Raw genomic sequence first — 144,179 nt, 5'->3', positions numbered from 1 at the left:
GCAGGAATTGCTGTTAAAGAATCCGCTCACAAAATTGGCCTGTTTGCAGACGATATAATTCTAGCTGTCAAAAATCCAAAAGAATCTTTGAGCCACCTCAAAGACATTTTAACTCAATTTGGCGAGATATCGTATTACAAATTAAATGAGTCTAAGTCTCAGGCCCTTCCATTTCATTTAAAAAATTCGGAAACTATTGCCCTTAAGAAATTATATTTATTTGATTGGAGAGCTGACTACATGGAATATCTTGGCATTAATTTATGCAAAAATTTGGTAAATATGCATAACCACAACTTGAGGAAAGCATGGTCGGACCTACAAAAGGAGATGGAGAGATGGGGCGGAATGGAACTTTCATGGCTGGGGAGGGTCGCATCTGTTAAGATGACGATACTTCCAAAAATTCTATATTTTTTTAGGACCATCCCTTTGTCCATCCCACTATCATTTTTTAATAAAGTTCATTCGACAATTATGAAGTTCATCTGGGGGAATAGGCCTGCTCGAGTGAAGCTCACTTCCTTGCAGCACCACAAATCGAATGGCGGTATCGGTGTTCCCGATTTCCGCAAATATTATTTCGCCACTAACGCTGCAGTGGCTGTGAGCTTTGGCAATCAGGTTGATAAACCCAGATGGATGGAAATAGAAGAATCAAAAATTTTACCGGTTAGACTGTCGGAATTACCCTGGTTAAATTCTAAGAAAAGACCTGGAATTACTAAGTTATTTTTATCTACCAAGACTACACTTAAGGCCTGGGATATTGTTTTTAAAAATGATCACTCTCCCAGCCTATATAGAGCAATGCCTATTGAGTTATTGAAAGATTATATTCCATCCTTAAAAATAGAACTGTTGAAGGAATGCTCTATAACTAATCTTGACAATTTTTTTCACGGCAATGCTATTCTTTCTTTGGAAAAATTGAAACTTAAGTATGGATTAACGAATGTATGTGAGTTGGATTGTAAGGTAATCATTGACAAATTGAAAGAACTATATAAGGTACCTGAATTTGATAAAAACTATAAAACGCTTGAGATGTCTCCATTAGAGAAAGCTTTTTTATGCAGCCCCACTAGTAAAGGCATGATATCCTTATGCTACTCGTTTTATAACGCCAAGCCCCTAGTTAAATTAAAACACATGTTGTCATGGGAGACGGAGTTGGGTGCCCAGTACGATCTAGAAGAATGGTTCGGTTTTTTTAAAGCTTTAAAAGGCATTTCGTATTGCACCGACCACTTTGAAAATCATTATAAAATTTTATATCGTTGGTACCTGGCCCCGTCTAGATTGCACAACATGAACAATATGTATTCTGACCGGTGTTGGAGGGATTGTGGGGGTGTGGGCAATATGGCCCATATTTGGTGGTTCTGTCCTAAATTAACTAAATATTGGAAATTGATTCACGACCTAATTATTAAAGTGGACAGAACCATTAGCATTTTAACCTCGGAACTAGCCTTATTTAAAAAACTCCCGGAGTCCATTACTAGAACAGACAAAATAATCATAGGTCACATTTTGATCGCTGCTACATCCTGTTTACCTAGACATTGGAAGTCCCAAGATGTGCCATCTCTCAGGGAAGTTTTTAATTTGATTCTAGAAAACAAGGCACACGAATTATCACATAGAGCTAATATGCGTGGTTTCCCAATATTAAAATACAATTGGGATAAGTGGGAAGAAAAAATCAAAACTGCATATGGTCTTTGACATATTTATTATTACAGTGCATTGATGTAAAAACATGTTTTTTTTATTTTTTGCCATATACACTGTCATGCCTATTGTAATACTGGATGGTTACTCTTTTCCATTTCCAAGTTTCCCTTCCCTTCCTACCCCCAATACTATGTTTATATTCTTGTTGTTATACAAATATGTAAAACTTTAATAAAAATTATTTGAAAAGGAAAATCAGGTCACTTTCACCCTGCAGGTTATGCCTTTCCCATGCTGTGACATTAGCTTAGTAAATAGCAGTTTTGTGACTATAACTTGTAAGACTTTCCTGGTTTAGCTGGTTAGAATGTTACATATTTGTTGTTATTTTTACTCCTAAAATTGGAATTATCAACATATCAAACCTGGCTTTATTATTATTTTTTTTTTAAATCACAAAACAGATATTGTTCCAGCTCCATTATTCTGGGAGATATACAGTAGACTGGGAATTTCATTTTGGTCTAAACTATAATTTGTTTGAATTTTGAACCTTATTCCCAAATTCTGAGCTGAAATGTTCTTGATTTATGAACTAAATGAAACACACAATGGCAGAGCATATGTATATTTAAATCAGTTTTTCGTTACTGAAATTCTGCCAAGCCAAATTGACATATTCGGCCGAAACTCGGACGTCCTGGAAAATGTGCTGTTCGGTGCACAAATCTCATGTACAGCGCTCCAGTGTTCCTAAGCAAATGTCTCAGTTGAAATGCTGAATAGAATGTCCTTTATAACTGACACCATATACGCTCCACTGCTTCTCTACCACTGATGCAATGATATAGTTAGGATTCCACATGTATGTACCCCTTCAAATAACGACAGACAACTTCTTGGGAAAAACAGGCCACAGCATTTATTAACATCACCAAATACTGTATAACTACGTAAACATATAACATAATACATTAATATAAACACTTTTTATACAGTCATACAGTAATCAAGAAACCGTCCTTGCCAATCTAACTTCCCCAAGGCTCTCACCTCCCCCCCTCGGCATAATAAAACCTCTTCCTTTTCAGGGCTCCCCACCAGCCGGTTTTCCGCTCGGTGGGGCCCAACCATAATGCTCCCCACCGGTCGACTTACAACCCAGTGGGGACACGTCCAACCTGGTACCTCATCCAGGTTCACCATAAGAGATAGGGGGAGGATGAGACCCGGCCATTATCCCCCTTTTCATCTAATCTACCATCCCTTATTTGGCAAGGACATACCCCGCCACAAACCCTGCTGTTTTAAGCCTAAAATCAGCGGGGGCCCCCACCGAAACCCCCCATGGCCTGTTCCAAAGCTTCTTGAAGCGCCAAGTTAAACAGGTCGAGCCCGACCTCCGTCAGATGCACCCTATCTGGTCAAAAAAAATGTGCCGCATCTTTTTCAAAAACCTGGTGCCGTATCGAGATTCCCCCAACCCCCGTTACAAACTTCTTGCGGCTGCACTCCAGCGCACTCTGGCTGTGGGCCTGCCGCCAAAAAATCCTCGCCACTACCCTTGACCAAATCAAGGATACGTCGGGGAACAAGATCAAGATCTGGGACAAGTCCCTCCTGACCATGCTCACCAGGCCCCCCACAGGCACGGTCCCCAGATCGTTACCCCCCAGATCGATAATCAAAACCGATGGAGCCCCAAGCAAGCGGGAAAGCCTGACCAAGTCAAGGAGGAGCCGGACCCACCTCATGCCTCTGACCCCGAACCACCGTACCTCCGCAGTTACTGGCGTGAGACTGAGACACTCCCCCCCAGCCGAACTGCCGCTCTCTGTGTACTATCCAGCACCCCCCCGTCGCCATCCCCCCCCGTGCACGTGAGGCGGAGTCGCATGAACGCTAACCACCGCGCCAGGAACCGAACCCGCGCCCCCTCCTGCGACTGAACCCGCCTGGGGCAACGGAGGGGACCACACTGAACGCAGCTGACCATCCAACCCATGGGATCCCTGCGCTAGCACCCCTCGCTCCCACTGGGAAAAAAGCTCCCGCAGACCTGACATGAACCCAACCAGCGTGGACGCCCCAGCAAGCGCAGGAACATGTGACTCACCTGGCGGTGCTCCAGGACCCGCTGGCGGCACCAGAGTAGCAGCAGCAACCTGTGAAGAGGATTCCATGGCATGAACAGCAGTGTCCATATTCACCACAGCTCCAGGCGCCATCTGGTGGACAGATCCAGCAACAGCACCCAGAGCCTGAGGAAGCAGTGAAGAGATCGTGAGCCCACGCCCCTGCACAGGAGGCGAGGAGGAGGGGACCCTAGGGTCAGGCGGGACCCAGTGGCCAGGGGAGAGGAGGAAACAGGGGTGAAGAAGGCAGAGTAGGAAAGAGGAAAGGGAGGAGCAGGAGAGGGGAGATAGAGAGAGGGAACAGGGGCAGGAGGGGGAGGGGAAGGCCCAGAAGAGGTCCCCAGGAGTGAGGACCCGGCACGGGGGGAACCCCCGGTCCCAAGAGAAAGGGAGGGGGAGCAAGGGGAGGGGGAGCAGGGGTGGAGGGGGTAACCGTGGACCCCCCAGAGGAGGGGGAAGGGGAGAGAAGGTGGAGGGGGCAGGCTGGAAGGGACACCCCCACCCCCATGGATGACCGGGGGACACACACCCACCCACCGGACCCCACGGAGGACTGTGGGGGGGCAGAAACGAGAGGGAGGACAGGCTGAATGGGGCCCAGAGGCCCAGGGACCGCGGGGGACACCCCCACCCCCAAAGCTGACCGGGGTGGGGGACACACCCTCCCAGCGGACCCCCCAGGAGGGGGAGAAAAAGTGAGGGGGAAGGGAGAGGGGGGCATTGAGGGCCAGAGAGCCCAGAATCCGGGGAAGAAACCCCCCAAATTTAAAACTTTGATTCTTGCATGTCATATTGTTTTCAATCTGTATTCTTTAATGCCAAAATTCAAACCTAAAAAGAGTGAGAAAGATAATGAGGAATGAAGTATGACACCATACCACAAAGCATTAGCACTGCATGCAAACTACAAGGGACGAGATAGTATGTAAACACAACAAAAATAATGTAGAAAAAGCTTAGTGCAGACACAAAAGAATGTTCACATCACATCATAATGCATGTAAATAATGCAATTATTTGTTGACATTAGTTATTCACAGCGTGTTTATAATAACCAGCATGTTTGAGGTGACATGCCTAGCAAATGAAACCAAATTAGGAGACACAATTCAGTCAATAAGCAATAATAGTGAAAAAATTAAATAAAAGCATTTTAACCATTTGCTGCCAGTAAATGATGATAAATGAGTTTAAAGTAAAAGCAACATTCTTCTCAATTGCTTAAGTCCATTGCTCAATCAATGCAAATAGACTTCCTTTGTCTGACAAGACTTAATTTTTTTTTTCCCCAAGACTTTTTGTAAATATTTAGCCAAATCTACAAACAATTCTCTTCTGTCCTTCTGAAGGAACATTCCTTGTGTAACTTAGTCCAGCTAAAGAGAACTGGCAGAGAGCCACACAAACCACAACTATCTGTTTTTTTAAAAAAATAGTATTTTCTTATTAATTACATTCTGGGCAATGTGGGGTTGCTTTGTCTTATCAGCAAAATATTTGTAGGCAAAAAGATAGAGGGTAGATTCCTTTTCATGGACCCCAAAGCAAGATGAAATGTTTAGGCACATGTATAAGTGTGGGGTTGGATGCTTGTGATTGGTTGGAAGTGTATAAGGGAGTGGTTATGTGTTTGGGTGCGCGTCCCCGGCAATGGACAGTAAGTCGGGGGCGCATGACGATGACCTGCACAGCCCAGACAGCTGGGGTGTCCCCCTCTCCCCCTGCTTCTGTCAGTAGTTCCCCCCTCTTGTCCCCCCCCTTGTGGTGTCCTCCCTGTCCTCTCTTGGGGGGCCCCCTTCCGCTGGGTCCCCCCCCCCCCCGCCTCTCTGGTTCTGTCTCCTCCGTTTTGGGTTCCCCTCTTTCCTCTGCCCCCCTTTCTAGCCCTCTCTCTCTCTCTCTATTCTGCCCCCCTCCCTCCTATTCCCTCTGTGTCCCTTTTGGTGCCCCATCTTCACGTTTTGGCTCCCCCCCCATCCTCTGTCTCCCTTTCTGGCTGCCACTCTCTCCTGCCTTCTCCTGTCCTACCTGTGTCCCCTGCTGGTCCCTCTGCCCCCCCTCTCTTCCCTGGCTACTTACCTTGGATGCCCACCTCTGCGGGGTATGAGCTTAGCTCCTCTCCACTGCTCTGCTCACAGGATCTGGCTGCTGTCCTGGGACTGTCAAGCAGGTGGCACCTGGACTTACTTCAATCCTGCAGGGTTCTTCATCATTTCCTTTGCCGCGGGTTAACCAACAGGCTTCGGGTGGTAAGTACGGTGCTATTTCTTCCTTGCAGTCAGGGGGTCCCTGTAACGGATCGACGGGCACCCCGACTGGGTACCTCCGTTGAAAGATGCTCCTAGCGCTTCCTGAGGACTCCAAGCACTGCAGCAGACACCACAACCACCGAACCGGAGAAACATATAAATCCTCTCAAGCATTGAATGCTGTATACAGCCGAATAGGACAAACCATGCGAATAGGTTTCCACTCCTAGCAGTCAAACTGGAACAGCATACAATAAATCCTCCCCCAATAATGAGACGACACTTCACTTTGAGGGTTAAGCAGGAACTCCTGTCCTGGCACATACAGTCTCTTTTATTCCCAATCCACAACCATAGTACAGCCCACAGGGTATTACAAAACAACCAATCAATCCGTACAATAAACACAGACACTACCACACAAAATCCTCCCCTCTGCCTTATCACAGGCAGAAGAATACAGTTTTTTCAATATTTATAACTTCTAAAATATACATGCCACAGACATAAAACATACATTTTCATAATAAGCATGCGAGAAATAAACACATATTCAAAAATCAGGGCAATCGGTTCAGGGGTTAAAAAGTTATATGGAAGTCCTTTAGGACTGACCGCAAGCACATTTTCATGCCCAAAACAGTTCCATAGATTTGGGCTGTGCGGTCGGTCTATTTCAGGCTGAAAAAATGACGTGCGTTCGATCTTCGAACGGGACTTAGTCTCTGCGGCTGCAAAATCCCCATGGGAGAAGGTAAGGCTCAGCAGTGTTCGCGGAACTGTGTAGCCGATTTCAGTTCCATGAATTTGGCTACACATACCGCTGACCACATGGAATGAACCAAGATGTTCGTTTCTCAAATGGCGGCCACTTCGACTACTTCGGCACTTCGACGGCATTCAAAGTGCCAATTTAAAAGTACAAAACATTTCTTTGGGAGTTAAAGGGCCAGCAGCAGCACACCAAAAATCCATTATGCACAAATCTTGTAATTAAAGGGCCACATCTTCCCGGGCCATAGTCAGAAGGCAAGAGGCGGGCAAGAAGCCCCCTCCAAGGACACGTGGCGAGGTCGGTTTCGCCACAGTCCCTCGCTGGGGGGGGGTTCCCATCGGATCTTAGGGGTTTTTCTGGATCAGTGGGAACAGGGGGCGCAAGTATGCAGGGATTCCCCCTTAGGTAGTCAGCTTCGGCGGTTTGGTCCACCACGCAGCAGCCTCAAGTGGTGCGGACTGCGCAAGGGGTGATGGATCGCCCGTGTCTAGTGTCACTAGTGTTCTTTCAGTGGCGTTGGGTGCTACCGCAACTGCTGCTGTAGGTGCGATAATATGCGCAGTTATGGTTCCCTCCGTGTGACTCTGACGTGGCACGGGGGTCCTCTTATACGTGCTGGGCTGGGTCACTGGGTTTTCACCTGTCGCAAGAAATTAGGGATACATTTGGGAAGGAGAATTTGTCGAGATTTTCTCCTTCCTGCCAATGGAGGAGGCCCTCTACTGGGGGTGAAGGACGGGGAGGAATCGAAGATGGAGAAAGAACAATCCTTTACCAGATGGTCCCCAGGACTTTTGAAAATTGGATTCGCACGTTTTTAATCTGGCTAGTGTCATTGGTGAGAAGGCACATCACAAGTGCTCCGCATTGTTCTGCTACCAGGACACCATTTGGAAAGCTTGTCGTACCTATGGTGGAAGTGTGACAAGCAATTTCGTTAATGTTTGGCAGTGCGCCCCTCAATTTTCTGGGACCAGATGGACATGGCAGCTGCCTCCCCATTATGACCCGCACCGCAGCAGGGTGGTTTCTCGTCCTTTCTTGGGAAGGACGGTGGGGGAGGATCATCCGCCTCCCCGGCAGTGCAGCAGAGGTCAGGCAGAGGACAGTCATTGTACATGGGGTGTCTTGTGCACCGAATGCTCCACCTGCAGGGTTGCTTATCCCATCTCCCTGTGTTTCCAATGGGGACAAGCTAGTGAGACGGGAATCTGGGTACTATGGGCAACAATGCCAGTGGTCGTAAGCACGTTGTGCCCGTGGCTCACCCGTTATAGGATCTGTTAGGCAGCCAATGTTCTGTTGGAAGGCATTGAGCATGGTTTTTCTGTTCCTTTTTCTTTTGCCCGCCCCCTTTGCTGCTGGTTCGGAACCTTTGGTTGGTCCGGGTTTTTCCCGCATGTGGTTGAAAACGCTTGTCAAGGAGGTGTCTCTGGGTCGGATGGAAGGTCCCTTTGGTGACCACCCTTTACTGGACTTGCTGGCTCCCCCTTTGGCGTGGTGGCCAAAGAGGAGCAAGGAAATACTGTTTGATTCTTTGTTTGTCAGGCATTTGTGGGGTTTAGGTGAATGAGGACATCTCTTTGGGACTATGGAGGGTTTATGCCACTTGCCTTGGATATGGTTTGCGACTGCATGACATCCGAGGTCACCCGGATTCATTCGGCGCTTCATTCGGCTGACTGTCTCTGTTGGATGATCTGGCTGTCTGGGACTCCGTGCAGGCCGCATATAATGGCAGGTCCTACTGGCAGGTGCCTGAGGTATCTAACACAGTCCTAGACCTCTTCAGAGGTTGGCCGGACGATTGGCATGTCTATGACCTCACTAGGAATGGGCTCCTGGGGATCTCTTCCCCATGCTAGTGGCGTTGCAGGTCCCAGTTTCAGGATAAATGGGTTGTTTTTCACTGTGGCACTGTCGGGGGGTTCAAGCTGTCAATCGTCTGATGGCCTCCTCCCCTCCAGTAGTTGACTTGCTGCTGCGCTTTGGTGCTCCGATGTTTATATCTAAATGTTCTAAATGAAAATACAACAAATAGGCCTATATAAAATAAAATAATGGAGAAACCGGGGTACCAGCGACGAATATTGAGCCCAAAAGCGTCGGAGGGAGCACTACCCGTGTTGGGGGTGCCCCACTGCGCATTCTGACACCACCACGGTGCCTGTCAATGCCGGGGAAGCGGAGTTACACGTGCGGCCTAATGGGGCTGAAGCAGGGAGGAGGCGGCCGCTCCTCTCAGCGAAAGACCTCACAAGCTGTTACACCTCTACCTACCCCCCCCCAGGGACCGGTGGGGGACATCCCGGTCCACAAGGCACAGACGGACCAGCACGGAACAAGACCACACCAACCGCCAGAAATGGCAGGGCAACAGACCCCAGAGGTACAGCCAAAATGTCCGACAACCCCAAGCCGCGCAGGCGGAATACCCGCACAGAGGCATACACATCTCCTATGACAATACTAGACCGGACCTGCGCTGGTCTCAGGGCAGCTCTGCGAAATCAAGGAGTAACTTACCGGCAAGCTGAGCAGCTGGTAGCCTCATGGCTGCGACCGACAACGCGACGCAGGCACTACACACAGGTGCCCCACGCATCCAAGATGGCCGTCCGACAAAACAGATACCGAAAGGCATCAAAGGCCCGACTTGGCCCACAAGCTCACCTTAAATCCTGCATGCGGCGGACACTTAACCCGCAACCAGCATCAAGCAAGCTACAACCCCAGCCTCGATCCTGCTCGGAGCTATGGAGAGCCCCAGAGCACCAAGCGAAGAACACACTAATCCGCATTATCCACACCGGTTCCCGCGGTGACAAGCAGATGCGACAGCGACTAGAACCCACGACGCAGCACACTGCAGAGCCTCAGCAGGACCTCCAAACGCTCCCAACACCCTTCAAGGCGCTGGGTATCGGCTGACCGAGCACTACCAGACTGGGACGCACAGCGGTATAAGTCCAAGGCCTTTCCTACCATGGACGCTATCTATACCACAGTGACACTTCCTAAGCAGAGTTTCTGTACTCCTTAAAATGTATCCTAGCTACATCATTCATTTGCCTCTCAAATCTAACGATTATTTACAATAGCCTTAATAGACAGCACAGGGATTACTCAGCTTGTCTCTCATGTTTTAATGTATATACTTTTCTTAACTGTTTAGCTCATATCCTAGGCTAGCCAACGTTATATGCTCATTCACTCTAGACATGATAAAATAAAATAATGGAAAAAAGTCCCAAGCGTACAATAAAATTCAAGAATAAAAAATGGTAGGTTAAATTGTGTATTTTAGGCAATAAAGGTTTTTTGGTTATTACATTTTTATACCAATTCTCTTTTTATTGTATTTTACTTGCACTTTCTTATTTTCCTGGCATCTTTTTATTTTATTTTATTCTGTATCCTGTACTAAAGAAATCCGAGGTGGGGATTATTCCACCAGTGCTGAGTTAAAAGAGCAGAATCCTCTGCTCTACACTTGTAAGTACATTTTATATATCTTTTATAATTTTTTCCATTATGTACTGAGAGCACTATCGCTGTTTTCTTATATATACCCTGGAGCATTGCCTACCAAGCCTGGATTGACGGACGTACCTCTCCACTATATTCGTTAGCGGGGATCATACCGCTACACGCCCTTACCTTCATTTTAATAATTTTCTACTGGATCCTGACGATATTACACCATCAGCTATTTTGTCGTTTTCCCTTTTTCTCCACATATACCGATATTTTAAACCATCCGGACGGATCAACTCCTGAGGATTGCCAACTTCCCCCCCTTATCCTGGTATATAGAGAGACTTATGTGACTTTTACCTACCATTTTTTTATTCTTGAATTTTATTGTACGCTTGGGACTTTTTTCCATTGTTTTATTTTATATAGGCCTATTTGTTGTATTTTCATTTAGACCATTTGGTCTGGTTGTCTGTTATTATAGAATATTGATATTAGCCTCGGGCTCAGCCCCTACCCCTTTTGTGTCTTTCTGTCTTGTTATAAAGGGTCTTGAGGGATTCCCTTTTTTGGGTTGCTGCCCTTTAGTCTGTTATCTAGCGCTGACTCTTCCCCCCTGTTCTTATATCTAAATGTGTCTTGTAGGGCAGAGCATATTCCTGGCATTCACGTTGTGGTGGCAGATACTCTCTCTCATTCGCAATGGTTGGGATTTTCGTGAGGTAACCCCGCGCGCGGTTCTGGAAGGGACTCTGTGCCCGGTGGATATGTGGTCGCTTGGTCTGGTAGATTGTGGGATTTGGTCCATGGGTCAGTCTCCCTGGCCTGGTGGACATGATACAGTAAGTAGAGATGTCCCGAATAGTTCGCTGGCGAATAGTTCCTGGCGAACGTAGCTTGTTCGCGTTCGCCACGGATGGCGAAAATATGCGATGTTCAGTCCGCCCCCTATTCGTCATCATTGAGTAAACTTTGACCCTGTACCTCACAGTCAGCAGACACATTCCAGCCAATCAGCAGCAGACCCTCCCTCCCAGACCCTCCCACCTCCTGGACAGCATCCATTTTAGAATCATTCGGAAGCTGCATTCTTTTTTTTTTTTTAGACAGAAGTGTGTTATATTTGAGCATGCTAGGCTGAACGTGCGTATATCATGGCTAGTTGCACTGAGGGTATGAGTATATAGCAGTACATTGTTGTGAAAGATGGCTGTCATGTTTAGGGTTTAGCTTGCACGTTATCAACTGTGTATTTATATCCGCAGCTCCACCACTAGTTATAAATCAAGTGTGAGTCGCCCCATGAGATGAGACTAGTGAATAACATAATACATGAACGGTTAAGGTAAAGGCATGTAAGGAACTACAACAATAAACTCTTTAGGAGGTGAAATAATGACATGTTTAAACGCTTGCTACTTTACGATTAGTTAATGTGCAGAGTGCAGTTCATGTGATCAAAGGCATGGTGTGGAGGATCGGCTATAGTGGGACATGCTTGGCAGGCTGCTGTTTACTGCTTGTGCTCATCCGATCCCTTCTGGGCGCCAGGTGCAGACCCTGTGAGTCCCTGATACCTGGAACAACAAAGGCAAGTCTCTGGCTGAGTGCCGGGTTCGCAGCTTGAGGTGGTGGAAGCTTGTTTTGTCGGGTGGTCGGATCTGTCCCGGTGGTGCTTTACGTCCGGTGCGGGATTGTGGTGGCTTAAGGTGGAGGCGAGTGCTTGACGTGGGGCAGGCTCTGCATTTCTGTTTGTGCCTCCGGTCCCGTCTTCGACGCCTTTTGCGTTGGTGGATTTTAATGGGGACTGCTTCGCTTAGCTGTGGTGGAGCTTGTTGGGGCTGTGGTGGAACTTGTTGGGGCTTCCTGCTTGTTATTTGCTTCCAAAATTGATTAAAGAGTCTGTCCAGCTTAGACTCAATATCCTGCCATGCTTTGCTGGTACCAGGAGAACACGCGGCTGCCGCCATATTGGGAGAGTCGCAGATGAGTATGTCAGCCTGGGTGGCTGTGCTCTGTGCGTCCATTAGCTCCAGACAGCCTCTCAGGGGTGGACCGGGATAACCCCTACCGGTCCGAGGGGGGGTGGGGGGGGGGGGTAACGGAGCTCCTGCCCGGAAGTAGCTGCTCCTGGGCATCCCAGGATCGGGAGATCAGTCTGCTTTTTTTTTTTTCCCTGTGTAATCTAATTGCAGTTGTCTGCCTGCCAGCGTGTGTGTCAGGCTCACAGCGTATACTGTGCCCAATTGCCCAGTGCCACCACACCTTTCTGGTGGCACATTAGATTACACGCGCAGTGCCCCAAATTTGAAGTAGGAGGACCAACCAAGCATCTTTTTCCATCTCTGGTTCCTAAAATCGATGTCATATACACGTCCCCTGATAGGGGACGTAACAGGGATTAAACTGATAAGAATAGTACTACTTAACACACCTTATAATAACGCAGAGAGAGGCAACGCAGAGAGAAGAGTCTGAAGAAGAGGAGTCAGAGGAGGAAGGTGGCTTTGAGGAGGTGGAAGACCAAACAGCAGGCGTCCCAGGGGGCTTGTTGTCACCTTTCGGGGACCCTTGGTGTTGTATGTGGCTGGGTGGAGGAAGAGACCTTCAATGACATCAGTGAGGACAAGGAACGGGACATGGCTAGCTTGGTATCCAACCTTGTGCAAATGGGAAGTTTGCGGTTGTGCAAATGGACTGTTTGCGGTTGTTTGCGGTGCGTTAAACGGGGAGTTTGGTCTGTCACTGTGAAGCGGGCGTAACCCTTACACTACCTGATCGATACAACATCATACCTGATGTTTTAAAGCACGTTATTCCAAACAATTTAGGAATGTTAGGTGATTTATGCCCTTTATGGATTAAAACCAGACTCTGCATCAACTATGTAATTTTCCATGGGAGTTTTGCCATGGATCCCCCTCCGGCATGCCACAGTCCAGGTGTTAGTCCCCTTGAAACAACTTTTCCATCACTATTGTGGCCAGAAAGAGTCCCTGTGGGTTTTAAAATTCGCCTGCCTATTGAAGTCTATGGCGGTTCGCCCGGTTCGCCCATTTGCGAACATTTGCGGAAGTTCGCGTTCGCCGTTCGCGAATGGAAAATTTTATGTTCGCGACATCTCTAACAGTAAGGTGTGGACAGGGTTTCTGTGGTGTAGTGGGTATCACGTACGCCTGACACGCAAAAGGTCTCCGGTTCAGGACCGGGTAGAAACATCTTTGCGATTGGACTGGTGGGAGCATGCTCCGGATGGTTTTGATGTCTCAACTGACCGCCTCTCAGGACTTTAGTGCGGAGTCCGCAGGTAGGCCCCCCCTTTGCTATCTCCTCACGTTTTGTGGGTCTGTTCAAGCTACGTGGGTGGGAATATTCTGCCATTCATTCGTAGTGTGCCAGGCGCTAACAGGCTTGGGGGTGTTGCTTCTGGAGATGCGGGAAGGTCGGTCTACACTGTGCTCCTGACAAGATTGGTTGGGGTGCTCCCTCTGGTCTGGTACTCAATTTCGAGGCCTGTCTATTTGCATTGGCCTACTCCCTGGCATTCTTTGGGGCCATGCGCATTGGAAAATTGGTGATTCCTAGTAGGCCATGCAGTGGTGGGGTGTTGTTTGCCGCTGTTCAGTGCTTTGTGGATCATATCGCTATAAAAATGTGAAACTCGAGATCGGGTGTCTTCGGGAAGGGAATGGGAGTTCGACTATTTGCACTGTTTTCCTTTGTGGAGACCTTTGAGCTGCGCCCAGTATTTATGGGGCCTCTTTTGGTTCATGTGGATGGGATCTTTCTTTCTCATTCCCAATTCTTTGGGTCTTTCGCTCGAGGCTTATGGTCCTGGGGATTGACAGCAAGGAATATTTTGGGCATTCCTTTTAGATTGGTGCTACCTTGGAGGCTTTTAGGATGAGTATGCCAGCACACGCGGTGCAGAGTATCGGGAGTTGGGAATCTGGGCGTTTTGTCTCATATGTTCGTCCGCCGGTCTCCTGAGTTGAGGCTCTCTCTGCTGGTTCAACTCCCCCCAGGGTTGGGGTGATCGAGCACTCTTCTGTATTCTGGGCCAGGAGGCATGCGGCTGTCCATACGGGGGGTGAGCTATTGGGTTTTTACGCCTTCTGAATCGGAGGTTCGTTGGTTTGGTGCCAGAGGTATGAAATGGGTTCAGCTCCTCTGGGAGCAGGTTCAGTTTTCCCACCTTCTGGGGGTCCCAAATGTTCGGGTTATTCACCTGGGGGGGCAATGAGCTTGGGATAATGCCAATGTGGGGTTTTGGCATCTGCCCTTAAGAGGGACTTGGTGCATATTTTTGGTCTGTTTCATGATGTGTGGCTCAATTGGTCGGAGGTCATTTCCTGTATCTTTTGGCAGCGGCCCATAATCAGAGCCATGGAACGCTGCCGTATGAAACTATTTAAAGGGTCTCTAGGTTTGTTTGAGGGTAAAGGGATTCCGGTTTGCCACGGGGTGTTTTGGCACAGGTGGCAGCTAATGTGTTTCTGGGTGATGGAGTTCACCTCATGGAAGTCGGGCTCAACCTTTTTAATCTTGCCATGCAGGAAGTAGTGGAACAGGCCTTGGGTGGTTTGGGTGGGGCATGTCCTTGCCAATAGGTTTTGGGGGCTATTACATGGACTGTCTGGATATGGACAAGGTCGGGTCTCAACCTCCCCTTCTCTGTAGGGTAAACTTTTAAGTTACCGACTTGGACATGCCCACTGAGCTAAAAGCCAGCTGGTGGTAAGCATTGAAGGGAAAAGGGAATTTGGTTTTGACGAGGGGGAGGCGAGAACCATGTGGGCAAGTTGGTGCAAAGACACGTAGTCTCTTTCATTGGCAAGGACACTTATGTAAGCTAAGTCTGTAGGAAACTAGGTGTTAATAATTATATGTTACGTTATGGATTATTTATGTATTTATTTCTGGTTATAATTAAGTGATAAAGTTTAATAAATGTTGGACGAGTCCTACAGTCTTATGTTTTAATAAATGCTGTGGCCTGTTCCATCCAAATTCGGTATCTGTCGTTATTGGGGGGTATTTGGGGTAGGCTCCCTTATTCTTTTTTGTATCACATTACCCGCTACGTCCATACACGGTCTTTTACATGTTTACATCCTCTGGGCTGACACAGAATGTATTTATGGAGTATGTCAGTAGATGGCAGAGTTTGCTTGTTAATAAATCATTTCATACATTGTGTCAGTTATAAAAGTTAACTCCACAGGGGAAGGGTGGAGAGAACTGGTAATACCCATAAAAGAGAAGAAGAGGTAGATGGTAAAGAGAAAAAGAAACAGTAGATACAAGAAAGATGGGAAAGACCATGAGAAAATAGTGATGAAGAGGCAAAGAGCAGGGTACAAAGAGATAGAAAGATTATAAGACAACAGCTAACGAAGAGGCAGAGTGCATAGGGGCAAGGAATAGGCCAGGGGACAGATGTGGAAGGCACGAGAAAGCAAGGGAGAGAGGTAGGGTATTTGGGAGTTGTCAATGGGCAAAGGTGGAAGTGGAGACAGAGAATGGGGAAATCCTGTGGTTGAGGAGAAAAACAACAGGGGATCCATATGGGACACAGACAGAATAGAGACAGTTACCTTAGTTTACTGAAATACTGTGTTTGTGAAAAATAAAGCTTGTTACTTCCCCCTGGCTGTAAGTAGAACAACCTGTCCTGTCACTTCCTGGTTTGGTAAGTTCAGTGGAGATAAACTGAAGAGGTTTGGCAGGTTTCCAGACCACCTGCCTTGCAATAACTTCTTATTGAGTTGTATTAGGAAGTCTGTGATTGGACAGTCACAGATTGACTGGGGAAGAAGTGATGGCTTGCAAAGGCTGTAGACGAGAGAAAAAAATTCTAATTAAATGCACGCATGTTTTCACTGGGGGTAATATCTACTAATCAGTATAATTGTTTTTTTTTTTTAATTATTTGGGCAGTGGAGTGTCCCTTTAAATGCATGAGAGGCCATGTCCTGTTAATAAACAGCTGTATTTCCAAATGGTAGAATGGAAACTGCACATATTATCATGACAGACACGTTTTCTCTAACTCGCCCTTATTAGTCCTTACCATGCCAATACATGCCAATACATTTGGCTACTATTATTATTATTTAGTTTTTTTTTTTAAATTGGGGGAGAGGGTGAGCACCACCCCATCTGGCCTTATGGACAAGCCTCCAGTGGGGGAGAGACCTATTAAAAGGAATTCTGGAGTATTAAAAGGTATCCAAGTAGAAAACCAAAACTGAATGAGGTCAGGATTCATTCGGTTCGGTTTAACATTGGTTCGGATTAGTTCAGAAAAGCAGTGATTACTGCATCTGAACCAATCTACAGCACCGGAAATGCAGACTTTTTTTTTTTTTTTTTTCAATTTATGTTTTTATTGAGAGTTTTATGATTGACATCTATAACCATAATATATATAACCATAATATATAGTGTAAATAATGGGAAAGCGCAAATACAATTTTGATCAGCAACAGATTTAACCCATATATATAAAGATAAGAACTTCGTATAGTGTCCTGTATTACTGGAGCATAGATCAGCACTTAGTAGCGTCTTGTGTGGACTTTACTCTTCGGCTTAGATCTTTGACCGTTCAGGCAGGCCGTCTATGTGCTTCACTCTATTTATGAAGTACTGCTTTTCATTTCTGGGTGCCAGAGTTAATTTCTTGATAGTGGAGCCTGTTGTTCTTTGTAGGCTACGTTTGTTGCAGGTAGAGTTCACCTTTTCTGCACTCGTATCTGTGGGCATTGGGGTTTCTGGTTGACGCGATTTCCCCAAACCGATGAGCTGCAAGAAGCTGTCGGGATCCCCCTGCGAGGTAAGTGTGTTGCTCTCTCCGTTGGTGATAGTAGTGAGGGACCCATCCATGCCCCATCTGTACTTAACGTCGGCGTCTCTCAGTCTCCGGGCTATGGGTGCCAGTTTTCTTTTTTCTATTAAGGCAGAGAATGGTGTGTCCGGGTACACTGCCACTTTATGTCCCGCATGAGGCACCGTTCCCAGCTCTCTCGATCTGGTTAGTATGGCGGCCCTTGCGGAAATGTCTCGTGTGACTATAATAATATCTCTCGGTGCATCTCTGGGTGCTGCTGCAGATTTGCGCACCCTAAATGCTGCGGTGACCAGTGTACCATTTTGTGCTGATTTTGTGCCTATAGTCGCCGTGAGGTCTTGGGCGTACGTCAGGAGTTGTGTGTCTGTTACTGATTCAGGTACTCCTCTGAGACGCAGGTTTTTCATTCTGTGTCTTGTCTCTATAGTGGTCACTATGCGCCTCAGGTCTTGTACCTGTGTTGTAAGAGCCTCTTGGGTCTGTTCCACCGCACTTAGCTTTTTGTCCCTGGAGGTTTCTCGGGATTCTAGGCCTTTAACTGCACGGCGCACATCTTCCACCTCTGTTTGGACCTTTTGTAGATCCTCCCTCCATATTTGCCGCATTTCAGCCAGCAGCCTCCTGATATCCCCTTTTGTGGCTGGGGTCTCTTCATTTTCGGAGTCCGGTGTAGAGGAACGGACTTCCGAACGGGGTGAGGATAGGTCTTCCTCCTCAGCCGAAGATTCTGACTCGTGGCAGGCCTCAGGCGCCATCTTGAGACTCGTGGTGGGTGCAAAGGATTGTCTGATATCGGGCTGTCGAGTCATAGCCATGCTCTGGTTCTTCTTATGTTTCTTCCCCATTGTCTCTGTTTGGGGGTGGTAGACTTTTCGGGTGGAATCTCAATTATTTTTCACGTGTATTGGCTAGTTTTGGCTATATTTCTAAGCGGAGCTCTGCAAGGAGACGTCCGCTCGGTTCAGTCGCTGGCCACGCCCCTCTGAAATGCAGACTTTTTAATGATACCGGGTGGTCGATGATAAAACATCTGGCTGTCTGCTCGTACGTAAATTATCATTCACAGTGCCATCATTCACATCAGTGCTAGAAGCCAGCAAACAAATACAGTTAGTTTGGGAAATATTTGGACACTGGCACAAGTTTTGTTTTTTTGGCTGTTCACCAAAATAAATTCTAGTTACATTTAAATAATGAATATGAGCTTAAGGTCCAGTCTCTCAATTTTAATTGAAGGTTATTCACATCCAAAGTAGAGAAAGTGTTTATGATTTACAGCTCTTTGATATGTAGCCTGCTCTTTTTCAAGGGATTAATTTATCAATTAAGAAGGTGTTAGGGACCAGGAACCAGACAGAGACAGAACTAGATGCAAAAACACCTTTATTAATAAATAACAAATAAAGAAATAACCAAAAGCAAAGTCCAGGAGGCAAGCAGGGGTCAGTCACCAGAGCGGGTAGTCAGATGAGCCAGGATCAGGAGAACGGAGAGCAGCAGAGTCAGGAACAAGACCAGAGTCAGGAACCAGGAACAAACAGGAAACACAGGAACAAGGTGACTTCTGGGGAACAGGAAACCACGCAAGGGCAAGGAGGTACTGGGATTTGCTGCTTAAATAGGCTGCACTGATTAGCAGCAGGGCTGGATACTACTATCAGGTGAGTAACCGTGGCAACATACTGAAGGAGTTGATCGTTAATATCAGCTGAAATCTCAGCCACAGAAAAAGGAAGGGTTACTGTTTAAAACAGCATAGAAACCCTGACAGTACCTCTCCCTCAACGACTCCCCCCATATCTGCTGGTGGGTCCAGGATTCATGGGGAAGCGGGCGTGATAGGAACGAAGGAGGGATGGTGCATGGACATAAGAGGCTGGAACCCAGGAGCGTTCCTCTGGACCGTACCCTTTCCAGTGCACCAAGTATTGAATCTGTCCTCTTATATCTCTGGGTCTGCAGAAAGACCACCCAAGATCTGCCCCTGACAGTATCTTGGGTGCGGGCCCTTTACCGGACGAATCGGGCAAAACTTTAACATGTGACCCTGGTTTCCGCAGTATAGGCACAGGCCCTCCCTCCTCCTAAAGGCTCTCTCCTCAACAGAGAGGGGTGAGAAGCCTAACCGCCTCGGCTCCACACCGACAGAGGGCTCAGGACCAGGAGGCATGGGAGGTGAGGGAGGTTTGGGTGGGCAAGAAAAGCTCTGTGCCAAATATACAGGAGGCCTCCGCAGGCGCTCCTTGGATGAGGATCTCTCTCGGAGTCTGATATCAATGAGGGTGACAAAGGATATCAGTTCCTCAAGATCTTTAGGTAATTCTCTGGCTGCAATCTCAGTTTTAATAACATCGGAGAGCCCCTGTGCAAAGGCAGCCACGAGAGTCTCGTTGTTCCAGCCACCCTCTGCTGCCATGGTACGGAATTCACTGGCATACTCGACAATAGTTCTCGTGCCCTGAGCATTAGACATGAGTGGTTTGGCAGTAGGGGTGGAGCTATCTGGAATATCACAAGCCCTTTTAAAGGACGCAACAAATTCAGGGTAATTGTAAATAATGGGCCTCTCTGCCTCCCAGAGAGGTTTTGCCCAAGCTAGGGCTTTTTCAGACAGCAAAGAAATCATGAACTGGACTTTATCTCTGTCTGTAGGAAATGTCTAGGGAAGCATTTCAAGGTATCCTTTAACCTGATTTACAAATTCTTTGCACTGAGCTGGGTTGCCCCCAAAATACTGAGGGAGCGGGACAGACCCAGTCATTCCTCTAGCCGCAACAGGTTTGGAGGCTGCAACCGGTGCTAGAACAGGAAGTGAGGCAGAGGCGGCCGCAATCACAGGCTGGCCGGGTGGTGGATCCAGATGAGTATACTGGTCCAAATGGTGGTTCTGCTGGTCCCACTGGGTTAGGTATCGGTGTATTGCCTGTACCATCTGTATTCATGGCCCTTGCTTAATGGTAGGGACCAGGAACCAGACAGAGACAGAACTAGATGCAAAAACACCTTTATTAATAAATAACAAATAAAGAAATAACCAAAAGCAAAGTCCAGGAGGCAAGCAGGGGTCAGTCACCAGAGCGGGTAGTCAGATGTGCCAGGATCAGGAGAACGGAGAGCAGCGGAGTCAGGAACAAGGCCAGAGTCAGGAACCAGGAACAAACAGGAACAGACAGGAACACGGAGACTTCTGGGGAACAGGAAATGATGCAAGGGCAAGGAGGTACTGGGATTTGCTGCTTAAATAGGCTGCACTGATTAGCAGCAGGGCTGGTTACTACTATCAGGTGAGTAACCGTGGCAACATACTGAAGGAGCTGATCATTAATATCATCTGAAAACTCAGCAACAGAAAAAGGAAGACCAGATAGTGGAATATTATTTGAGTGGGAAGAACCAACCACATCAAACAAAAACCAGTGGAGCGCTAAATATGTACTCTTACCCTAAAATAAGGGAATTAAAATGCAACAGAATTTCTAAGGGAAAGAAATAGACAAAATATGGTGCAGTATGTCTCAAACAAATAGAGTGATATATTATCCGTATAAAGCACACTCACATGGTGCAGAGCCTTAGGGGGGATAGGCTCAAATCTCATGTGCAGCGGTATTTATAGATAATACCAAAACTTCTTCAGTGTAGAATACTCAGGAATAAAAAGTTCCTGTGTTTTCCTTTTTCTCTATAGTTTGGGTGACTAACCCTTACTACTCTGTAACCTTAGCTAATAGTAATATTGTGCTGTATCCATTATGCCCAAACCCAAGATGCCTTCCAGCTCACCACCCTCTGGAGAGATAGATACCCCATTATCTCTGGGAGAGACCCCTGTCATCTCAAGCACGCCACCTACTCTGGCAGACAGGCCCACCCACCCTGAAGGGGACCAATGCTTGGCGCTACAGCGCTCGATGACAGATGCCATTATGGCAGCCATGGGGTCCATGTCCTCTACCCTCTCCCATACCATCTCCCAGGCTCTCCTGCCAAACATCAGGTTCCACGACGCCTCTGCCTCGTCCCGCTGTGGACCTGTATGGGGACGCACCCAAGAAGGCGATCCATAAGTCTAAACATCCCTCTGCCTCCAGAACTATTAAGACTGCCGTACCTACGGTCACCCCAGAAAGTGTGACCAACCCACGCAAAAGAGCCTTTCCGTTCCAGGCAGAATGGGCGCGGCAATGGAAATGTGCCAGAGCACAATCTGAGAGTCACTCCGACTCAGAAATCGGGTCAGGTGAGGAGGCTATGATTGAGTCGGATGATGACTCCGATATTGAGACCGCTGAGCTGGGCCTTGACCTCTTTCCCTCTGCTGAGGCAGAGACGTCTGGGGGTGACACGGGGGCGCTCAGTAAAGCGGCACGGAACAAATTAAGGGCAGAGTGTCCGAGGCCTATGGTTCCAAATAAAGTCTGTGATACCCCTGAGGTTAATCTGAAAATGACTCAATTCCTGACTAAGCGTAAATCCATTTTATTTAAGATAGAACCTAAACTAGCCAACCTTGCCCTAACAGAGGCTGGGGAGGACACCCAAGGTTTACTATTTGGCGACTCCTTCATTAAAGACTTTGGACGCTTTGTGGGGGCCTTTACAGCCCTTGACAAGGTCCAAGCCTCCATGAGACGGATGTTTCAGGGACGGGTCTCCACCAGGGCCAGCAGATCCAGGAGCCGTCTGTCCGGCCGATCCTACTTTCAGTCCCGTGGCTTGGGACGAGGCTCTTTTTAGCACTGCTCCAATTTCCAAGAGGCAAGTACCCATTCCCCATTCTTCCCATCACAAGGACGCCCGTGGCGATCCAGAGGCTTCCGTGGTAACACCAGTTCCAGAAGACCTTATCGTGAGTTTACACATGCCTCACATTTCTACTCATGTTTATGTAGGGGGCAGACTCCAACATTTTTTCCCAGCCTGGGCACAGATAACCTCCGACCCCTGGTTACTAAACACCATTCAAGGGTTCCACATAGACCTTGTAGGGAACCCTGTAACTATCCCTCCTCCTCGACCGATTTGCTTCTCCCTCTGGGATCGCAGGTCGATCGACGACGAGCTATCCTCGCTCCTCGCCAAGAGAGCGATAGAACGGGCATCCCCGGGCTCCACAGGAGTCGTAAGCAATATTTTCCTAGTGGAAAAGAAGGGCAGCCAAATGCGCCCAGTAATAAACCTGCGCCCACTCAATGCTATGGTGATACTGAGAGACCTACTCCTTCATGGGGACTGGTTGGTAAAGCTGGATCTCAAGAATGCATATCTCACGGTGCCTATAGCCGAAGCATCCCGAGATCTCCAGCGTTTCCATTGGTGGACAGGGACTTGGAGGTTCACCTGCCTTCCCTTTGGCCTGTCATCAGCACCATGGTGCTTCACAAAACTGCTGTGCCCAGCTATGGCCTGGCTACGCAGTCGATGCATACGTTTAATTATATAATTAGACGACATCCTGCTCATGGCCCAGGATCGCTCCACACTTCTGGCACACCTGCGGCTGGCGATGAACCTACTCTCCTGCCTGGGTTTCATTATCAACCAGGAAAATTTGTGCCTGACTCCCGCCACTCGTATGGAAGTCTTGGGATTCCTAGTGGATACGGAGGCAGCCACTCTGACCCTTCTGAGGTCCAAGACTCGTTTGATACGCAAGGAGTTCCGCAGAGCTCTTATACGGCCACAACTCACCTTGAGGCAACTCATCAGCCTCCTCGCATCCTCCATTCAGGCATTGTTCCCGGGTCCGCTCCATTACCATGCACTGCAACGCCTGAAAATAGCTCACCTGAGAGCCGGCACATCCTACGCGGACCTCGTGTCGGTAGACAACGAGACAAAGGACGAGCTACGATGGTGGATCCTCAACCTATCCGCTTGGAACGGCAGGGCAATCTTTGGCTCCATGCCGGAGTTCACCATCGACTCAGATGCGAGCCTCCATGGCTGGGGGGCTCATTGCAAGGGTGTCCGAATCCTGACTTCACATCAACGCATTGGAACTCTTGGCAGGCTCCTTTGCGATCCGCAGCTTTGTGAGGGACCGGGCTCATACATGCATCCGCCTCGCATGGAGAATGTCTCCGCGGTGAGGTATGTCGACCACTTGGGCGGTACTCAGTCTGCGGTTCTGGCCAGATTGGCGAAAGACTTTTGGGACTTTTGCTTAGACCGGAACCTGGTGGTCCAAGCGGAATACCTGCCGGGACTTCACAACGTCCAGGCGGACTGGGGCTCACGATATCTATTGGACGCCAGCGACTGGAAATTGGACACGAACGTGTTCTCCAGTATATCGTCTCTTTGGGGCCCTTTTGTCTATAGACCTATTCGCATCCCGGCTCAACACCCAACTCCCACGATTCTTCAGCTGGAGGCAGAACCCGGCGGCGGAGGCAGTGGACGCCTTCCTGCAGGACGGGAATGGAGACCTCCTATATGACTTTCCCCCATGATCCCTCGCACCCTTTTACACTACTGCAGATACCAGGCCGAACTGGTTTTAGAGACCCCATTTTGGGAAACACAATGGTGGTTCCCTCAGCTTCTCGGGATGACAGTGGATTATCCCAGACTGTTGCCAGCCTCCCAGGAACTTCTACTGGATCTGATAGGGTGTTGCCACCCACTCCTGTTCGAGGGCTCCCTCCCACTCCTGGCGTGGTGGATTTCAGGGGACCCTGGTAGGTCCAGGGAGTTTCAGACACTACTAGACGCCTGCTGGCAGAGGCATGGGCTCCCCGCACTAGACGGGCATATGGGTCAGCTTGGCGAGCTTGGGCTGGTTGGTGCCTGACTACGGACATGCATCCTGTTTCATCGCCTGTGACTACTTTCCTACAGTTCCTGACTTCCTTCTTTGAAGCAGCTAAGGCCTACAGGACCATCAACCTATATCGGTCGGCCATCTCCTTGATGCATCAGCGGTTCGATGGCTGCCTTGCGGGCCAGCACCCCCTGGTGTGTCGGCTCCTCAAAGGTTCTCTCCTCTCTCGGCCGCCCAGGCCGCGCTACACCATGACCTGGGACATATCAGTGGTATTATCCTTCCACGCTTCTTGGCCCACTAATTCCGCGCTCTCCCTAAGACAGCTATCAGCCAAGTTGGTCTGTTTGTTTTGTCTCGTCTTCTGCAAAAGGGTCTGCAAAAAGCACTGGACTTTGATGCCTGATCATATATCCCAGAGGGAGTTACATTCAATATCAGCAGACACACCAAAACGTCTATTAGGTCAATATCTTATCCGAGTTTCCCCACTACACCAGCACTGTGTCCGGTGGCTTGCCTACGCGAATATGAGGACCGCACCAAGCTACACCGTTCCGCATCCTCTCCCCATCTATTTCTATCTCTCAGCCTCCGTTTAACCCCGTCACTAGCACCACTTTGTCTCGCTGGGTTAAATGGCTACACTCTCAAGTCGGTATTGATACTGCGCTTTTTGGCGCCCATTCAATCAGGGGGGCCTCGGCATCTTCAATGATGGCTTCAGGCGCACGTCTGGAGGACCTCATGAAGATGGCTGACTGGTCGAGGGAATCGGTTTTCCCGGAATTTTACTTTAGACCAGTTCCTCATACGTTTGCGCCAGTAGCCGAAAAGTCATGATTTTATTAAAGACACATTTTATACTATTCATGTATTGTCTAGCTTGTTTTTTCCCCCGTCAGTTTATTTCAATATATACGTGACATGTATCGTCTTGATTGGTACGGTAAGTGGGGCCTGTGTTGGAAGGGATTTGACTATGTAACTATGTCAGTTTGGGTCTGTCTGGTTATTTCACTGCAGATGTTGGTGGGGCCTTGCTCTGTTGGGCCTGGATGTCAATCTCATGTACCGGTTTAACCCTTGGGCTCCTGTTCTTTATGATTTCATATCCTAATCCGATCCGGTGGAATGTGAGGACCTTTCCCTGCAAATAAAACTTGGTCGGCAGTCATCCAGTTGTGCTTCCCTGTTATTGACATTATGATCCTCTTCTTGGTTTGAAGTTTATACATTTTTTTGCTTCTCTCTGGACTATGTTGTTGTTCCTGTTATGGACTTTGTGTATAGTGTCGCATCTTCAGAAAGAGGGAAATAGAAGGGAAGTGCTGCCTATTATACTGGGGCCTGTGCAGGGAGGGGACTAAGTTACTGTATGTTCATTGTTTTTTCATTCTGTTTGTATCCTTTGCTGCTATTGTTGTACAGTAAAGAAAGGGATATGCAATACTCGCCTCCGTGTCTTTAATAAAATCATGACTTTTCATCATGTAATAGCAAAATCATGCAATGTATTATGTGAGAGAATGTTGACTGTCCTGTTTGCTGATCTTGGCAAGCAAACGTGATCTGAGGGTAACTAGAACATATCTCTGCCCTTATTGCGCTATTCTATAGAAATTCAAATGGTGACCTGCTAAGCTGTTGCTGGCAGGCCAAATTTTAAAACTAAAATAGCTGTATCCAAATTTGGCTCATATTTGGGGACATTACCTGTTTAAGGAGTTTACAGAGCAAATACAGTTATCTCTATACATGTTAAAATAATTTTATCTGACATTTTGGTTTCAATGACAACTATTACATTTAAAGATATCCAACATATCAAAATGTAAAATGTAAAAAAGGTTTGAAACAGGTACACCTTTTTGGATAATTGACTGTTAAAAAAAAAAAATCAAGTCCATATCAAATATTCTCAGTCATGATGAATCACTCAATCTATTTTCACATAGTTGTTCCACAACTTTTAGTTGTCAAAAAATGTAATAGGTAAAACTGTGTAAAATGCATGTTGTACTCTATTTTCTCATACTACATCAAAAGTTAGATTCATTAATGAAGGGCATGAAAAGAAGCCACTAAGTATGCTTTAAAAACAGTACATAATTTGTGTATGTGCACTAAATGTGTAAGAGGGAACATACCACAGAACAGCAAATAGCAAACATGTAAATAGTGCTAAATATATATTTTTTTATAATTAAATAGGTGATTTTTTTTATCCCTTTTTATTGGTCACTTCTTTGACATTTGACTAAAATCGAAATTTAGATGCTGTCCCTTAACCATCAAACATTTCTTTTTTTGGTACCACAGTAAATTACAAAGAGGCGGTGTAGCCACCTATGCCCTATGTAGGTGCATGCCATATGTGAGTGCCTACTTTGCCTGTTAAAAGCTCCATCCCTACCTTCTGTCTGCTGTATTGAAACATAGGCTGCTGGACTCAGGGATTGCTGTAATAAGTCTGAGGGAGCCTGATCTGTGTATGACTTGCCCCCTCAGACTAAACACAAAATCTCATGGAGGGAGAGAACTGGGGCCAGAATGGGCAATTCAGAAATGACAGGCACACACACACACACAACTATGCATACTGATACCCAGACTGTACACACACTACTTCAAATACTACAAATACTGCTCCCCACACTGTTACACACACACACATGCTACTACCCACACTGTTACAAGCTCATACTGTTGCACACACTCTCTACATAAGCCAACTCACACATACACACACACACACAGGCATATTTACATTGGATACTGCAATCTGCTTCTTACATGCTCCCAACTTGCCCATTGCAGTCTATAATGAATGCGGCAGCAAGGCTCATCTTCCTGTCCACTCGCACCTCCCATGCCTCACCCCTTTGTCACTCCCTGCATTGGCTTCCCGTAAGATATAGGGCTCAATATAAAATTCTGGTTCTTGCTTTCAAATCTCTACATATCCATCTATCTATCCTCCCTAATACACAAGTATGTCCCATCTATGCTCCTACGCTCTGCCGAAGACCTGCGTCTATCCTCTGTTCGTACTCCCACCTCTGATGCTCGTATCCATGACTTCTCTAGGGCTGCACCGTTCCTTTGGAACTCTCTTGCCTTTTCCGTTAGATGTTCACTCAGTCTCCACTCCTTCAAAAAATCATTAATAACTTACTTTTTCACAAAAGCATATCAATGAAACTGTTACTGGCTCCAAAACCCCTCACACTAAGTCTTCATTGAATACTATTCTACCAATCTACTTCCCTAATACTTCCCTTACCTTTTGTGTCACTTTACCCCACTCGCTCTATCATGTAAGCTCATTGAACATGGCCCTCAACCCCTCTGTTTCAGTGTGTCAATCTTGTCTAGTTACAATTACATGTTTGTTAGTCCATCCATTGTAAAGCGCTACGGAATTTGTTGGCGCTATATAAATATAATATTAACATTAATAATAATACAGACATGCAATCACTTACACACACTGATACACATATGAACACACAAAACACATACATACACACACTCACTTTATGTGTCAACAATTGTTATCATAGTTAAAGGGTCAAGTGTTTTCAGTTAGTTTGGAGGAGTCGGCTGGGGAGTGTTTAAGAATTCTGTGCTAACAGACACTAGTGATGTAAATACAGCGCTAACCACAGGACAGAATTCTGGATTACGAATCAAAACGAACATGCTCGCCCATTGCACGTTTTGGTTGGTTCGTGATATTAGCTTAGAGTTTGAAAATTAAAATGATCACCTGACCAGTCCAAATTTGGATGAACTGCAGTACGTAACAAAGCGAATGTCCAAGTCTCAACATGAGTACATCCAGCTGCACGGTGGAATACTGCACTGACTTTACCTACAGGAATGTCAATGTAAACAGTTACGTGGTTTTACTCATAGTCCAGGGTTAACTATTACATCTCTTGTCAAAATGAAAAGTGAATAAATTAACCTGATATTAGGAATGTGTAATACATCCTGCGGGAGGTGGAAATACCTCATAAAATACATAATCAGCTGCACTTTATTTTTGGATCTTTAGATTGTAAGCTTGTTTGGGCGGGACCCTCTTCACCTACTGCTCCAGTATGTCAACCATGTTAGAATTAAATGTTTGTCTTGTCTACCTATAGTACAGTGCTGCAGAATGTTATTGCTATATAAATGTTTGTGTGTTTGTGCCGCACCTTTACAAAGTCGAGTCTATTTATTAAATACATATATTTTTAATGCATTATCTGTACAATGAATGTCATTTTTTTTTTTTTTTTTTACATTCTCAAGGATTCACTACAGTGAAAATTCAAAGTGAATTCAGATTTGGAAAATTTCCAAATTTGAAATTCACTTTGAAGCCTCACTTTTTGTGAATAAACCTGATTGCGCCCCATTAAAAGAGAACAGTGACATTTGGGTACATACACTGCTGAAAATCATATCTAATCTTTGCATGTGATGCAGCATTTTCTTTTAAATTAATCTTAAAGATTTAGCAATTGACATCACAATCCAGTTCTCTCCAGGCAGAGCCAGGACATACCATGTTATGTTCAATGAATGAAAATGGCAGTGATTGTCCGGGAGCCAATATGGAGATTATGATACTCAGATCAAGGATAGATGTGTTGATTTCTACATTTAATTTTCAAACCTTCCAAACCTGCAATCAGGGCAGAATATCTTATTTGTTGAACTCTTCTGGGCAAATAACTCCTTTTTTATTTTAAAACTTAATTTTGCTTAAGCTCTGTGCAGTGTCCATTTACGTGTTTAAAAATCCTGGGCAGTGACAGTTCTTATTTTAGAAGCGCAGCAATATATGAACTGTCTTGAAATTCTACCATATTGCATTTATAATGAGGAGTACAATGAGTGGTAACTTTTGTGCGACTCGGAAAGGACAGGCTACTTACCAATAAAGCAGGCCAGCCTATTGGGGGCAGAACTTTTCAGTGCTCTCTGTGTGTGCATGGGCATCTAATGATGCACTCGTGCTACCCTTTTTAGGAACCCTGAAAATCAGGACTGGCCTGTTGAAATCAGGTATATTGGGGTGCATGACTTCAGTGTTCAATGGCGGAACTACCGCTTGTGCAACCAGTGTAGCTGCACCAGGGCCCACATGCTGGGGAGTGGGGGAGACCATGCACTTAGGGCCACCTAATGGCATGCATTGGACCATGCACTTAGGGCCACCTAATGGGTATCGCTGAACAGGTGCCTGGTCACAATCTTAAAAGGCCTCAGCGCCTGACCGGACCCTGTGTTTACCAATACCCATTGGATATTTTATTGTAATATCGGATGCTGGGAGGAAGTGAGAGCCTGGCACCTCCTTACAGCTTATATAGAGAGTGTCGCACAGGAGGGAAAAAGAGGAGGCGGCTGCACATGAAGTAGGGAGAAAAGAAGCACAAGAGTGAACTGCTTCAGACCCTACACTCTCTCCCATCAGCTTTAGTCAACAGCAATAGGGCCCCAATCAAGCCACCCTCCTGCACACAAAATGTATGCTAACAGTAGAGTGGCTGCAAATATAAAACTTATTACATGTATGTGTCTATGTGTGTGTCATATTGTGTCAGTGTATGTCAGTTTGTGTATCTGTGTGCCAAGCTGTGTATATCTTAGTGTGTGTATGTCAGTGTGTACATGTCAGTGCGTATATGTTTGTCAGTGTGTGTATCTGTGTGTCAGGGTGAGTATATTGTGACAAGGTATGTAGTTTCAGGGTGTGTTTGTGTCAGGGTGTTTACATGTGTGTATCTGTGTGTTAATGTGTATGTGTATCTGTGTAAGTATGTATGTATGTGACAGTGTATGTGTGTATGTCAGGAATCAAACACCAACACAGCATGCAAACACACACCTGCAATCAAGCACAAACATTAAATACAAATACATTCATGTACTTAAACATTACATACCAACATACCTCTATTAAACGCAAAAATTATATACCAACACCCCTTCATGCAAACAACATACTACACACAAAAGCACCACTGCATTTAAAAGCCAACACTACATCCAAACACACCCCTGCAATTAAATGCAACATTACATATAAACACACCCCTGTATTAAAAAGATAAAATTGAATACAAACACCCCGTTATTCAAACACGAGCACTACACATAAAAGAACACCTGCATTTAAAAGCCAACACTACACACAAGCACACCACTACATGCTCAAATATACTCTATACAAAAACATGCTTACATTCAAATGCACAAACACAGTTCACAAATACCCTGCAAGGATGGGCAAAATGTTTTACTCGTTACAGGATTTGGAGATATTGACCACAAAAACACATTTTCATGAGGAATACAAAGTGTTTCTAACAAGACTTTGTTTTTCAAAGTGCACATAATATCACCCTGTTTTTCTACCTCTCCCAAGTCCCACATTATCATTGTATTATGTAAATTTATACTAAATACTTGTACTGGGCATTTTAAATTAGGTCACAACGTTCATTACTGCTGTGGAAAATACCCCCTAGAAAAGTCATATATATATATATATATATATATATATATATATATATATATATATATATATATATATGTTAGCATGTCCAGTTTGAAACATAAATGTCTTCTTAGATACATACATATAGGTATATGTGCTGTATGTCAGTGCTTTGCACGAACAAAAGAGTTAACCATGTGTTTCCGGCTCTGCCTGTAATCCTCTTTATCTCTGTAAGTGGCAAAGCCTGAAAGGGAAGGGTGTGAGCTGCCACAGGCCACAGAGCTAGACCATGACACTGTCACGTAATCTAAAATAGAACATGACAGAGATCTGTTTAATTGCTTCTGTCACCAGTACTTGGCAGCTCATGTCTCAGCTTTCAAGTAAGTGGTACTCTGAATAATGCAGGCCATATCACATACATCATAAGGGTTATTCACTAAACTGTAACCCAGATTTGCAAAAATGTAGACCAAATATGAATATGACAAACATCACAATATAGGGAGAGTATATAGTTAATCCAAAAACAGAGAGCGGAGCCTATATGTTCGGGATGCTCCGTCTTACCATACCTTAGGATAATGCACTACCACCCCACGGATAGGAAGCAACCCGAAGTAGAGAGACCAATATATATAGTAAGCTTAAGGTCATCTCCACTATCACTATCTACAATCAGTCCCTATATCATTGCACTGTGATTCTCTGTGTGAGTACCAAGCCAAATGTACCAACTACACAAACACGCATGAAGGTATGTACATGGAACCTCACAACACCCGTGCCACAGACAACACGCACCAGTCTGATTACATGTACAGGGTAACCCCTACAGATACCTCCCCCAATGGTAACCATGTTCTTCTATACGCTTTATAAAAATACCTATGTAGTACTGTTTTCTTTGTATAAAAATATAAAAATGTGACAAATTGTACCCATACTTGTCCCGCACGCAAAGTACATCAGTATGACTGATATGCCTTTATTAAATTGCATATTATGATTATTTTTATGGAGTATTTCTGCATATTTTTCAAAGTTTTATTGGGCACAAATGTTTCACAGGTGGTCGGTCATCTTTAAAATGTAAGAATGACAACTCTTTATAGAATGTATCTAGAAAATAGATTTTTATTCCGACTGGTTCTTAAATCCAGGTCCTCAATTCTGTTTTCAATATGTAGTTATCTTGTTATGACACTTGCAGCCATTGTTGTATAAAATATTATTTGTGCAGACGTGTTTACTCTGGAGAGGTCCCAGCCATGTGTTGCTTGTTCCTTTCTGTTTCTCTGAAATCCAAGCAATTTGAGGTTTGATTGTGTCTTGTTTGTACCGTGGTCCCTCAGCATGTGCCCCTTGCATCTTTCTGACTATCAAGTATGGGAACATAGCTTGTGATTGACGGCTGGGAAGTGAGCAGAACAGGTGTGAGGTCAAATATATTTTGCTTCTAATTTCCACTGAATAACAGGAAGTCAAACTACCAAGGCAATATGGAGATCCCTGAGAGAAAGACCCAGCAGCTGTGACCTCGTCCTTAATCCTGTTTTACTGCCATACCAAAAAGGGGTGCGTTAGGGGTAATACAAGGGTATTTTACAGATTTACCATAGGCCTAAACAGTTTCCCCAAATACCACCTAGCAATGATTTGGCTAACTGAGAAAGTCTTGTATTACATAACTACACAAGAACCGACAAACCCGTATTAGAGAACTCATTGTGTTATTTCAGTGGCAGAACTAATGTAGAAAGGGCCCCTTTTAAAGCTGAATCTGGGTGTGTGCATGTATGTATGTACCTATTTCTGTGTAGTGCTGGGATTTCAATGCAGTTGTGCGTTTGTATGTACTGTTGCTATTTGAAAGCAGTGGTGTATATGTGTGTAGTGTTTGTGTTTAAATGTGTTTTTATGTAGAGTTGGCGTTTTATTGCTGGGATTATGGACATATGCACATACACTACCCCTAACATACACACTGAAACACACACAGATATACACATACATACACACACTGAGACACACATACGTATATACAGACACCGACACATACACACAGTTGCATACATATATATATATATATACACACACACACACACACACACATATATAAACACACGTACATATGCGCACACAGTTGCACACATATACACACAGATCACAGATATATACACAGATACACACTACGCATGTTGCAACAGGCAGATCTCCCTCACTGGGCAAACTTTTCTCCTGCTGTGTGGCTGAGGCCGATAGGGGAGATTTCCCCGGCCAGCTCCTGCAGGGTTGGCGCTAAATAGAGGGAGGATCGCCTTTGCCTATATTGTATCGGAGCATTGCCGCTGCAGGAAACCGGATTTACCTCTGCCTGATAAGCCTCAGGGGGAATACATATATATACAGCCCCTGTCACCTCACTACAGCCTATCTCACTCCACCACAGTCCAGGTCACCCTTATCCCCTGTCTCCTCACTACAGCCCTTGTCAACCCACTACGGTCATCCCAGTATAGCCCCTGTCATTTCACTACAGACACTGTCACCCCCCTATAGCTTTTGTCACTCCACTACAGCCCCTGTCACCTGACTATATCCAGTATCTACCCCACAACAGTCCCTATTCTCCAACTACAGCTTCTTTCCTCCTTCTATAGCCCCTGTCACCCCACTACATGCACAATAGGTCCATCAACAGGGCCAAATTTACCCTCTTTGCTGCCCCAAGGCATGTATCCTTAATGCACCCCCCCAATATATATATTGTGACAGATCAATCTGTCTAAGTACTATCTGCTGGTTTGTCTATTTTGTTATACATTCGTGGAATTACCTGCCCGTACGTCCCTGTTCGTTTATTTCAGTTTATACCGAATAAAACTACCGAACGGACGGCCACCCAGAAGAGAAGTGTGCTGCTGGTTAACCTATTGGCCTCATTTAGAACGTTGTGGTTAACCGCAGACACCTCTTAATTGGAACCGTATGCAGGGTGGTCGTTGTTCGTATGTCGACCACAATGCGGCAGCCATTTTAAACACGCGAATGAACAGCGGTGTTCGACAATGAACTTATGGAACTCCAAACGGCCACTTTTCTACCGAACACCGTTGAAACTGCCGACCGCCCTTCTTATCATCGGCTGGTCCGTTCGGGACTTTTTATTGTACAAATGGACATAACCCAGATAGCCATCCCATGGAGTCATTCGTATACCGAAAGAACAGTGTGAAAGACTTTGACTCCATGGCGATTGAACTGTGTGCATTGGGTCTGAGTGCTATTTGGTAGTAAGGTGCGCTCAGATCTAGGCTATCTGGGGATACGTTACACAAATTAAATGCATTCGGTAGTTTTAGATTTATGGATTTTTATGTGTTTTTATTATACCATGTAAAATGGCGATTTGCCTCTATCCATGGAGATAATTGGATTTCTTCCCAATTATCTCCAGGATAGAGAGGAGGGGTTTACCTGTACAAAGGGGAGTGTTTATAGCTGAGCCACTGTGATTGGCTACTGTACTTCATTTGTCCCAGTCTTCCATCTGGTCTTCCATCTGGTCCCCTAGGGGAGTGCCCACCAGGTGGGAGACCTGCATAAATACCGGGCAGGTAGCCCTCATTAAAGCAGATTCCTGTTTTACCCCCAAGACGGAGCTTGGTCTCGTGTTTGGGGGGATTGCTACTTGGGAGTATTATTTTGCCTGTTCTAGGAGAGGAGGAGTTTGGATGATTCTCCGTTCGGGAGTTTGGAACATTCCCTTATATTCCGTTTGAGAGTTTGTCTACAGCAACGGTGCCTGTGTCTCTAAAGGGGGAAGATCTACTAAACGGCGGTTTCACTCATTTATGCCGGGAGTGTCTTAACATATATATATATATTAAGGCTTTTGCCTGTAATTGTGGGAGGGGCATGATTTCCCTACTTAAAGGGACTCCTTACCTTGCTCCACACCATTCTTGTTCTAGCGATTTGCATGTGACTACTTCCGGGTCACATGCAGGTAACCATCTTGCAACTTACCTATTTCACCACGTGGTTTACCTGTTCCTGCTGTCTTCCACTGGTTCGCGGCACTCTGCTTACAAACCTCCACTTTTCGCGCCAAAACTGTAAGATACTGACCTAATCGTTGCACCATGGTCGCAGTCCCACAGCATCATCACGGGTCAAGTCTATCTCAATTACTTATACAGTTCGCATATTCCTTTCATGTATTTTTATGCTTCTATCATTTTGCGTTTAACTATGAACAATTTAGTTTCAGTCTGTTTCAAAAGGTTACTATTCTATGTTAATGGTCAGTTTGGTTTCAAACTCCCGAACGGCTGTTTTTAATCTGTTCGTACGCTTTTTCAATTCAATTCCTGTTACAGCCATTCATACGTATGACTGTTCGCATGAGTTCGCAATAATTGGTATCTTTCAACATACAATCCCCCTTTAGTTAGTCAGCACAAAAAGCCTATGGTCGGATAGAGCTTTTCGTGCAAAGAGTCGTATGGCCTGATAGAACATTTTGTGCGAAAATTCGTATTAATTTAACTGCACGGTTTTGCAATTCACCCAAAACTAGTCTGGAAACGGAATACTGACCTCTAGCGGTCATTTATAATATAAGGTTAATTACTGCATGAATTACAACATGTAATTTTACTAAATAAATAGCTGGTTATTATAATACTACATATAACTATGTGTATGTTTATATATCTGGTGATACTCTATGTTTGGTTTAATTAACTATGGCAATTCTGCATACAATTACTAGCATATGCCTCTAAACACTCTTTTGGTGTAGGCCCCTGGTTTAAGCTTGAATATCATGAAACATTGTTCTCTTATATGATGAGCATGTTCCCCAAGCTAGGAATTATCCTCCCTGTATTGGTCTCCCTAATTTGTTTGGGGCCTAAATTTCACTATCAATTTACTGGACTCATCAGTCCCCTTATATGGGTCACTTAAATAAATGTGATTTCTGCATGAAGGTTTTCACTCATTTACGCCTCTAATGCTCGCCTGGTATATTCCGATACTCATACTACTAAGTCTCGACTCTTTAACCTAAATCACCTGTAGGTCAATGTCTCTTACCGCTTCTCTGGGATCAACACAGTATATTCTATGCTCTCTGCACCTATGTTACAGCTATTCCACTTCTAAATATAGGGATACGGTTTCTTGTATCTGTTTCTATATGCAGGGAAGTCCAGGTCTGGATACTTCACTAGGGATGAGACACTATCACATGTTCAGTAAAGTACTTTACCTAATTTCTGACTTGGTGTTTATTCAAAATTATTAACGTGTATTACCACGTTTCATGTTCCTCAACCCCTTAAGGACACATGACATGTGTGACATGTCATGATTCCCTTTTATTCCAGAACTTTGGTCCTTAAGAGGTTAAACAGGACTACTGTTTTATCTTGAATCTAGGCTGGGGGACCTGTCTTTCTTGCTTTTATATGTTGACTATAGAGTCCCTTTAATAAACTTGGGAATTAACTTTTCCTTCGATGATAGCAATCCGTCCAGGCCCTGACGCAGCAAAGCAGCCCCAAACCATGATGCCCCCACCACCATACTTCACAGTTGCGATGAGGTTTTGATGTTGGTGTGCTGTGCCTCTTTTTCACCACACATAGTGTTGTGTGTTTCTTCCAAACAACTCAACTTTGGTTTCATTTGTCCACAGAATATTTTACCAGTACTGCTGTGGAACATCCAGGTGCTCTTGTGCAAACTGTAAACGTGCAGCAATGTTTTGTTTGGACAGCAGTGGCTTCCTCTATGGTATCCTCCCATGAAATCTATTCTTGTTTAGTATTTTACATATTGTAGATTCGCTAACAGGGATGTTAGCATTTGCCAGTGACTTTTGTAAGTCTTTAGCTGACACTCTAGGATTCTTCTTCACCTCATTGAGCAGTGCTGAACTTTCTCCATTTATAGACAATTTGTCTTACCATGGACTGATGAACAGCAAGGCTTTTGGAGATACTTTTATAACCCTTTCCAGCTTTATGCAAGTCAACAATTCTTAATCGTAGGTCTTCTGAGAGCTCTTTTGTGCGAGGCATCATTCACATCAGGCAATGCTTCTTGTGAAAAGCAAACCCAGAACTAGTGTGTGTTTTTTTATAGGGCAGGGCAGCTGTAACCAACACCTCCAATCTCATCTCATTGATTGGACTCCAGTTGGCTGACATCTCACTCCAATTAGCTCTTGGAAATGTCATTAGTCTAGGGGTTCACATACTTTTTCCACCTGCACTGTGAATGTTTACATGGTGTGTTCAATAAAAACATGGCAACATTTCATTCTTTGTGTGTTATTAGTTTAAGCAGACTGTGATTGTCTATTGCTGTGACTTAGATGATGATCAGATCACATTTTATGACCAATTTGTGCAGAAATCCATATCATTCCAAAGGGTTCACATACCTTTTCTTGCAACTGTAATTAAGTTAAGCCACTCCTCCTCATACTCATGGAAGCCACTGTGGCATATTTAACTCTTTTGATGAACTACTACAAAATTCAATTTGGCTCCCCTACATAGCAGGTGTCACAAATAACTATATGAATTTAGGTAATGCTCATGCTTAGGTTGATACACAGGGTTAAGAAATACAATGTTAGCCTGTACATACATTTACTGTACATACATCTTGCGTAGCCCTCATGAGGCTCATCTGCTAAAGCAGGTTACTTTGGTTTAGTTATCCTAATTAGGGGTCATTGGTGGTTGGTTTCCAATTCACTAGTTAGCTCAATTGCAATTCTACTGAACTTATCTTTCCATTTTAAATTCTATGTAAATACTGTTCATCATATATTCTTGTGGATACTGATCCTAGTTACTTACAATTTCTGGTTTTCTACAATATTGCTACTATTCTGTTTCTCCACCTATTATACTCACAGTTAATTTCCCCATATATGTTGGTTTATCAGCTTGACCATTGCTATGTTGCTCACTTATCTACGTTCACCACTAATCTGTCTCTGGGCTATCCATTAATTTTCAGACAACATCTGCTCAGGTATCCATCAATTACCAGACAAGAAGTGTGGTTATGTGACAGATTCACAATTCACATGCTTTCAAGAGGTTTCATCACTAGTAGAATTTTAATCTATGTCTCAATACTATTAGGTTAAATTCACGTTATATGCTGTTAATCATATTATACCACCTGATTTATTCTAATTGCCTATACTTATCTTGTTTTACAGCATTCCCCCAGTCAGCTACCGTATTAACCCCTCAATTGTTTGCAAGGTTTATATTGGTTAGTCTATTAGATGTTTATAACAATTACATTAGTCAGCGTATGACTCCCGTGTGTGGCAGATTACAGATTATTAATGTCCACGATATTCCTCCTCCATGTTATAAGGTATTCTAAATTGGAACCTCAGTGGTCTCCTAGTGATTGCTGTCACCTAAGCTCATTACTAATTTCAGGTTACAGGTAAGTGGTCCTTTCATTGCCTCTATGTTTTATCACGACAGGTTAGTTCAGTCGACCAGGTATCACCCGGCCTTATCACTCCTATTAGGGCACGCACCTTAACCTACATGTTTTCTTCACTTATGCAACAAAATGCAGGGGCCAACAAGAGGCTTTACTCCTTATGCTTGATGCATGCACGGTCCAACCTACCCATACTTTCAACCATTTTCCTTCAATTACGATACATGCTCAATTACGCACTTCCGGTTTACGTTTTCTCTGACTACGTTTTAGTACAGTAAATTCACAAAACATTTGCCATGATTTCTTTACCACGATTTGCTTTTTGCACCTTAAACTTATCACACAACTATCAAATATATCAAATATATCTCGTTCATGAGTTATGTCAGAACATTAGTCAAGAAGACCAGGCCTTAACCATTCCATTATTCTGGTCACTCTTTAGGGGCGGCATCCATGGCTTCAAGCAGAATTATACCACTACACATAATTAAACTTTAGGTCATTGTAAGTCCTAAGTTATTCACGGTACATTCCACAACCAGTATTGGAACTCCGTCAAGCATTATCATATAACCTTGGGTATAAGTATATATGTTGAATGCTGACTGTATTAACAATTTTACAGTATTTCTACTTTTTGCCTTCCTTATTTTACAGGCCTACCAGCATCGTCGGTTCCGGCATACCTCAACCGACTTTTTCCATTCTGTATTACACTATTCCTATATTACTCTCTATCACTCTATACTGCTTTTTTGCCCCAACACAAGCATTAAGGCTGTTGCCTGTAATTGTCAGAGGGGCATGATTTCCCTACTTACCTTGCTCCACACCGTTCTTGTTGTAGCGATTTGCATGTCCCTCCCATCACTCCCACTACTCAATCATAACCTCTTTTTCTTCTCTTTTTAACCTTGTGTGGGCCCTGTTTATATTACAGGTCTACCAGCATCGTCGGTTCCGGCACACCTTAACCGACTTTTTCTATTCTGTATTATGCTATTCCTATATTACTCTCTATCACTCTATACTGCTTTTTTGCCCCAACACAAGTATTAAGGCTGTTGCCTGTAATTGTCAGAGGGGCATGATTTCCCTACTTACCTTGCTCCATACCGTTCTTGTTCTAGCGATTTGCATGTCCCTCCCATCACTCCCACTACTCAATCATAACCTCTTTTTCTTCTCTTTTTAACCTTGGGTGGGCCCTGTTTATATTACAGACCTACCAGCATCGTCGGTTCCGGCACACCTTAACCGACTTTTTCTATTCTGTATTATGCTATTCCTATATTACTCTCTATCACTCTATCTGGCTTTTTGGCCCCTAACACAAATAGATGTATATATATATATATATATATATATATGGGGTGCATTAAGGGGGAGGGGTGCATTGAGGATACTGGCCTTAGGGCAGCAAAGAGGGTAAATTTGGCCCTGTTGATGGGCCTATTGTGCATTTTAAGGGATTCTAGCAGTTTGACAGTTAAAATGACCAAATCAGTGCATACCATTTGTGAAAGTAGTCATCAAGGTCTGTGATGTCTTCCTCAGTAGCTCGAACTCAGTCTGTGACCGTTTGGACATCTGCTTTAACAATAGCTATATCTGCATCTAGCAGTTTCTGGAGTTCCTGCAGGAGGTTTTGTACGTCCTGCTTTGTAGCTGGGGCAGAACTCTCTGAGTTTAGTGTATAGGCTTCTTGGATAACACACCTGTTGCTTTGGTATACCCCCTGGATCGAGTGGCGATGGTGATGGTGAGGCTGAGGCCTCTGAGTTTTCTGTGGTGGTAATTTTAAGTTGCATCTGTGCTGGAGTAGTGGCCCGATGTCTCAGGTTTCGGCAGGTGCACAGAGTAGTATCTTTTGTATGAGGCGTCCCATACTGGAATCACTGTCCATTGAGCTCTGGAACTGTCTGGTGGCTGTGCATGTTGTCGTACCTGTGGAGGTAACGCCTGGGAGGTTCTTAAAGGTTGTGGCCCCGCACTCTCTTTTTTATTACTTCGGTTTCAGGAAAAACAGCATTAATGGTCACAGGAGTACACCTGAAGGTGAGTTATTAGACACTCTTGATCCAAGGTTTGAAAACTTGCAAGATTATTGATGTTTATCAGCTGGCAAAGCCGAGCACCAATCATAAAGTCACTGGTGTATGTAGTCAGACCCCCAACCACCAGACAATCACTTAGGTTAAAGGCTCATCTGTAGTGTTCTCGATGTGTTCTAAATTATTTATATAGTGCCATGATATTCTGTAGCACTGTACATTAGGCAAACAAGACAAACAATTAATTCTAAGAAAATATGTTTGGCATACCGTAAAATGTGAAGTATAGGTGAAGCCTTTCCCAAATGAGCTTACAATCTATGATCGTGGAAAAATACACAAAGGACGGGAAGTGAGGGAGTGAACTCTATGCATCTGAAGGGTAGGAAGTGTGTTTGGGAGGAGGGAGTACAGTAGATGGGAGTCAGCAGAGGATAGTTTTAAGGGATGAGGAGTTAAGGATCAGCTGACGTTTAGGGCTTTTTGAAGGCCGATAGAGACGGGAGAGTCAAAAGTGCCATCTATAAGGAGGGGGCAAACTTGGAAAAGTCTTGCATGTGAAAATATGGGGTGTAAGAACGGGATAGTAACATGTCATTGGTGGAGTGAAGAGTCGTGCGGTTATGGAGAATTTTGAAAGTAAGCAAGAGAACTTTTAACTGAATCATAAATGAAACAGGAAGTGAGTTTAGAGAGTATAGTGAGTGTAGAGACTGTAACAAACTCCATTATCTTGTGTTCGGTTGTCCGTACCCCCTTGTTCATCTCCCGAACGGATGGTGTGTGGTCCCCTCTTGTATAACCCTTCGAACACTGACCTCCCCTGGCTGTTAACCACAAATTGGTGATTAACCCTAGGCTATTTTGTCTCCCGAACACAGGCAGCAGTACCTGTCTGGAACTATTTTCTACTTCGCGTCTCTGCGAACCTGCGCAAAGATGGTACCGCTGCCCGTCTCACTTCCCAACCAACTATACAAATGGTGTTAGGGAGATAGGATCTATTGACTGGGGGAAGCATTTGCTCCCTATAAGCCAGGGGGAGCATTTGTCGATGTTCGCACAGGAACTCCCGAAAGTCAACTGGCCAAAGTCCCCTTTCTTCTAGAACAGTTTTGGGCTATCGCCTCGTGGCTGGTCAGACTCCAGACTCCATAGCCTCATGGCTGGTCTGTGTATAGAAAAGGCTGTGTTTGGATGCATTAAACCAGTTGTACTCCCAAAACTGTGTGTCATCCAGTTACTGAGGGGGGAAATAGAGCTATCACACTTCAGTGCCTTGTTCCTGAGTTCCTGAATTCCTGATCCCAGCAGAGTGAAAGTCCTTGTCGGGACTAATGCTCTGCTACAGAGACTGACAGAGGGGTGAGGTGTGAGAGATGCTGGATGTAAACTATATAAGTCTGGCAGATATGTTTATTATGAACTGTAGATGGCCAAATACAACTTGCAAGGATGGCAAATGGCAGATGCCCAGCTAGCAAAGCATTGTGGGAAATGTATGACTGATGAGCAGTTACCTTTTGTCCAGAAGAGGACACAATTTTCTTTTTCCACCAGGGCCCTCTCTACTTTAGTTCCACTAAACTAAGAAATAATTTTATTAAATGATAGGGTTGCTGTAGCCATTCTGTGTACACTTTTACTTGTCCATGAAAATGTTATTCTGACAGTGATGAAATTCCCCTGTAGAATGCTAATTATTATCAGTAATATATGAAAGAGTCTAAGAAAAGAATGATTTCCAGTTGAGATTAAGTGAGATTGGCTTTATCTGGAGTATGCAGGGAAGTGTGTGTCATTAAAAAATTCCCATTACGAGACCCTGTAATCATCAGGGGATTCTGACTCATTCTGACCACACATAGTAATCTAATTGGGACACACGGTTCATTGACGTTAGTTAATTGTGTTCTGCTATTTGTAATGCAAAACTATATTCTACAGTATCCATAATGGTATATGCAAAGAGTTCTCTAGGTAGCACAATAGGGGTTTCTTTCCACCATAAAAAGGTTAAAAAGTTACATTTTACTTGGTCATAACTTTTTATACACAAAAATTTTTCTATAACATTCTAATGTGCAATACCTTTTTATTTTCAGTCTACTCTCCATTATTACCAATTTATATGAACCCTGAATAAAGGTGGCTTGTAAGAAAAGTTAAACAAATAAATAATGAATAAAGACAGACTCCTCAATCCCCCCCATCCCCCCCCACACACATTTGATTTCTATTACTACTACTACTACTTTTAGATTTTAGTGCTGTTGAGAAAAAAAATATTGCAAAACAATCTACTATTTATAATCCATTGTATAAATGACAAAAGTATCAGGTGGCGTAGTGTACAATCATGTATATTTATTATAAACACCTCTGGTAACACCCATAAGCATTTAAGAAATGTATACACAAGTTATCTTGTAGATATACATGCGGCAGAGTGGTGGCCTATAGTGAATCCTTGGGCAGTTCTGAAATTGTCTACATAGACAAAAGAGCATGATATAAATTTTTCAAGGAATGGAAAAAAGGAATTACAACATAAACAATTAAATGAAATAATAACAAAAGTAATAATAGCATTTATTTTAAAGATATATACACAACTAATTGGAAAATAGCTTAATAGTTGAATGAACAATTAAGCAGGTTAATCTAATGCTTCTTTCTTTAATGCTTCTTTCAGGAGAAATTGGTCAACACCAAAATAATCATGCATTTGTTCAGTGTAGGAGAACAGGAGCACACAGCATCCCACAACCAGTGCCGGACTGGCCCACCGGGATACCGGGAAGTTTCCCGGTGGGCTGTGGCACCTGGGGCCAGCAGGAGGCCCTAATGTTTTATTTAAATAATTTTGTCCTTGGACTGTGACAGCTTCTATCAGTCCGAGGGAATTCAGGAGGTAGGTGCTGGGGGCTGGTGCGGCCACATTAAGGCTGCTGATGGCCAGAGGGAGCACTGAGTCTCCCTTCCTAATTCCCAGCACCTTCCTCAGTAAGTATGCCCCGGCCCAGCATGTAAGTATGCCCCACCCCTGTTTGGAGCCCTGCCTATGCACATAAGCTCCGCCTCCCACACTCAAGCAGCGGACCTTGCTGCAGGAACAGGCCGAAAATGGCCTCCCACAGAAAACTTAATCTCCCACAGCCTCCAGTGCCAGGTAGGGTTTATATACTGTGTCTGTAGTGAGTGAGTGTGTGTGTGTCAGTGATCATGTGCGTAGTATGCATGTGTGTTTCAGTGATCTTGTGTGTCAGTGACCTTGTGAGTGTGTGTGTGTGTCACTGAGCTTGTTTGTAGTGAGCATGTGAGTGTGTGTCAGTGGAATTGTCTGTAGTATGTGTGTGTGTGTGTGTGTCAGGGAGCTTGGATGTACTGAGCATGTGTGTCAGTGAGCTTGGCTGTAGTGAGTGTGTGTAGTGAGTAATGTGTGTGTCAGTGTCACTGAGTTTGTTTGTAGTGAGCATATGTGTATCAGTGTGCTTGTGTCAGTGAGACTGTATGTGCCTGCATTTGAGTATAATTATATTTTTTTTCCTGAAATGACCAATTTATTGAATTTAAAAAGAAACATACCAATAATACATTTTATTTATGTATAATTTATTATTTTTATGTTTCTTTTTTAATTCAGTGATACTGTTACTGATTGATTAATTTATAGTAATTTAATTTAGTACTTGATAAAAACAGTGTGTTTGTATATCTATCTATCTATCTATCTATCTATCTATCTATCTATATATATATATATATATATATATATATATAGTAGTCTGCACTCACGGATTTCTTTTAACCCCTTAATGACCAAACTTCTGGAATAAAAGGGAATCATGACATGTCACACGTCATGTGTCCTTAAGGGATTAAAGCTTAGCATTTATTTCTACATATAAAAAATAACACTTACATAAAGTGGTAGAACTTCATAGATGGTCAACGTTTCAGTCCGAGTTTGGGACTTTTGTTGTACTGACTGAAACGTTGGCAATCTATGCACTTCTAACACTTTATGTAAGTGTTATTTTTTTTATATGTAGAAATAAATGCTCAGTTTTAAAAGAAATCCGTGAGTGCAGACTACCGTTTGGATTTGTTTGTATGGACTTTTGACCACTGTCTAGGACCCGGTATTAAAACAGTGATTATATTAAAGCAGGAGTGCAAGGCAAGGCTGGCATGCATTTTTTTTCCACGGCTGCTTTGAATTCCCAGTCCGGATCTGCCCACAACCTCTTGCATTAGGCAATTGTGGGATGTTTTTATGCAATGTTGAAGCATTTGCAGTTGCCCCATTTATTCAAGGAAACTTTAGGGTTGAGAAGGAAAAGGATCTTTAGGTAAATATATATATATATTAATCTACACATTTTTATACAACGGTGAACTTGTCGTCTGTGTGATTTGTAGATACAATATCACTTTAAACAGCCTGAAAAGCACATGTAATCATCATCCGATATATCCCTATTGTTTTCTCAGACAGACTGATAGGCTAGTACAGATTTGAGGCATTTAAAACATCTTGGGCCCTGTGAGTCCCTGTAGCATATCCAAATAGCTGTGAAATATTTCCCCACGTAGGATACATTTCCTGATGATGATGCATGTGAAATCAATTGCTGAGTCCTCACGCATTTATTTACCCATACAGTTAGAACAGCAAGAACCATATTAATCAAATGCTTGCCTTTAGGTATGTGCGGCATTAACGTTTACACTTTTAATTACCTGTTGCATCTTCACGTGTTTCTGAGTTTTGACCCAATGCATGCATTACAACTGGCTTTAACTTTAATACCAGTTAACACTAAGCATTATCTAAGCTCATACTATAAGTATGTGCCTGATCCATGTATGTGCCAGTATTTGAACATTTTAATATAGGATACATATTTGCAGATGAACTTGTTACGTTGATGTCCTGTAATTGGTTAAATTGTGAATAATAGCTGCCAACCTGGAAACTATAAATTTGCCTGAATATAAATAAACTGTAAATGTACAGTGATTAAAACAATACAATAAACAGCACAGCACAGCACACATTGTATCTGCAACCATTGCATTCCAGATTTTATGAAATATTTTTACTGTAGATTCTATTCACTAAACAGAGTATTGCACATTTTCATCCAATAAAGCTAAGCAGAATAAATATCTGACTGGAGATTGTTTTCCAGTTCAGATATTTAGGTAGTAAACCATGTCTAGGAATGGCCTATTTTATTGTATTCTTCACCTGAGTGGGAATATGGTGTAAGCCCCATATGCATTTATTACAGGACTATGCTTATTTCTGCTATAGGTACTCTTCTGTGACAAATGGTAAGAGAGATTTCAGGTCGTGTTTCTTTCCCATATACTTTTGTCTTTGCAGACAGGTTTATCTCAGGATAAAATCGGTGCCTTACTCTATTAGGTACTGTATCAGTAGGACTGCATACTTGTAATTCCTACACGTTATACAGTAAATAGAGTCTGCAGACAATTCATTTTTCATGAATATAGGCACAGACGGCACCCATGATTTGATATACGAGTCCAGGGTGAAATGGGTAGAAGCTAAATTTAAATGCTTTATTATTATTTATAATTAAATATTAGTTAATATACAGTTATTTTCTAACATGTAAGCCAGCATCAGTGTATAATATAAGGTATTACACCACTCTAACCAAAAAACTGTGTTTTAATAATACATTGTTTCTGCTGTGAATAACCCTTGCTGGCATGGTCCCCCTGAAAGGAAAAAACAATAAACAAATAAAAGTAAAACTTTCCTGTGGTCCAGCATGGAGGCCATGTTCTCCCTGCAACCTGATCCTTATCTAGTGACGTCACCCCCTCACTGAAAAGAAGGACTGAAGGAAGGACTTGGGTGGTATGGAGGAAGGGGAGTCATGCTGGTAATGGTTGTCTGTTGCCAACATGCTATGACTCTTAATATGCACAGATTTGACATTAGCCTTAAAAGACCAGTTTATGCATTATGGCAACTTCATTGAAATTAAGTTATGGTGCCCGGAGGTTCCTGGCGGTGGCTCACCTTTATGTTGTAGCACCAATTTTCTGTGTTCCAGTGCCGGATCTCTCTGCCCCTCTGTCCTTCCATTTTTTTCAAAATATTTAAACCGGAAAGATCTAGCATTAATTGGCAGCAGCGCTGCTGAATGGCTGTGAGCAGTCAGCTGACGCTCTCAACCAACCAGTGACTTCCAATTCATAAACCTGTCTGAAAGCCTTTTGCAAGCCAATTTTATGAATAGGGAATTACTGATTTGCTGACAGCATCAGCTGATCACGCTCAGTCAGTCAATCAGCGGCACCATTGCCCGATACTATAAGAGCCTAGAAGTTTCCAGATTTTGCTAAAATGAAAGGACAGAGGGGAAGAGAGATCCGGCACTGGAACACAGTTTTTGGAGTTAAATGATTTGAGAATAAATTAATCCCTGCAGGTGAGTCAGTGCTAGGGATGTTCTGGCACCACAACAACTTCATTTCAATAAAGAATAAAATACTATACACATCTATCTCCTTAAATGTACTTAAAAATAACACATCACACGAAGTGTCAGCAATCAGAATTTTGTTGATTGTAACAAAAATATGAAAACAGTATGCTTGTAACACCATGCTAGGAAAGTTCTTCTTAATCAGAGATGTTTCCTATACAGCACGTTCTTCTTAATCTGAGAAGTTTCCTATACAGGTCAGATTTTTCCAAAAGCAACTCAGTGACTTGGATTAAAAAAAAAAAATAAAAAAATGTGAAGAAGAGAGTGAACAGTTATTTATTAGAACATAAAAATAGAACCATAAGACAGACTCTTACATTTGCAAATGGGAGTCTTATATCACTAAAAACACATTGAGCTACAATGATTATGAAGGATTGCAGCTGATGGCAGCCTGTGAATACTGTGTGAAGCAGTGAGACGCCAAGCTGACATTCCATTAGCAGTGTGTATCAGGCTGTCACAATGCTGTTGCGACATATTACCTTAAATTTCTCCATGTGTCTTCCATCCATGTGTCTTAGTGGTTTACAATGTTTTTTGTAGATTCAGATGCCATTGCAGATCCACAAACTTATATGGAGATAGACCCTCCTGCCTCATTTTAGTGACAGGAACCTGCTTGCATCATCTGCAATACCACACACAGATGATTTGTGCAACAACACACACATCACTTTGTGTCAAAAGAATGATGCTGACCTATCACAGACACCCTAGGGTTATATAAGCTCATTCAGGGCTGGCCCGTCCATAGACCGCAGTGGAGCCACGGCTTTTTGCTGCCCCTGTCATAATCTAAAACAGGCGTTCTCAACTTATGGCGGCGGTGCAGGAGAACAGCACGTGTTGGGAACCTGTTAAGGGTCCATTGGGTGGCCCATGCCCTTAGGGCCACCCGATGGACATATGCAATGAGGGTTTTTTTTTGGCGGGGTGGAGGGGGCGGATTTAACATGTCATCCTTGTACCCAGACAGCACAATGCCTTGGGCTGGCCCTGAGCTCATTCCACACACAGTACTGTGTCATGTCTTTGTTTTCCCTAGTGGTAATCTGAGTTTACAATATGATTTCTGTTTTGGCTTTTTGACCTCAGATAGTATCTTGACAATCCTCCATTCCTTGAACATTGGCTTGTCTACTTGATTACATTTCTCTCTGTTTCCTTGGCCTTGGTTTATTTATGACTATTCTGATTTTATTAAGACACAGATGCTCCTATTATGCTATACTCTTACTTTATTCCTTCAGCAGCAAAAAAAACAATGAGAGAAAAAAATATATGAAAGGGTTAATAAGCCATGCTTAGCAACACATTAAAAAGTTATAAGAGAGCATAACCTATAAAGGCAAAAAACAATCCCAGCAACCCCTCTTTTTTTGCTGCTCCCACAGACAAGCTATGTATCTCCTATTTTATATGACATCTTTCTGGTATAAGGTTTTTGTCTAAATTTTATTGTGCTTAATGTCTTTATTATTATTATTTTATTATTATTATTGCCATTTATATAGCGCCAACAGATTCCGTAGCGCTTTACAATATTATGAGAGGGGATTTAACTATAAATAGGACAATTACAAATAAACTTACAGGAACAATAGGTTGAAGAGGACCCTGCTCAATCGAGCTTACATTCTATAGGAGGTGGGGTGTAAAACACATTAGGACAGGAATTTGCAATCAAATAAGGTGGGCTGCCCTTTAGGAGAGGGCAAGAGACAGGCAGTGGCGTACATACCGGGGGCCCGGCCGCCCTGCGACCCAGGTATGTACTCACTGGGCCAGCCTCTTCTCCTGGGGGGCCCAGGAGCCGGCCACCTCCGGGCCCCCCGAGGCTGGCCCTGCTTACACCCGGCGGGCAGTGAGGCTGGCGGACGCGCGAGGGAGCACTCTCCCCTGAGTGCTTCCTCTTCAGCTCCCTCGCGCACCGCACTGAAACCGGAGCCGGAAGATGACGTCATCTTCCGGCTCCGGCATCAGTACACGGCGCGCGAGGGAGCTGAAGAGGGAGCACTCAGGGGAGAGTGCTCCCTCGCGCGCCCGCCAGCCTGACTGCCCGCCGGGTGACACCACTGGACCCCAGGGAATCCCCCCAGCTCTCCCACAGGTAAGGAGGCTGAGGGGATTAAATAGAAAAAAAAAACGTGTGTGTGTGAGAGTGTATGTAAGTGAGTGTATGTTAGTGAGTGTGTGTTAGTGAGTGTGTGTTAGTGTGAGTGTATGTCAGTGAGTGTATGTCAGTGAGTGTATGTCAGTGAGTGTGTTAGTGAGTGTATGTTAGTGAGTGTGTGTTTGTGTGAGTGTGTGTTTGTGTGAGTGTGTTAGTGTATGTTAGTTAGTGTGTGTGTATGTTAGTGAGTGTGTGTGAGTGTGTTAGTGTATGTTCGTTAGTATGAGTGTATGTTAGTGTGAGTGTGAGTGTGTTAGTGTATGTTAGTTAGTGTGTGTGTGTGAGTGTATGTTAGTGTATGTGTGTGAGTGTATGTTAGTGTGAGTGTATGTTAGTGTGAGTGTGTGTGTGAGTGTGTGTTAGTGTGTGTGTGTGAGTGTATGTTAGTGAGTGTGTGTGTGTGTGAGTGTATGTTAGTGAGTGTGTGTGTGTGTGAGTGTTAGTGTGTGTGTGTGAGCGTGTGTTAGAGTGTGTGTGTGTAAGTGTTAGAGTGTTTGTCTTAGTGTTAGAGTGTGTGTGTGTTAGTGTGTGTGTTGGAATGTGCGTGTTAGTGTTAGAGTGTGTGTCTGTGTGCGTCTGTTAGTGAGTGTGTATGTATGTTTGTCACTGAGTGTGTGTCTGTCAGTTAATGTGTGCGTGTGTGTCTTAAGCACTTGCCTTTCTCCAGCGCCGGACTCTCTTGGCGCTGGGGATCTCTCCGCCCTGATCCGCCTCTCAGCTCCGAATGCGCATGCGTGGCAAGAGCCACGCGCGCATTCAAACCGCCCATAGGAAAGCATTACTCAATGCTTTCCTATGGACGTTCAGCGTCTTCTCACTGTGATTTTCACAGTGAGAAACACAGAAAATCCTCTAGCGGCTGTCAATGAGACAGCCTCTAGAGGCTGGATTAACCCTCAGTGAAACATAGCAGTTTCTCTGAAACTGCTATGTTTTCAGCTGCAGGGTTAAAACTAGAGAGACCTGGCACCCAGACCACTTCATTGAGCTGATGTGATCTGGGTGTCTGTAGTGGTCCTTTGAAGTTTATGTGTTTATGCATGCACTGGCGTACATAACGTGGTCGCAGGGGTCGCAGCCCTCGACCAGGTGCCCGCCGCCATGTGTTGCGGCCCCAGCCTGCGCAGAGTAAGCGCGCGCGCGGGGGGGGCCCACGGATCAGATTTCGCACCGGGGCCACATGGGTTGTGTGTACGCCACTGGAGACAGGTATGTGAGGTAGAGGTTAGTCTTGGAGGCCATAAGCTTTCCTAAAGAGATGGGTTTTAAGGCACTTCTTAAAAGATGCAAGACTAGGGGAGAGTCTGATGGCGGTAGGCAGGCTATTCCATAGGAAGGGAGCCGCCCGCGAGAAGTCCTGCAAGCACGAGTTAGCCGTACGAGTGCGGATAACGGACAGGAGGTGGTCACGGGCAGAGCGGAGAGACCGAGAAGGGACATACCTATGGATCTGTGAGGAGATATAAGAGGGGCTAGAGTTGTTCAGTGCTTTATAGGTGTGAGTTAGTACTTTGAATTGACTCCTATAGCATACAGGAAGCCAATGTAAGGACTGGCAGAGGGGTGAGGTGTGAGAGAAACGACTAGAGAGGAAAATCAATCTAGCAGCAGCGTTCATTACGGACTGTAGGGGTGCAGTACGGTTATTGGGAAGACCAATCAGGAGAGGGTTACAATAATCCATGCGGGAAATTACTAGAGCATGGACAAGCTCCTTGGTAGTATCTGGTGCAAGAGAGGGGCGGATGCGGGCTATGTTTTTAAGATGGAATCTACAGGATTTGGCAACATGCTGGATGTGAGGCTCAAAGGTGAGACCAGAGTCAAGTATGACGCCAAGACAGCGCGCTTGCAAGGATGGACTGATGTTGGTACCACAAACTCGAAGGGAGAGCGAAAGAGGAGGATCAGTATTAGGAGGAGGAAAGACAATGAGCTCAGTTTTTGAGAGATTGAGTTTCAGAAAGCGGGAGGACATCCAGTCAGAGATGGAAGAAAGGCAAGCAGTGACACGTTGCAGGACGGCAGGGGAGAGGTCCGGGGAGGAGAGATATAGCTGGGTGTCATCAGCGTACAGGTGGTAGCGGAATCCAAAAGAGGTAATAAGTTTGCCAAGAGAGGCAGTTTAAAGAGAAAATAGAAGGGGACCAAGGACGGAGCCTTTATAGCTGTTCTCCCATGCCTAGCTGGCTGTGGCAGTATACTGTATTTTGATCTGTGCCTTTTTGTGCACTGCTGTACCCTTGGGGGATTTTCCCCTACAGAGCGGGAGATTGGTTCTTTGGACTGCTGCCTCTCTCCTTCTCCCCAGGAGGCTTCCGATCGCTGTCCCTTCTTGTACTCCTGTGTGATGGTACACCATATTTTTGGTGGATCAGTTCGTCACAATTTCTGAGTCTTTCCAGATCTGAACTGGTGAATTTGGTGTGAAACAGTTGGTGCGATGGGCAGCCTCCTCCCTCTCTAGGCACCTCTCACCTTGTGGCAGAACTGACAGCTCCTTCCTTTCCTCCTGTGTGTTGTGAGTCATTGTGATTTTATAGTTTCCTACTGGCCTTTAGGTGGTCTGTTTGGCTAACAGTTATCAGTAGTAACAGTTGTCAGTGGCTGCTGCTGTCACTGTGACACTGGTGTGTCTTTACTGCGTGGGCTTGTTCTTAAAATGTGTTTTTTACTGGTTTTCCCTGCTAATTACTTTTGTGACAGCATGTAGACTATTGGCGATGGCCCCTCTGGCATACCAGGTTTTTCTCTGAGGGGTTCTCCTACCCCTGGAGGATGTTACACCTTTGGAGTTCCATGTTTTCTATAAGTCTATAAATAAAGCCCTAGTGTCTGGGATGTGATCTATGTCCTCTATATCCTTCAGGATTACACAGGCATTTATGCACACTCAGCAAGTGGCTACTACCTACTCTCACATTCCTGGAATGGCCAGGGTGTATGCCTCATTGACTGATGACAGGGTGACCCCTGTACAGATGGACAGTTCTACCACTGTCAAAGAGGGCACGGCACAGTTTCCTCACACAAAAGAGCCTCTGGCCAGGCACAGTCCGACAGATCTTGGAAAATGGCACGTGCCCTGGTTGAGCTTTCTGAGCCGGGAAGAGGATGATGTGGTGTCCTAAAAACTGTATTTGGATTCTTATGGAGAGGAGGCATCGGATGAGTTGAATTCACTCCAATTTATTCCAAGCCTACTCCACTCTTGCCTATTAAAACTGCTTCAGCGGCCATGATCCCTCCCAGGGAGGCAGACGGCAGTCTCTTGGAACCACAGGGTACTCCCTTTTTCGATCATGATGGCTTACTCCATCCATGTTCCACAGAGTGGGAGCCACCAGAACATACTGCTAAATATTTGCTTTTGCGCATATGCAAACCCTTATCAAAAGAGACCAGGTTTAGGTTGAGAACTGTGCCCAACGCCTATTGTCCTGGACCAAGTCTGCAAAACACCAGAGGTTGACCCACAGATCACTCAATTCTTAGTGAAATCTAGTTGGAAACACAGGAAGGGTCTCAAATGTTCTTTAATAATTAGTTCCTTCTGCCAGAACCAAGGTTCCTTATCCAATCATAACACAACCTCCAACTTTAAGTCACCTCCATTCTTCCACTCTCATGGGAGACCATTGAATTATCGAGGTAATCATAGAGCCTTTCCCGGGAAGAGAAACTATAGTAAGTTCTCTCACTACCCTTTCTTCCCATTCAGGCGTAGGGGATAGGTTAGCTCTGTTTGCTCATGTGTGGCCACTGATAACCTCCAATGGTTCAGATGGTTCAAGTGTATTGTTTGGAACTAATTTCTCTTGCTCTCCAGGTTGCTCCTCTTTGAGGTTTTGTGGCTTCCCAACATGACCAGGACTTCATTTCTTCAGATATTTCCAGATTGCTGGGTAAAGGGGCCATCCAGGAAATCCCCTGGGACATTTTAACGCAGACTTTCTGAGCAACCTTTCATCCGGTGATCAATTTCAAACCATGGAATGTCTATATTCAGTACCACCATTTCAAGATGGAAGGCATTCATTACCTTGGAGAGCTACTTTTCCATCAAATTGGATAGTCAAACTGGACCTCAAGGATGTGTACCTAATGATCCTGATCACACACAATGACTGAGACTTCCTCCAGTTCATGTGTCACGATAAAAAGTGGGGATTAACTTTTCTGCCATTCTGTGATCATAGAGTCCAACGCCAGCTTACACTGTTAGGGCTCACATTGCGGGAATTTTTCTACAGGTGGAAGATGGTCAAAGAGTCCTTCCTTCACATCAAAAGCCTGGGTCATTTGCCATTCGAAGTTCCTCCGCCTTTTAAAGCTTCTTGCTCAATCCTGCTTAAGATTGTCATGGTGTCGGCTGTACATTACATAAATCACTTGGAGGGGCACAAAGTCAAAGAGCTTGGCACTGCATGTTCTAGATTTTTGGCATTATTGCCTTCTACTTTCTATGCAGTATTTGTATTGTGACAGAGCACATTCCGGGTCTGTGCAACACAGCAGCACATCTCTGTTTCTGCAAATTTCTTACCTCTGGATTCCTTTCGATGTTGATCTTTTTGCTTCATTGGTGCTGATCACTCCTTTTTGGCAGTATCAATCATGGTTTCCTTGACTTTTAGAAATTTCAATATACCTTCCTCACTTAGTAATGAATATCCCTTCTCTCCTCCTAGATCTGGATGGGAACTCACACAACCTGGTAAATCAATGTCTTCTTTATGGGATGGTGTGGCTGATTTCAGTGCACTTCTTGCAGATGCTCACGGCACCAGACACTCTTATCGCTCAGCTTGGAATGCCTGGTCTAGCTGGTGTGTGGAAAGTAAAGTATCAGCTCCTTTAAATGCAGGTCTTCGATTCCTCACTACTCTCTTTGAAAGTGGTAAAGCTTATCGAATGGTTAACCTTTTTAGGCCAGCTATTTTGGGTGTCGATGGAGCTCTGGTTGGTCGTCATCTCTTTGTTGAGTTCTAAAGGATATTCGTTTTACCAAACCTTCAGCTCCTCGATATTTGGTTCCTCCCATCACATGAAGACTTTAACAAAATGCCCCTTTGCCCCATTTTGTCTCTAAAGACATATGAGACATTTACACGTTACGTACATTGTCCAATCCTCCCCTTTTTATTTCCTTTTGGCAGCACCATTGTCTAGTTTCCACATCTACTTTGACTTGCTGGTTTAGATAACTGTTATCATTGGTTGATAATAATATGTCTATTTTCGCCTCCCATTCTGTTACAGGTACCATGACTTTCAAAGCTTCAGAATTGGGATGTTTGGAAGATATCCTGAAAGCAGTGGACTGGTCCGAATCGACTCTTCTACTTTCATCCGCTTGTTAATCTTTCACATTACATTGTGGCTCAGCTTTGCACTAACATAATAGGAGACTGCGTCTTACTAATATTTCCAGATTTTACTATTTACATGACGTAAAGTAGGCGAGTATTATTCCCATCCTTCCACTCACTTTTTTGTCTTATTTTTTCATTTTTACATGGTCTTCTCTTGTTATGGTATGGAAAAAGAAACATAGTGCAATGTAGTAGGCAATCCCAACTAAAGGCCTTATATACCAAACCTTACGAGCAAAACCTCATATTTTCCCAGCTACTTCCAGCAAGCTCGGAAGTACAGAGGGCAGCTTTGGACACAGTAAAAACGATTTAAATGTAAACATTTAAAGTAACAATTTAAATGTAAAAAAAAATTTCGGCAGGGCCTGGCCGCCTTTCGGATCAGACACGCTTTGTCTGAGCTCCTGCCTCAGAGCTGGGAAAATCTGAGCTAACCGCGGGCCAAGAGCAAACACCAGCCTGAAAATGCGACCACAAAATCTCCCAGGCGATGGCGATTCAGGGGATACCCAATAGGACCCCCAAAGGCATCAAAGTCACCCGATCGAGGCCTGAGGCCTACGGGCTTGAGCTCGGGTGGGACGGCCGCTCACCCAGTTCTCTGGGCGGCGGTATGCCACCCCCCCCCCCGGGCCGGGGGGTCATCCCGGTCCCCACGGGCGACCACCACCGCACACCGCAACATTTCCACTCCGGCCGTGCATTGCGGAACGCCAAGATGGCCGACCAACAGCTAACCACCGAGCAGCGCACAAGTGAGTCTGGCTGTTACCTCGTGGCGGAGAACTGCTGCGGCTCCCTCACAAAGCCATGCGCCCACCTGGTGACATCCGTGCTAAAGGCGGAGGGGAGTGCGGAGATAGAGGAAGAGCAGGGGAAGGACGGGACCTCCCTGGGCACTCTTTATCACGCAACGATGCTGGCACACATAATGGGCCCACCTGGGCTGAAGACCGCCGAGGATGGAATCCCAGAGCACCGACCGCCTATGCTGGAAATCACCCACAGCAGCCCCCCACAGGGGAAGAACTCGGCCTCCCACATGAGTTACCCGGTTCACGGACCTGAGGTGCAGGCCTTCATGCAAGCCCGGGGCTATAGGGGGGACTTGACAAGACGGTGCCCGCATCCCCGCACTTTCCCACACACCCGAACCCGAGATGAGGCACGGGCTGGGCCGGGACTTTATACCCCAAAAGCACAGCAAAATGGCGGGTCTGCCTACGCGCTGGACTCATTTGAACTGTACGGCCAAGCTGACTTCCTGCTCCGGTGTGGGTAGCCGCATGGAGAGCTCCGCTCATTTAATTATTATGTTAAGCGCTCGGCGAGTTTTAGCAGCTTACTCACTCGCATCACAGCTAGCCTGCAGTCTAACTTTGCCACACACACTCCACATAGCCTGCACAAAGCCCGTTAGACAAGCCAGAAGCTTTGCATGCTATTTTAAGATATTTTTAAGATATTTTAAGTGTGCCGCACCTATTGATCCTGTAGTCAAATGTCTATGCATGTTGCCCACCCATCTAAGCGTAAAACCTAAGCCTGAATCACTCACCCTTACTCATGTGGTAACCTACTCAGAGCTTCACTAGCTCTTGCAACTGCTAAATAATCACATGCCTAGAAAGTTAAGCGATATCACTCTATGTTATGTTACGCAAATGCCTAAACAAAGTAAAGCTATACCGTTTCTATCGTTATATATAAAAAATGTGCTTGATCTACCTTGTAACCCTATGTTCAACTGTTCGTATTGTGCTAGAGGACTGCCTTTGGGGTACCTCACAAGCAAATGTCATTTGCCTATGCACTACAAAAATAAAGAATAAAAAAAAAAATTGTCTCCATTGTTTAGTATTTACTGTACATGTAATTATTATTTGTTGGGAGATAGTATATGTTGGGCTAGGTTTTCAATTTTAAATAGATGTTTGTTTCTCCCTCCTCCATCCTTTGTTATATCCTGCCTCCTCCTTTCCTCAGCAGTACATACCATCACCTAAATGTTATCTCCTCATTTTAGCCCATCTAGAGGTCTCAAATACCTCCATTTTCAAACCCACACATTTAGAATGACGTTATCTATATCTAAATAAAAAATAAATATATACATATAAAATACCTTGTTGGCAGTGCACTCACAGGACTCTATACTGTTGCCAAAAATGTGCCATTTATTCAAGCTTCAAAAGTTGATTATAGTGTCAACGTTTCAGTCCACTAGGGACTTTTTTCATATAATTGTTGTGATATGTTTTACTATTTTTAAACACTAATATTTGTGTTCAGCGAAGTCTCCCGATTATAACACAACCCCTATGTACAGGTTTATGGTGTTTCAAAAGTTACCGATTCAAATATAAGACTTGAATTTCCTTTTTTCACATTGAAATTTGCCAGATGTTGGCTTTGAGAGCGTATGGTAGCCCAGGAATGAGAATTATGGCATTACCATTTGCAAAAGTAGACAACCCAAGGTATTGCAAATGGGGTATGTCCAGTCTTTTTTAGCAGCCACTTAGTCACAACACTGGCCAAAATTAGCGTTCAATTTAGTTTTTTGCATTTTTCACACACAACAAACATGAATGCTAACTTTGGCCAGTGTTTGTGACTAAGTGACTACTAAAAAAGACTAGACATACCCCATGTGTAATACCTCGGGTTGTCTACTTTTGCAAATGGTATGCCATCATGGGGGTAATTTTCATTCCTGGGCTACCATACGCTCTCAAAGGCAACATAACCAGTCTGGACAATTTCAATATTTATAAACTGAAAAATGTAATGTGCTATATTTGACCCTGTAACTTTCCAAAACAGAAAAAAAAACTGTCCATTGGGGGTATTGCTTTACTCGTGAGACATCGCGGAATACAAATATATGTACTTTATTGCAGTAACAGCTAACAGTATTGTGACATTCACTGTTAAAATGCCATGCAGAACTAGAAAAAATAACATTTCTTAATTTATCAAATTTCTTTATATTTTATTCACATTAAATTATGTTTAATATATATATATCTGGTTTGACATGAAAGCCATGTTTCTCCTGAACAAAATGATATATGATAAGTGTGTGTGCACATAATATGAAAGGTGTGAATTATGCCTGAGCAGACATATAGCGCAAATTCAAGGTTTTGTTTACGTTTTGTTTTGATCACAACTTTCTAATCCAACCTCGACAAAGAGGGTGTCTAACGATACCTCTAGGAATGATGATAAGTTACCACCAGATTGATTGTGTGTTTTACCTTCATCATCAGGTAAAACACACAATCAATTCTGATGCTGTAGGGGTCAATGTGATCAAAAGACTAGTGAAAAGAGCTTGGCCTCAGAGGACAGAGTGTTACTTCTTGCCAGGGACCAATAGGCTTGGTAATGCATGATACAATACTTCCCGAATATCCAACTTTTTACCATTTAAATTTTTGGGAATGTACACACTGTTATGTTTTGCTTCTTCGTTTGCTTTTATGTTATACTTCAATGTAGACATGTGCAATTCGTTTCGGGCCGAATATGAATTCGGACTAATTTCGGGCAATTCGGACATTCGGGTACAGCCGAAGTGCCCAATTACCGAGGTCCCGAAGTTCCGAAATTACTGAATTTCCGAAGTGTTGAAGTGCCGAAGTGCCAAAGTACAGTATTGCCTAAGTACTAATATACTTAACAAGTGGAAGAAGAAGAATGTTACACTGTATACAATTTTAAATAAAAAGTATACAAACATAACCAGGATTCAGCTGTAAGCATTGCAACACTTACAACAAGCAAGCAACATACATTCATATAAAATGTAAGTTACTTGGCCAGTCAGTGTAATGACAGGAATGAATAAGTAGAAAACTGCCTAATTCCCACGGTATTAGGGAGCTATCTACTAAAAGGCTGAAAGACCTGAAGGGGGGGAGGACATTAGGTCCCCCCCTCGGTCTAATTTAGGGCCCCCACCCACCGCTCAGGGAGGAGGACATTAGGTCCCCCTGTAGCGGTACTTACCCTCTCCAGGGGCCGGCCGGGGTCCTCCCTTCTCGCCGCGCGCGGTCCTGCTCCTGCACGAGCCGCGCGCGGCTCAGACAACGATGGGATCAGTCAGGCGGGCAGTGACCGCGAGAAGCGGCCACATGTCCCGCCCGACACTAAGAGCGCGCCGCGCGTCTCGGGCGCGCTCTTAAAGGGACAGTGGGAGACTAAATTCGAATCAGTCTCCCATTGGCCCCTGTCAGGCCACATTCCCCATACACTCATGTTTTGGGGGCGTGGATATGACAGGGGCCAATCAAAATGAACCTTAAGGGTATTTATACTCACCTGTTTCCCTTGCTCTTTGCCCTATCGTGGTTTCTGTCCAGTTCCCTTTAGTGCTTGTATCGTTCAGTTGGTTTTTTGGTGCTTGACCTTGGCTTTGTTCCTGACTCCGCTCTCTCCTTATCCTTGCTTGTTTATCCGCTGTTTTGTCCTCTGTGTACCAGTCCTCGGCTTGTTCTACGTTACGCTGTCTCTCAGTTCCCTTGACCTCGGCTTGTTCTGACTCTGTCTTTCTCTCGTCCTAGTCCGGCCATTCTAAGGTCCGGTAAGACGAACTCTGTTTCTTGTCTCTTGACTGTGAACTATTCCTGCGTGTTGGGGTATATTACCGTGACATTACGATAGGGCCATGGACCCCGCAGGTTTAGGTCAACAGATGGCCACTCATGAGGCTAGATTCGCAGAACAGGATCACCGTATGGATCAAATGGCTCAAGCCATCCAGACACTGTTATCCAGATCTGTTCCGGTACCTGTACCTACGCCTCCTGTAAACCCTATACCGGACACAGCTAATATGTCTAATGCTTCTGCACATCTAACCCCGCCACCTAGGTATGGAGGGGACGCTAAGACATGTAGGGGATTCCTTAATCAAGTGGAATTCCACTTCGAAATGTACCCACGTTCATTTCCCACTGACAGATCTAAGGTGGGTTTTCTTATGCACCAGCTTACGGATAAGGCACTAGAATGGGCAAATCCTATTTGGGAGGCTAATGGGCCTATGGTACACGACTTCAATAGCTTCCTCACAGCGTTCCGTAGAACATTTGACACGACTAAAAGGTCAAAAAATGCCGCCAGGGCATTAATGAGAATAAAGCAAGGATCTAAATCTGTAGCCGATTATGCTATTCAGTTCCGGACCCTTGCCTCACAGGTAGATTGGACTAATAATGGCCTTACTACTGCCTTTATGGAAGGTCTGTCTGATACTATCTTAGATGAGGTAGCAGCTAAGGACCTCCCTGTACCCCTGGAGGACCTGATTGACTATCTTATCGATATAGATAACAGGATCCGTGACAGGTTATATACCAGGTCCAGAAATAGACATTTTGTTCCCTTTAACTCCCCTAGAGCTGAGACTCCCGAGGGATCTAAAGGTTCTGAGGAGGAACCTATGCAGTTAGGGGTTGCTAAACTTACCGACGCTGAAAAGCTTTATAGGAGAAAGGAGGGACTTTGTCTTTATTGTGGTAGGAGGGGTCATATGAGACAAGAATGTCCCGTGCGTCCGGGAAACTATCGCACCTAAGACCGTATAGAGGACTGGCCTTGGGTGTGACATCACAGTCCTCACATTTGCCTCTTAATAAGTTACTTCTTCCTGTTTCCCTGCACCTTGATAGTGACTGCATAGCAGGGAATATACTAGCCCTGGTTGATTCCGGAGCGGCCGAAAACTTTATTGATTCCAGTTTTGTCAAGGAGAATAACATACCCACCAGAGAGAAGGAGACACCCTTGGCCGTTGAGGCCATAGATGGTAGACCATTATGCTCTCCAATTATCACACATGAGACTGTTCCCCTACATATGTCTACAGGGGTGTTACACTCTGAGACCATTCGGTTTCAGATCATTACTTCTCCTTCCTCTCACCTCGTGTTAGGGTATCCTTGGTTACGTACTCATAATCCCACCATTGATTGGGAGTCAGGACAAATAGTTTCTTGGAGTGATTCTTGCCAAGAGTCTTGTGTTGTTAAAGTCACCCCTTTGAATTCTACTCATATTCCTCCCGTGCCTACGGTCATACCCTCTCAGTACCTGTCTCTTAAATCTGTTTTTGATAAAAGGGAGGCTGAAAGATTGCCACCTCACAGGCCTTACGATTGTGCAATTAATTTATTACCTGGTACGATGCCTCCCAAAGGGAGAATATATCCTTTATCTCCTCAGGAGAATCTGGTTATGGAGGAATATATCAAGGAATCTCTAGAGAAGGGATTTATAAGAAGATCCTCTTCCCCGGCAGGGGCTGGGTTCTTCTTTGTGTCTAAGAAAGATGGCGAATTAAGGCCTTGTATTGACTATAGGGGCCTTAATAAAATCACCGTCAAAAATGCGTACCCCATACCTTTGATCACAGAACTTTTTGATAGGCTTAAACAGGCCACAGTTTTTACTAAATTGGACCTTAGGGGTGCTTACAACCTCATACGTATCAAAAAGGATCACGAGTGGAAGACTGCTTTCAATACCAGGAGTGGCCACTACGAGTACACTGTGATGCCCTTTGGTCTTTGTAACGCCCCAGCAGTTTTTCAAGAATTTATTAATGATGTCCTACGTCAATTTATACATACATTCGTTATAGTATACTTGGACGACATATTAATTTATTCTAATGATTTACAGACTCATCACATGCATGTTAAATTAGTGTTGAGAACTCTTCTGGTTAACGGTCTCTATTGCAAACTCGAAAAATGTTCATTTGATCAATCTGAAGTCCAATTCTTGGGTTATATAATCTCTGCCGAGGGTTTTCGTATGGATCCCAAGAAACTGTCTGCCATTATGGAATGGCCTCTGCCCCAGGGTTTGAAAGCCATTCAGCGTTTTCTGGGGTTCTCTAATTATTATAGGCGTTTTATTAAAGGATTTTCTGCCATTGTAGCGCCTATAACCAGAATGACCAAGAAGGATGGTAATACTCATGTCTGGAAACCAGAAGCACTCGAGGCCTTTGAATTCTTGAAAGCTACATTTGCCTCTGCTCCTGTTTTACAGCATCCTGTCCCTTCACTGCCCTTTATTCTTGAGGTTGATGCTTCTGAGATAGGGGTAGGTGCTATCTTGTCTCAAAGAGATTCACCTGAAAAGCCGTTACACCCTTGTGGCTTCTTTTCCAGACAGATGTCCAAAGCAGAGAGGAATTATGATGTAGGCAATCGTGAACTCCTTGCTATCATTTTGGCGCTCAAGGAATGGAGACATCTGCTAGAGGGTACCAGGGATCCTATCCTCATTTTAACGGATCACAAAAACCTCTCATACCTTAGTGAAGCAAAAAGATTGTCTTCTAGGCAGGCCAGGTGGTCTCTCTTTTTGTCTCGTTTTAATTACATAATCACTTACAGACCGGGTGATCGTAATACTAAAGCTGACGCTCTGTCCAGACAATTCGAGACTACTGAAAAAACTCGAGGTCGATGTTACCCCTGTCATTCCGCCTGACAGAATAATAGCGACTACTGTTCTTTCTATTTCGTCTTCTCTCTTACAAACTATTCAGGCTAAACAAAACTTGGCTCCTGAGGAGAGGCCTGCTGATAAGCTATTCGTTGATATACCAGAGAGACGAGACATCTTGTCATTATATCATGACACTAGAACTGCTGGACACCCTGGTATTTCTAAGACAGTCTCAGCAGTTTCTAGATATTTCTGGTGGGCTTCCTTGCGCAAGGACGTCACCGATTACGTTAATGCCTGTAGCACTTGTGCCAGTATGAAGTCCTCCCACAGAGTTCCTTGTGGGTTGTTGCATCCGTTGCCCATACCCGAGAGGCCATGGTCCAATATATCCATGGATTTTATTGTTGAATTACCTCCCTCTAATGGTAAAACTGTCATCCTGATGATTGTGGATCGTTTTTCTAAGATGGCTCATTTTGTGTCTCTTCTCAAATTGGCATCATCCAAGGAACTTGCCTCTATCTTTGCCGGGGAGGTGTTTCGGTTGCATGGTATTCCCACTTCGATCGTGTCCGATAGGGGTAGCCAGTTTATTTCCAGATTCTGGAGAGCGTTTTGTGCAGAGATGGGTATCTCCCTCTCGTTTTCTTCAGCCTACCACCCCCAGTCTAATGGAGCTGCTGAACGTGCCAACCAATCTCTGGAGCAGTATCTTCGCTGTTTCGTGTCCCACCATCAGAACAATTGGGCTGACCTGCTTCCTTGGGCTGAGTTTGCTCGTAATAATGCTGCTCATGAATCCTCCGGTAACAGCCCTTTTTACGTTGTTTATGGCCGGCATCCCGTGGTTCTTCCAGCTGCATTCTCCTTACAGGGCATGCCAGCTCTGGACGAACATTTGGCTAGTCTACGTAATACTTGGGAGCAGGTTCAGTGTTCTTTGGTGGCCTCAGCTGCTCGCCAGAAGGTTCACGCTGACAAGCATCGCAGGGCGGCTCCATCCTATGCTGTGGGAGACCGGGTTTGGCTTTCTACTCGCAATATTCGTCTTCGTGTGCCTTCTATGAAGTTGGCCCCTCGTTTTATTGGTCCTTTTCGTATCTTGCATGTGGTTAATCCTGTCTCGTATGCATTGGATCTTCCAAAAAATGTACGCATTCCTAACGTGTTTCATACCTCCTTGTTAAAACCCCTCCTGTGCAACCGTTTTACTCGGCATGTCCCCCCTCCTCCTCCGGTTTCGGTGGAGGGCCACGAGGAGTTTGAAGTAGCGGCTGTAATTGACTCTCGCTTGCTTCGGGGTCGCCTCCAATATCTGGTACATTGGAAGGGCTATGGGCCTGAGGAACGCAGTTGGATTTCCGCTGACGCTGTTCACGCTCCTCGCCTTGTGCGTTCTTTCCACGCTCGTTTTCCTGCCAGGCCTGCTCCTCCCCGCCCGGTGGGCGTGTCTTCAGGGGGGGGTACTGTAGCGGTACTTACCCTCTCCAGGGGCCGGCCGGGGTCCTCCCTTCTCGCCGCGCACGGTCCTGCTCCTGCACGAGCCGCGCGCGGCTCAGACAACGATGGGATCAGTCAGGCGGGCAGTGACCGCGAGAAGCGGCCACATGTCCCGCCCGACACTAAGAGCGCGCCGCGCGTCTCGGGCGCGCTCTTAAAGGGACAGTGGGAGACTAAATTCGAATCAGTCTCCCATTGGCCCCTGTCAGGCCACATTCCCCATACACTCACGTTTTGGGGGCGTGGATATGACAGGGGCCAATCAAAATGAACCTTAAGGGTATTTATACTCACCTGTTTCCCTTGCTCTTTGCCCTATCGTGGTTTCTGTCCAGTTCCCTTTAGTGCTTGTATCGTTCAGTTGGTTTTTTGGTGCTTGACCTTGGCTTTGTTCCTGACTCCGCTCTCTCCTTATCCTTGCTTGTTTATCCGCTGTTTTGTCCTCTGTGTACCAGTCCTCGGCTTGTTCTACGTTACGCTGTCTCTCAGTTCCCTTGACCTCGGCTTGTTCTGACTCTGTCTTTCTCTCGTCCTAGTCCGGCCATTCTAAGGTCCGGTAAGACGAACTCTGTTTCTTGTCTCTTGACTGTGAACTATTCCTGCGTGTTGGGGTATATTACCGTGACACCCCCCCAATTAGTTTTTAGGGCCCCCACCCACAGCTCAGGGGTGGGGGCCAGGAGGGAGGACATTCGGTCCACCCCATTCTAATTTAGGGCCCCACCGCTCGGGGGTGGGGGCCGGGGGGAGGACAATAGGTCCCCTCCCCCGATTATTTTACTTTAGGGCCCCCACACACCCTGCTCAGGGGTGGGGGCCGGGGAGGAGGACAATAGGACCCCCCCCATTATTTTACTTTAGGGCCCCCACCCGCCGCTCAGGGGTGGGGGCCGGGGGGAGCAATAGCCCCCCCTTTAGTTTAAAAGCCCCCACTCGCGCGTCGCGTGTGGGGGCTCGGGAGGGGGGACCCATATTTTTTATTTTTTTAACAGTGAGTAGCCACTGGCTGCTCACTGTTTAGTAGACATGCCCCTACTCGCGGTATAGCGAGTAGGGGCACAATTTACTAATACTAAGTAATTTTTATCGTGGGAATTAGGGAGTTATCTACCAAGTGGCTGCAAGAGACGTTCCGAAATCCCGAAGTCCTGAAGTTGCTGAAGTTGTCGAAGTTCTGAAATTACAGAATTTCCAAAGTGCCGAAGTGCCGAATTTCGGAATGCCAAGCCGAACCGAACCGAAAACTTTTCCCATGCACATGCCTACTTCAATGTATCAATATTTCTCTGAGTGCACTTGTATGTAATAATTTAATTTGTTTAAATCACAATACAATAAATACATTTTCTTGAATTTTTCTGATCAGCCTAAAGTTTTTTGGTCACCTTCTATTTAAATATTATTTTAAATTAAAAAAAAAAAGTAATTTAACAGGGATCTCCAAAAGCATGACATTTAGACTGACATTTAAAGTGATTTGCCATAAAGCCAGAAATCTGGCAACTAGCCAGTATATTATTTGTAACATAAACACCCACTTAAAACTAATGTAAATTACAAGTAGCCGCCTCTAATCCCCCATTTACAGTAGGAGTCCTGCACAAACTTCTCTTGTTAATCTACCCTTCATCACATATTTCTTCAAAGTTTCACAGACATTCTTTGCATTGGAGAGGGGTATTGGTGAGGGAGGGTTATGGCTTTTCTCAAATAAGCTGGTAATCCTCTTCCTTAATACTTGTAAATTAACACTTGAGATAAACCAAAAGCACACATCTTGTAATTGCTAGGAACAACTTGCTCTCTATACAGATGTTTCTCATCTCGGCAGTAACAAGACACTGATCATACTCTTCAAGCTGGGTGATGAAAGCTGGGCCTAGTAGCAAATTCCTTGTTATATTGCCATATTTACTGTTATGTGTTGTCAATAAAGGTAATTACACTCACTTGAACTTGATAGCAAATCTATATTGTCCTGTGCACAAAATAATACTTACAGGTGCCAAACTCTATATTCTGGGTCACTATTTTCCCAGACTTGTAGGATTTCCTCTAATTGAAATGTAATCAAGCGATTAACATTGATCACGTATGATAAACATGTTAAGTGTTATTTTGAACCACATATTACATGATGTTTTCCAGGACCCTTATGCTTCTAACACTTGAAATATGCGTTTTACATGTGTCAGAACTAATTTAGAATAACAGTTTTAGATTTTGAATTTATTTTAGACAAAAATTTTTTAACAAAAAGGGCTTGTATCATTAGATATTGTAACTTTGACCTTGTTTAAATTAACCTTATTACACCACTCAGCTGTCAGACAATTTGTCTCGGTACTTCCTGGTTATATAGCTTAGTGGAGCTAAATTCAAGAGTCAGGCAACTGCCCTTGGCACCTGCCTTGCAAAGACTTGAGCTGCATTCGGAAGTCTGTGATTGGACAGCCACAGAAAAAAAGGGAGGGCTTGCAAAGGCTGCAGACAAGAGATCTGCAGCTTTTGCTAAATGTTTTTAGATATATACGCCCAATGCTATTGTTTTAATTGGGAGTATATCTACTAAATTATAAAAAGAAAAAAAAGTTCTAATTGGAATGTTCCTTTAAATGTTATGTTTGGAACATATATTTTCTGCCTAAAATTACAGAGTCCAGTTTATAGCTCCATATACACAGTTGTAGCTTAATGCCTGGTCACTGTAGTCGTCATTGAAAAGTCTCAATCTCCCTCAGAATCCTTTCTGATGTGTCCCTTTTGGGCCGTATCAGAGAGGATCACAGCTGAGCCAAAGACATGCTCATATGTTCCACACAATTACATATTTCCTCAGCACTGGAACTAGTATTTATATTATCAAATTGCTGCTTTAATAGCTTCTGACTTACAAAAACATCTGGTTTACAAAAAGCTAGTTAAGTTAATCATTGATTTCAACGGCTTACAGAGAACTTCTCACCCTGAAATGGGGAAACCATTGATGCTTGAAAAAAAGGAAAAAGGGTTAAATACAAGATCTACTAGTTCTTATGCTAAGTTTCTTCAGCACCATATTGGGTGACCAAATAAAGTACTCACTCCCAATCTTTAAAAGCACATAAAAGAGAGAATAATATTGTCTCTTCAATGAAAAGTATATAAAGGGAAATATTAAAAAAAAGGGAAATATAGAAAAAAGGGGGTTTAGTCTCCTAAATGAAGTTACATGTTTCCTTAAGAAGAGAGTTACTTACTCTTCCGGAATAAGGAAGAGAACAGTGAACGGAAAGAGGAGTGGGACTTGTGGATTTTATTGCTACATACCCCGGGACGCTAAGTGCAGTAGATGTTGGTGAGCTGTGATGGGACACTGCTACTTATGCTGAGAAGTTTGTATTTGTATTTTCACAATAAATATTTGCATACTCTACCTGACAGCTGGAAGTGTATCGATAGGATCCTACGCACACCAGGGATTGATCCTCCCTGAGTTGCATAGTTCAGAGTGCATTAGCTTTTATAATTATTTATGCCTTCCTGACAATATTGCACTATTTGTTTTTATCTCCTAGATTCATTTATTTTGATTATTGTGCAAGTATACCATTGTGTGCTAGTGCCTCAGGGTGTCACTATTATCACTATATATTGTATCAAGATACACCCATATGACATTACCACTTGGGCACATATTCACTAAATAGTGAGCACTATGGGCACTTTAATGAAGTTTTAAAATTTGATAAATAAGATTTTATATTTTGCCTAGTAGTGATTTAGACATGAGCTGCATTTTATTTGCCTCTTATGGAGTCTTTCACAATGCGTCCAATTATCCATGTGTCCTATTACCCTTCTGAAAACCAAGAATAAATAGAGAAGGAGAAGCCTTGTGACTGTTGGCCAAACTTCTTGTGTTTAACTTATATGGTGATGCACTCCATGTATAAAATGTTTTAACTTTTCCAAAAATGTATGGCAATTTCCAAAAGTATAAATTGACACATAAGGGTTTATACACTAAAAAGTGATTTTGACAACTAAATTGCAACATTAACAAGACTATAGCCTAAAGTGTGAATTCAAAGCAAATTTTAAATTTAAGGTCAAAATAAATAGTCAAAATAGAAAAATTCTCTGTGTCAGCTGTATTTTTTTAGTTTGGCTATTTTGGCCTTAAATTTGAAATTCACTTTGAATTCTCACATTAGTATTTAACCCTCTTAGTCCAAAAAAGCCAAGATGAAAAAACATCTGAATTGGAAAATGTTTCGAACACACCTATTTTGGCCTTAAATTTGTTATTCAAGTTTAGTGAATTTACTTTACAACATACATTGTTATCTATATTCTATGATACTAACAAAGTCCACTTCCTTTCCACACAATGTCTATTTAAAGTAAGCCCTCCCAGTTCCAGATGCAAATTAATGGACACTCCTAGCACCATATTAACTTGCTTTGCATAGGTAAGGAGCTTCTTGTATCAGTGTCTATTTCTTTTTTACAATTCACTAATCTACTGAACAATATCTCCATCCTACAACAATGGTATGGGCACAATTCTAGGTGAAGAGCTTGAACTTACACCTTCACCTTATTTTCACAGGGGTTTATTAATGTAGGATGACCCTCAGTGTCACATGAAATGACAGAACAAAAACAACAAGGGGGAATTATAGTATTTAAAAATAAACAAATGCAGAATAAATAACACAGTCACTCACATTTAATAGAGCTACAAGTAAGTTCAAACAAAACAGGATACAGCAGTATAAATCCCGCTTATGGATGTAGGGCCAGAAAATAACTTCAGGTGGAGAAAATAAAAAAACTCAGTAGAGCAACCTTGCAGTTTAGTATCTTTGGGTAACAACAGCAGGAATATTAGAAAAATGGTCAAGCACATATCTAGAGCTTCCTGCAAACTACAGCATAGAGAAGTACAATCCGTTGTGTTGCTGATGAATATCTTCAGTAATGGCAGATATTTTGTATAGTTTTGGCACAACTTTCCACTTTCCACTTTTTTTTCTCCCAATTCTTGTATTTGTGGGGATAAAGTCACCCCCACACTTTTATAATAATAATAATCATTTGCAATTTTTATAACGCTTTTCTCCCTGTGAGACTCAAAGCACTTTACAAGTATACAAACATAAAGAAATAAAAGTTAGGAGTTTCTGAAGGTCACTTGAGCGGACTGAATGCCTGATGGAAGAGGGTGGTCTTTAGCTTTTTTTAAAAAGTCTGTAAGTATGGTGCCTCTCTGCGCATGGTAAAGAGTGCCAGAAGATGGGCAGCGTGGCTGAATGCCCTGGAACCTCAACCTGTCTTTATTCTTGGCACTGACAGGAAGGATTTGCTGGCTGACCGAAGTGAACGGGATGGAATGTAGGGTGGCAGGAGCTCTTTCAGGTACTGTGGGTCTTGATTGTTTAAGGCTTTGAACGTTAGCAGGCCAATTTTAAAATATGTTCACCATTTAATTGGAAGCCAATGCAGGGAGTGGAAAACAGTTGTGCAGTAGCGAGTTTGATTGGTCAGTAGTTTGTCTGCTGCATTTTGCACAGTCTGAAGGCGATGGAGTTCTTTTTTTAGGATTGTTTGCTGCCTGCCTCTACTTCACTCTAGTCATCTAGTGCTCAGTCTACTGCAATTTTCCCTCAGAAAAGATATAGCTCCCACCAGAAGCATTCAATATATTATCAGGGATATTTACTGTGAGAATTAAAAGTGAATTTCAAATTTAAGGCCAGAATAGGTGAATTGAAAGCATAGTTGAGTTATATAATTTTTCCAGTTTAGTTATTTTGACCTAAAATTTTAAAATCACTGAATTCTCACTTCAATAAATAATCCTTTTTATCTTACTCCTGCACTTGCTCTGTAAATGGTGCCGAGGAAAGTATATTGTGGTCTGTATTTTAAATCACTGCAAAATGTGTGTCAGTTTCACATAAGCTGCTATGCTTTCTAATGATATTTTTCCCTGTGTGCATTTGCTGACTGAGAATTAAAGGAAGACTCCAAAAACACCAGTAACCTAGAGTGCACTGTTTTAGTTATGGTACCAAGAGTGCCCTTGCTCCCCGTCCCCATTGTAAGTAGACAATTAATTTCAGAACTGCTTGATTTCTTACCTGGGGTCTGCTGGCTCTTGCTCCCCCCTCCACTGCAGCCCACAGAGTGCTTGCTGTTCCTGCTTAGGAGCTTCCCTTAGCTCTCCTAAGCTAGGCTCTGCAGTGCAGGGCTAGCTTATTTTCTGAGAGAGACAGATGATTGCTCTCAGCCAATGGACTGTCTTAGCATAAACAGAGGGCTTCCAGCATTTTGTTGGCTGTAGTGGAGGTGGGCAGCAGCTCCTGGCACACCCCAGGTAAGGAAAAGGCTTTGTCTATGGATGCTTCCTTAGTCTCGCGGGATCTTCCATAGACTTCATCTTGCACATATATGTGCATACATACATACAACCTGTTTTTAGTGTTTGTATCATCTTGCACATGCATGAAAGTACAGCACTGATGTTTACTCCTGGCAGATAAAGTTCCAGGCTGAAGAGCATACACCGGACCAAAATGGTGATGGCTGTGAGGGACAGGTTTATGCAAGTAACATCTACCTGCTCCTGCACTCCAGGGCACTGCACTGCAAGCAGAGCAGTCACCATCTAGGGTAAAATGTGAAAAATACTACAGCCTCTCTGATACATGTGTTCATGAATGCTTTAGACTAAAAGTTAGAAATTGCTGAAAGTGAGTTGTTCCAACATACTCTTAACCCAATAAATTGATGTTAGAAGCTGTTGCATTACTCCATTTTGTCCATCACTTGACAAATACCAGATAAGTTACAAAATAAACCTACAAAAAGACTCGATCATGTGTAGCAAATATGCTTTTTTTAGAGCTTACACGAATGTCCACTAGTAGGGGAAAACAATAAAGTGTCATAATGTTACTGTATCCTCATTTCCCCTACACATGGAGAAAATGCCGATATGTGTAGGGGAAATGAGGATACATTTCAATTTTTATAGCGCTTTTCTCCCTGTGAGACTCAAAGCACCTACTTCTGTAGGGAGCATGTGTGTGTCAATGGGCTTGTCTGTAGGGAGAGCGTGTGCGCATCAGTGAGCGTGTGTGTGTGTGACAGTGAGCTTGTCTGTAGTAAGCTTGTGTGTGTATCAGAGTTTGTCTGTACTAAATTTGTGTGTGTGCCAGTAACCTTGTCTGTGTGTGTCATTGAGATTGTCTATCAATGAGCCTATTTGTCTGTGCCTGTGTGTGTGTGTGTGAGTGCTTTACTGTATAATTTATTACCCTTTCTTAACCTCTTCAGGACAGAGGCAGTTGTCCTAGTTCTGAACACAAGCATAACCTAGAATTGGCGCCGTCAACTGAAATGTAAGGGTTTCTCATTAGATGCCCTCAAAGATACCATATATAATTTTTTTAAAGGACAGAAATGGCTTTCTGTTAATGTGCTATACATATATACCTAAACAGAGTGCTGAAAAGAAAACACTAATACAAATAGTTAATAATCTAACAGGAACAGTGCTTAGGGACTTCTGTCTCACCAGCATTTGTTTTTGGAACAGGCACGGGCTCCTGCAGATCCCAGGTAATGGAATCAAACTGTTCATAAAAGGCTTGACTACTTACAATGGGATATGGGGCAATGCCATTTGCCTTTCTTTTAATACATACAATATGACCTCCTGTAAGGACAAATTACTATTAATTAGTAAAATTCATACAGAATATATTCCCATGTGCACCTGGGTTTTTCGTGTTTTTAAAGCCAGATATCTTAAATGAAGAAGCTAATTGTAGAGTAAAAAAAAATAATCTACTCTTGATTTTGGCTGATCATGCAGCAATAGTTTAGCTTGGCTTAACTCTGAGAAATATAGAGTTTGGTTGACAAGCAATTAGTACACTGTAAACTTCAGTGCTTAGCACATCCAGAGCTGAAGGAGCTGCCCAGCTTCCATTTCTCTCGGCACATAAAAAAAATATTGTAAATCAAACAAAAAAAATAAATACAAAATTATTTACTCATTCAGAGACACTCAAGTGACTTTTGCACTTTAGAGAAAACATTACAAACTCTAAATTGGCTCAAAACATATTCAGTTAAGAAAATTAAAGAAATGGGCTTTACAATTTGCTGCCAACATGCATATTGGAATTTGGAACCTCAGTTAGATTGACTGACAGACTATGGTAGCTGGCAGTTCAACATTATGATTGGATCAGAGGTATGTACTGGCTTAAATTGTACAAACAATTTGTACATGACTGATATTTTTTTTTCCAAGCTTTCTCCAGTAAAATGCTGTTTACAAGTAATCAATGTCATAGAGTTTGCAGACAACAGCAAAAAAACATAGGAACAAATATATCATGATGTCTCTCATCTGGCTAATGTCCACAGAGGCAATGATGGGCGTCCATTGATACAGCAGTGAAACTTATGTTCAACATCTTGGCAGTTGACTTTTAAAACTGCTGAGAAGTGATTGTTCTAGAATAAAAATAGCAACATTTAGTTGTTTTTTTTAAAAAGTTTTTTTTTATTTGAAAACTCATGATGAAGTTTGTGCATTTTCTGAGATTCCTTCATAAAAACAAACTCTGTCTTGAATACAATAATAATTATACTAAGCTTCCTTTAATTGTACAAATCTGTTTTAATTAAACATATTATTACATTATGCATTTATGTATTGCTATTCATTGTAGAAAGTACCACCAAAATCATGTTACAGACCAGCCAAGCTCTTCCACTTCATAGAACGTCTCCTAGCTAAATAATTAATATTTCAACCAACCCTATTTATGCGGAGATTGCCATCTTCTATGCTGTCTGTTATCCATTCATTCTAAAATGCCAGCACCACTGACATATATTCCTTTCTAGATGGGTAGTAATGTTAATGGGATGAGCCGGTGGAAAATGAGCCGGTGGAAAATCCATAATTGTGTAGCGTGGGTAGAGCAGAGTCACTCTCTTTTCATTTACTGTATCCAGATCAACAACAGTGATAATCTATGTAGTCCCAACTATTACTTGTCTTGTTATTTAGGCAGCTCACAGCGCATGCACGCGATCTGAACTGGCGAGGGGAGAGGAAGTGGGGAGAGATGACGTAACTTTCAAAAACAAATAATTATTGCACGATATAGAAAGGTAGGGAGGTATGTGTGCCTGTATTCAGCAGTCTGTGTGTGTGTGTATTCAGCGGACTGTATGTGTGTGTGTATTCAGCGGACTGTATGTGTGTGTGTATTCAGCGGACTGTATGTGTGTGTACTCAGCAGTCTGTGTACTCAGCGGACTGTGTACTCAGCAGACTGTGTGTGTGTGTACTCAGCGGACTGTGTGTGTGTACTCAGCGGACTGTGTGTGTGTGTGTGTGTACTCAGCGGACTGTGTGTGTGTGTGTACTCAGCGGACTGTGTGTGTGTGTACTCAGCGGACTGTGTGTGTTTGTACTCCGCAGTCTGTCTGTGTGTACTCCGCAGTCTGTCTGTGTGTACTCCGCAGTCTGTGTGTGTACTCAGCAGTCTGTCTGTATGTGTATTCAGCAGACTGTTTGTGTGTGTATTCATCAGTCTCTGTATTCAGCAGTCTTGTGTGTGTATATTCAGCAGACTGTGTGTATGTATTCAGCAGTCTCTGTGTGTATGTATTGAATTTGTTGGAGATACTAATAAATATAAGCTTAATTTGATCTATTTATATCGTTATATAAAATTTGTATCATTGAACTCTCTGTTGTTGTGTTCTTTTAAAATAAAAGTTGTTAATTAGTTTGGACAACAGTACGAGTTGTTTTTTCTAAACTTAAACCTCAGTATTGAGGTTTAATTGCCATGTTGGCACTTTAATGAAAAAGAAAGTTGGCTCGTATTGCGGTTTGGGCACTCGGGCTCAAAAAGGTTCGCCATCACTGGTATAGCTAGTGTAACGCTTTTCCCTACAACACGAGTCGAGGCTGCGAGTTGAGGATAAGAAGAACTGGTTTAATGGGTACTCTTGCACAACTTAAATACATATTTTCAGGCATGGGGAACACCCCTCTGGACCTGATGGTACACAGGATTACAAAGTGTAACTGTAAGGATCTTACCTTGAGAGTGGAGTCAACACGCAGAGTTAAAGCACCCTTTACAATTATACACAGGCCAAGGGGACTCAAGGTAGAAATCCCCAAGGCTGTGAACCAGTGCACTGGGGCTGAATAAAACCAGTGCTACCAGGAACGAGGTACAGAAAAGGGATATTCAATAAACGTAGTCAGGGACGGAAAAAAGGTCAGGACAGGCAGCAGACAGGCAAGAGCAAAGGACGAGCAGAGGATCAAAACCAGTGTCAAATGACTAGCAAACAGGAACCAACAGGAACAAAACAATCTGACAAAGATCAATAGCCAAGGCGGGGTTTATATAGGCTGGAATTAGCAGACATCAGGAACAGGTGAGTAAACTCCAGGCATACAGGTTCAGGCTACTAGATATTAGTAACAAGTAGAAGTAGCCAAAGATATTGGAGTTAGCAGCTTGAGTAGACTTGATGGCTTGCAGTGCCCTTCAAAAGTATTGCAGGTGTTCTGTAACCACTAGAGTCCCATCAGATGCGCAAGTGTAGCCAGGTTGGTCTACACTTGACAGTCGTGACAGTAACAGCCAATAGAAACAAAGTGCATTTTACAAAACACTCCCTCCTACCCTGGAGATAATTGGTCTCAACGGTTACAGTAACTCAATTATCTCCAGGTATATGAAAATAACCACACTTTTATACATACACGAAAATTGCATAAAAATGAATAACTTTTACATTATAATGTTTAAATCCCACATTCAAACCATCCCCAGACAGCTTGGATCTGAGCGCACAAAATGAACGAAAGGCGCTCAGATCTCACTAATGGTATGCGAATGCCATGGGGATGAAACTTATCTGTTGGGCTGTTCGACAGTTTGCATCCCTTGTATCCCCGGCCATGGTATCTTGCCAGGGGTCGGTATATCTTTCGTAGAGACAAAGAGTCGAACGATATGTCTTTCAGGATTTTATGCACGAACGGACGGGGCAAGATATATCTCAGCAGGGTTCGTGCAAACTAGTGTCCAAAAATAGTATTAGAGGTTTGACGACCAGTTCCCGCTGAGCGTTCGATAATAAAAGATGGCCGCCGCCACGTGTTCGTGTATACGAACGACGACCACCCTGGCGATGATCAATTATGTTGCGGTTAACCACAAAACCGCAGCTTCAAGGTGGTTAACTGGGGGCACACGCCAGGGGCCGGGTGGTCGGCCGTTCAGGGGTTAGTTCGACTTTTAGTTCAGTACCCCGTTCGACCTTTTATATACGAACGGTGACCACCCTGATGGCAATCAATTATACTGCGGTAAACCACAAAACCGCTGCTCCTGGGCAGTTGATTGAGGCACACTCCTCAGGTAGGGTGGTCATCCGTTCGTCAGTTTGTTCGGTGTTTATAAAGGTGAACGGGGTTAATTGGCGGCACACACCATGGGCCGGGTGGTCGGCCATTCGTACATATGAATGGCCTGCAGTAATTGTTCGGATAAAAAGTAACACAAATAATAGCAAAGTACCCCAGTTGTAACATTGCTCCCTCCTTGTGGAACACTCTGACAGACAGGGTTTCAAATTATTCTGGGTCGGAGCCGCGACAGATATCTGGACAGGGGGTGATATCGGGCCCGGGGCACGGCCCTGCCCCCCCCCCCAGTGGCCGTCGGGGGATATTCCGGCTTCCAGGTGGCGGCGCGGACCACAACGGAGATACCCGCGGGGTTCGGATGCTAACCGCCTGCACTGGCACCGGCTGCATGTAACTCAGCCAGCCAGCAACATCGGAGATACACGCAAGGGGACTGAAACACCCGCCTGAGGAGGCACCCAGATCGGGAGCAAAAGGGATTGGCCCCATCGCAGGCGAGAGCACACATTAACGGTACTCCCACAAAATTGAAGGGTGAGACTGGAGAGTACTGGCTATGGAGGGCCATATTGAACGGCCCATGCGGACCTGAGCACTGCCGAGCTCTGGATGGAGCCCCCGTGATGACTGCCTGCCCGCTGGAGGAGTGGATGCCCCAGCCCCTGGGTATGTGGGGTCCCTAGATGGCCGTGTCCCTGAGGCCGAGAGCCCGGTGGGGCGGGCCTGCGCGGCCCCTCTGGCGGACCGGTGGCCGGGGAGGGGGTGCGCGCCAGCTCTACGACAGTGGCCGGCACCGGGTGAGACAGTGGGCAACCTGCTCCTCTGAGTCCGGGATCTTGGGTGGTGTTGGGGAGGTGCAGGGAGCGAGGGGCCCGTGGACTCTAGGTGTGGGAGTCGTATGGATAGCCCCTGCCCCCGAGTGACCACAGGGCTATGGAGGACCCTGGTGACGGACTGGGGTTGTTGCGGGGAGGACAGACGGAGGCTCGGCGCCCCAGGAACTATGAGGCAGCAGTGTAAAGAGCGGCCCTTCGTGCTTTAGTCTCATGGACAGACCAACCCTGCAACCGTTAACAGCGATAACAGCTCCTGATTACTTATGTCCACTCCCCTATGGGTTTGCGTTTAGTTTTGCTTATTGATGGAAATGATATTAGATTATAACTGTAATACAGCCGTTTACTTCTGTATACTAGTTCACCAGATAGCTTCATAATGTATTTCTGCACAGCAGTTTTATTTACAGCATATTAAGCCTGACAAGCAGCATTGCCCTTAGAGGCCAAAGAACGAGAACAATTGCATGTTTAAATGATGGTTCAGCATATTCTGTTGTATAGTACTAGCGAGGAGAACTATAAAGCATACACTATGCCCTAGTAGGGAAGTCTACGAAACATATACTTAGATATATTAAGTCCGGTCGCCGTACATTAACTGACATGATAGACGTGCCTATGCACGGGTGACAACCGGTCTAGGACAAGTGTTTACGCCGCGCTCATGCTAACATGCTACTAGATATAAAAAGAGCTTTTAAGCCAGGCGCAATGTTATCAGGCGCAGTACTGACATAAATTAGGTCTTATCTGAAACAAAAATAACTGTTATGAAGTTTATATACACTTGATTTAATTATTTGCATGTTTATTAAATTACGTATATGGCAACCCACGCTGACAGTGCTATCACACGCGTAGTTAGACATGGGTATTGCCCAGATGACTAATAAGCCTGTAAAATGCGCTAAACCTGTCCAATGCCTTTGATATACCATATGATGCAAAGTCAATGTACATCTAAATTACTCTATAGCTTGATTATTCTGATTTATATGCCTCTGCGCAGGCAACCATATGTTATTTTCAGATTCATAAAATGTCTGCTCACGCTTTTTTGTTTGCGACATTAATAAATATATTTAAAACAAATTATTATGGGTCTGTCTGTCTTGATAACCCATCGGCGTTGCCGTTTTGCTTCCCAGGTCTGTAAGCAATGGTAAAGTTAAATGGCTGTAGGGTCAAGCTCCAGCGTAATAGTCTGCCATTATCTCCTGAGACCCGGCTTAGCCACACCAATGGGTTATGATCTGTAACCACTGAACTCTTGTCCGTATAGGTAGGGAGTCAGTTTCTTTAATGCCCACACCAGGGCCAGACACTCCTTTTCCACGGCTGCATAGCTGACTTCTTGTGGCAGGAGCTGGTGGTCGGCCATTCGTATATACGAACGGCCTGCAGTAATTGTTCGGATAAAAAGTAACACAAATAATAGCAAAGTAACCAGGTTGTAGTAGACAGAGGGGACTTCTGTAACAACTATCTTTGTGTCTCCCCTTAAGGGTACACGCTTTGGTTAATTTCTTGTTTAACATATATTTTACGTCTGTGGTCAGCGCTCATAAGGGTTAACTCTTGTAAAGTTTTGCTTGGGTTCATCACATGGCTCCTTTTGGACTTCTTCATTTGATTATTAGATGTAAAATATACTGTTGCAAGAAAAAGTATGTGAACCCTTTGGAATGATATGTATTTCTGCACAAATTGGTCATAAAATGTGATCTGATCATCATCTAAGTCACAAGAGACAATCACAGTCTGCTTAAACTAATAACCCACAAAGAATGAAATGTTGCCATGTTTTTATTGAACACACCATGTAAACATTCACAGTGCAGGTGGAAAAAGTATGTAATTTCTATTACAGTCCTGGAAAAACTGGAGTTCCCTAGGAACTTCTGTTTCTAGCGCCAATATCCACTCTCTCAACTATTTCAGCAGATCTTCCCTTGCTTTCATGGTCTATAAAAGGCCTCAAAAAATGTACACTCCCTTCTTAATAAAAACGGTATGATCCCCTTCCCAGTACTACAATCATTTTACTACCAGCAAGAGACACTTTCATATATCTAAAAATCAAACACATCAAACACATATCTAAAAATCAAGCACATCAACCTTCTATCATTAAGTAAAGTAGGCAGTTTGTGCCATCAGATAATAAAAAACCTACATACAACCAAATTTCGATCAGCTTGCTATATGGCACAAAATGTTATGGAAGAAGGAAGCAAACTTGCTTATATGCTCAAATGGGAAGAAGATCTAAACACAGTCTGTCCCCTGGATGAGTGGGAAGCGGCTATAGTTCAAACTAAGCTCTCATCTAAGTGTGTCACACACTGGGAAGCGTATTATAAAATTCTTATGAGATGGTACCTAGTGCCGAGCAGGCTTTGTGCGATATATCCACCGGCAAACTCCATGTATTGGAGATGCAATGAAGTAAGGGGGGACATAAAACACATATTCTGGGATTGCACACACTTGAAATTTGTTTTGCTCCAAATACAAAAGATATTATGCAAGGTAATAGGAAGCGAGCTGATACTCACACCAGAAAATAACTTACTGCATATAATCCCCGGGCTGGGAACGATGCCATCCAAAGCTGCCGCTCTGAATATATTATTAGCAGCAAAGATAAGCATCGCATTTTATTGGAAATGTACGACTTGTCCCACAATACCAGAAGTACTCAGAAGGGTAGACCTTACATTCCACCACGAAAAGGAATGGGCCAAAAAAGGAAACATTTTAAAATTCCACAATAACTGGAAAGGTTGGGAACTATTTTACCAACAATACAATTAACACAACATGTTAATCTGTAAATTAATTGTAACTTACGTATTAATGTTGTGCACGGGAAGTCAGTTATCAGCTTTTGACTATAACATATTTTGTTCAGTGTACTATAACTACTTTATTATTTCACTTAATTTTACTTAATTTCATTCAATTTCATTTAACTCACTACAACTTACTGTACCTTTTTACTTTTTTAACTTTATCTATCCTCTCCCCTCCTCCCCCTACTATACTCAATTCCTGCTTTATCAACCTTATTTATCACCTCGTGGATAGCCATGATTTTTTATTGGAAACTCATCTCCTCAAAGCACTATTGACGTTTGTGTAGATCCGAGACATTCCTTGCTACTCAGACAAAACTGACTACTTGGTAGGGACTGAATTGTTCCTTGAGTGTGAAAACTATTGTACTCCAATAGACTATTCATATCTATGGGTTTGGAATGCATGTCTGTGGAGAAACCCATTCACGTGTAAGGCCCACAAATATCACAAAGATCGTAGTCTCACTGCTCTCCATAGTGAACTGAATCACTGTATAAACCATATGCATGTCTGCAAATGATGCCCTTAGTGCAACACCAAATGCCAAAGATGTCATAGATGAATCTCTACCAGACACATGCATGTGCAAGAAACAAATCATGTATATGCACGTGTTCGGTTTCAAAATCATCCATTAACAGATTGTCATATGATGGGGACAACTGCCTGTAATACTTATCTCTAAACAGAAAGAAAATTTGATATGGCTTTTGGTCTGCTTGATTAATCTATATTTTCTGCATGTCGTCCCCCTTGTCACTCCAGTGGCCCAATACTGAAAAAGAACTTTAATATAGTGTATTGGAAAAAAAAAATGGATCATCTGAGGTATCATCGTCTGAAGTGCCTGAGGCAGATGAATCCATGAATTCCCTGCTGTACATGTGGTTTGTTGTGTTTGTAATACTGCCTGCCTCCTGCATATTCTCTCTGTATATACCCCATGTATCCACTTCAAGGCCTTATTAAATGCATAATCATCAGCATTCCTCAAAAATCTTGAGCATTTTCTTTGTTCAATGTCCAATTTATACTGTTCAATCTCTTTATCCAACCTAGCATTTAAAGCAGTAAGAATTTCATATGACAACATGCTATTTAATAGGTTCTCTATTCCATCAATCTCTTTCTCAATTTCAGTCATTTCTTTTTGTTTTGAATCCGGAAGACTTTCAATCCGAGGATGTACAACCCCATTAGAAGGACTTAATTGTGGTAAACATTTCTAAAACTGTACTGGGGAATGGGACCTTAAGATATTGTCCAAGGGATTATCTTTTTCTCAATATGATTCATTTGATTTGTCTCTAAGTGTAGAAAGGTTTTTGAGAATGGTTAACTTGAAAGTTTTCTTTTCGCATTAACATGCTTTAAGGGGAACAATTAATTTAGCTTCGGTTTTTGATTTGAAGAATCAGAGCATATTTTGTCCCCCTATGGCACCTGAGCTTATAGATTTTTCTAACTTAATCAAGATAGACATTAGAAGTCTTAACCCCTTAGTTCATGACCACCACACCCTTAATCATACCAGGGAAGAGCGTTTGGCACTCCTTGTTTAAGGCTCTGGGAAGCGAAATGTAATTTGTTTTGTAGGGTGACTTATCCTGAAATAAATCTACACCATCATTATCACAGAGTGTAGCCTGTGTCTTTTTTTTTTTTTTTTCTTTTGCGGGGACGGATCAACGCTGTCCATTTACATGGATCACCTCTGTGGTTGATGGCCAGTTCATAAGGCTGAACGTGAGTGCAGATATTGTTTTAGTCTCTTTTTATATATGTCACTGACTTGAGGAGCCACCAAGAAGGTGTAGATCTTTTTATTATTATTATTATTATTATTATTATTATTATTATTAGACACCAGGAACTGCCGAGAACCCAGCTTTCTGCAAAGGAAGGTTAGGCTAGTGTTACAACCACTGTACTGTCTTTTCACATAGTGTATATTCTAGGTTAAAACCTGGATCAGTTAAGTCTCATGTATAGTGTTTATTGAATCCACTGATTGTCCGTCTAAACATTTCAGTTCAACTGGGCATCTTGGAATGATCTAGGAATTTCTGTGTTTCTAGTAAACTGATTAAATAGTTTTATATTCACAATACTATTTATATTGACTTAGGTTAGGTACAAAACACAGGTTAATTGTGTTTCTTTTACTGAAGACAATAACCTATGCTTTTTCCGTTTAGAAACATAATGTTCAATATCCTATAATGGACTGTGTGTTTTTTAGTGTTGCTAAGCTTTCTTTGAAACACAGTTCCAGGTAGACATAGATTTAATGTGTTATATGCACAGTTTTATTGAATTTGATTGCCTTGTTGAGTGTGAGAATAAGAACCAGATTGGTGTTACTGTCTGTTTCATCTCGCTGAGATGTCATCTGTCAGCATTTACTCTTTTTATACACAGTGGATGGAACCTTCTTACTCAGTTAATATCACAGGTCACGAGCAATATTTGCAGGAATGTGCATACCACTGTGTGCCAAGCTGCAATATAAATTGAGAATAAAACATGGGTGTTGACAGTGACATGAGAAGTAAATCTAATCAAGAGTAGAGAATTTAGCAGACGTTTGGCCTACTTACAAAGTTACATCTCAAGATACGGACTGCTTTCACAACATGATAGCCAGTGACTCATTTACTGGATGAGGTTTGTGAAGTTGAAGATTTTTATCTAAGTTTTGTGAATTTGTGAATTTTTTTGAATAGGAACACATTATGACACATAGCATAACATTCCACCTAATATCATGTAATAGTTACTATGGGTACAAAAATTCCACATATATAGAAGGGGAATAATAAACAATTAAAAAACAAGAACTATTATGTACTATAAAACAATAAAACTAATAAAAACAAGCTAATTTATAGTATTCCAAATCCCATTTGTGTGTTCCTATACAGATAGAGCAACAACAAAAAAAATATATAGCATTTAATAGGTGCTGACTGCATGGTTGACCGATTATTTTTTTTAAATGTTTTTTTTTTTATTTATTTTTTTTTGTCAAATTAAACAATACATGTTGTTAACAAATGTTGGGTAACATTACAAACATTATGGTATTTAAACGTCTAATACAAGTTTACGCTTACATTATGTTGTTGACTCCGTTCAATGAGTCGATGATATTGAAATCTTTATACAAAGAAAACAAAAAGAAAAAAAAATTGCGATCATATATTACAGACAATTTGGTACTTATTTGAGGGCACTGGGTGATTCTGATTCGTTGGGATTTTGTGGTCTTGTCATATTTCTTTCTAGTTCTATGTGTGAATGCTAAAGCAGGCATTTGTCCCCTAACTCTCGTGTCTTAGTGTTAATTCGTAAGATACGATTTCCAAGGGTCCCATAAAGATTTATAGAGCTGTGTTTTGCCCAATGCGGACATTCTCAGTTCTTCCATTCTATTAATTTCCCCAATTTTCATAAACCATTCCCTCCTTGAAGGTCTTCTATTCGTTTTCCATAGCCCCGCAATTACCGATTTAGCTGCCGTGAGGAGGTATAGGACTAGTGAATTTTTAAATTTGTACAAGGATACTGAGATGTTGTAAAATAGAAGTACATCAGGGGTAAATGGTAAGTATAATCCACAAAGTTTTTCAGTAATCCTCGCCACTTCTCTCCAATACCCCCTCAATCTACTACATGACCACCAGATGTGTTGGTAAGAGCCCTGCTCTTTCATGCATCTCCAACATAATGGTGAGTTATTTATGTCGAATTTGTTGGCATCTGTAGGGGTAACATACCATTGGGAAAGGAATTTAAAGTTAATTTCTTGTAGCGTTGTGCTGGGATGAGACTTCAGCATTTTATTGAAAATCGCCAGCCAGTGCTTCTCATCTACTAGAGTTGAGAACCATTGTTGGTTTCGTATAGTGTACCAAGGGAGCGTATGGTTGGTATTTTCTTGTATCATTTGGTAACATGTGGATACTATTTTAGTTTTAGGTGGGAGAGAGCATAGCCTTTCAAACCTAGTATCCTCTCTTGGCCTCCAGGATACTTCAAGAAGTGTTTTAACTGATAGTATTGGAAATTTTGTAACGTTGTTGGGTGGTTTGTGCCTGTGAGTTCCGTTATGGTCATGAGACCGTCCTTAGAGACCAAGTCTTTTATCGTTACTATTCTGTCCCTAGAGTGTTTTAGAAGTTTGTCCCAGATCGCATTATCCCTCCCGGAAGGAAATCTGGGGTTATGAGAGATCGGGTAGTGAGGTGAAGGTGTCGGTGCGAAGTCTTCGTGTACGTGTATTTTTTTCAAGTGTCTATAGTAGCAGAAACGGTGGGTAAGTCGTGTGGTAAGTCGCCCGCACCTGTAGATAGAATCCAGGGAAGGGATTTAAGAGGAGTTTGTATTTGTGATTGTTCTATTTTGACCCATGCTTTAGTGCCTTCTCCTCTGGACCATTCTAAAATCCTACCTAGGGGAACTGCCTTGTGATAATTTTGGATGTTGGGGCATCCCAATCCCCCTTTCTCCTTGGGTTTGGTCAGTAAATTGAGAGCAATCCGCGGGCGTTTTTTGAAAGACGAAAGCATCGTTTGTAGTGAGTGGAAGAAGCCACTTGGGATATGTATAGGGATAGTGTTCAAGAGATACAGAATGCGCGGAAGAATATTCATGGATATAATGTTTATCCGTCCTAGCCAACGAAAATGAGGTTTATCCCATCTCTCGAAGTCCTTTCGGATTGCCGTTAGTAAATCAGGGAAATTTTCTTTATATAAGGTTTTGTGTGTGTTAGTTATTTTTATCCCTAGATATTTGATGGAGTGGGGGGCCCATTGGAAAGGGTATGTTCGCCGTAGTTTATCTACTTGACCTGGGTGTACGTTAATGTTAAGGATTTCGCATTTGTCTGTATTGATTTTGAAGTTGGAAACTTCACTATACTTTTCTAAGACCTGTGTTAGGTAGGGTAGACTTTGTAGCGGTTGTTCTATGGTGAAAAGTAAATCATCGGCGAAGGCCGACACTTTATACTCATTTTGTTGAACTATGAAACGTATGTTGGGGTGGTGTCGTACTGCCTGTAGTAGTGGTTCGAGAGATAAAATGAACAAGAGCGGAGAAAGCGGGCATCCTTGTCGGGTCCCATTGCTTATCTTGAAAGGTTTGGAAAGTTGACCATTGACTTTCAATCGGGCAGTGGGGAGGGAGTAAATGGCCCTGATCCATTGAATCCATCTGTTGCCAAATCCTAATGCCTCTAGTGTGGTTAAAATGAAGGTCCAGTCTACCCTGTCAAATTCCTTTTCTGCATCAATTGCCAAGAGTAGTGTTGGGGTTTGCTTATGTGACGTGCAGTTAATTAAATTTATAATCTTAGAGGTGTTGTGCTTTGCCTCCCTAGCAGGAACAAAGCCGGCTTGGTCTGGGTGTATGAGTTCCTTGAGAAATGGTTTAAGTCTAGATGCCAACATCTTTGTAAATATTTTGATATCTACATTAATAAGAGATATTGGACTATAACTGGCGCACCTCTCCAGATCTTTCCCTGGTTTGGGCAAAAGTGTGATTGTCGCCTCCAATGCTTGACTGGGTATTTGGTTGTGTTGTGGAATGGAATTGATTGCTTTCAGCAGGTGTGGATTAAGTTTGTTTGGAACATCTTGTAGTATGAGGCCGAGAATCCGTCAGGACCCGGGCTTTTATTGTGAGGGGTTTGCTTCACTGCCATTCTAAGTTCGTCTAAAGTGAAAGGTTCTTCTAGTGACCTGGTTGCTGCAGGGGGAAGAGTTGTGTCAAATTTGTTTTCTAGGTATTTTTTAATGTCTTCTGTGTTAGGTCCTTTCTCCCTTAGATTGTACAGTGAGGTGTAGTATGCATGGAAAGTTTCAGCTATTTCTTCCGTGGTGTGAGCAAACGACTCGTCTGGGCGTTTGATTTTGGGAATGTACGTGAGTGTTTGCTTTTGTTTTAAGGCTTGTGCTAGTAATTTTCCGCACCTATTGCCCTGTGTGTAATACAGATGTTTTGTCCAAAGGATGGCTTTCCGCGCTTTATCTTGTAATAGTGATTTGAGTTCTGTCCTAAGGGCCAGTAGTGTGCAGTATACTGTGTCATTTATATCCAGTTTGTGAGATTCCTCTAGCTATTCAATTTTTTTGTGGAGTTCATCAATCTGTTTGTTTTTCTCCCGCTTAAGGTGTGAGCCCCATTTTATTAGTTCTCCCCTAATTACTGCCTTATGTGCTTCCCACTGTGTAAAAGCGGTAGTGTCTGGGGTATTGTTTTCTTGGAAGTATAGTTTAATGGTATTGGTTATCGATTCTTTAACTTTGTTCGTTTGGAGTAAGTTGGGGTTTAGTTTCCAAGTGCCCTTGGGGCGGGGGAGGGAGGGGATGTGTAATGTGAGGAAAATTGGCGAATGGTCAGACCACGACATTGGGCCTATAGAGGTGTCAGTTATCAAACCTAGATCTCTGTGTGATACCAGGAAAAAATCAATCCTTGAATAAGATTTATTCGGATTGGAGTAGTGTGTAAAGTCTTTCGTCGTTGGGTGAAAGATCCTCCAACAGTCTGATAGTTGGTGTGTGCGGATGATATGTTGCATTTTTATTCTCGAGGCAGCAAGGTGCTTGCTAGTGTTCGAGGTGCTGTCTTGTTTGGCATCTAGTGAGATATAAAAATCTCCTCCTAGAATAAGTATGCCATTGGCATGTCGTTTAATTTTGGCTAGGATCTTTCTAAGCGCCCCACATTGGTGTTTGTTGGGGAGATATATGGACACTAAGGTTCTGTCCCTACGATTCCTTGCAAAATAATGAATCTGCCGGAATTATCTGTAATATGTGTAGAGTATTTGAAAGGTACATTTTTTCCCTATCAATATCGCTACTCCCCTGGATTTGCTCTTATTGTAGTTGTTATAATAAACGTGTTGGAATTTCGGGTGTTTAAGTTTCGGGGCATCTGGGCCTCTCAGATGAGTTTCTACCAAAAAGCTATGTCTGTTTTACTTTTCACTAAATCAGTTAGTACCATTTTTCTTTTTTCGGGGACATTGAGCCCTCTGACATTTAGGGAGCATATTCGCAATGAGCCCATGTTCAAGAGGGAGTCTAATCGTAGTCCTCCCACAAATGCGAAGAAGGGACTAGTAATTTGTCTACTATATGCACTTGGGGTGGGGACGAGCGTGAAGCTTTCTTATCTTGTGAGCGTCTGTAAGCGTGAGTGTACTGTGATATACCAAAATGAACAGTTTCAAACAATAAAAACTTTGAAAATAATAACTATTTACAATTCTATCTTAAGTCTATAATGAGCTTGATGTAATACGAGTGGCAGCCCTAGCGTGAGGCAGAACCCACTCGTAGGTTATCAGAGGTCTGACAATTTTTACTATAAAAATTCGCGGTAAGTGAACAATGAGTTAGACCCCTGTAAAGGAGACGGTACGATACCCGGAGTGTACCCAGCACTAAGTGCTGGCTCAGGGGAGGTTTATCTACTACAACAGATAAATACGTCAACTATTTGGTACCGCTCAGGACCTCTATCGGCCCTATTTAGTGTCCTGTGGGAGCGTGGACACTTATAAAGCTGGTGTCGTGCTCAGAGGAACTTTACTGTAACTGTAATACCTCAATTATTGGGAGGTTTCCCTGGAGGCGGAAAATAGACACTTTATGTTATCAAACTGGTCTAATGGCGGGCTTGATTATTACCACATATTTTTTTTTTTTTATTTTTTTTTTTGTGGACCTAATCTTTCTTATGCGGTACTGCGGGTCACATATACCGCGTTGCCTGGGCTAAGTCATCTTAGCGTGTTATTTCCTGACAACATATAACCATCAAGTACCTTATTGTCACCAACACTTTTCAACGTGCATATATGATCATTTACTACTTTGTATAGTTACCCCTATCCGGACCAATGGGAGAAACAGATTTAATAGAAACGTTCAGGCATAAAAAAAAATGCAGAAGTTCGTCACAGTTGAGATTTCTGCGCTGTACACCAGGTCTGTTTCCATCAGTTTATTTTCCTTGGGGTCATCGGGTGTCTCCTAGGTCTCAGAAACGGTGATGCTGGTGGAGTCCTCCATGTCGGCCTCCTCGTTGTGTCCGAAGCTTGGTCTTTCAGCCGTTGATGCAGGATTTGTGATGTCTCGGGTTCTGTTAAGTCGTACCAGTCCGGAATGTTTATGTTGGGTATACCCAGACGCTGAGTAAATGATTCCACTTCCATAGCGGATGTTATTGTAGCTTGGGTACCTTGATGGGAGGCTGTCAGTGAGAAAGGGAAACCCCATCTATATTTAATATTGGCCTGTTGTAAAGCCTGTGTTAACGGCCTCAGGGTTCTTCTACCTCTCAAAGTAAACCATGCCAGGTCTGGGAGGAGTATTATTTTAGCATTGTCGTAGATTATTTCAGCAGTTTCTCTGGCCTTTCTCATAATTGTTTCTTTTTCAGAGTGATAATGTACTCTGCAGATTATGTCCCTGGGGGAATCTTGTGGTAACCCTTTAGGCTTCAGCGCCCTGTGGGCTCTGTCCAATAAAATTTGCGTGTCTTCAGGCCTTTGTAGTAGTTTATTGAATAAGGATTGTAATATCTGGTGCAAGTTTTCAGAAGTCCCTTGAGTTTCAGGAAGCCCCCTTATTCTGATATTATTCCTTCGACCCCTGTTGTCAAGGTCCTCTGTATTCCTCATAATATACATAAGTTTAGTGTCTCTGCTTTCTTGGTTGCGTTCTAGGGCCAGGACTCTGTCTAATATTTGGTCCCTGTCTTCCTCCAGATCCCCAACTCTATGATTCACTTGCCTGATATCGGAAGATAGAGCTGCGATCTGTTCCTGCATGGAGGACTCCAGTTTCGACAGCATGCTTGCCAGGTCGTCTTTAGAAGGTAAGTTTTGCAGTATTTCTCTCATATTTGCCATTCCATAGGTCGGTGATGATGATTCCGCACCCTCAGTGCTGCGTGTAGGAGAGCGACGCGGGGAAGATGGCGCTGCCATGCTGTCTTCCAGGCCTTCGCCGAGGATCTTTACCGTGTCACGGAAATATTTATCCTGGCCACCAGGATTTTTTGATGTGCCCGGGTCCAGTTTGGTCTGAGAGGGGTGTGGTTTCTTTTTGTTGCCCATAGTATAGTTGTGTATGATTTTATTCTTCAGTTTCGTTGCCTCCGTCAGGGAGCTCAGAGAAAATGCGTCCGCTCACATTAGGTGTTAGGCCACGCCCCCGGTTGACCGATTATTCTGCTTCCTGTCTAATCCTTGACTAATTCAGTGTAATAATACTTATAGAGTTTGTAGCGGACCACGAGAAACCCAACTGGTTAACTCCGCTAATTCCTTCTGTAATGGATCGCCTGGCACCCCGACCGGGTACCTCCATCTATCGCTGCTTCCTAGTACTTGCGAGTACCATAATCACTGCACAGGAACACCATAACCACCGTAGACCCCATGAACTGCCGCAGCTTGGTTGGGTTCTCGCCGTCCTCCACTCACCCTGCACCCAAGACCAGGATCCAGCTTCCAGTGGGTAAACCTTTCCTAGTCCAGAGAGCGTAGCAGAAACAGGGGACAAACCTCAGCACTCTGGCCCTCAGTCGCCGTAGCTTGACTGGGGCCCTGGAACCCCCACCTCCTTCCCGGATCTGAAGGGGAAATTAGCTCTGACACCTCCAGGCACTGGACGACACTCAGTCCTGGGAACTCTGGAACCGAATGGGGAATTAGCTACAAGGAATTTCCCCGTTGAATCTCCTGCAAGCTGGAACAGCAGACACGGAAACAAATCATCTTTCCCTCCAATAACTGGACGACACACAGTTTTGGAGTGTAAGCAGGAATCCCAAGTTTAATGGGACACACTGGCCTTTTACACAATTTTCCATGCCAGAGGAACATCCCCTTGACCTGATGGGGGACAGAAAAACCACATTTTCACAAAGTTCAGAAAAGTACCCCAAAATCCAACATATACCCAATAAAGTCACATCCCCTGATTAGTCATAGTTTTGACCGACCGCAAGCATGGCACCATGCCCAAAACAGTTCCAGGGAAATCAGTGCTAACAGTCTGTCAAGTTTGGTACTCTTTTACAGGTTTCCCTGCAGGGCCCATAGTCTGTGGGCAGGAGGCTGACAAGCAGGCTCCTCCAGGAGCTCATGGCAAACTCACTTGAAAAGGGGAGTTTGTCATATCTTCCTTCAGCCACTCTGGAACCATTAAAGCATCCATTCCTCCAGTAATCAAAACATAGTTCTGGGAGTCAACTGATTTTATTTTGGCCACATACGGCTTTTATGCACAAACATCTACACAAACATCTACATGATGTCTCTTATACAATATTACAGGGCTCCCAGGATCCTCCAAAAATAAATTTTAATAACGTGGAACCCCATGAAATTAATCTCACTGAATAGCTTGGATCTGAGAGCACACTTTGCTGAAATATCACTCAGATCCCTTCGTTGGTTACTTTCCCTTAGAGCTACTACATGAGTGCAGTGGGTGGGAAGGCAAAAAAAGAACAAGTGCCGATACTCAAGGTAGAGACAGGAGAGACTTCTACCACTGCGTCTCTCATTTGGAGGAGTTGTGACGGCAAGGGTACATAATTAATTGTTGCACTATAGAATATTGCAATTTAATGCAATTTGTGTAGTGCATATATGAAATGACTGCCTGGTAGAGATGGTATTGCCAATTTCAAAATGGGTTAATTTGATTGTATGGGAGGTCAGAGCTTACAATTTAAATTCCTCTTTGAAGCAGGGACTCCAACAGAGCTACTTTGTAAGGTGTGATAAGTCACAAAGTAGTGGCCAGGAAGTCTGGTTTCAGTATAAACTAACTAATTTGCCATATGTCTCGATTCCCTCCTAGATAAGGAGTCCTTTGATATGAATGGTCATTAGCTTTCAAGAAAAATGCCTTGTGTTCCAATATCCAAAAGAGACATTAATACTTACCCACAGATTAATAATTAAAGGGACACTATAGTCACCCAGACCACGTCAGCTCAATGAAGTGGTCTGGGTGCCAGGTCCCTCAGGTTTTAATCCTTCAGATGCAAACATAGCATAGTTTACATTTAGGGTTAATCCAGCCTCTAGTGGCTGTCTTCTGGACAGCCACTAGAGGCGCATCTGCGATCCTAGAGGCCCATCTCGCCTCCATCACACAGAGCGTCCATAGGAAAGCATTGAGAAATGCTTTCCTATGGACACTTTGAATGCGTGCTCGGCACTTGACGCGCATGCGCATCCGGCTCCGCTGACGTCGGACGGGGGAGCTGATGTCGGCGGGGGAGGAGAGGTCACCAGCGCCGAGGGAGCCCGGTGCTGGAATAAGGTAAGCTGCTGAAGCGGTTTAAACCCCATCAGCGCCATGGGAGGGTGGGGGCACACTGAGGGCACTATAGTGTCAGGAAAACCGCTTTGTTTTCCTGACACCATAGTGATCCTTTATGCCTGTTTAGAATGTGACAAGCACAATCTTCTAATCAAGCCTAAACAAGGGGACCCCACAAAGTTGGTTCGGTAAACAAACAAGGGGGGTACGGACAGCCGAACAAAGGGAATAAAAGTGTTGTTAGGTCCTCTATCCTGCTACATATATAAAAACTCCCCAACGTAAAAAGGGTAAAACACACAAACAGGGGAAAAGTATATGAAATTGGCGTCAGGTTCTGCCAAATAAATATTTATCTCCCCTGCCGTCCTGCAACGTGTCACTGCTTGCCTTTCTTCCACCTCTGCCTGGATGTCCTCCCGCTTTCTGAAACTCAATCTCTCTAAAACTGAGCTCCTTGTCTTTCCTCCTCCTAATACTGATCCTCCTCTTTCGCTCTCCCTTCGAGTTTGTGCTACCCACATCAGTCCATCCTTGCAAGCGCGCTGTTTTGGTGTCATACTTGACTCTGGTCTCACCTTTGAGCCTCACATCCAACATGTTGCCAAATCCTGTATATTCCATCTTAAAAACATAGCCCGCATCCGCCCCTTTCTTGCACCAGATACTACCAAGGAGCTTGTCCATGCTCTAGTAATTTCCCGCATGGATTATTGTAACCCTCTCCTGATTGGTCTTCCCAAAAGCCGTACTGCACCCCTACAGTCCATAATGAACGCTGCTGCTAGACTGATTTTCCTCTCTAGTCGTTTCTCTCACACCTCACCCCTCTGCCAGTCCTTACATTGGCTTCCTGTATGCTATAGGAGTCAATTCAAGGTACTAACTCACACCTATAAATCACTAAACAACTCTAGCCCCTCTTATATCTCCTCACAGATCCATAGATATGTCCCTTCTCGGTCTCTCCGCTCTGCCCGTGACCACCTCCTGTCCGTTGTCCGCACCCGTATGGCCAACTCGCGCTTGCAGGACTTTTCGCGGGCGGCTCCCTTCCTATGGAATAGCCTGCCTACCGCCATCAGACTCTCCCCTAGTCTTGCATCTTTTAAGAAGTGCCTTAAAACCCATCTTGTTAGGAAAGCTAATGGCCTCTACGACTAGCCCCTACCTCACATGCCTGTCTCTTGCCCTCCTACACCCCACCTCCTATAGAATGTAAGCTCGATTGAGCAGGGTCCTCTTCAACCTATTGTTCCCGTAAGTTTATTTGTAATTGTCCTATTTATAGTTAAATCCCCTCTCATAATATTGTAAATGGCAATAATAATAATTTATAAAATGCGAATTGTTGGGAATTCAAAATGAATTAGGGAACTTCTCCATGGCAGCTATGCTTCAAATTCTGCTATTTTGGTTTAAAATGTGAAATTAACTTGACAATTCTCAATTCAGTAATTAACCCTATTTATGTGTTATCTTGATGTGTTTATATGATATGTCCTTTGACTACTGGAGGACTGGGCACTCAAATGGCAGATGCAATTTAATGTTGAAAAATGCAAAGTTATGCACTTCGGCATAAAGAATACACAAGCAACGTATACCCTTAATGGAAGCAAATTAGGGATAACAACACACGAAAAGGACTTGGGTAGTGATGTCCCGAACGGTTCGCTGGCGAATAGTTCCTGGCGAACATAGCTTGTTCGCGTTCACTACGGACAGCGAATATATGCGATGTTCGGTCCGCCCCATATTCGTCATCATTGAGTAAACTTTGACCCTGTACCTCACAGTCAGCAGACACATTCCAGCCAATCAGCAGCAGACCCTCCCTCCCACCTCCTAGACAGCATACAATTTAGATTAATTCTGAAGTTGCATTCTTTTTTTTTGTATTTTTTTTGTGTTTGTGTTTATTATACATTATCCTCCATAGCCACTAACCTGTGTTTATTATACATTATCCTCCATAGCCAGTAGCCTGTGTTTATTATACATTAACCTCCATAGCCAGTAACCTGTGTTTATTATACATTATCCCCCCCATAGCCAGTAACCTGTGTTTATTATACATTATCCCTCCCATAGCCGGTAACCTGTGTTTATTATACATTATCCTCCCCATAGCCAGTAACCTGTGTTTATTATACATTATCCTCCCATAGCCAGTAACCTGTGTTTATTATACATTATCCCTCCATAGCCAGTGACCTGTGTTTATTATACATTATCCCCCCATAGCCAGTAACCTGTGTTTATTATACATTATCCCTCCCATAGCCAGTAACCTGTGTTTATTATACATTATCCCCCATAGTCATTTATCGTTGGTCCTAGGCAGCATGATGTCTTAGGCCGGCCCAGAGAGTGAGTGAGTGAATAATATAATATATATGTTCAGAAACATATTAGTAATATATGTAAATCGGGTTCATGCAAAGAGGGTGAAAAGGTATTAAAGAAAAACACACTAATTGCATCAAATTTACAAAGCCAGACTTTTAAAAGCTTTCCTAATTTCTTTCTCTGGATGAGGAATATATCGGTTGTAGACTGAGGATTTCCATCTGCCCAATCTTTTAATAATATGCAGTGGAGTGTCAGTGTTGAAGGAGACCGAAGCTGCCCCTATTCTAAATGAAAGACCCGAGACATGGATACAACCCAATCTTAGGAGTAGTGTTCTGATGTAGAAGATTAATTTAGCCGTAGTCAGAGGGATTCAGTGAGAGTAGTGGTGAAATGTGTGTGGCATGACTGAGTGTGGGTAAGTAAGAGTCAAGTATTTTAACTGGGCACTAGTTCTAGGTGGGATAAAGTGGTATAGCGGATGGATGAGTAGTTTGGTTCATTTTAGAGGTTTGTAGAGAAAGTATATAGTGATCATGATTTTTAGCGATATCCAATATTTTTAAGGTGGTCTCAAACAAACATAAAATGCTGTATAAGTGTACAGTAAATCAGAGAGGGCTCAGAATATCGAACCATCGATCGGTAACCTGGATGAAGTAGGGGGTCTATCTGTTTTATTAAATACGCGGTAATATGCTTTTAATGGGATAGGACGTTAGGAAAGGTGTGTGTTTGGGATAAGTGGTTGTGGCTGTATTTACCTTATCCTGGGACCGACCTGGCTCCTAAGCTTGAGCCGCGCGTGACTGGATCACTCCTGCCTCCACACGAGCCGCATGCAGCTTGATCTCCTCTTCTGACTTAGCTGCGTGCACTGACCGCAGTGATCAGTCACGTGGCCCGCCTGGCACTAGGAGCACGGCTTGAGTCACGAGCTCGCTCTTAAAGGGGCAGTGGGAGCCAAAAGTTGATCCAGGCTCCCATTGGCCCACATCATTCCAGCACCCCCACACACGAACGTTTTGGGGGCATAGGAACGACGTGGGCCAATCAAATGTTAAAGGATATTTAAACTTCCCTAGCCCTATCCACTTTGTCCTATCGTGGTTTCTGTGTCAGTACCCTTTAGTGCGTTCCTTGATCTATTTTGTTTATTTTTGTTTATTTTTGCTTTGTTCTTGACTCTGAATTTATCTTTAAGCCTTTCCTGTCTTGTTTGCCCGTGTGACTGATTACCATCTACCTGACCGCTATTAAGCATGTCGGGTCGGTCAGGTAGGAGCAACATTGCTGGGTCATCCCTTTCTGGGGTGAAATTCGCTTGTTGATAGCTGCTTAAAGTGAGATATTGAGAGAGCTCACATGAAGTGCGTCTTTTCTCCATGACAGCTAGGCCCCGCCCCCCGGAAGCTGCATTATTAGTGAGAGGAGGGACTGTAGCTGCTGCTTATTTAATAGGGAAATCGATAGCTAGGCTAGTGTATTCAGTGTCCACTACAGTCCTGAAGGACTCATCTGATATCTGCTGTAAGGACAGCACCCCAAAAAGCCCTTTTTAGGGCTAGAACATCAGTCTGCTTTTTTTTTTTCTGTGTAATCTAATTGCAGTTGCCTGCCTGCCAGCGTATGTGTCAGGCTCACAGCGTATACTGTGCCCACTTGCCCAGTGCCACCACTCATATCTGGTGTCACAATAGCTTGCATTTAAAAAAAACAAAAACTTTTTTGACTGTAATATAATAGCAGTCAGTTTCCTCCACATGTGTGCGTTTCAGGGCCTGTCAGGGCACAGTGTCACACCAGTGCAACTCATATCTGGTGTAACAGTAGTGTACATTTAAAAAAAAAAAAATACAGGGGGCTTGTTGTCACCTTTCGGGGACCCTTGGTGTTGTACGTGGCTGGGTGGAGGAAGAGACCTTCAATGACATCAGTGAGGACAAGGAACGGGACATGGCTAGCTTGGTATCCAACCTTGTGCAAATGGGGAGTTTGCAGTTGTGCAAATGGACTGTTTGCGGTTGTGTGCGGTGCGTTAAACGGGGAGTTTGGTCTGTCACTGTGAAGCGGGCATAACCCTTACACTACCTGATTGATACAACATCATACCTAATGTTTTAAAGCACGTTATTTCAAACAATTTAGGAATGTTAGGTGATTTATGCCCTTTATGGATTAAAACCAGACTCTGCATCAACTATGTAATTTTCCATGGGAGTTTTGCCATGGATCCCCCTCCGGCATGCCACAGTCCAGGTGTTAGTCCCCTTGAAACAACTTTTCCATCACTATTGTGGCCAGAAAGAGTCCCTGTGGGTTTTAAAATTCGCCTGCCTATTGAAGTCTATGGCGGTTCGCCCGGTTCGCCCGTTCGCGAACATTTGCGGAAGTTCGCGTTCGCCGTTTGCGAACGGAAAATGTTATGTTTGCGACATCACTAGACTTGGGAATTGTTATAGACAACAAACTATGCAACAATGTGCAATGTCAATCAGCAGTGGCCAAGGCCAGTAGGGTATTGTCATGCTTGAAAAAGGGCATTCATTCTCGGGACGAGAATATAATTTTGCCTCTTTATAAATCACTGGTAAGACCACATATTGAATATGCTGTGCAATTTCGGGCACCTGTTCTAAAGAAGGATATTATGGCACTAGAAAAAGTGCAGAGGCGGGCAAAATTAATAAAAGGAATGGAACATATCAGCTATGAAGGTTAACAAATTTAAACCTATTTAGTTTAGAAAAACGTCACCTGAGAGGGGATATGATAACATTATACAAATATATTTGGTGCCAATACAAACCATTGTGTGGAAATCTATTCACAAACCGGACTTAACATAGGACACGAGGCCATGCGTTTAGACTGGAAGAAAGAAGATTTCGTCTAAGGCAAAGGAAAGTTTTTTTTACTGTAAGAACAATCCGGATGTGGAATTCTCTGCCTGAAGAAGTGGTTTTATCAGAGTCCATACAGATGTTCAAACAGCTACTAGATGCATACTTGCAAAAACAGAATATTCAAGCATATAATCTTTCAATGTAGGGTAATAACTGCTTGATCCAAGGATAAATCTGACTGCCATTCTGGGGTCAAGAAGGATTTTTTTTCCTAGCTTGTTGCAAAATTGTGCTTCAAATTGTTTTTTTTTTGCCTTCTTTTGGATCAACAGCAAAAAAGCAAATGTGAGGAAGGCTGAACTTGATGGATGCAAGTCTCTTTTCAGCTATGTAACTATGTAACTATGTAATGTTACCCAAGTTTTATTATACTTAGCATGTAGTCATGTCCAGACCCCAGACATTTCTAAAGTCTGTTGTCCAATCATTCCTTACATGCAATCTCATCTCTGTTTCTTGTCCCTATCCATAATTTCCTATTTATTTGTGTACTTAGTTCTGGAGCAGTACTTGGTTCTGAATGCAAATCCATCAATCTCATACCACATTCCTTAGTCAAACCTCCATCAGCAAAGTCTCAGTGGTCACAAGATCCCAAAGAATGAATGTGCCAGTGACAGTAACTATCAAGGTTCCATCTATACAACTACATTGTAAATATGATCTGACTTGCAATAAGACACATCATGCCCAATTAAACTTTCTGACAAGGAATTTACTCATTCATCAAAAGCAGCTCACAGCTAGCAAATATCCACAAGTAATATAGATTTTTACATTACAAATCTCTTATTGCTCTTAAGTCGTATTGTGATCTCAAATTTTACCCAATTCTTTTTTTTCCAGGTACATTTTATAGTGTTTTATATTTATATGTGTGTACCAATAGCATTATAACTGAGGAACACAGGAAGATTGGACACAGTGCAGACACCTGGGCCTTTGATCCAGTAATATATATATATATATATATATATATATATATATATATATATATATATACTCATGTAACTGTGTGTGTCTGTATGTGTTTTAAGTGTACACTGTCCTATAATAATAACATTAAAGGAAAATGGAATACAATACTTTTTAATTCTTTGATGGCTGTAACATGAGAAGGACAGGGTTAAAGAACATTGAGGGCCATACTTCAGATTTGCCAATCTATGGTCCCCATGGGAATATAAACAGATATTTATATCACCTCAGACCATGGTTTCTAAAACACAAAAAAAAAGTGATTGGGGTTGGTCATTGATGTAATATTGCCATATATTGGAAGTTAGAACAAGCGTGTATGTTGATCTTTTAATCTTCATATTTTACAACTGATAAGCATCAGAAGTTAATTATCCAGCAATAGGTAAGGGAAATGGCTTGCATATTATTTTCAGATCCATCCCAGCTGTGTTTGTAGACAGCTTGTTTCAGAAGCTATCAAAAAGTCCATCCAGATCCTCTATTTACTGAGTAACAGAAAGAGGGAGTGTGGTGATAGAAACATGTGGAACTAGTTTGCCCACCGACCCCTAATTCTTCCTGTGCTCTCAATCTCTCTGGCAGACTTGCTCCCCTAGCACAGGTTAATTTTCAATAAATGCAGGATAATATTAGTAATTGGTATATTTTGAGACTTTTGTTTTCTTTAAGCTGCACTTATAGGCTGTTACAGAAGCTTTATGCGGTGAGTACCTAGAATATATTACTTTGGTTAGTAACCACTCTTTTCTCATAGCATTCTGTACATGATCTATTGATCTCTATTAAGGGAAATGATACCCCCTCCAAATTAAGTGATCTTACGTATATTTCAAAATATTTTTTGGGGGGGAGGGGGGGGGGGGGAACCTAATGATTCTTCTGGTGCCCTCAATCTGTGGAGCTTGAATGAGAAGCTAGTATTGCCAATATCAGTAACACATGTCTATTGCTGGACTTTTTATTTTTGAGGAAGTCCAGCAATAAACTGACTAGATATTGTCCCAGGCATCTTTTCACTGTGGCACCGGGTTGTTAGATGCCCATTACCAGTAGTACCTTTTCGGGGACTGCCACGGGCATTACCTGTCAGAGTGATTAGTGATAAGTCCATGATGCAGGTTTGTACCAGACTATTGCTGTGTGTGGCAATGGCACTGTGCTTGCGTTGGGAGCCAACCACAAACCATATCTATCTTTGCCTATTGTTTTTGCATTCTGATTCATATTCTGCTCCAGTGTCCTAGTGCTAGTCTGGAATCAATTCATCTCTATCTTGTTCATGATTCATATGTTGTTATGTATTCCATGCCAGCCAGATACCAAAGTGGGACTGGAATATGGAATATATTCAGGTCCCTTAATACCTCTACTATTTGTGGACCCAGCTATTGTTAAGTTCATGAAACACTGTTATGTGGAAGATGGTTGCCCCAAACACATTTGTCCATGCTCTGCATATTAAGTTCCTAGTCCTTTGACTGCAGTGTCTACCCTTGAAAACTCATGAGTTTAGAAAATACAACCTCTTAAGATTTGATTTGATGAATATGTTCTAGTCAATACATATATTCTTGTGCAACCAAACCACATCAACATACTTTGTGCGGTTTTGTGTTTCTGTGAGTTGCTCCAGAAATGTTTTGATAGGATGCTGGTATGCAGTATTATCCCAAGATGTGTTTTCTTTCCATAAATAAATGCATTAAAGGAGCACTATAGGTTCAGGAACACAAACATATATTTCTGACCCTATAGTGTTAAAACCACCATATATCCCCCCTTGTCCCCTCTTACCAGCCTAAATATAGTTAAATCTTACTTGTATTCAAGTCTGCAGCTGCTACATCTGCCCCTGTTTGCCTGTGAAACTGCCAGCAGTCTGTAGCCCATGGAACAGCGCAGTCAGGGGAGTGGGCCTTGACAGAGCCAGGAGTAGGCAGGGGAGTAACCAGTTAAAGGGGTGTGGTTATTGGTAAATGGGGGTTGGGCTATAGGAGTATATTAAGCGGCCATTTTATGACTAAGGGACATTTTAACTAAACTGACACTTACCTGGTAATTGTTTTTGGCAGGTCTGTGTTGGTTTTTTCTTTTGTCTTGCAGATCATGGCATCAATGGAAGAAATCCTGGAGGGAGTGAGAGCTGCTGTGCGGGATAGAGGACTGGCCTGGCTTCACGAGCAACTGGGGGCTCAGGGTCCCCCCCCTACAACCCCTGCGGCGGCTGCACGGCGTTCCATGAGGAGGGCGAGACCGCCCCAGCGGCTGAGCCCGGGCATGGAGCCCGAAGTCGGCAGACGGAGGAGCCCGTCAGCGGAGTCTGTTGGGGCCCTGGATGAGGTAGCGGGCCCCAGCGGAGTGGATGTACCGCGGCCGGCACCGTCGGTCCGACGCGGTGCTGGCCGGGCGCGGGCAGCAGCTAGGCCGAGGCCTACCACGCGGTGTGCGCCCCGCCGGGAGGCGGCAGGCGGGACGGTTGCGGCTGGAGCCAGGACCCAGAGCAGATCGGATGGTGGAAGCAGTGAGCGGTTGCGGCCCGGTGAGTCAGGGAATGGCGCTGGGGCTGGGCAGCGGGCGGGGGGCAGAGCGGAGGCCTCTAGTGATCAGGCGGTCCCCCTGATGGCAGGGGGAGCCCCTGGGCAAGGGGACACATCGGGGGCGGCCTCTAGTGGGGCCAGGTTCAGCACAAGGGACGCAGACGGCGGGTCCGCTCAGCCAGGTACATTGGGGCCGGCAGGGCCCGCGGCTTTAGCAGACAGGAAACGCCAGGATAGACAGGCGGAATCCCCAGTTCGCAAGGCGGCCCAAAAGGGGCCAGGTTCAGCAAGTCGGGATAGCTCCCAGGACTCAGCTCAGGGCATGGAGACAGGACGGGCTGGGAGAGAGCGGGAGGGCCGCAGGGGCGGCTCCCGGGGACCGAGGGGTCTCTCGCGGAGCCCTAGGCCGCATCGCAGCAGGGAGCAGCACGGCGTCAGTGCCAGGCATGACAGGAGGCAGGCTGACGGGTGGAGGGGTAGAGAGAGGAGCAGGTCTGCAAGCAGGTTTAGCAGAAGGAGATCGGCCTCAAGGGACCGGAGGTGGAGGCAGCGGCGCAGTGCGTCTGGGTCATCAGGCAGGAGCTCGCCAGGTCAGCGGCGCAGTGCTTACGGCCGGGAGGGCCAGGCAGGGAGACGGGATATGGTGCGGAACTACAGGCAGGAACATAAGGAGGTTGGGCGAGTATGTGCTCATGTGGACACACTACCCAGGTGTCGTTCTCCTTGCAGGTCTCGCAGCACTACACCCGCGGTCCTGAGGCAGGGCCAGGCTGACGGGAGTCGGCGCCAATTGGATGCTCCGGAGCCAAGCATGGCGGACGGACGGGAAACGAACCCACAGCCTTCTGCGGCTTCGGGCTCAGGCGGTGAGTCAACTGTTACACCACACGCAGGAACACTATTGAATTGCTTAAAATCTTTCTTAGATTCATGGGCGGGTGGGGAAATGGCTTCACCTCAGTTTGGGAGAGTGTGGACGTGTGAGAAAGGCCAGGGGTTACAAGGTAGGGCCGTGGGCCCAACGCTGGATAGCGAAGTGGGGTTATCTGTGTCTGAAACTAGTAAGGAGTCGGGGGACAAGGTAGGTATTGGGGGCGAAATTACCGACGCTGCGCGGCAAAACGTGCACGTGTCTTTTTCGGGCCCATTAGGTTGTCATCTGAAAATGGACATCAAGGAGAAAATTTGGAAGGGTGAGTTTGTGGAGGTTTTTTCCTTGCTCCCGCTGGAGGAGTTCTTAGACATGAAGGAGGAGGACAAGAAGGACGCAAAGAAGGAGGAGGAGGAGAAAAAGCGTAGGTATCGGAAGATTCCTAAAACGTTTGGGAACTGGCTGCGGGCCTTCTGTATCCTGGCCAGCGTGATAGGGGAAAAGTCGCCAGATAAATGCTCCCAATTGTTTTGCTACCTAGATGGGATTGGGGAAGCGTACCGGACCTATGGCGGGGTCGCCTGGTGGCGGTACGATGAGCAGTTTCGCCAGAGGTTAGCGGCGAATCCCAGCATGCGGTGGGATCAAATGGACCTTCCCCTCTGGATGCGGCTCATGATGGCGCAAAAGGCTGCGCCCTTTCAAGGGACGGCCGGTGCGGCCCCTGGGGGACCTGCATCGGCCGGGCAAAAGAAAGGCTTCTGTTGGCTCTTTAACGAGGGCCAATGTAAGTGGGGTGCGTCGTGCCGGTTTAAGCACGAGTGCTCAGGTTGTGGGGGTGCACACGGAGCCAGCCGGTGTTTTAAGCGAGGTAAGTCTGCACCAGGAGCGGGAGCCGTTGGAGCGTCGGCCCCCTCCGCTGCCGCGGGGGGCAACCCCGGTGAAAGTAGGCGAGATGCTGCCGTGGCTAAAACAGTACGGTAACCGTCAGGACGCTGAATTCTTATGGCACGGCTTTACGGAGGGTTTTTCAATACCGTTTCAGAGTAGGGATGTGGGGAGGTTATGCAGTAACCTCAAGTCGGTGGGTGAACACCCGGGAGTTGTGAGGGACAAGTTGCTGAAGGAGGTGCAACTGGGTAGGATGGCTGGGCCGTTCGAGGCTCCGCCGCTGCCTGACTTGAGGGTATCCCCGCTGGGGGTAGTCCCCAAGAAGGAGGCGGGTAAGTTTAGGTTGATTCATCATTTATCATTCCCGAAAGGGGCGTCAGTAAATGATGATATCGATGAGGCCCTGTGCTCCGTATCGTATGCATCATTCGACCATGCTGTCGAGTTGGTTCGGAGAGCAGGGCGAGGGGCTTTGATGGCGAAGGTGGATGTGGAGGCAGCATTCCGGCTCCTTCCTATCCACCCAGACTGTCACCATTTGTTAGGGTGCCTTTTTGAGGGTAAGTTTTTCGTGGACCTGTGCCTACCCATGGGTTGCTCCATTTCATGTGCGTATTTTGAAAAGTTTAGCACGTTCCTGGAGTGGGTAGTGCGCAGGGAATCGGGCGGGGGTACGGTGGTCCATTACTTGGACGACTTTCTGTGTGTGGGCCCGGCTGGGTCCGACAGATGTGCCCAAATACTGCGGGTGTTCCAGAGGTTAGCCCAACAGTTTGGGATTCCTCTGGCCGAGGACAAGACAGTGGGCCCGACCGAGTGTCTGAGTTTTTTGGGGCTGGAAATCGACTCGGTCGTGGGGGAATGTAGGCTGCCGGAGGAGAAGTTGAGGGTGCTCCGCCAGCAGGTGCACGCGATAAAGGGCGCTAGGAAAGTTACGCTGCGGGGACTGCAGTCCTTGCTCGGCAGCCTTAATTTCGCTTGTAAGGTGATCCCTATGGGAAGAGTTTTTTGTAGATTGCTGGCTAGGGCTACCTGTGGGGTCCGTCTGCCGAGTCATTACATCAGGGTGTCGGTGGGTATGAGAGAGGACTTGGACATATGGGACCGCTTCCTCACTGAGTTTAACGGACGGGTGTTTTTCAGGGATGTGATGAAGGCATCTGGCGAAGCCGGGCTGTTTACGGACGCCTCGGGGAGCGTTGGCTTTGGGGCTTACCTTGGGGGCAAGTGGTGTGCCGAGGTTTGGCCTGAGGCTTGGTCCGAGAGCCCCTTGATTCGGAACCTCGCCTTTTTGGAGCTTTTTCCAGTTGTGGTAGCGGTGTCACTATGGGGCGAGGAGCTCAGGGACAAGAAAGTTATCTTCCACTCTGATAATATGGCAGTGGTACAGGTAATTAACAGTCTATCGGCTTCGTCCCTGCCAGTGGTTAGGTTGTTGCGGCAGCTAGTGCTCTTGTGTATGTCTTGGAACATTGTCTTCCGGGCACGGCACGTGCCGGGCCTGCTGAATGTGGTCGCTGACGCTCTGTCTCGTTCACAGTGGGTGCGGTTCCGGGAAGCAGCGCCGGACGCACAAGCGACAGGGCAGGCATGCCCGGAGGAGATGTGGCGGCTCGGGACGTTGTGCTTGGGCGATACATAAGGAGCTCACTGGCGCCGGGGACTTGGACCGCTTATACTAAGGTTTGGTGTGAATGGGAGGAAATGTTGTCCCAGGCGGGAGCAGGCGATTCTGCAGCTGGTAGGTTGGACACGCTGTTGTGGCTTCTTTGCAGGTTGGTGGCAGGTGGGTCATCCCCTTCTAGGGTGGAGCGCTACATGTCTGCGTTAGCCTTCCTGTTCAAGTTTAACGGGTGGGAAGACCTGACCAAACATTTCTTGGTAAAGCAAACTTTGAAGGGTTTCAGGAAGGGCAGGAGGTCTGTGGATACGAGGAGGCCTGTGTCCTTTGCCACCCTTCAAGGGTTGGTGGGGTTGTTGAACGAAGTGTGTAGTTCGGCATTTGAAGTAACTGTGTTCTCTGTGGCTTTCGTGTGGGCTTTCTTTGGGGCTTTTCGTATTGGCGAATTGGTGAGCGCCAATAGGTCGGGGGCATCGGGCCTCCGGTATGAGGATGTGGCTATAGAACAGGACAAGGTCGTGATTTGGCTCCGGCGCTCGAAGACGGATGTCTTCGGAAAAGGTAAGAATGTTGTCCTGTCCTCACTACCAGGGTCCCCGGTGTGCCCGGTTGCGTGTGGGGACGTGTTTTTACGGGTTCGCCCGCAGGTTGGTGGTTGCTTCCTGATTCACGAGGATGGGAAGGCGCTGTCGCGCTTTCAGTTCTTGCGAGTCTTCCGCATGGGGTTGACGAGATTGGGCTTGCAGCCCGGACAATTTGGTACGCACTCCTTCCGTATCGGGGCTGCGACTGAGGCGGCGCGGCTCGGGCTGGGGGAGGAGCGGATAAAGCAGATTGGGAGATGGGAATCCATCAGGTTCCGTGCATATGTAAGGCCGGAAAGGTTGGTGTGAATGGAATGTTGTGGATGTGGGAAAAGGGTGCTCTGCCGGTTAACTGAATTTGTTTCCTTTCAGGCTTGGTCGCTTGGCTGGTGGGTCACTCGTTTGTCTACTGGGCGGAGAAGAGGGCCGCAGTTCGGAGACAAGGCACACAACTGGGTTTTCTTCTGGACACAGTGGACCTTCGGTGGTTTGGTTTTAGGGGTTTCAGCTGGCAGAGTATAAGTGGTGAAATTTTTGGGATGTTGTCCAAGGGGTTTGCCCCGGATATACTGTTGATTCACGGTGGGGGCAATGACTTAGGTTTGGTCCCCCAGAAGGTGTTGGTCAGGAGAATGAAGAGGGACCTGGACAGGGTGAGGGCTCTGGTCCCAGGAGTTACAATAGTTTGGTCTGAAATGGTGCCGCGGTTGAACTGGAGGCATGCCAGGGACCCGGCGGCTGTGGCACGTTGCCGTGGTAAAGTAAATAAGGCCATGTCTGTCTTTATTAGGAGACTAGGGGGGGTCCCAGTGAGGCACTTTGAATTGGAGGGCGGGTTGCCCGGTTATTTTAGGCGGGATGGTGTGCACCTGTCTGATGTGGGGTGTGATCTACTAAACTTAGGATTCCAGGAGGGTATTTCCAAAGCCCTATTTATGTGTGGTGGGGGTCGCTCGAGACATTAAGGGGTCAAGTCTCGTGCTATGGCGGGATAGGGCTTGGGTAATTGGAAGGTAGGAGGAGTATAAATTGGTTAGGCTGGATTAAACTGGAGTGTGAAATGGTTTGTGGGTTCGAGCTCATCGGTGGCTCCGAACCAGGTGGTGTAGGGGGGTCTCGGTACACCCCTACAGTTTAAAAAGTTATGGATATGGGGCCTCTTTGGTAGGCCATATGTTATGTGTTATTGGTTATTTATAATGTTATTTATTGTTATTGGCGGGGTCATTGCCGGGGGTAATTTATGTACGGTGGGGGGTGGAGGTATATTTACTTTTGTGGCAATGACCCCAATTTGTTACCTTGTTTGTAATAATAAATAAAGCTGTGGACTTTTTTATTCCAACAGAAATACGGTGTCTGTAGGTTATTGGGGGGTTTGGGGTAAACAGCGCACCTGCCGAATAATCGACTGTGCGCATGTCATGTAGCCCATGGAACAGCGCAGTCAGGGGAGTGGGCCTTGACAGAGCCAGGAGTAGGCAGGGGAGTAACCAGTTAAAGGGGTGTGGTTATTGGTAAATGGGGGTTGGGCTATAGGAGTATATTAAGCGGCCATTTTATGACTAAGGGACATTTTAACTAAACTGACACTTACCTGGTAATTGTCCCTCCCACCCTCCCTGTTGTTTTGGAGTTCCCGTTTGGTCACAGCGGCGGGATAGGGCTTGGGTAATTGGAAGGTAGGAGGAGTATAAATTGGTTAGGCTGGATTAAACTGGAGTGTGAAATGGTTTGTGGGTTCGAGCTCATCGGTGGCTCCGAACCAGGTGGTGTAGGGGGGTCTCGGTACACCCCTACAGTTTAAAAAGTTATGGATATGGGGCCTCTTTGGTAGGCCATATGTTATGTGTTATTGGTTATTTATAATGTTATTTATTGTTATTGGCGGGGTCATTGCCGGGGGTAATTTATGTACGGTGGGGGGTGGAGGTATATTTACTTTTGTGGCAATGACCCCAATTTGTTACCTTGTTTGTAATAATAAATAAAGCTGTGGACTTTTTTATTCCAACAGAAATACGGTGTCTGTAAGTTATTGGGGGGTTTGGGGTAAACAGCGCACCTGCCGAATAATCGACTGTGCGCATGTCATGCTGACATCATCAGAAGTGATGGTCTGAGACAATCACAGTGCTTCCCCATAGGATTGGCTGAGACTGTCAAAGAGGCAGATCAGGGGCAGAGCCAGCACAAGTCGAACACAGCACTGGCCAATCAGCAGCTCCTCGTAGATTAATTGAATCAATGCATCTCTATGAATAAAGTTCAGTATATGCATGCAGACAGTGGAGACACTGAATGGTATTGCTGCTCACTGTGCAACACTGCCCCAGGAAGCACCTCTAGTAGCCACCCGAGGAGTGGCCAGTGGAGTTATCACTAGGCTGTAATGCAAACACTGCATCTTCTTTGAAAAGACCGTGTTTACAGCAAAAAGCCTGAAGGCAATGATTCTACTCACCAGAAGAAATGCAATAAGCTGTAGTTGTTCTGGTGACTATAGTGTCCCTTCAACTAAATGCATGAGTGCTATAGAAACATAGGATGAAAGTGGAAACAAGGATTTCAATATATGTTCAACATGGATTTTGCCCCCTGATTTTGCCCAGATATGGCTGTACTTTTGTTGAATACATGTTGACAGCTGTATGGGAATATTCAAACATCTTAGGAAAAGCTGCATTGGCTTCTTATAAAGTGCAGCTGTTACCACACTTATATTGTCCAAAGTGGTGCGTATCAAAATTTATATAGAAATATTTTGTTTATGAGACATAGATATTGGTTATTCCAGTCAAGTGGAGTGTTGGAATTCAGTTATACTTCATATTAGATGCCAATTAACTATTTTGTGGACTGATATATATGTCTCCTGGTTGGTTTTGATGGTTTTCTTTTTGTTTTTTTTGTATCTTTATATTTTTCAGTGCATGAATTCAAGATAAGCATTGTAAGGACATTTCAGCAAGAGTACATAGAAAAAGAATCATGTCAAGGAGTTACATGAAATGTCACATATACTGCACTTTTTTATTAAGTAGGCAACCTGAGTGTAACATGAGTAATAGGCTGACTTTTAAAGATATAGGCCATCTAGCCAAGCACTTTGTATAAAAGAGCTCCAATGGCTAGATATCAGCTTACGGGCAGGGCTCTCTTATCTCTTGTATTTGTCTGTGTATATTGTACGTTTCTCCACTAATTGTACAGCGCTGCAGAATCTGTTGGCGCTTTATAAATAGCAGTAATAATAATAAAAATATATAACAAGATATTACCAGGCTAGTCTAACATGTCTAAAATGGTCAGAGTGCACAATAGGAGGAGAGAAAAGACATGTAAAGTAAAGTAATTCGTTTTAGCACATGCGTTACTCAAGATTAATAACAACGTATTAAGTGAAAACAAGCTGGACTATCTATTGAAACTGATTAGCTTTTGGATACCACTGGGAAATTGTTTAGAGCAGAGGAGTGAAGGTACCTCTCACTAGTTAGAGTATTACATAAAATGAGAAGGCAAAAAAACAAGAGGACATAGCCTGGTCTACCAATAAGAGCCACATACTGTGGCACAGCATTAGCGTGCAGCCCAGCAGCCTAGCATAGCAAGTGCGTTTTCAGCCAATTCCCTGGTCTGGGAGACATTGGACCTTCCCGGGGTAGTCTCTGGGGCAGGCAGTGCGACAGTAGTGAGCTGAGCCAATCCCTCCAGCTCAGGGCCTGATCAGAGGGCCACATCTTTGAACCACAGACTCGGGTACATGCAGTGTTCAAGTCCTTCCCTTTTGGGAAATTGCAGAAGGCCCTGTTGGTTTGTCATTTCTTGTGTCGATTGGTCCTCCGCCTATGTGGATGATGCAGTGGGGTGAATCCCCTGGTGGCGCTCAGCCTAGATGGGCATTTGTTGGCGCTTGTGCAGGTGCATTACCCAAGAGTGTCCCATTCAATTCCTGACCTCTGCCACCCTGGCCTCCTGCCTGATGTACCTTTTCAGTACCAGACTTTACTGGTACACAGCATCGTTGGATAATATAATCTAGAATTATTTTTTATTTAATTTATTTATTTTATTTTATTTTTGCAGTGCATAGGTTGAGTACAGGCAAGCTTGAGGTACCCCAACGGCATTCCTCAAGCATAGTATCACATGTGACAATTAGGGTATTTAGAAAAGACTTGCACAATTTTATAGAATTATAGAAACAGGATAAACATCTAGCTCACGGGTGTCAAACACAAGGCCCCGCGGGCCGAATCCGACTGGCCCACCGGGATACCGGGAAATTTCCCGGTGGGCCGTGGCACTTGGGGCCGCACAGTGCAGCAGCCCTCTCTCTCCCCACCCTGTACACACACTCAAATTAAGGGTACTGGGGAGCACAGGTCTCCTCTTACCTCTAGAAGAGGCTTTCCTTATCCACTCGCGAGCAGCAGGTGCAGTAAATAGAACTTCCAATGCTGCTCGCGAGTGAGACAATGAGCAGACAGCCGGCAGGAGCCTGGAGTACCTGCAGGAAGGATGGAAGTCTCTGTCCCTGCCTGACAGCCTTCACACACAGGAAGCATGTGACCTGGCAGTCAGGCAGAGCAGGGCAGCCCACACGGGTCTTCCGATGTCTTGCTTCCTGTGTGTAAAGTGCTGTCAGGCAGGGAGTCCTGTGAGAGAGCTGGAGGGAAGCTGCTGGGAAGGAGCAAGGTAGGCTCAGTGAGCAGAGGCACCCAGGCATTTCAGTTTAATTGTACTGATTCTTACAGTGTTTATATTTGAGGGTGTAGTTGCGAGTGTGTTTGGTGTGTATTTTTGAAGTGTGTGTGTCAGTATGGATCAGTGTGTGTCAGTATGGATCAGTGTGTGTGTCAGTATGGATCAATGTGTGTCAGTATGGATCCGTGTGTGTCAGTATGGATCAGTGTGTGTCAGTATGGATCAGTGTGTGTCAGTATGGATCAATGTGTGTGTCAGTATGGATCAATGTGTGTCAGTATGGATCCGTGTGTGTCAGTATGGATCCGTGTGTGTCAGTATGGATCAGTGTGTGTCAGTATGGATCAGTGTGTGTCAGTATGGATCAGTGTGTGTCAGTATGGATCAATGTGTGTGTGTGTGTCAGTATGGATCAGTGTGTGTCAGTATGGATCAGTGTGTGTCAGTATGGATCAGTGTGTGTCAGTATGGATCAATGTGTGTGTCAGTATGGATCAATGTGTGTGTGTGTGTCAGTATGGATCAATGTGTGTCAGTATGGATCAATGTGTGTCAGTATGGATCAGTGTGTGTCAGTATGGATCAGTGTGTGTCAGTATGGATCAGTATGTGTCAGTATGGATCAGTGTGTGTCAGTATGGATCAGTGTGTGTGTCAGTAGGGATCAATGTGTGTCAGTATGGATCAATGTGTGTCAGTATGGATCCGTGTGTGTCAGTATGGATCAGTGTGTGTCAGTATGGATCAGTGTGTGTCAGTATGGATCAATGTGTGTCAGTATGGATCAGTGTGTGTCAGTATGGATCAGTGTGTGTCAGTATGGATCAGTGTGTCTGTCAGTATGGATCAATGTGTGTCAGTATGGATCAATGTGTGTGTGTGTGTCAGTATGGATCAATGTGTGTCAGTATGGATCAATGTGTGTCAGTATGGATCAGTGTGTGCCAGTATGGATCAATGTGTGTCAGTATGGATCAATGTGTGTCAGTATGGATCAATGTGTGTGTGTGTGTCAGTATGGATCAATGTGTCAGTATGGATCAATGTGTGTGTGTGTGTGTGTGTCAGTATGGATCAATGTGTCAGTATGGATCAATGTGTGTGTGTGTCAGTATGGATCAGTGTGTGTGTCAGTATGGATCAATGTGTGTCAGTATGGATCAATGTGTGTGTGTGTGTGTCAGTATGGATCAATGTGTGTCAGTATGGATCAATGTGTGTGTGTGTGTGTCAGTATGGATCAATGTGTGTCAGTATGGATCAATGTGTGTGTGTGTGTGTGTGTCAGTATGGATCAATGTGTCAGTATGGATCAATGTGTGTCAGTATAGATCAATGTGTGTCAGTATGTCCCATATAGGGATCTTTTGGATGGGATCATATAGGGATCTTTTGGATGGGATGTACTGTTTAAACCCCAGTCAATGTGTGTCAGTATGGATCAATGTGTGTCAGTATGGATCAATGTGTGACAGTATGGATCAGTGTGTGTCAGTATGGATCAGTGTGTGTCAGTATGGATCAGTGTGTGTCAGTATGGATCAGTGTGTGTGTGTCAGTATGGATCAATGTGTGTCAGTATGGATCAATGTGTGTGTGTGTGTCAGTATGGATCAATGTGTCAGTATGGATCAATGTGTGTGTGTGTCAGTATGGATCAATGTGTCAGTATGGATCAATGTGTGTGTGTGTCAGTATGGATCAATGTGTGTCAGTATGGATCAGTGTGTGTCAGTATGGATCAGTGTGTGTGTCAGTATGGATCAGTGTGTGTGTCAGTATGGATCAGTGTGTGTGTCAGTATGGATCAATGTGTGTGTGTGTGTGTGTCAGTATGGATCAATGTGTGTCAGTATGGATCAGTGTGTGTCAGTATGGATCAGTGTGTGTCAGTATGGATCAATGTGTGTGTCAGTATGGATCAATGTGTGTGTGTGTCAGTATGGATCAATGTGTGTCAGTATGGATCAATGTGTTTCAGTATGGATCAATGTGTGTCAGTAAGGATCAGTGTGTGTCAGTATGGATCAGTATGTGTCAGTATGGATCAGTGTGTGTCAGTATGGATCAGTGTGTGTGTCAGTAGGGATCAATGTGTGTCAGTATGGATCAATGTGTGTCAGTATGGATCCGTGTGTGTCAGTATGGATCAGTGTGTGTCAGTATGGATCAGTGTGTGTCAGTATGGATCAGTGTGTGTCAGTATGGATCAGTGTGTGTCAGTATGGATCAATGTGTGTCAGTATGAATCAGTGTGTGTCAGTATGGATCAGTGTGTCTGTCAGTATGGATTAATGTGTGTCAGTATGGATCAATGTGTGTGTGTGTCAGTATGGATCAATGTGTGTCAGTATGGATCAATGTGTGTCAGTATGGATCAGTGTGTGCCAGTATGGATCAATGTGTGTCAGTATGGATCAATGTGTGTGTGTGTGTCAGTATGGATCAATGTGTCAGTATGGATCAATGTGTGTGTGTGTCAGTATGGATCAGTGTGTGTCAGTATGGATCAGTGTGTGTGTCAGTATGGATCAGTGTGTGTGTCAGTATGGATCAATGTGTGTCAGTATGGATCAATGTGTGTGTGTGTGTGTCAGTATGGATCAATGTGTGTCAGTATGGATCAATGTGTGTGTGTGTGTGTGTGTGTCAGTATGGATCAATGTGTGTCAGTATGGATCAATGTGTGTCAGTATGGATCAGTGTGTGTCAGTATGGATCAGTGTGTGTCAGTATGGATCAGTGTGTGTCAGTGTGGATCAATGTGTGTGTGTGTGTCAGTATGGATCAATGTGTCAGTATGGATCAATGTGTGTGTGTGTGTCAGTATGGATCAATGTGTCAGTATGGATCAATGTGTGTGTGTGTCAGTATGGATCAATGTGTGTCAGTATGGATCAGTGTGTGTCAGTATGGATCAGTGTGTGTGTCAGTATGGATCAGTGTGTGTGTCAGTATGGATCAGTGTGTGTGTCAGTATGGATCAGTGTGTGTGTCAGTATGGATCAATGTGTGTCAGTATGGATCAATGTGTGTGTGTGTGTCAGTATGGATCAATGTGTCAGTATGGATCAATGTGTGTGTGTATCAGTATGGATCAATGTGTGTCAGTATGGATCAGTGTGTGTCAGTATGGATCAGTGTGTGTGTGTGTGTGTCAGTATGGATCAATGTGTCAGTATGGATCAGTGTGTGTCAGTATGGATCAGTGTGTGTCAGTATGGATCAGTGTGTGTCAGTATGGATCAATGTGTGTTAGTATGGATCAATGTGTGTCAGTATGGATCAATGTGTCAGTATGGATCAATGTGTGTGTGTGTGTCAGTATGAATATCTACTTGCCATTATTCTGACTATGTTTCTGCTTTCAGAGCTAGTTATTACTTACATTATTACAAAAAACAGTAATAATTGAATGCAGTGACAATAATTTATGATAATAAAGAGTGGACACATAGTCCTACAGATACAACCGGCCTTTTGAGGGTGACCAAACTGCTGATGCGGCCCCCGATGAATTTGAGTTTGACACCCCTGAGATTCTAGCTAATCAATCATGTCTGACTTCAAGGGTAAACGAAGGAGAGTCATAATGTTGGCCATTACAGTGAAATGAGCCAGGTATGTGCATCATATTGTGATAACCTGTGTAGCCAGGCAGACATGGTGAGGGAACAAAATGTACATTAGGTAAACATGCTAGTAAGATCGCTGTTAGTGCGCTCCTGGGTGCAGTGTCGGTAGAAGGATGTACTGCTGTGATATTAGACAGCGTGTGTAGAGGCGACAGAAAGGAAAGAAAATCATAAGAAAAAGCATAATAAAGGCATAATACACAAGGCTTGGTGCATGGCATGTTAAACACAAAGATTGCTTCTCTGGTTATTAAAGGGAAACTCCAGTGCCAGGAAAACAATCCGTTTTCCTGGCACTGGAGGGTCCCTCTCTCTCCCACCCCCCAATCCCCGGTTACTGAAGGGGTGAAAACCCCTTCAGTCACTTACCTCAGGCAGCGACATGTCCCACGTCGCTGCCTGCTCCTCCCCCACCGCTCCACCTTCTTCCTCCGTCGGCCGGTGGGCGAGACTGATCCCGCCCACCGTCCGAGGAGTCCCAATGCGCATGCGCGGCAATGCCGCGCACCCCATAGGAAAGCATTGAAAATGAATTTAAATGCTTCCCTATGGGGAATAGAGCAATGCTGGAGGTCCTCACACAGCGTGAGGACGTCCAGCGACGCTCTAGCACATATAATCTGTGCTAGGGACCAGGAAGTTCCCTCTAGTGGCTCTCTAGTAGACAGCCACTAGGGGAGGACTAAACCCTGCAAGGTAATTATTGCAGTTTATAAAAAACTGCAATAATTACACTTGCAGGGTTAAGGGTAGTGGGAGTTGGCACCCAGACCACTCCAATGAGCAGAAGTGGTCTGGGTGCCTGGAGTGTCCCTTTAAGGAGAGAATATATCCAGGTATCAGTCCCAAAAACTGAATCAGCCTATTCCTCTTGGTTGCAGAGTTGCAGTGCCACTTCGGTAGGTGGCACTCTGGAGCCTGGTGTCTCATTGGCCCCAGGCCTGTAGGAGGGTCATCATCTGTAAGCCACAGACTTGGGTTCATTGAGGGACCAAGTCTATCCCCATCACAGGGGGGGTGAAGGTGGTGCGGGTTTTCCTCTGCGTGTGTGCTGTTCTCCACCCGCGTGGAAGATGCCTGGAGGTCTTACCTCGTGTGGCTCTCTGCCTGAGTGAGGTTGGGGGAGTTTCGTTTCTTGTTTCATGCTCTGAGGACTTCTATTGTCCAAAATGGTATCATAAACAAACCAAAAATCCTCCGGGGGGAAGAAGGGGGAGTTGAAAAGTCGCGTGTGTACTGGCTTAGTTTAGCGGGAGGAGAGCAGCCGTCTCTCCCCCGTTCTGACTCCACTAGGCTTTAATCTCCTGCCGCAGTTCTCGGTGCCCCAGAACATCAATAAAGGTACTCGCAATACTTGTAAGTATTCAGAGGGCTTTTGAACTGTTTGACTTTTTACATGGGGTCCACTCAAAATTGCACCCCAACTCCACTACCATCTCCAGAGAACCTGAAGTTCCTAAGCAGGGACTTCCATAGGCAGCAATGTAGCGTTTAGCTCATTGGCTAAGATCAAACAGATGACGCTAGTAGCCAATTAAGTAAGTTCTGCATTGCAAAAAATGAACCATGTCGGAGGACTAACATTAGTATTACTTTTACACAAAGGTCTATGTACGAAGACCCATGAACATGTTGTAGATGATCATTTCATTACTTTTCCCACACAGTCTTGACTCGAGCCTGGCTTTGAAAAAAACATTTGTTTTAAGTTGGGGCTCAGATTTAGGACAATGCAAACATGGAGTGCACTTTTCAACATTCTATACATGGTGGCTCATTAGACTTGGGATTATATGTGCAAGAATATAGCACAGTGGACCAATCACTGTGTCAGGTTTTGAAGCTCTGAGGCAGATGGTTCTGGAATGGAGTTTTCTAATGCACCAACTCTTTGAAGGAGGGTTGAAGGAAGCTACATACTTGTTTTTCAGTGACAAACTCGAACCAATGTCTAGGAAAGATACATATGCATCTGAACTATACACAAATGCCATGTATACTAATGCACTATATTTAATAACGAATAAGGTCGCCTGGGCTTAATATTTATGTTCCAGAAGACTCTTTTCTTCCCCAGTGGTCTGGTGATGAACTTCTAGCCTCTTCAAAGCTATAGAAGCTGAAGGCCCGTCACCATGCAGTTGACCATTCTCAGTCAATGACTGGCGTTCTGTGCAATGAAATTTGCACAGAATTGACATTAGTGGGCTGGCTGGTAACACCAGAGTGATACTGCTGGAGGTGGAGTTACACATCTGGCAGCAGAGTTGTTAAATTCTGAATCTGCAGCGCTTCATAGTGAAACGCTGCATATACTGACTCCAGGCACCATCACACCACTAAAGTGGTCATGGTGCTTAGAGTAACCATGTAATCTTCTAGGGCTCTCTGATCATAACTAAGCTGATTGATTATTAAATGTCATGCTAGGGATTTAAAGCATAACTCATCTTCCATTATTCAGTGCTGCGGAATATGTTGGCGTTTTATAAATGCTAGTAATAAATAAATAATTAAATTGTTTGAGGGTTAAATGTAGAAATCTATTAAATCATCATTAAGATTATTATTGTTAATATTTATAAAGCGCCAACAAGTTATGCAGTGCTGTAAAATGGGTGGACTAACAGACACGTATTTGTAACCAGACGAGTTGGACAGGAACAGAGGGATTGAGGGTCCTGCTCAATGAGCTTACATGCTAGAGAGAGTGGGGTATAGTGACACAAAAGGTAAGGGTAGGGTAGAAAAGTATGTGTCACGGTAGTGTACCCCAACAAGCAAGATTTAGTCCAACAATTGACAAGATAAAGCAAAAACGTCTTACCGGACCTTAGAATGGCCGGACTCGACATAGAACAGAGAAGTGACAGAGTCAGGAACGAGCCGAGGTCAAGGGAACAGAGAGACAGCGAAAACAAGAACTAGCCAAGGACTGGTACACTGGAGTCAGGAAGCCGGCAAACAAGACAAAGCAGGGATAAAGAGAAAAACGGAGTCAAATACAAAGCCAAGGTCAAGCACGAAAAATCACAACTGAACGATACAAGCGCTAAAGGGAACTGAATCAGAAACCACGATAGGGCAGGGAGTTAAGGGAGAGGTAAGTATAAATACCCTAGTATTTAATTTGATTGGCCCCTGTCATCTCCACGCCCCCAAAACGTGAGTGTATGGGGAATGTGGAATGACAGGGGCCAATGGGAGTCCGTTTTACATTTCGGCTCCCACTGTCCCTTTAAGAGCGCTCCTGAGACGTGCGGCGCGCTCTTAGAGCTAGGCGGGACACGTGACCGTGTCTCACGGTCAGTGCCCGCCTTCGTCTGAGCTTCGAGCGAGCCCCGTGCGGCTCGTGCAGGACCGCGCGCGGCGGGAATAGAGGACTTCGGCCGGCCCCCGGGTAAGGTAAGTACCGCTACAGTATGTTGCTAATATAATGAACACATTTTCATATAATGCATTTGCATAATGATCCATGAAACAAACATTTTTTTAAAAAAGTTGTTTTTTTACAGAAGTATATTTAGTCTCCAATTAGAAATAACAGAGTATCTCATGAACCAGGGGTAAAACACCAGCTTCCAGAATATTTTGCCACCATCGGATCTACCTTTTGGATAATCACCCCTGTCCTATTAGAACCATACATTTACAAAACCACTGCTAACCGTATTTTTTAGATAAAGTATTTAACCCCTTAAGGACAGAGGCATTTGCATAAGTTCTGATCAAAACAAAATCTGGAATTATACTATATGTCTGTACAACCATAATTCACCTCTTTCATATGAAGTTCACCTACACTGAATATATATAATTTTGTTCAGGAGACACAGGACTTTATTTTCACATCAAATTATTTTTTTATGAATAAAATGAAAGAAATTAAAATTAAGAAATGTTACTTTATTTTAGTTCTGCATGGTATTTTAACTGTTAATGTCATAATATCGTTTGCTTTTACTGCAATAAAATATGCATATTTGTATTCAGCGATGTCTCACTAGTACAACAGTACCCCTAATGTACAGGTTCTATGATGTTTTGGAAAGTTACAGGATCAAATATAGAATGTTACATTTTTAAGTTTAACACATTAAAATTTGCCAGACTATATATTTAGTATATTCAGTCTTCTCTGCCCAGAGATCACTTCTTTTGTCCAAAATGGTATCATAAACAAACAAAAAAAACTAAAAATATATTAAGATTGGTCAATTTTTTAATCCTATGTTAAAAAAAAAGGATACTATTTATGCACCAAAAAATAAATAAATCAGCTGCACTCCAAATATTATAAAACTATAAATGTTATTGATTATCTCATTAAAAAATAGTTTATATATACATACACGTATCCTACATGAGGGTATATCCAGATTGAACATACTTCACAAATCAAATAATGTATATCATAAATATAAACATAGCAATAAATGCAAAAAGGAAATATAGATAAACAAAAAGTATAGATATAATTTACCAGAAACAATGCTGCAAACACTTTTCAACCTTTCAAGAGCTCAGGACATGGCACACTGGACATTCAATGTTTCGGCCTAATATGCCATATTTACTGTTCATGCACGCCTGATCCTGCATGCTTTTCTTAAAATTCAGGAATGTTGGAAGTATTTATATTGGTGTCCTCTTTGTAATCTTAAGAAAACTAAATCATATCAATAATATCATAACTTCAAACATAAAGATCCCCAAGAGGAAAAACACAACCACATTTATCTGTGCACCCTTCAAAATAAGATTAAATGCACAAGTCAACACATTTTGTGGATGTATTCAACACACCTCAATGACAGGGCTCCATGTGTTAATAATTGGAAAGTGTGATCTGTGATTTGCTTCACAAACATTTCTCGTGAACCAATTAGATGATGATCATGCACAGTTACCTCTGGGAAACTAACCACAAAAAGAACTACATTGCTTTGATTTTGAACCCTTCATTTCAGTTACTTTTCAAGAAAGCAATCCTGGGAATTTGTGGATTTTCTAATGATATATTAAAGTGGTTGCATTAAGGAATGTCATTTGGGTTTAAACAATAATAATAATTCGGAACAAGATATTTGTTAGAAATGTCTCAATCTGATTGTTGAAATCTTTATTCCTTGGTGTCATAAGAGGCGCGTAAGGTCTTCATGGTCACAGCGTTAAATTTGTCCTTTAGCAAGTCAATATTTTTATTTTATATAAATTGTTTCTAAATGTTTCAATGCAGGAGTCTGGGAAATTAAATCTATCAGACAAAAGAAAATGGAGGCTTTATTAAATTTCCGGTGGGTCTATTTGTTGTCTGTTCCCAAATCAAGTATGTCTTCATGTGTTAGAGCTACTACAATTGACAGATTTTACTACTAACATGACGTAATGTCATGATTTTATTAATGAAACGGAGGCGAGAATTATGCAGCACTCTTTCTTTATTTCCCTCAGCAGCAAAGAAAAATAACATTAAATCAGTATAAAAAGAAACCAGTAAATAATATGAGAGGTAGATCTTCCTAGCAACAGGAACAGCCAATCAGCATCCTCTTCATAGCATAATAGGTGGTGTCCAGTATACTACTTACTCTTTCTTACGATCCTGAACAAAGACAACAAATTCAAGTAAAAAGGGCGTTCCAATAAGAGGTCATGTCATGTGTCCTTAAGGGGTTAACCTGGACTCCTCATTGTCAACACTTTTTCCAACACTTTTCCATTTACTTTACTTTCTTACTCCTTGGTGGGCCCTCTTTATTTACAGGCCTACCGTATCGTCGGTCTCGGCACACCACAACCGACTTGCTCCCTTTATACTATCCTACACTTATGCTGGATCCTTACTCCATATACGGCTATTTGCCCCTTACACAAATATATATATATATATATTGTGACGAGAGCAATCTCGCCACATTGCATTGGAGAAGCCTGGTTGCCCACCTGCTGCCTTTGGACTATGGCCCTGGGAGATTGGGCCCTTTAAAAACAGTATTCGGCCATACCAGAGTGTATGTCACTTATTCTGGCCCTTTAAATACAGTGGGGTCATTCGGTACTTGCCCTGTGTGAGCGGTGATACCCCAGATAGCAATGCCATGGAGCCCATTCATATAATGAAAGACTTTAGCTCCATGGCAATTGAACTGTATGTGTGTGGTCTGAGCACCATTCGATAATGTGCGCTCAGGCCTAAGCTATCTGGGGATATGTTGCATGTATATGTTTTATGTAGTAATTGTAACATGTGTAATTGTATGTCTTTTTGCAACCATGTGCTCAATGGAGTCTGCCTCTATCCCTGGATATAATTGGATTATTTTCCAATTGTCTCCAGGACAGAGGGCTCTGTAAAACCGGTCTGGGCCAGATAGCCATGTGCCAGCCAGGGCCCAAAATATATTTTACTAACTTTTGAACCCCTGGTCTGATTCATGCCATTTTTAAATATGTTGTTCCCCTGAATGGATTGATTGTGAATATGTAAATTATGTGAATGTGATGTATGGTTTTAGAGTTCTGAAAGTTGGGTAGAAAGTATGGTTAACTGTACGTATAATTGAGTTTCCTCTCAGGATAAGGGGAGGGAATATGTGGGATGTAACTGATATGTGATTGGTTGTTTTATACCTTCCTGTGGGCGGTCCTGTATTTGAAAAGCCTGTAATAAAAACCAGGCTAGGTGTGCCAGCACCTCAGACCACTGCTTGACCCTCAACACGGAGCTCTGTCTCGTTCTTGGGGGGATTCACTGTATGCTGTTGGAGACTGACTGCCAGGAGTGTAAGCTGATGTATGCTTTTCCTGTTCGTCTGCTAGCAGCTATTCGTGAGGTTCCAGTTCGGGGGTTTGGAGTGCTACCTTATTCCCTTGTATGCAGTTCGGGAGTTTGGTGCATTCACTTATATCCAATTCGTGGTTTTACAGTAGCTGTGCCTGTGTCTGCAAAGGGGATTATCGCCTAAACGATTTTACCCCCTTGTCTGCTGAAACGGTCCATAACATATATATATATATATATATATATATATATATATATATATATAAAATACAAAAAAGTCTTGCACTCCTACAAAAAAAAAGGGTTTGAACCCGGTGCTCGGTTGCACAATAAATAAAAAACCAAAAAAGACCAGCACTCTCAGGATTTACAAATAAATAGAAAAATATTACTTTACTCCGTAGTCAACGTTTCAGCACCTCTTGTGTGCTTTCATCAGGACAGCATACAAAACATAAATGAAAATAACTTGCTTAAATAAGAACATCAATTAGATTGGGACTTACTTTTCAGGTGTGATGCTAACTAATTCACGATAGTCTCCAGCCTCTAGTTGCCAAACCCCGGGAACATCTCCTTCCGGCTATTGCTCGCGCTGTCACGTGATCCAAGTGACCTCGTGACGTTATCGATCACCATGGAGATCGAGACGCCATTCGCGTCTAACGATCCGCCCTCCAGTTACTTCCTGGTAGATCGCGTTCCCCATCACTATGGGAACGCTCTGCGCATGCGCACTAGGTCTGCTATTCCGGAGTCCGGATGCATTCTCGTAATGAATACGAGTAGGAATCTATCTATCAGAAAATCTGGCTTTAAACATAAGAAAAGCTGAAAAAAAATATATACAAAGAAGCCTGTGAGTTTATAGCTACCCCAATAATACCAAGAGTTATATATATCCCCCATGAAAAAATTATTTAAAGGTATAGTAGAATCAATAAAAAAGTGCTCAATACTCTTACTGTGTGGTGAGCTATCCCTGTAAGGATAGCCAGAATTATTGAAAGGCAGTATCACTCACCCTATTAAGGGTTATTGCCAAAGTGTAATAATCAGCAGGATTAAGTCATACCTGCTTTATAAGTGTTTCTAACACCGTGTTTGGTAAGCATCCTGATGGATGTAAATAAAGTGTATCCTATGAATTACGAAAATACAACTTTACTAATGTCCATGTGAGTGCTAATTAGACATAAGGTACATAGTGCTTCAGTGTAGGTAAACATTCAAACGTGAGTTAAAAACCAATTCAAACGTGAACTTAAAAAAGTGTGCAGAAAATACACTGCAATCAGCAGCTAAGTGGGTTAAAGTTCCATCCATCCTAAAAAATTCAATAAAGGAAGTCCCAGACTCCCAAACGAGAAGACTAACACCTCCCATACGGATACCTATATTGGGACCAATGGTTAAGAGAGTAATTATATCGTATAGCAACCAAACACCCAAAAAGGATTTCCCAATCTAAGAGATAGGTGAGCATAATATTAAACATTAAATCATAATCAATGTGAATTAAAAATAGAGGAAAATTTAAACTCATCTCAAGGAGGGGTTAGCACCCTTACACAGTGGGATACCAACACCCATTCCATAGATTGCCCTAACATGGTTTATGAGGCCCCTTCTCTTGTAAATTTTATCACAAGAAGGCTATAAACGACAATTTTTCATTTAGTCCATATGGGGCTAATGTTCCCAACTTTTTGATCCACCATGTTTCCCTTTGTAGTAAACGTTCCTGTCTGTTACCGCCCCTCCTTGAGACGGGGACATGATCTATGGCCACACACTTCAATGTTGTGAGAGGATGCCCTTTTTCCAAAAAGTGGTGTGCGACTGGTTTATCGGACTTGTTGTCCCTATAGGCCAGTCTGATGCTGGACCTATGTCCCCTGATCCTCTCACAGAGGGCCGTCTCGGTTTTCCCGACGTAATAGAGTCCGCATGGGCATGAAAGTTTATAAATCACGAAATCCGTCCGGCAGGTAATTCTGTGTTGTATTTTAAAGGTCTGTCCCGTATGCGGGTGATTAAAAGTTTTACAGGGGATCAAGTGACCACAGGTTACACATCCCAGGCATCTTATGCATCCATTGTTACTCGTATTCCTATTTGTCGGCAGATAACTCTTAATGGGATCAGTCTGAACTAGAAGGTCCCTCAAACTTTTGTTGTTTTTATATGAAAACATTGGTTTGTTCCGTATGCTTTCTGGAAGACTTTTATCATTCTCCATGATGTGCCAATTTTTGTTAATCTCTCGACAGATGTTGGTTGTGGATGAGTTGTATGTCATTGGAAAAGGGGCTCGGGTTTTTTTGTCCCGGATCTTTGTCACACCCTCGGTCATATATTCCCTGGCCTTCCTGAGTGCTGAATCCAATATAACTCGTGTGTAGCCTCTCTGTGCAAATTTGTTGTACATTTGTTGCATTTGTTCCTCACAGCGGCTCCTATTTGAGTTGTTTCTTATAACCCTTAGGAACTGAGAGTACGGCAGTGAGTCCTTCACATGTTTAGGGTGGGCACTTTCATAGTGGAGCAGGGTATTGCGGTCGGTAGGTTTAGTGTATAATTGGAATTCTATATTTCCTTGTTCCAATGATATCTCCAAATCCAAGAATTGTATCTTTTGGTCATGAATGTGTGATGTTACTTGGATGGGAGTATCCGACTCATTTATCTCGTTCACTAGTCCTTGTGCTTCTTCTAGGGTGCCTCTCCATAGTATCAGTATGTCATCTATGTACCGAAAGTATTTTAGTATGAGCTGTGAGTATCTTTTAAAGATATATTCTTTCTCAAACTGGTACATGTATGAATTAGCATACATGGGGGCCATGGCCGTCCCCATGGATGTCCCTGCTTTCTGTAGATACCACTTGGTTTCAAACCTAAAATAGTTGTTCTTGAGGGCTAAAGCTAATAATTCAAGTATGTACTCGATCGGGGGTCCTTGATAATTTTCTGTTTCCGAGAGCAGTTCCCGCATTGCTTCTATGCCCCCTTCATGTGGAATTACTGTGTATAAACTTGAAACATCTAAGGTGATGAAAATGATAGGTATTCCAATATTTTCCAGTCTCCTAAGCTCCTCTATTAAGTGAGCCGTGTCCTTCAAGCAGGTTGGAATTGCATTTACCGGTGATTTAAATATGAAATCCAAATATTTCGCAATCGGCTCTAGGATTCCATCCACCGCCGAGACAATCGGTCGTCCGGGTGGCTTTGAGGCGTCCTTGTGAATTTTTGGGAGTGTATATAGGATGGGGGTACGTGGATTGCTTTTATTCAGAAATTGGAACATTGGTACATCAATGAACCCTGCCGTTAGCCCAAATGTGAGAGTTTCTTGTATTTTTAGTGCTATACTCGCAGTTGGGTCCCCCTTGAGGACTTGGTAGGTGTTCTCGTCTTCCAGCTGTGTGAATATTTCTGATGCATAGTCCCTATAATTCTGTATCACAATTCCCCCTCCCTTGTCTGCCGGTCGTATCGTTATTGAAGCATCCTGTGATAATTTCTGTATCATCTCTCTCTGTTCTTTGGAGAGATTGGAGTGACCTGAACTTTTCTTAGATAGAATTTCCTCCGTCTTGGCTTTAGTTGTGGTTAGGAAAGTCTTAATTGTAGAGTGACATTGGGGTGGATCGAACTTGCTGGGATTTTTGAATCTGTGGCCCTGTAGTGTCTGGTTTGATGGTTGGTCCTTCTGTGTTTTATTAAAAAAGTCTTTCAATCTAAGACTTCTTCCAAATTTGAAAAATTCCACATCCCATTGGAAGTTATTGGCTCTCGTAGTGGGGATAAATGAAAGACCCTTACTCAGGATATTGATTTCCCCAAGTGACAGTTCCCTGTCCGATAGGTTGAATACGGGTATCATTTCTGGAGGGGAGGTTTGTCCCTGAGACCAGTGTGGATGCCCCCTCTGGCCTCTCCTTGTGATTTGTCTCCTTCGTTTCTCCGACTGCTTCTTGTAATCTTGCGTGGCGGGGTAACTCACAGGCTTCTTTGTATATATTTTTTTTCAGCTTTTCTTATGTTTAAAGCCAGATTTTCTGATAGATAGATTCCTACTCGTATTCATTACGAGAATGCATCCGGACTCCGGAATAGCAGACCTAGTGCGCATGCGCAGAGCGTTCCCATAGTGATGGGGAACGCGATCTACCAGGAAGTAACTGGAGGGCGGATCGTTAGACGCGAATGGCGTCTCGATCTCCATGGTGATCGATAACGTCACGAGGTCACTTGGATCACGTGACAGCGCGAGCAATAGCCGGAAGGAGATGTTCCCGGGGTTTGGCAACTAGAGGCTGGAGACTATCGTGAATTAGTTAGCATCACACCTGAAAAGTAAGTCCCAATCTAATTGATGTTCTTATTTAAGCAAGTTATTTTCATTTATGTTTTGTATGCTGTCCTGATGAAAGCACACAAGAGGTGCTGAAACGTTGACTACGGAGTAAAGTAATATTTTTCTATTTATTTGTAAATCCTGAGAGTGCTGGTCTTTTTTGGTTTTTTATATATATATATATATACATAACATGAAATTCAGTTTAGTCAAACCTTAAGCTCTTGACAGTCATTACCAGGGATAAAATCCAGTAATCAAAAAAGAGTTACCGTGAAGTCAACTAACCTAGAGAAGACCAAACCTCCAGGGATGGGAGGGAGGGATAAACTCACCTCTGTGTCATTAATAAAATCATGACTTTACATCATGCTAATAGTAAAATCTGTGAATCTTTTTAAGACACGGAGGCTCCTATTATGCTAGTTTAAAGCTGTGAAATTATGTTTCCTGTGAAGTGTTGAATAGGTCTAAAGTAGAAATCATGGAATGTAGACTCCGAAGACCAGCTGCTCTCATAATATCCTCCAAGCGAAAACCAATCAAGGAAGCCTTGGAAGCCATTGCCCCACAAACCGAATGAGGCGTAAACACATAGGTATCAATACCTGCTAGAGACATAACATATTTGACCCACCAGGCTAGGGTAGAGGTAGACACCGGAAGACACGACTTTTGGAAGGAGATGAAGAGTTCCTGTTTCAAAGGATTCTGCAACGTAGTGGGATGATGTTCATACTCCCACAAGCATGCAACAGGGCAAAGGAGAGATCTATCAGGGAAAGCTGGGTATAAAACGGTTTTAGAGGAGGTTTTTGTCCTCTGAAAAATGTCAAAGAGGACACCTTCTGGAGTAAAGGAATGAGCAACCACATCAAGAGCTCTTACGTCAGAAACCCTCTTGCAAGAAAAAAATTCAAGACAATAGAGATGTCCTGCAAGACAGAGTATTGTGGTCAGGGTGGATGAGTAAAACAAATTCCTCAGTGAAGTCGACATATGTCAAAAAAGCGTAACTCCTTGAAGAAGACCAAACTTTGGAGAAAGCATTCGGAGCCAGTGCAGTCGGATCTGGTCTCCAACTGAAAAAACAGGGTCAGTTGAGCATTCAAACGAGAAGCAAAAAGGTCTATTTCCAATAGACCCCATAAGTTCCAGATGTCTTGGAAGACCGTGGAATCCAAGTGACAGTCTCTGAGGTGGCGTGAATACCAGTCCGCCGTAGTGTTGGAGAGACCTTGAATGTATTCTGCCATGACTGAAATGCCGTGCATCAGACAAAATTGCCAGAATTCACATGCCATGTAGGTCAAAAAAAATTTATTTTGTGCTTCCAGGTGATTAATGTAGTGGACACCTGACACATGATCCATCTTCAGAAGGATAGCACATTAGGCTTGAATTGGGGAGAAACAACGGACTGCAAAGGAACTGTCCAGAAGTTCCAAACAATTGATGTGGAGTGTCTATTCCAGATCTGATCATCTGCCCCTGGTGGAAATATTTCCACATTGAGTGCCCCAACCGTGCAAACTGGCCTCGGATTTGATGATCAAATCTGGAGCTGTACAGAATATGGCGCGTTCATTCCAACCTTCCATTTGAAGAAGCCACCATTGGAGTTCATCCTTCGCTCCAGAGTCCAGAGTTACCATATCCGTGTATTATGCGCTGCTCTTGAGTTGAAGCTTGTAATTGTTGTAGGGTTCGATAGCCAAGAGGACCTGGAAATATGGCCCGTAGTTGTTTGAGAGAGAGTTGAGAGGTTGCTAGTGTTCGCCTATCTCCTTCTTGATATTGGCTAATTTTGCCACCAGAAGGTGTAGAGTTTGAAGGGTAGAATCTACAATAACCCAATATAACCCAGAGATATGATTAGTTGCATGGGAACTATAATGGATCTCTCCCAATTGATCAGGAAGCCTAGGTTCTTTAACAGGGTGAAAGTCCATGCAAAGTGGGTACAGGTTAAATAGACTGAGCCGGAATTAAAATGCAGTCTAAATATATTATAAGACGTACTACCTGACTCCATAGCAGGGCGACCATAGGTTTCATGAGCTTGGTGAAGCACCATGGAGCCAAAGACAGTCCAAATGGGAGGCTCCTGAACCTCCATTTCCTGCCCTGCCATGTGAACTACAGGACATTCTTGATCTTGATGTTGGACTGCGATAGGCACTGTGAGATATGCATACTGCAGATCCAATTTGGCTATCTAATCTGCTGGTGGGAAATAAAGAAAGAGTGCAGCATAATAGGAGCCTCCGTGTCTTAGTAAAATCACAGTCAATCATGTCGAACAGCTTTCAAGAATTAACTAAATCCAAAGATGTATAAATGTTGTCTTTTAAAATGGGCTGCAGGTAGAAACATTAGAGAGAAATGCACGGATTAACAAAGTAGAGGATTCGTTTTCTACTACCAAACATTGGACACAGAAGTTGACTTTGACTGCCATCTGTGATGCCGTTGGTAAACTGATAAACCTGATTAAGTGAAACAAGTAACAATTTAGATGAACAATTTTAACACATATGAATATAAGGCTCAGTTTTCATATAGAATAATATAGTTTCTGTTTCACACATATTGTGATTCTATTATACATTTTTCTCCTCGGCTAAACTATGGTTAATATGTCAGAAATAGGAGTAGTATCTTAAATTACAGGTTATGTCTGAAGCTCAGTGGTCCTCCTCCACCTCAGGCTGAGCCCTTGTATTAAGCCACTGAATTGCAGGATTGCAGATTATAAAACTGCAAGATAGCAAGATAGAACTGCAAGATTGAAGCGCATAATTCAGCTAACAATTGTCAGACATACAAAAAATAGTGATATAAATAATATTGTAGACATAATGACAAAACACAAGGCAAGAATGTACCCAGGAGTGCAAACAGAGGCAGATGTTCATCCAGAGATGCTGCACGCATGGAGTCTAGTTAGAATAATGTTAAATAATGATTGGACTATTCTTGTTCATGTGTGCATACATGATATTATTCAAGGCTCAACACATAGGACTAAAAGATCTCTCAGGACCATATGGAGTGGAGACATGGACATAGGAAATAAGAAATGTTGGTTCACTAGCAAAATGTGCTGCATACATCACACAACATGGCTTAGTGCAGGCAAAAATATAAAGTATGCAGGTTATTCACTTGTATGCACTATGCAGGTTATTCACTATTTACTCCATTTTGTTTTCAAAATTTAGGCCAAACTAGACAAATTGGCTAAATGTTTTCATTTATTTTTCAGCTCAGCTATTTTGCCTAACATTGTTAATGCATTAAAAATATATTTGTACATGTGTTTATAGCGTTAAGGCTTAAAGGGACACTTTAGGCACTATAACCATTTCATCTCATCGGATTGGTTATAATGCCTGGAGAACTCTGGAGCTGTCCCTCCATTAAACCATTTTTAAGCACTTTATACTAAATAATGGCTCGTGGCCACAGTCTACTCCCAACTATGGGCATAGTTAAGGCAAAAAATTAAAAATTTCCTTCTAGCCATACCGATTTATACCTGCAATGGGCACTGTGATAGGCTGAATGAGGTCAGCTGACACTGTCTATTGCTCTCATTGCTGCTTAAGGTTAATGCCTCCTCACTAGACCAAGTAGCTGGAAACACATGTTCAAAACATAAAAAAACTATTTCATGTTGGATGCAACAACAGCACCAGGGGACTCAAGACACAATAACCATTTCAATAAGAGGAAACAGTTACAGTGCCCACAGGGTCCCTTTAAAAAGTAATATTTTGATACATTTTTCTTAGCTTCTTCTCGCTGTGTTGACACATCCCCTTTATATATTATATATAAAAATACTTGTAAAGATACTTATATATAATCCAAATATTTATTTATAAAAAAAATTGATAAAACCAAAGTGGTTGTGTCAACACAGGGGTCCACAACAAAGCTGACTAGTTTGTGGTGTGGCTTAAATAGCATTGAGTGTGATGTCACAGGTTGGTATCAGTGAAACTACACCATAATGTCTGACCTGCTGAAGCAGAATCAGCAGGGTACATGACATTAACATATTGTTCAATGTGGTGCATTCTTAGACTTCAGCGCCTGACATGACAGACAGACATATTTGCTCAAGATTTAATCAGTGAAATTGTAACAGTTCTTTAACTAGGTAATTTATCATAAATTAGACGTCCCTTGATGAGATATAAAAAAAAATAAAAATGAGAGCACGTTGTCATCATTTGACTGATGCATTGCCATTTTAGAGTTGCTTATATGCATTGGCATTAAACAAATATTCACTAAATTGCTGTTAAAAATACCCATTATTGGATACACAGGGCTTTTGATGTTAAATCAAGTATGTTTAAAAAGGACAAGTACTACAGTTCCTTTTTAGTGCTAGTCAGAGTTTATAGTTCCATTTAATGGTGAGAGAAAACTTCAATAAATGTAACTTACGGTCTGCCAAAATATTTATGGATTCATCTTGCAGACACGCGGGCTGTTTGCATACTGCCTGCTAAGTCATGCTTACCAGCCAGAACCTCTGTAGAAACTGTCCTTTGGGCCAACAGCCTGTTAGCAAAGGACTCCCCATCCAGACATTAATAAGGTGTTTGCTTTTTTACGACCCATATATGGTTTGCATGTATGGTCTGTTGAGCTTAATTAGTCTCTGTGACAAGAACAGAACTCTGGACATTTATGTTGTGCTGCTTGCTGTTTTTTTTATTATTATTATTTTTTATTAAACACTGAAATTCCCTTATCTCTTGGAACATTTACAAAAATGCTGAAGTGCGAGATATTCCCCACCAGATTGAACAAAGTGTCTCTTGAAATCTTGGCTATTTCTAAATTCCTTACAAAAAAGTAGATGTTTCAGTCTGTTCATACCTATGAAATCAGAACTAAACATATGCTCTTTCATTTTTTCTTTGATTTATAGGAAATCATCTCTGTCCATATGCTAAGACAATGTAATTTTTTTTTTCAAACCACAAAGTTTAACAATATATCAGTGGGATATATGTTCTACACAGGATAATTGGTAACAAGAAGAGTGAAAACAAGATTTAGATATACATGTTGCTCTGACTATTGCGATTTGAATTTTTGTGTATATACAGACCAACATTAGGCTAAACCATGTACATCTGTGGGAACTCAGTCTGTATAGCAGGTGAATCTGACTGAACTGTGATGTACTGAGGGAATAGGATTACACCACCAGGCTAAAATCTCGGTACATTTGTCACCCTGCTTGGGCATCAGGCAGGCAGGGTGGGGGGGGGGGGGAATCTCTGTACAGGTAGTAGCCATTCAGGTTATATCGTGGGAGCTAGGATGTGCTTTTAAGCGCTTATAAAACAGGAGCAATATATATGACAAATAGTGGTTAAACTATAAGGAGGCTAATTAACAGGAAGTAGTGAGTAGCAGGCTGCGGGTTAAGTCCACGATGCATGCATCAGGTGCTGGTGGCTATGTATGAGTCTTGTCTGGGTTGACGCGGAACAAAGGCAGTCACCCTCTCCGAGTTCCATCTGTGCGGTGGTCCGGTGGTGCTTCGGGTGTCTGCGGGTTGCAGTGTCACTTGAGTCCCAGTGTAGGTAGTAGGCTCTGTGCTCCGTGCAGGTCAAATACTTTGTGCTTGTCATTTCCATGCAGGATACTTACGGAGCGCGTAAGTCGCCATCGATACTGTATACCCTGTTTTGTGAGGAGGAATGTGAAGGGCTTGAGGGACCTCCACCAGGCTACCTTGCAACCTGAAATGTCAGCAAAGAATGTGAGCTACATTGATTCGAACAGATATGGTGTACGGTCTTAAACCGCCGCCAGTGTGGCCACTCTATCCCTCCATTGCTGGAAGCATATTATAAGGTCCCATGGGGCTGTACTGGGTGCTCTTGCCGGCTTTGGGGCTCTGACGATGCCATTTAGCTCTATGGCTTTTGCTTGCGGTGGGTGCAACAGCGCCATCAGGAGCTCCGTAGTCCCTGGATCTCCTGCTGTAAGGAGGTGATTTCCACATCATGGACGTCGCAGGTATTCTCCAAAGCGCTCAACGGTCCTGTCAGGCCTTGGATGTCTGTGCAAAGATTGACCATATCAGATTGGATATTTGACTGAAGGTCTGCCAATAGTTTGAGCACCTCGGTTGTGATCGGTGCAGAACCTGTGCTTATGGGGTTTTGGCTTCGGTACCTGCGCAGCCGGTAAGTCTGGTGCTTCCTCCCCCAATGAGGAGTCGTCAGAGAGCTCAGAGTACGTCTAGGGATAGTCGGCCATCTCGGGCCCAGCAGCTCCATGTGCTTGTCTCAACAGCTGTCTGATATCCAGGCTATGCTGTGGCCTGTTGGGTTTCTGTTTTTTGTTCTTCCGACCCATGCTGGATTTCCCCTTCTTGGCAGGTATTTGCTGGGTTTTATTGCCCATATCAGGTAGTTTTCAGCGTTAGTTTTCCGGAGCTCCAAAGCCATGCGACAGCTCAGCTCAGTGACACCCTCCCCCCAACCCCCCATGTTATTTTTTTTTTAAATGAATAACACATTAAAAGTTACAGTTATCCACCATGTACAATGTTCTATGACTGTGAACATTTTAAAATTGCACATACAAGGTAGTATGAGGTTACTTTGTCCTTGTGTTAGTCTATTCACTTGGCATGGGCTATTATATTATTTTTAACATTTACCTAGAATTAGAAGGCAAAAATAAAAATAGTGACTAGTACTGTATAAACAAAGCAATTCACCTCCTAAATGGAAGACCAATGAGCACTGAGACTGCTGGGACATGATCTATACACCAAAACAGCTTCACTGAGCTGCAGTTGTTTTGATGCCCATAGTGTGTCTTTAATAATCTCTACACACTAAGTGCAACTTAGCAAGGGCGTATCTAGAGCATTTGGCACCCAGGGCAGGCCCTGTGTTTTGTTGGCACCCTCTCCTCCTCCCCCCCCCTTAAAGATGTAAAAAAAAAACACAAATTATTTTTAAATGTTTTCAATATATTACTAATAAGAATATTTATTGCACATACAAATTGTGCACCCAACCTACACATTAAATTCAAACCCCCTTCATATAAAAACCCTGAACCCCATCACGTAAATTTCATACACCCCTACACATAAAAACCCTGCACCTACTTCAAAAGGCGCATACAGCCCCTACACATAAAAATTCTGCACCCCCACACATCAAATTAATACACCAACCCTACACATAAAAACCATGTACCCCTACACACAAAAACCCTGCACCCACTTCACAAAGTTCATATACCCCCTACACATAAAAAAATCTGCACCCCCCACACATCAAATTCATACCCCCTTCACATAAAAATCCTGCACCCCTTAACATAAAGTGCATACCCCCTTAATTAAGAAAAAAACTGCACTCTATTAACATAAAGTGCACACCTCCCCTTAATTAAAAAAAAAAACACCCTGCACCCCCTTAACATAAAGTGCATACCCCCTTAACTAAAAAAGGGGGGGATATGTCCTCAGGGCCAGATTAAGTGGGCCTGGTGCTGACAATTATGATGGGGCCTAATTACAGAATTTATCGACCAAAAACACTAAAACCTACTTACCTCTCAAGCGTCATGTATCTGATGGCGTTGGTGTTGGAGGGAAACGATGCAGCTATAAGAAAACACATTAGCTCTATGCTAATCTCTCTCTTATTTATTTATTTATTTATTAATTTATTATTATTATTTTTTTATATCAGATATTGGGACTACTTTACGCCATTACCAAATAGCATTATCAAGGTCCCATATCATCATATGCTTTTTAACAAACCAAGAAGGGGGGGAAATGGAGAGAAAAAAGGGAGAGAGAAAAAAAAAAGTAAAAGAAAGGGGAGGGAAAGTTCTGCCAGTACTTCTAACATTAGTTGTCTATTAACTCATCGTCAGTATGTCTTAAAGTAATCTTGGTATGGTGTTTCTGCCCAAAACACTAGCCAAGGTTTCCATGTCCTAATATAGTGGTCTCTCGTCCCCTGGATGGCCCAATGAGTTTCTTCAAGTTCCCTCAATGCTTCCACTCTAAGTATCCATTGTTTTTTAGTCGGGGTACTGGGTTTAAGCCAATACGACGGGATCAAAGCATTTGCCTCATTCAATAAATAACTCAACAATGTCTGTTTGTTATTCTTCTTAAAGGAAGCTGGCTATCCCAATAGAATCTTAGATGGGGGTAGTTGATCAGGCATTGGTAAAATTTTATAAATGACACTCAATACCTGGAGCCAGTAGCTCCTAATAAGTTTGCACTCCCACCATATATGTTCCATATTCGCCCCCCTCTCTCCACATCTCCAGCAGCCTTCCGAGGCTGGTAAACCATATTTTTTAAGTCGATCTGGAGTATTGTACCATCTAGTAACTCTTTTAAAAAATGTAATTTTTCTAGGAGTGCTCACCTGGGCTTTCATCCCCATTTTGAACACACATGACCAATCATTGCTGGTCATTTGAATGTTCAAGCCTTGCATCCATTTCAATTGGAATGAAGGTACAGTCTTATCCGTAGCTCCCCTATGGATTCGACTATATATACTGGACAGATACCGTTTTTTCTCTATCCCAGGACCACAAAGTAACTCTCGTGTCTCTCGTCTGCCAATATGGTAACACTTTTTGGTTTAAGAAAGACATGATACCCATTCTATCTATAAGGGAACTCTCTTAATCTAATGGGTATTCCATCTGTTATTAAACTTGTTACTGAAGTATCTGCTTCTCCTGTTAACTTTTTCAGTAGTTTGTGGCCCGGCCCAAACTGGAAATCCAAATTAGATGCTATTGGGAAAAATACGGATAATCCCGGGGATAACCCCCATCTATCTTTAAGCCTTCTCCAAGTCTGTATGGTGTGGTTTATAATTGGATGTTTAGAGGGTGATAATAAATTTAATTTACCATTCTGCCAAGGCAGGGTCTCCAACTTAACCTTTATAAAATCCTGTTCTATCTTATACCATGGCTTTCCCTTATCTATAGCTGTCCATTCTCTAATTCGCGCACATAATACCGCGACATAGTATCTATAGATATGTGGGAGGCTCAAGCCACCTCTCTCAACTAGTAGTAGCAATATATTATACGCAATACGTGGAGTTTTATTATTCCATATAAATGAAAGGAATGTAGATCGCAGTTTCCTAAAGAAGTCTCTTGACAGTGAAACAGGCAATGTCTGAAATAGGTATAATACCTATACCATATCAATGAAAAGGAGGTCTGGTTCCATTTTTTAGATCTTTCTCAATAATTTTCCATAATTCAATTTAAATAAATCTTTTAAATGTACCCTCAATTGTGTCCCTAGGTATGTTATACTAGTATCTGTCCACTTATATTTATATAGCTTTTGTAGTCTCTCTTTAATTCCTATATTTATCCCCACTCACAGTATTTCAGACTTATCTGCATTTACTTTAAAGTCTCTAATTTATGCTTTCATCTTTCAAGTAAATCCATACCCCCTAACAGCAGTGTCTAGTGAAGCAGGAAATCAATAGGCAGGATAAAAGGGTGGGCCACTGATGCAAATCACGTGACCAAAACTATGAAAAGGGGCAAACATGTCCAAAAAAGTGGGCATGTCAGTCCAAAGAATTGGAAGTCCTGCCTGGCATCAGTGTCCCTATGTATCACAGTGTCATTGTCCACATGTCGCCCAGTCCCCTAATCTCCCAGTGTCTGTGTCCCCATTTCTCCCAGTGTGTCCCATGTCACTAGGATACTAGGAGACACTGAGAGACATGGGGACACAGTGAGACATGGGGACACTGATAGACCCGGGGACACAGACACTTGGGGACACTGGGATACATGGCGGCACTTATGGATACAGACATGGGGACACTGGGAGACATGGGGACACTGAGACATTTAGGGACACAGGGAGAAATGTGGTCACAGACACTAGGGACACAGATACTGGGGGACATGGGGACACAGACATTTGGGGAAACTAAGACACTAGGGACACTGACAGACATGGGAACACAGACATTAGGAGACTAGGGGGCACTGGGCGACATGGGGACACTGGGAGACATGGGTACACTGGGTGGGAGGCATGGGGACAGAGGCATGGGGACACAGACACTTGGGGACAATGAGAGGCATGGGGGCATTTGTGGACATAGACATGTGTCCAAAAGTGTCTCAGTGTCCCCATGTCTCCCAGTGTCCCCTAGTGTCTCAGTGTCCCCATGTGTCTCCTAGTGTCTCAGTGTCCCCATGTCTCCTTTCCCCCCATCCTTCACTTACCTGAGCTGTAGACTGTCTCTGCAGGCTGGGAGCTGCTGTCTGGACTCTCTGTGCTGTGTAGCTGCTCCCCCGCAGATCAGTGAGTAGAGAGAGGCAGAGAGATGCTGTAACTTCCTATCCCTGCCTCTCTCCATACACAGTGACCCCTACTGGCCGGTGCTGGTATTGCAGAGAACTCTCCATTTATACAGAGAAAAATATTTGCATTTGTATTGTCGGTATTACTGCAATACCGTCACGGCCAGTCAGCCTCAAATATCGGCTGTGCCTTAAAATACCAGTCAGGTGGCAAACCTAAGAGTAGTGTGTGTAAAAAAAATAACTTTTTTTTTTTTAATGGGCCTATCCCATGGGCCTGGGCTTGGAGTTACAGCTCCATCAGCCCCTATGTTAATCCGGCCCTGTATACACTTTATGTTAAGGGGGTTTATTTATTTATTTTTTTAACTAAACACCCTGCACCCCGGCCCCTTCACATAAAAATCTCTACTCACATTTGATAATGCCTCTGCGCTGAGCTGCTCTGCTCCGACCACTGGTGCCTCACATCCTGAAGATCCGTGAAGGCGGACAGGTGGCAGCGGCACGTCAGCCTCACGTTGCGCTACCCTGCAACACTCCTCCCCCTGCTCCCCTATTTTACTGCAGACTGCAGTATAGTGCGGCTGGCTGCACATGTGGCCACAAAGGCCTGGCGGCCGGCACAATAACAATTGATGGGGGTTGACTCATCACAGTGGCAGTCATGGCACCCCCCTAGTGAGTGGCGCCCGTCCAATGTCCAATATGTCTAGCATTTCAATTATTTTTTTAAGTGAATTATGGTTTTAAAGCTAAAAATGTAGAAAATTTGATATGCTGAGATTACAAGTTTTATAGCAGTCACGGAATCCAAAATTGCTACACAAAAGTATATATTTGTAGAAAGTAAATCCCCCAGGCTATGTATAACTCAGAGCATTTTGACACTTTATTAATTTTATCACAACCCAAGGGTAAAATACTTAATTAGCTTAATTAAAGGGCTACTATAGGCTCTCAGACCACGTCAGCTCAATGAACGTTTCAGAGAAACTGCTATGTTTACATTGAGGGTTAATCCAGCCTCTAGTGGCTGTCTCCCTGACAGCCACTAGAGGCTGCTTTCGTGATCCTCACTGTGAAAATCGCATTGAACTCACGCTGGACGTCCATAGGATAGCATTGAGTAATGCTTTCCTATGGGCGGTTTGAATGCGCGCGCAGCTCTGGCCGCGCATGCGCATTAGGAGCTGACGTCAGCAGGGGGAGGAGAGGTCATCAGCGCCGGCGCTGGATTAAGGTAAGTGGCTGAAGGGGTTTAACCCATTCAGTCCAGCGGGAGGGGTGCTCCGAGGGAGACCTAAAAACCCTATAGTGCCAGGAAAACTAGTTTGTTTTCCTGGCACTTTAGTGTTCTTTTAATGTTTTGTGGGTTCGTTTTTTTTCACGTGCTTTATTTTGGGGGAATTCACAGTCCACATTTGTCCCACTACCGCAAACACCCCATATTTGTATTCTGCTACTGTTCTTGAGTACAAGGACCCCACCCCCATCCCCAATGTATACCTTTTTCCTTAATTTTGCACTTATCCAAAGACGAGCTTAATGACAGCTCTTAAAGTGAAAGCACATTAAATTCTTGTGTGCAAAAAAAAATGCAATAATAGTGAAGTGCATTTATAGTGTATGTATTTTCAATCTTATATTACTCTCTATAAAGTGCCATAGTGCTATGTATAACAAAACTAAAGTGTTACTAAAACTACTTTTTAGTGAAAAAGTGATGATTGGATGTGAATGATAAGATGTGGTTTCATTCAGTCCCTGGGGGCTATCGTATCCAATAGGCTTCCCTATTGGGCAGCATTTTTCCCCTGTCCCCGCCTCTCCTTGGTTGGGGGACGTGGTCAATTCCCACAAATTTTAAGGATGCCAAAGGATGTTGAAATTGCAGGAAGTGTTTTGCAACCGGTTTATCCGAGTATGAGTCTCTGTACGATGTCCCCGAATGCGCTCACACAATGGTGTCTCTGTCTTGCCAATGTAAGATAAAACACACGGGCATACCAACTTATAAATCACGAAAGTGGTCTTGCACGTTATAGTAAATTTTATGTTATATTTCCTATTAGTGTGTGGGTGATTAAAAGATTTTGCTGGTGTCATATTTCCATATGTAACGCACCCAAGGCAGCATATACTTTTTGACATGTAGTCAACCTGCATGCATGTCCTATTTGGGACATTTTTGAAGCCGGCCATTTTACACCCATCAAACCATATATTTTTGAAAAGTAGACACCCTAGGGTATTTCACATGGTGGTATTTTAACACTTTCCAAGGACTAATTCTACCACCAAGCTTTGTCAAACATTGAGTTAGTACATTTTTTTTGTTTTTTTTCCACACACATTGTACTTTAGGCATGAATTAACAGGTCCTGTTATGTGTCACTGCCAAACAACACCCCGATATGTGTTTAGCAAGATCTCCTGAGTACAGAGATACCACCCATGCATGTCGGGTTCTTTGGGGGCTAAAAGGCCATGTTTGGCAGGTGCGCTTATCAGTTTCCCAACTTGTAATTTTGACATGTAATCAACCTGCGCCCATGTCCCATTTAAGCCAATGTATTTTACCTCCATCAAACCATATATTTTTGAAAAGTAGACAACCCAGGGTATTTTAAATGGTGGTATTTTAACACTTTTCATGCACTGAATTCTACCACCAGCCTTTGTCAAACTTTTGGGTAGTAATCTTTTTTTGTTTCTTTGTCACACACATTGTACTTTAGGCATGAATTAACAAATCCTGTGTCCATGTGTCACTGCCAAACAACACCCCAATATGTTCAGCAACATCTCCCGAGTACAGTGATACCCCCCATGTATAGGGTTGCTGGGTTGTTTGGGGGCCAAAAGGCAACAATCAGAACTTTTACATGTCAGTTTTTCAACTTGATATATAGGTATGCTTGGTCTATCTTCAGTTTGACATATTTTTGCACCCCCCAGTTAATGTTGCCATGATGAAAGCATATATAGTATATTTTTTTTATAAAGTAGACATCAAAGGTTATAGAAGATGGGGTGTTTTGACTTCTTTCCCTCAACCATTTTGCCCCCCAAAAAACAGAGAAAGTGTAGTGGTAATTTTTAAATTCTGTTTTTTATGCACACGTCATCTGGTTTTGAACAGCTGGTTATGTGTTACTGCCAGAAAACTTGTTAGACCAAATGTGCAGGTAGCAAATGTACATTTATCAGCAATCTTTAAACTGGCTCCTGCAAATAGAATCTAACTGGAGATTTGGGGGAAGGAAACTGACTAACAAAAAATGGCTGCTTTCCAAAGAAACAAAAAATAAAATAAAAATTCAGGAACACTTCTTACAACTGTTCTTTGTGGTACAGCTTGAAAAATGTTCCTACACACAGTCCTGGTTTCGAAGGGCAATTAGGACAGTGAAAAGGGGTGTCTGTCCTTTTCCCATTTTTAAAACAGACCCGGCAACGTTTCTGTTTTTTTTTTTTTATAGCAGTGGGTGGTAACTTAACAATAAAATGCCTGCACTCTTGCACCGTTGTTGGAACTTGTCCATCTCCATATATTGTTAAATAAATTATTTTCAACTGAAATTGAAGAAAGGTGGTTTTCCCTGGATAATTTTTTCTAAAAAGCAAAAATGAGTTGTGGGTTGCTATTTGCATCAGATAGATAGCCACCTTTTTATACCATGCTTTGGTTTTTCGTAAAATAAGATATGGCTGCATCAGCTGATCAGCCAAATCAACACCCCCCATGCACTTATTATACGCCCTGATGCAAACCGGTTTGGACTCTACTCTTCCCCGGACAGAGACGTCTGACATGCATTCGTCATGGATGGTGGTTAGCATGTTGACATCCTTCCTGTCCCTAAATTTTAGTGCAAGCACTTCAGCTTTGCGAAGTGCTTTACATTCGCCTTTTTTTTATTTTGCCTCTATGAGAGATCATGGAAAGTCTTTGGAATTTTTTCTGGCAGTGCCGCAGGCCAGTGTCTGTAAACCATAAAGTGTTTTAAACAGACGGACACTACTATAAAAATTATCCACATAAAGGTGGTAACCTTTATTAAACAAGGGGTTTAGTAGGTCCCATACAAGTTTCCCACTTGTCCCCAGGGAGTCAGGACAACTAGGAGGGTCCAGTTGACCATCTTTCCCCTCATATACACGAAAGGCAAACGTGTATCCACTTTTGCTCTCGCACAGTTTGTACAGTTTTATGCCATACCTAGAGCGCTTTGAGGGGATTTATTGTCTAAACCCTAATCTCCCTTTGTATTTCATTAGCGATTCATCTATGGATACATTTTGTTGGGGGATATAAACATCCAAAAATTTGTTCTGAAAATGGTCTAGCAGTTCGAGTATTTTATGAAGCCTATCGTATTGGGGGTGATCTCTAGGGTAACAGAGGGTATTGTCACTAAAATGTAAAAATCTCAGCAGTAACTTGTATCTGGCTCTAGGCATGGTTTGGGAGAATACTGGACTAGACATTATTGGGTTGGTGCTCCAGTATGAGCGAATTGATGGCTTCTTTATAATCCCCATGAGCATTGTAAGAGCCCAGAATTTTTTAAGCTCTGGGACATCTGTGGGATGCCAGTCATGCTCCCTGACTGTATAGCTACCTGGATTGTTATCAATAAATTGGGTAGCATACAAGTTAGTCTGGGAAGCAATCTCCTCCCAGATGGTATCCCCTAAAAATAGTTCTACATACTGCATTGGGGAGAAGCCATCCACATTAACATTAATGCCTGCGTTGGCACTAAAAGGGGGGACGTTGGGCTCGGCTTACTGTGGAGGTACCCAGTCATCCTCCACATTTGGCGTAGCAGAGGAAGCACAGCTTCTTTCTTCAGCCGGCTCACATACAGATGACATGTCGTCTTGACTAGACGTGTCAGAAAACTGACCTGGGTCAAAATCTGACGCAGTGTCAGTGGCGTCAGAGTCTGACGCCAAGAAGGCATATGCCTCCTGCAAGTAATACATACGCTGCATGTTTTACACACGACTAAAACAAATTACAAACACACAATTTTTTTTATACTTTTTTTTTCTTTTCTTTTTACTAAAACAGACTAAACAGCAATCCCTAAACTAACTCCTGTCACAAAAATCTAATGGAGATTTGGGTGAAGGAAACTGACTGACTAAGACAGACCAAGACAGACCAAGACAGACCAAAACAGACCAAGACAGACCAAGACACAGATTTGTAAAACAAATGTAACCCTTTAAGGGCAAAAAATAAATAAAAAAATACAGACAGTACAAATGCACTGCTGTAGCAGATCTGGCAGGGAAGGGGTTAAAAGGTGATTTTTTAAATAAAATACTGATACTTTCTGATACTTTCACTGAACACTGCTGCAACAAACTATCACGATCTCCATCTCTCTCGCCTCACAAAACGCTACAGAGGAGAGAGGGGCAGAGATCACTGTCAAAGTGAGTGTTTGTAACACCCACTTTGACAGCAGCCAATTGTGAGCGATCGCGCAATTGGCTGTTACTATCTGCCTGGTATATACAGGGCGTGCAGAATTATTAGGCAAGTTGTATTTTTGAGGATTAATTTTATTATTGAACAACAACCATGTTCTCAATGAACCCAAAAAAAACTCATTAATATCAAAGCTGAATATTTTTGGAAGTAGTTTTTAGTTTGTTTTTAATTATAGCTATTTTAGGGGGATATCTGTGTGTGCAGGTGACTATTACTGTGCATAATTATTAGGCAACTTAACAAAAAACAAATATATACCCATTTCAATTATTTATTTTTACCAGTGAAACCAATATAACATCTCAACATTCACAAATATACATTTCTGACATTCAAAAACATAACAAAAACAAATCAGTGACCAATATAGCCACCTTTCTTTGCAAGGACACTCAAAAGCCTGCCATCCATGGATTCTGTCAGTGTTTTGATCTGTTCACCATCAACATTGCGTGCAGCAGCAACCACAGCCTCCCAGACACTGTTCAGAGAGGTGTACTGTTTTCCCTCCTTGTAAATCTCACATTTGATGATGGACCACAGGTTCTCAATGGGGTTCAGATCAGGTGAACGAGGAGGCCATGTCATTAGATTTTCTTCTTTTATACCCTTTCTTGCCAGCCACGCTGTGGAGTACTTGGACGCGTGTGATGGAGCATTGTCCTGCATGAAAATCATGTTTTTCTTGAAGGATGCAGACTTCTTCCTGTACCACTGCTTGAAGAAGGTGTCTTCCAGAAACTGGCAGTAGGACTGGGAGTTGAGCTTGACTCCATCCTCAACCCGAAAAGGCCCCACAAGCTCATCTTTGATGATACCAGCCCAAACCACTACTCCACCTTGCTGGCGTCTGAGTCGGACTGGAGCTCTCTGCCCTTTACCAATCCAGCCACGGGCCCATCCATCTGGCCCATCAAGACTCACTCTCATTTCATCAGTCCATAAAACCTTAGAAAAATCAGTCTTGAGATATTTCTTGGCCCAGTCTTGACGTTTCAGCTTGTGTGTCTTGTTCAGTGGTGGTCGTCTTTCAGCTTTTCTTACCTTGGCCATGTCTCTGAGTATTGCACACCTTGTGCTTTTGGGCACTCCAGTGATGTTGCAGCTCTGAAATATGGCCAAACTGGTGGCAAGTGGCATCTTGGCAGCTGCACGCTTGACTTTTCTCAGTTCATGGGCAGTTATTTTGCGCCTTGGTTTCTCCACACGCTTCTTGCGACCCTGTTGACTATTTTGAATGAAACGCTTGATTGTTCGATGATCACGCTTCAGAAGCTTTGCAATTTTAAGAGTGCTGCATCCCTCTGCAAGATATCTCACTATTTTTGACTTTTCTGAGCCTGTCAAGTCCTTCTTTTGACCCATTTTGCCAAAGGAAAGGAAGTTGCCTAATAATTATGCACACCTGATATAGGGTGTTGATGTCATTAGACCACACCCCTTCTCATTACAGAGATGCACATCACCTAATATGCTTAACTGGTAGTAGGCTTTCGAGCCTATACAGCTTGGAGTAAGACAACATGCATAAAGAGGATGATGTGGTCAAAATACTCATTTGCCTAATAATTCTGCACTCCCTGCATATATGTGTGTATGTGTGTATATATGTATGTATGTATATATAGTGGGAATCCATGCTTAAAATGGAATTAGGCAAAAATGTGATTCTTTGTTAGACTAATTTGCATATGCCCACCCAGAATACTTTGCGGTAGTAACATCACTGCAAATTTGTGATTTCTGTGGGAAAAGCAAGTCTTATGGCTTGACTGGTGTGCAGATTTTTGTTTAACATTGTATTGACTTACATATATATATTGCAAACATATATATATATACTTATAATGACTTCTCTAGTCTCAAACTTATTCAGCCCATACTTGGCAAGTATCTTTAGTACTTAGTAGAGCACCATTTTTATTTTTTTTATAATTCTTTATTTTTGCGTTGACAGAGGATATGACATATTTTCTGAATGTAGGCTTGTGCAAAAGCCAGTACATGGTTCAAAAGTGAGCAGTTACTACAGAGAATGGCAGTATACTTAAAGGACCACTCTAGGCACCCAGACCACTTCAGCTTAATGAAGTGGTCTGGGTGCCTGGTCCCTCTAGGATTAACCCTTTTTTTTTATAAACATAGCAGTTTCAGAGAAACTGCTATGTTTATACTGAGGGTTAATCCAGCCTCCAGAGCCTCTAGCGGCTGTCTCATTGACAGCCGCTAGAGGCGCTTGCGTGCTTCTCACTGTGAAAATCACAGTGAGAAGATGCCAGCGTCCATAGGAAAGCATTTTAAATGCTTTCCTATGCGACCGGCTGAATGCGCGCGTGGCTCCTGCCGCGCATGCGCATTCAGCCGATGACGTCGCGAGGAAGGAGGAGAGGAGGAGGAAAGCTCCCCGCCCGGCGCTGGAGAAAGGTAAGTGTTTAACCCCTTCCTCTCTCCAGAGCCCGGCGGGAGGGGGACCCTGAGGGTGGGTGCACCCTCAGGGCACAATAGTGCCAGGAAAACGAGTATGTTTTCCTGGCACTATAGTGGTCCTTTAATATGTCTTATTTGCACTCGTGGCGTAGTCGCCGTCTAGTAGAGCACCATTTTGCTGTTATGACCTGCTGCAAACAAGATGCATAGCCAGACACCAACTTCTGGCAGCGTTCCTTAGAAATATTAGCCCATTGCTCATGAGCAGTGGACTCCAGTTCAGTAATATTCATGGGTTTGCGTGCTGCAACCACCTTCTTCAAAGTCATCTATGGGGTCTATAATTTTCTAAAGTCAGGTGACTGTAATGGCCAATGTAGACATTTTCAAGATTTCTTCTGGAGTTCTGGCATGGAAACTTTCTGCGTTTAGTACACGCCTTACTGTGCTCACTGAAACCTCTTGCTGCAAGGCTTTTGCAGTCACTCGAGGGTTATTCACAACCTGCCTTCTCAGAAATCTGGTGGCAGCCAGTGGTAGCTTCCTCTTTCCGCCCTGTCCAGCTTGTATAACCACAACTTAGAACTTGTGAACCATGCTTCCAAGAGTGTCTCTAGGAACATTTAGTGCATTCACTATCTTTTTGTATCCTGTTTCTTGTTTGTGAAGGGCAATGATCTCCTGTCTTAAAGAAACACTACAGGGTCAGGAACACAAACATGTATTCCTGACCCTAGAGTGTTAAAAACTCCATCTAGTCCCCCTGCTCCCCCTTGTCCTTCCTAAATATAGTAAAATCTTACCTTTACTCCAGTCTGCTGCTGGCTCTGCCCCTGATCTACCTGCTGGGCTGACATCACAATGCTTTCCCATAGGAAAGGGAAAGGGAATGATTGTACTCACCAGAACAAATACAATAAGCTGTAGTTGTTCTGGAGACTATAGTGCCCCTTTAACTTTGTGGACCATTCTTTTGACTTAGCCATATATTTCTAACATGCAGTCAAATGTGACACTCAAAACAACCCCTAGCCAGTTCGGGTATTTCAAGTGTTCCAGCTCAAGCACACATAGTTCAAATAATTGAGCCCTTGATTAGATGCATCTGTTTTGCATATTTGTGTTATTGTGAGGGATTCTATTCAAGAGGTTGAATTATTTTGAGACTGTAGAAGTCATTATTATCGAGCAAAAAGTATTTACCATTGTTTCCCCTATTCCCTTAATTATATATAGTGGGTGAGAGGATTAAAAAATGACACATGTCCAGCGGATTTTATAATACAATTGTGGTAACTTTTGGTTCCCTTAGTTTTCACAATAAATGTGTTGTGGTGGTGTGTGCATTAAAGTAATGATCAAGTGGACTTGTTTGAACCTACACCCCAGCTATAGGTTACTAGGAAGTGCCTTTAACTGTGCTACTCCAACTTCCTAGTGTTCCAAATGATACCCACAGTCCCTTGAATAACAAGGAACAAACTTAAAATGAATTCCTTAGCACCCCAGCCATGCACATATTTATTAAACTTCCATTTACAGTGGATTTTCGAAAATACACTTTATCTCCTGTTGGCAGCATTTGGATAAAAATAATGTAATACAAACATCTGTATGTGGCGTGCCAGTTCCAGTTACCCTTTATAAATAAAAAATTGTGAACTTGCCAAGAATCTCTTTCCATTGTTTTCCTTGCAAGAACTGAACTGATAGTATAACTATCTTAGCCCTATGTAGTTGTAACTGTTTGGTAAGTGAAAGTGCGGTGTAGCTATTAATAGCCTTTAAAGCCAGCCTGGTCAAATTATATACAGTAGTTGCATCATTAAAGTTTCTCATCTTGCTTCAAATAAAGACACAAGTCTGCATTGGTTTTTGTTTGATAGTGATTTCTGAAGTTTGGCTGATACTGCGTGTTTGGTTTTAATGTGATGACAATCCCAATACAAGCGCAAGTTTAATACTGAGATCACTAAGTCAGAGGCAAACAAATTGGCAATTTTGCAGGCTTGGCGATTGCACACTGTATCCCAATATTTATTATAATAGGTCATGTGTGGCATTAAATCTGCTGTGGTTAAAATTGCTATGCGTACTTTCTTAAACAAAAAGTGGGCACTTTGCACATACTGGATATGTATTTTTTTGTTATAGATTTTTTGTTATCAATTTTTATTAACCCCTTAAGGACGGAGGCAACTGTACACGTTCTGATCAAAACGTAAACAAAACTTAGAATGTGTCTATTTAACCCCTTAAGGACGCAGGACGGAAATTTTCCGTCATTGCAGCACTCCCCTTAAGGACGCTAGACGGAAAATTTCCGTCCAAAATGAAAATTAACCCCTGATTGCCACAATCGCGGCAATCGTGGGGTTAATCTTCCTGTAGTGTGTCTCCATATCGGAGGCACACTTCCATGGGCAGTTTCACTGATTCAGCCCATGTGATCGCTCTGACCGGGATTTAGAGTGATCACACGTGCTGCAGTGAAACCCGATCTGTTTCCCTGCAGCTCCGTGTGAGCTGTGAACTGCAGAGAGACAGATTGGTGCTGATCTGTCTCTCCCTGTTAAAAAAAAAAAGTGTAAGCAATAAAATCCCACCCCTCTCACCTCTTTCAAATACAATTTAACCCTTCCCTGCCCTTTGATCACTGCCTGCAGTGATCAAAATGCAAATCACAGTATTTCGCTGTGATCTGATTTTTTTTTTAACCCCTGAGGGTTAACTTGTATTTTTTTTTTAATCCACAAGGGTTAAATGTATTTAATTAATTAATTCAAATATTTTAAAATATTTATTTATTTAGCTAGGGTGGGTAGAAGTTAGTGGGGAAATTGGGGGATTTACGGTTAGGCTAGTTAGGGGTTAAAAGTAAAAAAAAAACAATTAAAAGTAAAAAAAACTTTTGAAAAGTTTAAACAAAGTTTTAAAATAGTAAAATAAGTTGTTAAAAGCTAAATAAAACTTTTTAAAAGTTAAAAACAACTTTTAAAAAGTTAAAAAAAAATGTTTAAAAAAGGGGGAAAATGCGAATTTACACTTGGTACAGGCTAGCGAAAAAATTATACCATGCTAAGGTTTCAAATATGCCTTTTGAAACACCCTCGGGTATCTTCTTTAGGAAATGGTATGCCTTTGTTAAGTAATTGGAAAACACAACCTATTAAAAAAATTCCAAAGTGGGGCATGGACCCAGCGTAAAAATTCTAACTTAAATGGCTGTGTCTCAAATGTGCCCCTACAACGTTGTCATATACCTGGTAAAGGTACATACGGGGGTATTGCTGTACTCAGATGACATAGCGGAGCAACATATGATGTATTATACTGCTGTAGCACATATAAGGTTTGCAAAATATATATTACAAACTCATTGAGTATGTCAAAAAGGCATAAAAAATGCTTATTACCACTACACTTGGTATAAGCTAGCGGAAAAAAGTATTTCACGCTAAGGTTCAAAACACGTCTTTTGAAATACTAGGGTGTCTTCTTTAAGAAATGGTATGCCTTTAAGGGGTAGATGGAATAATTAACCTACTAAAAAACCTCCAAATTGGGGTATGGACACAGCGTAAAAATAAAGTTTGAAAAAACTTAAATGTTTGTGTCTCAAATGTGCCCCTTCAATGTCCGCACATACCTGGCAAAGGTACATATGGGGGTATTGCTGTACTCAGACAACATAGCTGAGCAAGATAGGAAGTATTATATAGCCTTAGCACACATAAGGTTTGCAAAATATACATTACAAACTCACTATGTGTGTCAAAAAAGCAGAAAAAATGCTTATTACCACTACACTTGGTACAAGCTAGCGGAAATATTATTTCATGCTAAGGTTCAAAACACGTCTTTTGAAATAGCCTAGGGTGTCTTCTTTAAGAAATGGTATGCCTTTATTGGGTAGCTGGAATAATTAACCTACAAAAAAACCTCCAAAGTGAGGTATGGACACAGCGTAAAAATGTAAAGTTTGAAAAAACTTAAATGGCTGTGTCTCA

This window comes from Pelobates fuscus, chromosome 1, assembly GCF_036172605.1.
Source record: "Pelobates fuscus isolate aPelFus1 chromosome 1, aPelFus1.pri, whole genome shotgun sequence".
NCBI lineage: Eukaryota > Metazoa > Chordata > Amphibia > Anura > Pelobatidae > Pelobates > Pelobates fuscus.
Note: the sequence above shows the minus strand (reverse complement) of the source record.